The sequence below is a fragment of the Solanum dulcamara genome, chromosome 10 (assembly GCF_947179165.1).
Source record: "Solanum dulcamara chromosome 10, daSolDulc1.2, whole genome shotgun sequence".
NCBI lineage: Eukaryota > Viridiplantae > Streptophyta > Magnoliopsida > Solanales > Solanaceae > Solanum > Solanum dulcamara.
The window spans coordinates 22,956,065-23,100,243 of NC_077246.1; the positions used below are offsets into that span (position 1 = coordinate 22,956,065).

General features: G+C 36.2%; 4 protein-coding genes across 4 annotated transcripts; 2 read left to right on the top strand and 2 right to left on the bottom strand.

Annotated features, from left to right (window-relative positions):
* The first annotated feature begins 12,908 nt into the window (after nucleotides 1-12,908).
* On the top strand, nucleotides 12,909-46,543 carry LOC129904959 (acyl-coenzyme A thioesterase 2, chloroplastic-like). Its single transcript, XM_055980366.1, has 5 exons — nucleotides 12,909-13,565; nucleotides 14,050-14,227; nucleotides 30,383-30,852; nucleotides 34,122-34,250; nucleotides 46,206-46,543. Exons 1-5 carry the CDS (start codon nucleotides 13,017-13,019, stop codon nucleotides 46,341-46,343), a joined length of 1,464 nt encoding a protein of 487 aa, XP_055836341.1. The 5' UTR covers nucleotides 12,909-13,016; the 3' UTR covers nucleotides 46,344-46,543.
* On the bottom strand, nucleotides 38,444-39,559 carry LOC129904961 (uncharacterized). The gene is made up of 3 exons (XM_055980367.1): nucleotides 39,281-39,559; nucleotides 39,082-39,200; nucleotides 38,444-38,990 (listed from the first exon to the last, which is right to left on the bottom strand). The coding sequence occupies exons 1-3, from the start codon at nucleotides 39,450-39,452 to the stop codon at nucleotides 38,553-38,555; spliced, it is 729 nt and encodes a 242-aa protein (XP_055836342.1). The 5' UTR covers nucleotides 39,453-39,559; the 3' UTR covers nucleotides 38,444-38,552.
* Nucleotides 46,544-46,690: 147 nt separating the features above from the next.
* On the bottom strand, nucleotides 46,691-51,467 carry LOC129904958 (formin-like protein 2). The gene is made up of 4 exons (XM_055980365.1): nucleotides 49,724-51,467; nucleotides 49,434-49,633; nucleotides 48,461-48,705; nucleotides 46,691-47,659 (listed from the first exon to the last, which is right to left on the bottom strand). The coding sequence occupies exons 1-4, from the start codon at nucleotides 51,316-51,318 to the stop codon at nucleotides 46,841-46,843; spliced, it is 2,859 nt and encodes a 952-aa protein (XP_055836340.1). The 5' UTR covers nucleotides 51,319-51,467; the 3' UTR covers nucleotides 46,691-46,840.
* A 39,387-nt stretch (nucleotides 51,468-90,854) lies between these two features.
* Nucleotides 90,855-117,108, top strand: LOC129869714 (uncharacterized). The gene is made up of 3 exons (XM_055944353.1): nucleotides 90,855-90,900; nucleotides 91,342-91,539; nucleotides 116,900-117,108. The coding sequence occupies exons 1-3, from the start codon at nucleotides 90,855-90,857 to the stop codon at nucleotides 117,106-117,108; spliced, it is 453 nt and encodes a 150-aa protein (XP_055800328.1).
* The last annotated feature ends 27,071 nt before the right edge of the window (nucleotides 117,109-144,179 follow it).

The window sequence follows — 144,179 nt, forward strand, 5'->3', positions numbered from 1 at the left end:
ATTAGAGAGACCATTATCTTGGGACATCCAGTCTTTATCTAATCGGATGATTCGAATTGATATCTCTGATTTCAGATGCATGTTAGCTTATGTGGGGGCTCATTCATCTTTGTTGGATCAGATTTATAGTCATCGATTTGAGGATAATAAGTTAGTTGCACTACGAGATTGGGTTTTAGGAGGTGATGCCAGTCTGGCTACCTTAGATTCAGATGGGGTTTTGAGATTTGGTAGTCATCTCTATGTTCCAAGAGTTAGGGGTTTGATTCAAATGATTCTTAGCGAGGCCCATGACTCCAGATATTCCATCCACTCAGGCTCCGCTAAGAAGTATCGTAAGTTAAGACATCATTACTGGTGGAGTGGCATGAGGAAAGATATTACAAATTATGTGTCGCATTATTTAGGTTGTTAGCAGGTTAACGCCAAGCATTTGAGGCCTGATGGCGAGCTTTAGAGATTACCCATTCTCGAGTGGAAATAGGAATGGATCACCATAGATTTCATTGTGGGGTTGCCTCTCACTTCCCATGGTCTTGATAGTATTTGGGTTATCGTAGATTGATTGACCAAGTCAGTACACTTCCTTCCCATTTATACTTCCTACAGTGCTGAGAGGCAAGCTCGTATCTACATTCGAGAGGTGGTTCGCCTTCATGGTGTGTCTGTTTCTATCATCTCAGACCGGGGCTCACAGTTCACATCTAGCTTTTGAAGGACTTTTTAGAAGGAGTTGGGTACCCATGCCAACCTTAGCACATCTTTTAATTAGCAGACTGATTGTCAGTTGGAGAGTACTATACAGGTACTCAAGGATATGTTATAGGCTTGTGTCATGGATTTTGGAGATCAGTGGGATTAGCTCTTGCCCTTGGCGAATTTTGCGTACAACAACAACTACAACTTCAGTATTCAAATATCCCCATTTGAGGCTTTATATAGTAGGAGTTTTCACTCTACAGTTGGTTGGTTTGAGTCTGGAACACAGGCCACGTGATACAGACTTGATGCAGGATGTCTTAGATCATGTGAGGGTGATTCAGGATAGGCTCAGGACATCTCAGAGTAGACACCGGAGCTATGGGGATCGTAGGCGTCGACCGTTGAGATTTACCATTGGTGATAGAGTATTCCTCCATGTGTCTCCCATAAAGGGCGTGATGAGATTTGGGAGGCAGGGCAAGCTTAGCCCCAGATATATTGGTCCTTTTGAGATATTGAGGACAGTTGGCGATATTGCATATAAGTTAGCATTTCCCCCGGCCTTTTCAGCTATTCATCTAGTTTTCCATGTTTCAATACTGCGTCGGTATGTTCCAAAAGAGTCATATGTGCTTCAGTATGACGCAGTTAACTTGGATGATCGGTTGAGCTATATTGAGGAACTAGTTGCTATTTTGGCCAGAGATGTTAGACAGTTGCATTCCAGAGCCATTCTTGTGGTTAAGGTCTGTTAGAGGCATCGTCCAATCGAAGAGGCTACCTGGGAGACCAAGCATGAGATACGGGCACAGTTCCCTGGCTTATTTGAGGCTTCAGGTACTTTTTGACTCTTACTTTTGCGGATGAAAGTTCTTTTAGTAGTGGATGTTGTAATGACCCTCTAGGTTATTTTTTAATTTAAGCATTCATTTTTTCATTTAGAGCGTTTCTATAGCGACCCCAAGTCATTTATGACTTTTTGGAATAAATTCTTTGGTCGTCGGGTTGTTCATTTGGGTTTAGGCCCGTTTCCCTATTTTGGAGCTTTTATAATTTGAAAAGTTGACTTCGATCATGACTTTAGGAACACAACCTCAAAATGGAAACTTGATACCTCCCGAATGGCCAAATTAGGCTAGTAGTATAATCGGCATGAGTATCAAGACAATCGGTATGAGTTCAGGATTATTTGGCGCTTTTGCCTTCGAAATTTGGCTTATAGTTGACTTTGTTCAACATTTTTAGAAAATGCACTTGGATGAAAATTCTGACAGCGTAGTTAGTTCTGAAATATCAAGTTTGGTCTAGAACAATCCTTCGTTGGCTTCTACAGGCTTTTGGTCTAATCCCGAGGCCAGTTGTGAGAATAAGCTGAACATGACACTTGGGTGTGGGACCCACTTTTTATTAGAATGACCTCGTATGAGAATTTTGAATGAGCTGTTGTGTAAAACGTCAAATTTGGTGAGGTAGTATATCTCATTTGAGTGCAGGAGGTTCTGAACGAATCCCGAGCACCCCATTGGAGGATTTGGCATGCTAAGCTCTTTCTTGAACCAGTAGTGTCTATGCCGCCGCTTAAGCGACCCCTGGTCGCTAAAGCAAGTGTCTCTTAAACGGCTAGGAGCTTGGTAAAGTGACCATACCCTTTTGGGCGCGTGTTATTTAAGTGACAGACCTGTCGCTAAAGCGACCGATCGCCGCTAAAGTGATGCCTGAGGGTCGTTCTAAAGACCCAAATTTCATATTTTGAATCAAATTTCAAACTTGGTTTTCACCTTCAATTATTGGGCGATTCAAAAGGCTAACTTGCATAGATTTTTGAGGGGGACCCAATGTGGTGTTCAAAATTAGGAGTTGAGGCTCCCTTGGTGGTAATTTCTCCTTTTTCTGCATTTTTAGTATTTTTGAGCTTATAGTTGATCATGATGCATGTTAGGTTTGGGGCCTATTTATAATATGAATTGTGTTCCTTGTTGGAACATGAGCTGGGGATAGTAGTTGGAGCCTATTCTCGAAGTCAATTTTATGGGTTACAAAGTGGGTCCCACAATTTTTGATTTTTGACTCCGAAATTGGTCTATCTCCGAAGTTGATAATTTTAGTGTCATAATGATCATACTAACGTTGTGATTCTATTATTGATAGCGGGGCAGCATTCAGAGGCCACTCGAAAGGAAAAAGCTTCAGTTTCGTAAGTTGGAGTGTGCGCGGTCGGCCTACAAGTAGGCTATGGTTTTTCCTTCATTAGACTGAGCATGTTAGGCAATTGTATATTGAATTGTATGAGTTTGGAGGGGTTTGGGTGTTGAGCATGCTAAATTCCTAGATTCCATGCCCTAGGTGCTATTTTCGGGAAATTATTGGACTATTTAAGCATGACTCATGTGGTTGTTGGTTGTTCCTATCCATTGACGAATATTATGCCTGTGGTTATGCGTTTGGAAGTATGTTGGGACTTAGTCTAGGATTAGAAGAGTGACTGCCCTAGACTTGCGCTAGTTTGGTGCCGTTGGGCCTTAGAACTTCTCCGATATCATTACGGATGGTTAGCTCCTTGTAGATTGATATAGCTGACTGAAGTCTGATAGCCCGAGCCTTCTAGGCAGTAACTCGGCTTGTGACCTTACGTCCATAAATCCCAATTCTCCTATCGGTCTTGTATCGCTCAGTCTTGATTTTAGAAGTTTTCTCAGCGATTAGGGTTATATTTGGTTCGGGATGGTGCGGTGCATTGATGACACTAGGTTTTGGGGTACTCTCCGTGATACACGGTTGGTCACTGATTCTAATTCGGTCCAACTCCTTAACTACATATACCCAATCAAAGTTCGTAGTCCAGCTTATCTGTGTTCAGGCTTCCTAGCTACAGATTTCCGGTTAAAGTCTATGGTTTAGCTTACCCGTGCTCGACCTTTGGCTATAGATACTCAGTTAAATTTTGTGGTCTAGCCTACTCATGCCGACTCATTAGTTACAGTTACCCAATTGCAGCCCGTGGTTCAGTTTGCACATGGTTAATTTTCTAATTCCCTTATAAATCTTTGGTTTAAGTCTTCATCTACTCTCACCGGTGGGTTGAGGTGTTAGAGTTTGGAAATAGTTCAGTTCAAGTCTGGGAAATAGTGGTATTATTGAAATCCTTTTGGTCCTGTTCATTTTTTTGTCAGCTATTCTTGCATCTGTCGGACTTATGGGAGTCCGTGCAGGTGGTTACTCTTTATTTGTACACGAGCATACCCATTGGGTTTAGGTGTACTATTACCTATAAAATTAAAGGTCTTTGAGTCTTATTTCCAATGCCATTAAGTTTTTATTAATCTGAGTTCGGAGGAAAACATTATGACCATTTTACTAGAGACACTACAACTATCAATGTCCGACGGGAAAGTGACGGTCGCCCGTGACTTGGCCGTCACACTTAGGCAGAAAGGCCCATTTTGGTGCCATTTTTTATGTACTGAGTGACGGCCTGTCACCCAAGCAGGTCTGTCACCCAAACGATGTCAGACAATCGAATTTCATTTATTTTCATCTTTTTGAGGGTATTTTTGTCCTAAAAACCTTTAGGGGGTTATCTAAATAGCGCTAAACGTGTAGAAAATCAATTTTGATTATTAAAACCTCTCATTCACTCCTAAATTTCTACGTCTCAACTCCCTCAACTCAAAAACTACCGCAAGAAAAGCAAAAGCTAGGGTTTCAAGGTTCCAAGCAAGTTCTTTTTTCAAGCTTCGTTCTCTCTGGTATGTAAGGCTTCAATGAGAGTATTCATTTCAATCTCATGCCTAAAGTATTGGTTATATGATAAATTATATTTAAATCTAGGGTTTTACACAATCTTCTTCAAGCTATGATTTTTATGTAAAGTTAGAGTTTTTATGAAAGATTTCTTATGCATCTCACTAAATTACTATGAACTATATGTTTTATTATATGATTATGATTCTCCCAGCATGTGTCAAGATTATTTATGAAGTTATGAAATCTACTTTTGAGTATTTATAGGTTATGCATGATTTCAAGCAAGTTTTCTCATGTTTAAAGTCATATGCATAGAAGTAAAGATATGTTTATGAAAGAGATATTTGGGCACTACCTCACAACACTTAAGATTCAAGATTTTTGAGCTTAGTCTCACTTATGATTTAAGATATTACTTTTGAGCTTAGTCTCACATATGATTCAGATATATGGACAGTTTGTATACTTATGAGCACTAATATGTATTTATGTTATTTTGGGAGGACTATTTAGCACCGAGTAGACTTTAGGGATGAAGGTTTCCGTTAGTGTCCGTAGACCTTTAGTAGCAATCCCTAAGTCTCATAACTACATGCCACCGTAGGACTTGAGTATACTGCTTTATCTGACAACTTCATATGGCCTTAAGAGACACACACTAGTGGATCCACCTAGATATGATATGGTCTCATACCCTGGCAAGGTATAGGGCAGCCTGCCCAACTGAGTTAGCTGTTGGACATCATAACCTCACATGGTGTATGTAGGTTATAAGAAACTCCCCAATTTATGCATCTTTTTACTATAGGCGGAATGACCTAAGAGACCCTTATACTTGGCTTCGTTTGTAAGTTAGACCCTTATCCTTACGATTTTGCCAACTGAACCTTTAAACTCACTGAAACACAATATTTTAAACTCCTCTGATCATTGACCGAACTTACGTGGCACTGATATTATTGAGTTGGAAAAATATTTGAATGCACACGTCTAAAGCGAGTGGGTATCTTTTTTTATATTAAAAAATATTTAAAAAATTAAAGCAAAAAAGAGAAAAATCAACCCTTCAGTCCCCACCCCTCGCTTGCAACCTTCTTCTTCCTTCAGCCTCCACTCCCACCCAACCCCCTTCTCCTCCTTCTTCTTCTTCATGCCCGCCCCGCACCCCTCACCCCAGCCAACCAAATCTCTTATCTCAAAATTCCATTTTAGTTTCTTTAATTTTGAAATTCAAACTCTTTTTTATAAATCTTCTAAAATCTGGGTTTTCGAATTTTGTTGGTAAAAGAATAAAGTTTAGATAATCTTGAAATTTTGAGAGTCAAAAATAGAAAAGATTTGGAGGAATAGAAGGTGAAAATGAGGGATAAGATTGAAAGAATCACCTTCACCTCTAGTTGTATGTAGTATTTTTCTCAAATAAAATAAAAAATTTCAACTCAAAAATTCCTTTTGTTACAAAGTTCCCACAACTCTTCTGCCACACTCCCATCAATTTCATGAGTATTTTTCGAATCTTGTATGAGTTATTTGTGAAGAGTAATGGTGTATATTGAAAAGTTGAAAAGCTTCATGAAGAAGCTTTTTTTTTAACTGTGAAATCTTCAAGGTATTTATAGCTATGCATAGACAAAACCATGTTGAAGTTTGAGTTAGAACCAAAAATGGAATGAGTTAGGGAGGTTTCTTTATTCTCCTGAGTTTCTTTCTTCTGAAAGAAGGCATTTCCAGCTTGTCCATCTCAAGGAATGCCTTAGCTTGTTTGGGGAGATCATGCACAGTGAAATAGAGTTCAGGAGATTTGCATTTGTGGCTGTGTTTGGATAAGACATCAGCTGTGTAGTTTGCTTCTCTAAGGATGTGTTTACAGCTGAAAGTTTGGAATTGGTTGATGATGTTGTTTAAATTGTCCAGCAGCTCTTTTATTGACCAAGGGGGTTTTGCTTCTTGTTGTAACCACCTGATTATGAGTTGAGAATCTACCTCTAACTCTACCTGTAAATAACCAAGATGAATACACCAAGATAGACCAAAGATAGCAGCCCTGATTTCTGCTTGGTTGTTAGTTACTTCCCCCAATGGAACTGCATAGGCAAAGATAAGGTCACTATGAGTATTTCTAAGTATTCCTCCTCCACCAATGTTGCCTGGGTTGTTAAGGGCACTACCATCTGTATTTAGCTTTACCATGTGATCAGCTGGTTTGATCCAGCATACAGGGGTAATTTTGGTGTCATGGTAGCATTGTTCCACTGAAATGACTAGGTCCTTCCAGTTATTTGGCCATTCAATATAAGGAAAAGCTGTGATGAGCAGGTTAGAGATGCCTTTGTAGACAGAAAATTTGACTCTTGAAAGGTTAGATTTCTTCCCACCATATTTGGAAGCACATCTACTCTTCCATAAGTTCCAACAAATGAAGATAGGGATTGCTTGTAACAGGAGTTTATGTGTTGCATTCTTGTGTTTTGATGTCCACCATCTCATAAGCATATTTCTAAGAGGTGTGTAATCCTTTTTTATGCCCAAAGAATCAGCAAACACCCTCCAAGTATTCTTGGCAAAGGTTCCTGCAACAAAGGTGTGATCAATGGTGTCTTGGCCAGGTCTATCACAACAATGGCACTGAGAGGGGGCTTTGCCAAAGCTGGTTATTTTCTCATTGGTAGGTAATTTCCTTCTAAGAGCTCTCCAAACAAGAAAGGAGCATTTAAAAGGTATTAGTTGGTGCCAAGTACATGCATTCAGCATAGTATTTGTCCTCTTGTCTCTAATAAGCTCCCAGGCAGAAGAACAACTGAACTCCCCATTGGTATTAGGAATCCAGCATAGATGGTCCTGTTTGAGGGGATGGTAGCTGAATTGAGTTGCTAAAATATTAGGAACAAACTGAGGAGGGGCTTTTTGGATAATGAGATCAACATTCCATTGGCCATTAGTTAGAAAAGCTGGAACTTGGGTGTGGTTAAACCTACAGCTGTTAGCAGAAAAATGAGCTAAAGGGCCAACACCTAGCCAGTTATCCCACCAAAAAAGGCAAGAGCCAGACTTAATTTGCCACTGAATGTGAGGCTCAATGTTGTGTTTGTTGTTCATGAGGTGCTTCCAAATTAATGACTGACCAGTGTCCCACTTTTTTGTAATAATATTGGCCCTCTAACAATATTTGGATTTAAGGAATTCTCCCCATAAGGTGTTCTTGGTTCTAAGGGTCCACCACTGCTTGTATTGAAAAGATTTGACCACATCAGTGATTTGTCTAAACCCTATGCCCCCTTCATCATAAGGATAGCTAAGGTTCTTCCATGAGGACCAGTGGTACTTCCTCTTGTCATTTTTCCATCCCTAGAAGAAGTTAGCAGTGATGCTCTGAATCTGCTTAATGATGGTTGAGGGAGGGATGCTGGCTGAAAGCAAATGTATTGGCATGGCTTGAATAACATGCTTCACAAGAATAGCTCTACCCCCATAGCAAGAACAATAAATTGGTTTTGTGAATTGATGAAATTAATCCAAAATTGTGATGGAAATTTATTGAGTTTGTGTTGGTGAACTTTTAGTGTAAAAAAATTCAAGTATAATAGGTAGAATTAGACCAATTTGACATGAATTTAGTGCTCAATTATGAGCAAATATGAAGAACATGATATTGAAAATTTTCAGAATGTGCACACTTATTTTTTTAATTTTATTTCTTTATTTTTAATATTTAATTTCCTATGTGGCATTAAAAATGACATGGAATCCTATAAAATGACATGAAATTCCACGTGTAAGCAGTTGTGCTACACGCACATACATCGAATGAGAAAGGGGTTTAAAATATTGTATTTCAGTGAGTTTAAGGGTTCTATTAGCAAAATCGTAAGTATAAGGGTCCAACTTACAAACAGAGTCAAGTATAAGGGTCTCTCAGGTCATTCCGCCTTCTACTATTTGTTCTTAACCTTATATGGTTAATTTTAAGTATGTTATATTATGAATATGATTATGAAAGACTATTGATTTAAACTCACCTTGATGTATGTGTTTTTGAAAAGATGTCCTTTTAAACTGATTTTTATGCATAGACTCGAATTATTTCTTTCAGTTCCTTTATTATGATTATGATTTTAGAAATCATATTTCACTGTTTCTCCAAATCTTTTTTATATAATTATGATAGTGTTCTTTTACATACTCAGTACATTCCACGTACTGACGCATACTTTTTCTGCGCTGCATCATTTTATAATGTAGATTCTGACACTCATTCTCAGACTCATGGCTAGTGAAGTTGCATCAGTTCTCAATCAGCAGTTGGTGAGTCTTCCTTATTCAGGGACTTAATGGAGTAGTTTTAATTTAGTTCTTTTACTAAGCAATGATAGTCGGAGGGCCATGTCCCGACAAACTTATTTCTTTTAGTTCAGATGTTAGAGGCTTGTTTCAAACATTGGTTTTTAGTCTTCATGGATATGTTATCTTTCTAATAAGAACTTTTATGCATATGTTTCAGCTTCCGCATAGTTTTTTTATGATATGTTTTGATGTATTATATCAAGGGTTAGCTTGGGACCACTCGTGGTTCTAAGTATCGTGTCTTGGCTAGGGTGTAAACTTAGATCGTGGCAGTTCCTTTTCTTTTTCGAATCATGGTAGTTCCTTTTCTTTTTCGAGGATTTTTATTTTTGGAACCAATTAGTCTACCACATTCTAAGCGTGTCCTAGACTCATTTTTCTTAACAGTTTATCTTATCGGAACATCAACTCGAACTTGAGCATTAACAATTGGGATATACAATTTAGTAACCCGTGAAAGGTTAGTAAATGTATCCAACAATTGATTTGCAATAATCTACAAATAAATTATCTTTTGAACTTATTGATCACATTGATTTGTTCGAGGATCTAAATGAAATTAGGACAATGAGTTCCAATCTATAGCATTTCCCAACTATTTTTGTTCTCTCTCTAATATTGGGTATATTAATTCATCAAAATGACAATCAGCAAATTTTGTCGTAAATAAATCTCTAGTTCTCGATTTTAAATATTTTATAATAGAACGAGCTTCATAGCCAACATGTATCCCCAACCTTTTTTGTGCATTGTGGTGGAGCAATTAAAATAATTACCGTACAATTAAAGAATCTAAGATGAAAAATGTTTGGCTCCTGAACAAAAAGCCAACTGCAATGGGAAAATATCAAGATAATTAGTTGGCCTTATATGCACAAGTGCTTCTTCATGCAAAATAGCATGCCCCCATATTGAAATAGACAACCTTGTCATCATCAACAATGGTCTAGCTATCAATTGGAGACATTTAATTAATGACTCTACTAGATCATTTTGAGTATGAACATGAGAAACATGATGTTCAACTGTTATTTCAGTGGACAAACAATAATCATTAAATGCCTGAGATGTAAACTCACCAACATTATCAAGACGAATTGCTTTATTGCATAATATGAAAATTGTACTCTTAAACTTATTATTTGAGTCAATAACCTTGCAAAAGTCATATTACGAATTGATAATAAACACATATGTGACCATCTTGTAGATGCATCTATCAAGATCATATAATATTTAAATGGTTCACATACAGGGTGAATAGGCCCACATATATCACCCTGTATTTGTTCCAAAAATGTAGGGGATTCCATCCCAACCTTAACTGGTGATGGTTCAATAATCAACTTTCCTTGTGAACAAGTAGCACAAAAGAATTCCCTTGATGGAAGAACATGTTGACTCTTCAAAGTATGCCCATGCGAATTCTCAATTATTCTGCGCATCATATTATAACTAGAATGACGTAACCAGTCATGCCAAATGATAAAATCATTAGAACTAGTAAACCTTTTGCTTACTGTGACATGTGATTCAATTGTATCAATATTTGTATGGTACAACCCAGTAGAAAGTGCAGGTAATTTCTCATGCACAATTTTCCTCTCTGTATTTATTATAGTAATATAAAGGTATTCAACCTTTCCTTCATTCGCAGTCTCAACATGATAACCATTTTGGCGAATAACCTTAAAATTTAACAAGTTTCTTTGAGACTTACTATAATACAATGAATGATCAATTACCAGAATTATTTCTCCAGATAGTAATAAGGTCGCTCTTCCAGAGCCTTCAATTAATTTTGTACTACCGGATATTGTATTAACATAAGCCTTTTTCATAATCAAATGAGAGAAATATTTCTTTTCTCTTAGTATCGTATGAGTTGTAGCACTATCCAGAAGACACATATCTCCATTACTCATCATGGATCTAACTGAAGACTGAAATTTTTTATTCATCTTCATAAAATAAAAGTACATACTAAGAAGTACGAAAAAAAACTAATAAAAGATAATTAAAGTGCTTCAACTTTAAATAAGACATTAAAAAACAACATTATTCATTTTTCAGTTCAATGATCAATCTTCAATTTCTATCTCCAAAGAAGTCCTCGGCTTTTAGATGAGTAATATTATCGAGACCATCAAAAGAATTATCTTTTAATGCCAAATTTGCCTCAACATTCTCATCATATTTTTGAAAAGGCCCTGTCTGAGCATCATCTTAAATCTTTAAGAGTCAAATTAGACTCCACCCGAGTATTAGAAAGGGAGGCATCACCTTTATTTCCTTTTCTTTTAAAGGAATTTTTATACAACTTGACGAAATGTTCAAGTGTCCGGCTTTTATTTTTTCAGTGACCTTTTAGGCCACAATGATGACAGAGATCGTCTTTGCCTCTTGAAGGATTAATTTGAGAACCCATATTGTTCTCTCTTTTTTTATGACCACCCCCTCGACGATTATATTGTCTCCTGCCCTTGCCATACCCACACACATTATCATGGCCGCAATTATTTTATCTTTTTTTAGATTGATCGTGTGCTTCTATCATATTTTTTTCCAGTAATGGAGCAGTTCCAGTAGGACGAGCTTTATGATATTTCATTAAAAAACATTATGTTGCTCAGCCATCAGAAGGCATGAGATCAATTCAGAGTATTTATGAAAAAAAAATTCACGGTATTACTGCTGTAATATCACATTGGAGGCATGGAAAGTAGTTAGTGTCTTTTCCAACATGTCCTCATCATTTACAGTTTTCCCACTTAATTTCAATTGAAAAGTTATTCTAAATACAACAGAATTATACTCAATTACGATTTTAAAATCTTGAAACCGTAAGTGCATCCACTCATAACGAGTCCTTGGCAATACCGTTGCCCTAAGGTGGTCATATCTTTCTTTCAAACCTATCCACAATTTAAGTGGATCTTTCACTGTCAAGTATTCAACCTTCATGCTTTCGTCCAGATGATGACGAAGGAAAATCATAGCCTTCGCTTTTATCCTGACTTGATGCTTCATTCCCTTTGATTATAGCATCACCAAGACCCTTAGCGGTAAGATGAATTTCAGCATTAAGTAACCGTGATAAATAGTTCTTTTCAGAAATGTCAAGTGTCACAAATTCAAGCTTTGACAAATTTGACATGATGAAAACTATCATAAAATAGTTGAGTTAATAACATAATGTTGGTTTCTTTATAATAAATTGTACATTAATGTTACAGATCATAAAGTATAATATGAATATAAAATATATAATATGTATGAACATGGAAGGTTACAAAAACATGTAACTCATGAAGTATTGAAACGGTAAATTAAATATATTTTATAATTATTCTATAATATTTATTACTAGTTTCAATAGATATTAACGTCAAAGTTTAGTAGAAATTATAAGTTATATTTAATACAATACTATTCTTCTTTATGACACACAGATAATGATCATAAATATATGACAAGAAAATACTTACAAGTATTCTAACTAGCATGCTATCATATTGCATAGTATTTAATTTAGAGTTATATGTTAAAGGCATATAAATAGTATAATAATTTAAACTTGAAACATATCGATTATCATACCTAGTATCATAATAATACCTAAAGAAAGTCATGTATGTAGTAATTAAGTTGCAGATCAAAGACTTACAAAAATCATGTTAGAGATGTTATAAACATATAAATGTATACCTGAATCGAAAAGAAAATTGATTAATCTTTAAGGAACAAAATAACCCTAATTTAAACAAATCTCAATTGGTTAGAGACTCGTGCTGATAACATGTTACTAGATGAGAGGTAAATATAAAGATACTAAACAAGAAACGAAGATAAAATAGTATTGACAATAGAATATAGAGATTTATTTTATTCTCTTCAAGTGTGTATTTTACAAGGGTGAAGACTACCCTTTTATATTATATACAAATCGTCCGTTTACAACTTTTGGCAAATACGTTAACACAATATTTAAGTAATACAATAAATAAATACATTACGTTAGGGAGTTAATTAATTAAAATATCCACAATTGAATGGACTTGTAACATTTTCTCATTTTACTTTTTTTTTATATTTTATATTTTCTCATTTTGTGTTTCTTAGGAATGATAATTAAATGTGTTTTTGCTGGTGCCTTCCAATTTCATCTTCTGAACCCAAGAACTCTCATATGAACTTTCATCTCCAAATCCCCATTCCTTACAACAAGAATGGGTAGCCCATCATCAAGATTGCATTGTTTGATCAAAAGGCATCCCAATTTTTATAGAAAACCACAATTCTCGCTCGGTTTAGCCAAAGATGAAAAACCCATTATCAACACTGCATTTTGCAATCAGATGGTGTTCCTTTTTTCTCAAACTAAGCAATTTTCAGTTGGAGAAAACGACACATTTAGTGATCCAATCCCAGTTGTGGCTACCACTAGGTCGCCGCTAGATAGCTCTCCTACAATTGATGCAGGTTCTTCAATTAGAAAGCCAATCAGTTTGTGGCCAGGAATGTACCATTCACCTGTGACAAACGCATTGTGGGAAGCAAGATCAAGCATTTTTGAGAGGCTTTCAGATGCCCCACTTGATCCTTCTCCACAAACTGACTTGATTACCAAGACCCCATCTAAGAGTAGGACTATTGTTCTTTACAAGTTCTCTTCTGATTATGTGCTAAGAGAGCAGTATAGGAACCCCTGGAATGAGATTAGGATGGGAAAGTTGCTGGAAGACCTTGATGCTTTGGCAGGAACTATCTCCTTCAAGGTAGTATTGTTTTTGTATCAAATTTATTTAAGACTTGATCATTTTCTTAATTGGTCTCTCTCTCTCTCTGTGTGTGTGTCTGTCTCTCACACAAACATATGTTAGAGAATACTCATTCAGCTGCTATTATCTTTACAGTTAAGACGTTTTGACTTGAATGTTTATTAACCTTGAGGACATAGGGTAACTTCTTTGAATACTTATTCATCGGTGCAACTGTACTTAAGACTTGAACATGTTTGTGTTTGTTGTAAGTTGCATCAAATTGTGATCACACTAATTTGTTCTTGTATTTGCATTGTTGTTTCTTACTACTGCAGTTGTGCTAGCCATGTACTTGTGTTTGTTGTTGGCCTTCACAAGCAAAGAAATGTTTAGTACTTGCTGCCTGCTTGGCCATACTTGAATTATTTGGCTGATCATGCACCAAGGAATTTCCTCTTTTTGAAGTATTATCCTCATATTCTTTCTCTTTTCAAATCAGCATTGTTCCAGTTATGATGGTACTACTAGGCCCTTGATACTAGTTACTGCTTCTGTGGACAAGATGCTTCTGAAGAAACCTATTCGTATAGATACCGATCTGAAAATAGAGGGTGCTGTTACATGGGTTGGTCGGTCATCTATGGAGATTCAACTGGAAGTAATGCAATCTTCACCAGGTAAATTCCACAACTCATAATTTGCTTTGTCTAATTTAGAAGATGTGATTTCCATGGGAGGTCATTCCTACTTCCCTGCAGAGTGTTAAAAATGAGAATTGTGCGCATGTCTAAATAATTTGACATCTTTGCTTTCATGTTAATTGAAGTAATGATTTAGTGCTATACTGTCTCTTTCCTAGGCGTTTATAAGATAATATTTTGCCGCTGCAAGGATAAGGCCACCAATTAAACTTGAGATTCTCAAAGTGCAAAAACTAATAACAAAAAAAAATAGCTGTCATGTCGACATAGAGCTTAGAAGTGCATCATCAACGTGCTTCCAGCAATTGGATACTAGATTATCTATGTACACCTTGTATGCGGGGTTTTATCAGCAAATCACTAATAAATACATAAGAATAAACTAGCACATAAATTTGAATTATTTGAAATTCTATTTTTGCATCTAAATCAGAAATTTAAGTTGAATTTGACCTTCATTGACATGTCTTCTACCTCAAATATTTCCTTTAATTATGATCTTTTAAATTCATCTATAGTCTATACATACACCATTTATTGTATTTTCTTCTTATGCATCTCTCTTCACTAAAATCGAGTGCTTTAATTGTATTTCCACCTAAAAACCTCAACATATCTTGATACTTTTCAACACTGTGAACATTGAGTGAGAGTCAATTGAGATACATTTGGCTGGACTATTTTCAGGGTTTTCATATTAGCCACAGTAAAGGGTGTTCTTTTCCATGTATTGAAATTCTCTGTGAAACTTTTGATGCGCTGAAGTTCTCTTTCTTCAACTTATGTTTACATTATCCTAGTGCTGATTTAAGGCTAATCCACTTAGGATGTCACATCGTAAAACTTTAAGGATGACCTCCTATTTGAAAACATTAATGCTATGTGAAAAGTCGGATCTAAGCGTTGGCTAGGTAAGTGTCCTATAGTAAGAGGAGTAGTTATGAACCCTATAGACCATCCCCATGGGGGTGGTGCAGGGAGAGCCTCAATTGGTAGAAAAAAACCCACAACCCCTTGGTGTTATCCTGGACTTGGAAGAAGTAGAAAAAGGAATACATATAGTGATAATTTGATTTCCGGATCCCCTCCAGTAAAAACCACTTCGATAACTCTCAATACACTTTTTAATTAAAGCCATGTGTCTCCCAAAAAAATTGAAGGTTTAGATTTCTCCCTTCTCCATTAACCAAGTTTCCATTCTCTGGTAAACCAAGCAATGTGAGAAAGGAGAAGAACCATTTATCCTCCTTTAAAGTCTTTTTTCAGAAATCCAAGTAACAAAACAATGCATTTGTAGTTGAAGAAAAGAAATGACTGGAGGTCTTCGACACCCTAGTTAGAATTAGTCTTAGAGTCAGAATGTATGACCCAAGACAGACAGCAAGAAGAGGAAGACTAGAATAAATATTTCTTTGACTCAGAATGACCGCATAACTCATCTTCTTTGGACAAAACTGAAGCTAAGCTTAAAGCCTTGAAGCTCTACCATGGCACTCCCCAAACCCCTCCAAAATTGAAAACTCCTCAAACTCTATCTGCACATTGACAGCAATACTCCAAAGTCCAAATACGTCATTTTAAAAAAGTTTACTACATATTTATTTGTTAAATTGGTCGACGGTGTTTCTTCCCACAACAATGAAAATGATGAAATTGCTTAGTGGGTTGAAGGAGTTTGGGTTAAAATTCTTTGGTGAGACAGAGTACATAAAAGCCTTTCATATAACAACATTTACTGTAATCCTTAGAACGAAACGAAATGTAATTGGTAGAAGAGTTTTGTGAGGTGGGTGATGGTAGAGAAGGAAGGTTTCACAGAATAGAGAAGGGGGAATCAAAATCTTTGATTTTATTGGGGGATTCTTGACTTTATCAAAGAGTGTATTGAGAGTTATAGAGGGTTTTTCACTGGAGGGGATCCGGACCAATGCGAAAAGGGTGCTGAGATGCTTGCAAAACCACTCATAATATTATGATGTGATGGTTTCTCTGTTTTCACTGCCTTGAAATTCTTTACTTGAGCCGAGGGTCTATCAGAAACAACCTCTCTACCTACATAAGGTAGGAGTAAGGTATGCGTATCATTTCAAATCCCTATTCTTATCTATGAGAAGGAACGAGAAAAACCAAAATATTCCTACTCGAACAAGAAGTCATATAGTTTACAACTCTTCTTTATATAGTAATTCGTCCTATTGCTCCGCACACATCACCCTCCCCAGACTCCACTTGTGGGATTACACCAGGTATATTGTTGTTGGTTTCTCTATTCTTAATATCTGCTATTTGTGAAGAAAATTCATGAATCAGAAATGAATTCTTAAAAGGAACGATGGAAGATGAACTTGTACCAGTTGATTGATTTTAAATTCAGGAATGGTTTGCAGTTAACGAACTCTAGACAGAAGGCTAAAGCCTGAATGCAAGTGGTATAGATTCACTAGGGAACACTTGGGAGATGCTTATAGTTCTTTAATATATATATTTTTTGGTTAACGCACCCGTCTCTATTGCTTAGAGCATGGAACAAACTCCATTCTATACAGATTGTCCCAAAATGTCAAACTATGTTGAGAGGTTTATACATGATTATAAACATCACGGAACATCAAAGAGATACATTATATACATGTTTCTATCCAAGCAAAGGAATTCTCCAGATGCTTCATTGTAAAAGATGGAAATTGCAATCTATCCATGTTTAACTCTCCTTTGGCTTCAATGGGAGGCTGCTGGTAGTCTTTAATCCATGTGAGCTTTTTGCACTTCAGTTCCCAGTTTGATAAGCTATTTGCCACTCTGTTACCTTCTCTGAAACAATGTTGTGCCTTCCAATTCTCAATTATATTCAACTAGCTTCTAATGTGCATCACTGTATTCCATATGTTCCATGAACTTTATCCAGAATCCAGTCAATCAGCAATTTTGGGTCACTTTCCACTTCCAGTTTTTGGATCCCTTTTTCCATGCACCAGTCAATTCCTGTTTTAAGAGCCAAAGCCTCTGCCATGGTTTTAGTCTCATTTTCTGAAGGGATTGCATATGCAGCTATTGTCTTCGCTCCTTCCTAATGATTCCACCACCTCCACTAGGTCCGGATTGTCTTTTGAATATCCATCTGAATCAATTTTCAAAGACATCAGATTTGGGAGGTGTCCATTTAACTGTAACAGAAGAGAAATCAGGTTTTTCCATCTACAGAAGTTTATAGAGATGTTCCCATTGCATTAAAGGAGTTATTTGGGAAACAGTTTGTGAGCAATCATAATGAGCTGCTAATTTGTTTGAAATATGATTTTGTTAGAGGACATCTTGACATTCTCAAATATGCTTTTATATCTTTCTTTCCATATGTAGCATATGATAATTCCTGGAAGAACTTGCAATGCCAATCTCCGTAATGGACTGTTGCCTTTAGCCAACCACCCTGCGATAATCAAGAAGCCCTTCATATTTTGTCAAATCCGGCATTTCATGAGAGGAATAAGCACATTGAGATTGACTAACATTTTATTACATAAAAGATACTCTCATAAGATATTGTTACAAAATTTGTGAAGTCAAATGATCAGCTTGCATATATTTTCACCAATTCTCTCACTAGTGCTCGTATTAGTTACATATATAACAAGCTCGGTACATATACCGTGCAGAATATAACTATAAAGAGAGCTCACTGTAATAATGTAGATACGCATCTTAATAATATTTCCTGTGTTCTTACATCTCACAGATAATTATCCCCTCTCATTTCTGACCCTTTTATACTGCTTGTCTCATGAGGTTCATCATGATTATCTGTTGCATCCATTTGTTGTTTACTAGGAGATTGTAGAGTTCTCTTTATGCACCACATTATTTTCATGTTGACTAGCAGAAGTTCCAGTATTAGCACCCTCAACATGGTCATTAGTAGTAGGTAAAGGTTTGTCTATACCAAAAATGACTCCAGTTGCCTTGTATACCTCTTTGGGTGGTTCACCCTTTCCCCTCCTTTTTTTCATAGTCTCTCCCTATTATTCTGGATATCCCTTCCTCTTTGGATTTGCTTTGATGCCTATTGGTTTGTTGGATCCCCCTCTTGAGAAGAATCCTTAATTGGCTTATCCTTAGATGTATTTAGTTTCTCTGCCTTTTTGTTATTGGTTTGTATACTTGTGCCTTGCTCCATATCAACTGTTTTCTTCTTTTCCAGCTTCCAGTATTCTACTGTCAAATGCCCTGAAACGTGCAATGCTTACATTTTACTACAACAATAACAACAACAAGCCCAGTATAATCTCATCAAGTGGGGTTTGGGAGGGTAGAGTGTACGCAGACCTAACCCCCACCTTGAAAGGTAGGGCGGCTGTTTCCGAAAGACCCTCGGCTTAAGAGAGAAGAACAAGAGAGGAAAAACAAGAAAAACAAGACATAGGTCAGTAGAGCCAAGCATATCGAAAACAATATAAAAATATGAATAATGAGAGCGAGAAAGTCAGGGTAGGAAAGACCGAAAAGGAAGGAGCATTAACTACTATAGATAAATAGGATACCCAAAGTACACCCGACCAACAAATATAAGCAGTAATCAAATGCAGAAATCAAATGTTAATAAACAAATGAGCAAAACTACGACTACTATGGAGAAAAGATAAGTCACCTAGCCCAATATCTTAGTGTGAGTCCTCCACAACCTCCTATCTAAGGTCATGTCCTCGGTGAGCTGCAACTGTGCCATATCATGTCTAATCACCTCTTCCCAATACTTCTTCGGCCTCCCTTTGCCCCTCCTGAAATCATCCATAGCCAACCTCTCGCACCTCCGCACTAGAGCATCTCTGTCTCTCCTCTTCACATGTCCAAACCATCTCAGTCTCGCTTCCTGCATCTTGTCCTCCACCGATGCCACTCCCACCTTGTCTCGGATATCTTCATTCCTAATTCTATCCATCCTAGTGTGCCCACAATCCACCGCAGCATTCGCATTTTCGCGACTTTCATCTTCTGAACATGAAGTTTCTTGATTGGCCAACACTCCGCCCCGTACAATAGGGCCGGTCTAACCACCACTTTGTAGAACTTGCCTTTGAGTTTTGGTGGAACTTTCTTGTCTCACAGCACTCCGGAGGCGAGCCTCTTTTTCATCTACCCTGCACCAATACAGTGTGAAACATCGTCGTCGATATCCCCATCTTCCTGTATAATAGACTCAAGATACTTGAAGCTTCTTTTCTTTTGAATGGCCTGGGTACCAAGCCTCAGTTCCTCGTCAGCCTCACGCGGCAGGTCATTGAACCTGCACTCCAAGTATTCTGTCTTGGTCCTTCTCAATTTAAATCCTTTAGACTCCAACGTTTGTCTCCATCCCTCTAGTTTGTCGTTAACTCCGTTGCGAGTCTCGTCAATCAGGACTATGTCATCCGCGAACAACATACACCAAGACACCTCACCTTGTATTTGTCTTGTCAATTGATCCATCACTAGGGCGAATAGAAACGGGCTAAGAGCTGATCCCTGGTGCAACCCCATCGTAACAGGAAAGTGCTCCAAGTCCCCTCCTACCGTCCTTACCCTGGTCTTAGCTCCATTATACATGTATTTAATCGCTTTAATGTACGCCACAGGTATACATTTCGCCTCCAAGCATCTCCATAGGACCTCTCTTGGCACTTTTTCATATGCCTTTTCTAGGTCAATAAATATCATGTGTAAGTTCCTCTTTCACTCCCTATACTGCTCCACCAATCTCCTTACAATATGAATGGCTTCTGTAGTCTAGCGCCTCGGCATGAATCCAAACTGGTTCTCTGAAATAGACACACTTCTCCTCACCCTCATTTCCAACACCCTTTCCCACACTTTCATAGTGTGACTTAGCAGCTTGATACCTCTATAGTTGTTGTAGCTTTGAATGTCTCCCTTGTTCTTGTACACGGGAATGATTGTACTCCACCTCCATTCTTCCGGCATCTTCGATGTCTTGAAAATGACATTAAACAACGCAGTCAGCCACTCCAATCCTACCCTACCTGCATTCTTCCAAAATTCCCTAGGGATCTCGTCAGGTCCGGTCGCTCTTCCCCTGCACATCCTACGAACAACTCCCTTAACCTCCTCAACCTTTATTCTCCTACAATACCCAAAGTCGCGATGCCTATCCAAGTGCTCCAAGTCTCCCAACACAAAGTCTCTGTCCCCTCCTTCGTTCAAGAGTTCGTGAAAGTATGACTGCCATCTCTGTCTAATGCGGGATTCCTGTACCAGCACTTGACCATCCTCGTCCTTGATGTACTTCACTTGATCCAAGTTGCGTGCCTTCCTCTCTCTCCCCTTGGCAAGCTTAAATAGCTTCTTATCCCCACCTCTGTCCTCTAGTTCTGCATAAAGGCGTTCAAAGGCTGCCGTTTTAGCCGCCGAAACTGCCATCTTATACTTTTCCCTGTTCGTTCGCTTCTCTTCATCATCCTTTCTATCTACCAACTTTACATATGCCTGCTTCTTTGCTTCTACCTTTCCCTGGACTTCTCCATTCCACCACCAATCCCCTCGGTGCCCACCATGGCGGCCTCGTGAGACCCCCAGTACCTCTCTTACATTTTACTGATGTTTAATTTGTTCGATTAGTATTTTCATTATTATATACTAGAAGCTGAATATTAGCAAGTACAATAGCAATTCTCTGTTATAAGGTTCCAAAATAAGTGGCGTTTTTAACCTTCTATTTTCTTCAAAATAAGTGGTTTTTCACAAAATCAAGATGACATTATTACATTAATGATGTTCTTTCAATTTTACCCTTATTTAAATAAAGGAAATTTTACATAACCAAGAAACTACTAAAGAACATCTTTTTAAAGGTATTTATTAAGGGTAAGTTAGTAAAAATACATGTTACTTTCTAGGAATGAGTAGTTTTCTTAAGGGGTTTGTCCAAGCTTAAAATACCATTTTGATATGGAGGGAGTATATACTTTCAATAAAATCGTGCCTCACTTTGAAGAAGTGTGTAATTTGTGTTGCGCTTAAAACACCATAGCGCTTGTCCTTGTTTTGTGCCCTTAACTCTTAAAAAACAATGTGGTGTTCATAAATAAGAAGTAATTTGTTTCGCAATTCCACATTCTAATGGAATCAACTTCTTTTAAGCATCTAGGAAAACGCGTTGACACAGTAAATGAGGTAGTCATCTAAGGTCCCTTTCAAACTTCTGGATACCTTCTCTGGTGGTATTCGGCCAGTGGAGATCATTTCAGTTTCCCTTTCCTTCTTCTTTCAAGCCTTTTATCTTTTCATGGATAATCGTATTTACTTCTAATTTGGGGGAAGTCGTTTTGACATTATTGAGTCAGGCCATACGAGTGAGAGATGGTATGAATGGGTGGAGAGTTCCAGACTGTATATCAGGAGAATGTCTTTAAATCTTGATGCACCTCACAGGGTGAGGCAAAGGCTCAAGGAAGCATCAGATATTAGAGGTAGAGTGTACAAGACTTGGAGAAGCAGAGATAAGGCCATGAGCCTCTTCTGACCCTGAAGTTCAATAAATTTGGTTTATATCTGTCACTGTTGTCACGGGGGGATTCTAGATCAGTTATTATTGTGTTGGAGAACAAATTTTATGAGGGCTGGTCGACTTTGGTTTCAAAGGTTGACTACTTTAATAAAGATAAATTCAGATAGGGGGGGCTTAAATACCAAAAGGACAAAGGATGTCAGGTTGGTAAGAGATGAAAGAAGTATTAAATGATTCTAGATGGACTCATGATGGTAATAATGGGGAGACTGTGAAGGCTTCCATGGGAACAAAGCCGTCTTAGATTGAGAATTTCCTCCTAAGAAGATGTTTAGTGAGTAGTTTCTCTAATTGCTACGAAATTCCTTCACGAAATGATGTCCGGAAATTGGCACATCAGGCTTGGTTTGGAATTCATAATCTCCAAGTGTTTGACATGAGCGGGATTCAATTCCTGTTTGAATTTCAAAGTGTGAAGGACGCAGAGCATGTCATGAAAGGATCCAGAGCAAATAGGGAAGCAGACTCAAGTTGGATTAGTGGTCACCAATAGATGGAGCATACCCAATTAGTACCAATTTCAATTGGTATTGGATTAGGATTCTAGGTCTGCTACTCCAACTATGGTCAGCAGGGATTATGAAGGAGATTGGGGAAAAGTGTGGTGGATGGTTGGAGACGGAAGAAGAGACGGAGCTTAAGAATCACTTGAGATGGGCTCGAATTAAAGTAAAGGACCACCGAAAAATATACCAACGTCGATTGAAGTCGAGGATGGGAAATGGAGATTCACTTTACTAGTATGGATAGAGGCGCTAACAAAAATTGAAAAATTAGGGTTGTTGAACAACCAAGAGGGGACAAAACTTTTCAGGGAAAGGGAGATGACAACTTGTGTCAGTCGATTGTAGAGAAAAGGAAAACACAGAGAAAGGAGAAAGGGATAGCAAGAAAAGATTTGCTGGTAATGGAGCGACCGAGGTTTTTACACAAAGGACAAAGGTGATGGACACGTGGCTGGATGCAGTAATTCAAAAAAAGTAGGGCCAGTGGACCATTTTTACTCCAGTCCGTATGTTGGGCCTTCTCTTTATTTAAAAGGAAATGGGCCTTCCTTTAATTTAAATGAGGATGGGCAAAAAGGCTTAAATTATATGAAAAAGCCTACAGTTGAGCCTTTCACTGAAATCATAAGCACTCATTTGAGCATTGCAGAGGAGTTGCGAACTGGGACAAGTTTCAACTATGAAGATGAAGCAAGGGAGATGATCATAAGAGAAAGGGTCGAAGATCACATGCAGAGGGTGGACTCGAACCACGAAGTGGATGTGATCATAATTCCTATAGCTATGAGATCAGAATCTGAGCTGATTGATGCAGATGGGATAATGGGGAAAATAGGGGAAAGTACACAAACTCAGCTGATTCCAATTGAAGAGCCTACATCTATCCAATCAGACACAAACTCAGCTGATTCCAATTGAAGAGCCTACATCTATTCAATCAGACACAAACTCAGCTGATTCCAATTGAAGAGCCTACATCTATTCAATCAGACACAAACTCAGCTGATTCCAATTGAAGAGCCTACATCTATCCAATCAGACTCCAGTGAGTGCTACAATCAGGTGGAATCTGATGCAACATCATGGGTACAGAAAATATAATTAAACTAAGGAGTTTGGAGCCATTTTTAATGGTCTAGAAAAGGATGCAAAGGCCTTCTTTGAGAAACTAGATCAATGAAGAGAAATGTCAGAGTCAAACAAATGCAACAACCATCTGATCCCAAAAGAGGTTTGGAATTTAATCTTTGAGGTCAATTATAAGGATGGGGATAAGAACACTAAGTTCTTCCATAAAATGGCAAATGCTCATAAAAGGTATTACTCCATAGATGCTCTGGAAGTAGAAGGACTATTCATCAGTGAAACAAACAAACAAAAAACAACAACAACATACCCAGTGAAATCCCACAAGGAGGGTCTGGGGAGGGTAGAGTATACGCAGACCTTACCACTACCTCATAGAGATAGAGAGGCTATTTTCGAAAGATCCTCAGTTCAAAAGTGCCTATCCCGAGAAAGAGAGAACAACAATATATATACACCATATCGGCTAAAACAAGAAACACTGCAAATTCTACAAGACAAGAACAAAACCAATATAAAAAAAGACAGTCAGAGGGCAGTAACAACACAACTAAACTGGCATGCCTAGACCTAAGACCAACCCTAAACCGTCACAGGGTAATGCAACATTCTACCCTTACTAGCCTTCTACCCTAATACGCCTCCACTCCTTTCTATTTAAGATCATGTCCTTGGTGATATGAAGTTGCACCATATTCTGTCTAATCACCTCTCCCTAATATTTTTTCTGTCTAACCCTACCCCTACCCCTCATAGCCCCCAAATCCAACCGCTCGCACCTCCTAACTGGGGCGTCGACACACCTCCTAACTGGGGCGTCGACACACCTCCTCTGCACATACCCAAACCATCTCAGTCTCGCTTCTCTCATCTTGTCTGCCACAAGGGCCACTCTCACCTTCTCTCGAATAACCTCGTTCTTAATCTTTTCCCTCCTAGTGTGTCCACACATCCATCTTAACATCCTCATCTCTGCAACATCCATTTTCTGAACATGAGAGTTCTTGACTGGCCAGCACTCCGCACCATATAACAACGACGGCCTAACCACCATTGTGTAGAACATACCTTTAAGTTTAGGTGGTACCTTCTTATCATATAGGACTTCAGAGGCAAGCCTCCATTTTGTCCATGCCGCTTTAATGCGATGCGTGACATCATCGTCGATGTCCCCACTACTCCGAATGACGGATCCAAGATATTTAAAGCTTTCTCTCTTAAGGATAGGTTGAGTGGCAAGCTTCACTTCCATGCCCTCTTCATCCACCGTACAACTAAATTTGCACTCCAAGTACTCTGTCTTGGTCCTGCTCAATTTGAACCCGTTGGACTCCAAAGTTTGTCTCCAAATCTCCAACCTATCATTGACTCTGTCTCGAGTCTCATCAATCAAAACTATGTCATCCGCAAATAATATACACCATGGAACCTCCTCCTGAATAGATCATGTCTGCTCATCCATCACCAAGGCAAAAAGAAAAAGACTCAGCACGGATCCCTTATGTAGTCCCATCTCAACCGGAAAGTGCTTTGAGTCACCTCCCACCGTCCTAACCCAAGTCTTGGCTCCAGCATACATATCCTTTACCGCCCTAATATAAACCATCGGAACACTTTTAGCCTCCAGACACCTCCAAAGAACATCCTTGGGAACTTTGTCATATGCCTTTTCAAGATTAATGAACACCATATGAAAGTCCCTCTTTCTGTCCCTAAATATCTCCACCAATCTCCGCATAAGATGGATTGCTTCAGTAGTCGACTGCCCCGACATGAATCCGAACCAATTCTCTGAAATCGACCCTCTTCTCCTCACCCTTATCTCCACCACCCTCTCCCAAATCTTCATAATGTGGCTTAACAATTTGATACCTCTGCAATTATCACAGTTTTGGATATCACGCTTGTTCTTGTACAATGGAACCATAGTACTCCCCCTCCATTTATCGGGCATCTTAAGTGTCTTCAAAATAGCATTAAACAACCTAGTCAACCACTCTAAACCTGCCTTGTCAGTGCTCTTCCAAAAGTTCACCGGAATTTCGTCGGGTCTGATCGCTCTCCCCTTCCTCATCCTACTAATAGCACGTCTAACCTCCTCAATCCTAAAGCACCTGCAGTACCCAAAATTCCGAAGACTATAAGGGTGCACCAAATCCCTAATACAATATCTCAGTCCCGTTTTTCATTTAAGAATTTGTGGAAGTAAGATTGCCACATTTGCTTAATAGAGGTCTCATCCATTAGCACTTCACCTTCCTCATCCTTGATGCACTTTACTTGATTCAAGTCGCGGGCTTTTCTTTCTCTCACTTTGGCGAGCCTATACAGTCTCTTCACTCCACCTTTTTCTCCTAACTCAACATATAAGCGTTCAAAAGCTGTTGTCTTAGCACTCACGACCGCCGACTTTGCTTCCGTCCTCACCGTCTTATAAATACCTTTAAGTCTACACTTCTCAGCTTCATCTACGCACTCCAACCACTTTGTACAGGCCACCTTCTTAGCTTTCACTGTCTTGAACTTCTCCATTCCACCGCCAATCTCCTGGGTGACCACCAAAGATTCCTCTCGATACCCCTAGTACCTCGGTAGCGACATTTCTAATGCAATCAACAATCGTGTCCCACATGTTGTTCACATCCCCGCTACTACTCCAGGCCCCCATACCAATTAACTTCTCCCCCATCTCTTGAGAAAGGGCAGGGGTTAGGCCCCCCATCTAATCCTCGGTCGATCATACGGGGTCTTCTTTCTCCTATCCCTCTTAATCTCCAAATCCATCACCAAGAGCCTATGTTGAGTAGTAATATTTTCGCTCGGGATAACCTTTCAATCCTTACAAAGACTTCTATCCCCCTTCCGAAAGAGTAGGTAGTCAATCTGCGTCCTAGCTACCGCGCTGCTAAAAGTAACCAAGTGACTTTCCCTCTTTCGAAAACACAAGTTAGCAACTACTAACTCAAAAGCTTTAGCAAACTCCAGGAGAGATATCCCGCCACCATTCCTTTCCCCAAAACCAAAGCCTCTATGGACATCATCAAAACCACTAGACGTTGTTCCAATATGATCATTGAAGTCTCCACCAATGAAAATCTTTTCGGTGCTCGGTATACCTCTTACTACATCATCCAAATCCTCCCAAAAAGAGCCTTTTGACTTCCTCATCCAGGCCCACATGGGGTGCATACACACTCACAACATTCACAATAAGCCTGCCTATAACCAGCTTAATAGTCATCATCCTATCACTGATCCTCTTTATCTCCACCACGCACTCTCTTAGATCCGCGTCAACTAGAATACCTACTTCATTTCTATCTCTTGAGCTTCCTGAGTACCACAATTTAAACCCGTCCACATCCCGAGCTTTGATACCTACCCATCTAGTCTCCTGAACACAATCTATATTAATCTCTTTCCTCTTAAGACTCTTCACTAGTTCTATGGACTTCCCCGTAAGTGACCCTGTGTTCCACGATCCTACTCTCAACTTAAGAAAACCCGCCCCTTTTTTACCACTATTTCCCCTTGCCTTCCACCTCAATCGAGGATATGACCCTAATCCACCATCAGTTTCTAACGCCACTAAAAAATATGAACTTCAAAGTGATAAACTAAGAACAAATAAATCAAGAGAATACAACCAGCAAGATAATAAATGACAATATAGAATGTAGACTAGAGGCAACACTCACTAACTAATAAGCAAGTATGCGAAATCAAGAACACTAGTAAACAAGTGACGAAAGAGGAAAGAAAAGGAAGAACAATATGGTAAGACTAAAACAAAAACAAGAACAATAGAAGCAAACTGATAAAGGCCAGAATAGTAGTTGGGGCACAAGGGATCAGCTAGGAGAAGGAAAGGGAAGATAGAACCTGGACGTCGCCGGAATCTTCTTGGAGCCGCCGAACCTGGACAACCTGTTTCTCCAGAAAACGCACGACGAAGAGTTGGTCGAGATGGCAAGTCGTTGAAGATGTGAGGGAGCTTGGTGATGCTTGGTCGCTTTTGTTCCGGTATGGGTGGTCACCGGCGAGACAGATAGTGATGCCGCCGTCTCTCTCCTGTTTGCTGCCTAGGGTTGCGTCGAACAAGGAAGAAGGGAAGAGAGAGAAGAAGAGGGAGGAGAGAAGAGAGGAGGAGGAGAGAGAGAGGGGATAAGGGAAATACCTGGGATAGTCCTTGGTGGCCTCCGGCGTAAGTGTGGTGGAATCGAGAGAGACGTAGCCGTCATCACTGAAACAGTTGCAATTAAAAGTGCAATCCAAAGCTTCTACCAGCATTTATGCCAGGAAATAGAAGGATGGAGACCCGATTTTAACCTCCAAGGGCCAACAGTGATCTCGACAGAAGATCAGGAGTGGTTGCAGAGGAGTTCTAAAGAGGAGGAAGTGTAGGAGAGCATTAAGTCTTTGTGCAATTGACAAGGCTTCAGGCCCAGATGGTTGCATAATGAACTTTTTTCAGACTTTTTGTGACCTAATTAAGGAGGACATCATGGGGAACATTACACTATTTTTATGAACATCAGGTGTTTGAAAGGAGTTAAATGCCACTTTTGTGGCCCTTAGCCCAAAACGGCAGGAGCAGTAGAGTTGAGAGACTTTAGGCCTATAAGCTTGATCTCTGGGGTGTACAAGATTTTTGAAGTTTTAGCAGAAAGAATGAAGAGATAATGGACAGGCTAGTAAACAAGCATCAAATGGCTTTTGTAAAAGGGAGATAGATTATGGATGCAGCCTTAATTGCGAGTGAATGCATAGATACAAGATCTAGAGGGGAAGTGGCTTGGCCTGATGTGTAAATTGGACATTAAAAAAGACTACAACCATGTTAGTTGGGGTTATCTTCTAAATATCCTCAAACAAATAGGATTTGGGGACAAATGGTTGAAATGGATACCTTTTGCATTAAAACTGTTAGGTTCTCCATTCTAGTAAATGGAGAATCTACCGGGTTTTTCTACTCTGAGAGGGGACTCAGGCAAGGGGACCCTCTATCCCCTTATCTATTCATTTCAGCCATGGAAGGTCTCAGTAGTATGATGAGAACAACATTACAGAATAATTGGCTAAGGGGCGTCAAGTAGGAGGAGGGGGGAAAAGGGATTTGGAGATCTGCTATCTGCTTTATGCAGATGATACTATTTTATTTTGTGAACCTAAAGTGGAACAAGTTTGCTACATTAGAGTCTTGCTAGTAGTGTTTGAAGCTGTATCTGGTTTAAGGGTGAACGGGAGGAAGAGAAACATCCTCCTTGTCAAAGAAGTGCCAAACATTCAGATTCTTGCTAGCATTCTTGGGTGTGGTGTAGGTATCTGCCCACAGTATACTTAGGTATGCCTTTAGGCAGGAGCCTTAAGGATGTGGAGATTTGGGATAGCATTATAGAGAAAGTTAACAAGAGGTTGGCTCCATGGAAAGCCCAATGGTCACACTAATCCTATACCTACAAGTGTGATTAAGAAGCTTAACAAACTGAGGAGAGACTTCCCATGGAAAGGCAACAAGGAAGGGGGGGATATCATCTGGTCAAATGGGAGGTAGTACAACAGAACAAAGGTCAAGGAGGTCTTGGTATCAGAAACCTGAGGATCCAGAATAACAGTCTACTGATGAAATGGTTATGGAGATTTAGTGCAGAAGAATCTACTCTATGGAAGGAGGTCATTTCCAAAAAGCTTGGCCAATCTAGTCCATGGTGCTCCACTGAGTTGGTCTGCACCTATGGGATGGGGGCCTGGAGGACTATCAGATCACTATGACCAAAGCTATAGGGAAAATCCAGAATCAGCGTTGGAGCTGGCACCAATACCCTGTTCCAAAGGTTAATTGGATGGGGAAAGCCCCTTTACAGGAAGCCTATCCTGATCTTATGATGCTTAGCAGTAATCCTGAAGCAACCATTTCCGAGAGCTGGTCAAACCAAGGGTTTAATCTAAATTTTAAAAGGTATCTAAATGACTGTAAGGTTGATAGGGTGACAACTTTTTTGAGTGAAGTGGAGAATTTTCCTGGCACCACTATACAATCTGATACACTGAGATGGAGTCTGTCAGGGGATGGCACTTTCTCTGTGAATAAAATGTACAAGAAGGAAAATAGTGTGATGCAAGGTGAGTGCCCAAGCATCTGGAAGAGCATGGCTCCCACCAAGGTTAAGTGCTTCACTTGGCTAGGGGTGAAGAGAGCATGCCTGACACATGAGGTTCTATAAAAGAAGGGGAGAATAGTAGTGACAAGATGTTTTTTGTGCAATGAGACTGGGGAGACAAACAACCATCTTTTACTAAATTGCAAGTTCACTTCACAACTGTGGAACCTGTTCCTCAGTCTCACAAAGACTGAACGGACAATGCCTGAGCATACAACTGATTTGATGAGCTGCTGGATGAGAAGAGGGGGTAGCAAGAGACAGAAAAACTGGTGGAGGATAGTACTTTCATGTATATGGTGGGCAGTATTGAAAGAAAGAAATGGGAGATGTTTTGAAGACAAGATCAAGTCCATACATGATGTGAAATGGAACTGTTGAGCGTCTTTATTTTCTTGGTGCAAAGGAAACTTGTAGCGGAAGTAGATGAGCTGGCAGATTTCTTAGGTGCTTTGTAAAGAGTCTAACCTTATTACCAGTAATATTTTTGGAGGTGGCTAGCATTCCTTAATGCTGAAGAATACAACAATACTAATTGTCAAAAAAATATTCCACATTCTAATGGAAAATGCAGTAATGGAAAACAGAATTATATGCTTACATGCCTTCAAGCTTGTTATGATTTCTTGAAATAACTAAAACTTTATTTGATTGTGATACAAGATTTTCCTGGGAAAGGTAAGTTTCTCAGAGTATTTTTATGGGAAAACTTCTGCTTTCACAGAAGGCCAAGTTTTGATAGCTTTTTATCTCATGTGCCCATGCTTCATTCCTCCATATTTGGTGGTTGCTGGGTCCTATGACACGGAATTTTTTCTTGCAGAAGCATCCAGTACATCGGAGTCATTATCTCTAACTGCAAACTTCACTTTTGTGGCCCGAGATTCTAAGACCGGAAAATCAGCTCCAATTAATCAGATTTCTCCTGAAACTGAAAAGGAAAAGCTTCTATGGGAAGAAGCAGAAGAAAGAAACAAAATGAGAAAGATTAAAAAGGGAGAACGGAAGAAGGAAATTCAGGGTGAGGAAGTGAATAGGCTAAACGAATTGTTGGCTGAGAGCCGAATCTTTTGTGATATGCCTGCTTTAGCAGATAGAGACAGCATTTTAATAAAAGATACATGTCTTCAGAACTCTTTGATTTGCCAGCCACAGCAGCGAAATATCCATGGTCGAATCTTTGGAGGATTCTTGATGCGGAGAGCTTTTGAGCTGGCTTATGCAACAGCTTATGCATTTGCAGGCAGTGCACCATGCTTTGTGGAAGTTGATCATGTTGATTTCTTGAAACCTGTGAGTTTGATGATTACCTTTTAGCATATAGTCACACTATTCTTTACATTGAAATTCTGTTGGTTCTGATTTGGAAGTTTGGTTCTGATTTGGAAGATCGAGGGAAAGATAGTGTAAAACAGTAACTTTGATTCTAAATCCAGCAAACAATACATGACTAACGGAGCTCTGGCAATTCAATGTCTATTTCATTCTAATAGGAGCAAAATTTTGTAAACTGTTCATTCTTTCTCCTCTGAAGGTCCACTCTTTCCTAATATATGGTTTCTAAGTTAATCAAATTGCATAACATCTTTGTTCCATTTTATGTGGCACTATTACTGTGTAGAGAGTCTAAAAGGTTTTCCTTTGACCACAATATTTTCAATGTTTTTTTTTGAGAAAGATAAAGTTGTATTCCTTTGCATTAAGGATATGCTGGAGACCTCCAAAAATTGGTTCCCAACAAGAGAAAACAAAAAGGCTAATAGATTACAAAGTGCCAAGAAAATCCAAAATTTGTGCAGCTTCTTCTATCCCTTCTTCTTTACACCAAAAATAAAAAGTAAAGCAGTTCCATTTCATTTTCTCTATTGAATTAGCCTTGTTTTCAAAACATCTGCTATTTCTTTCTTTCCAAATAGACCACCAAATGCATGATGGTATTATACTCCACCACTTTTTCTTAGATTTTCTCCCTCCTCTACTGATCCAGCAACTAAGTAGATCTGTTGTATGCTCAGGCATAATCCATTCTGTATGTGTTAGTCCCAGAAAAAGGTTCCACAATTGTGTTGTCACTCTGCAATGGAGGAACAAGTGGTTGTTGGTTTCCTCAGTCTCATTACAGAGAGAGCACCAAGAGGCAATATGGAAACCTCTCCTTTTCAATTTCTCATGTGTGGAGCATGCTCTTCTGGCAACCAACCAAGAGAAACACTTTATCTGGTTGGTACCTTGTTCCTCCAAATTTGCTTCCAGGGGCCAAACTTACAACCTGGATGCTCCTTCACCTCCTTAATATATAACTTTTTAACAGAAAGGCTTCCATCTCTAGAGTGTTTCCATCTGATAGAATCTTTTTCTTCTGATAACCCATTGAACCCATTCAGAACTTGTAAGAGCTCAGCCACTCTCCCGATCTCCCAGTCATTTAAGTTCCTTCTGAACACAATATTCCATCCATGAGTAGACCATACCTCAGCCACTGTTTCTTCCGGAATGGTGCACAAGGAAAATAGGTCTGCAAATAAGACCATCAGTGTCTCATTTCCATTCCAATTCTCCTTCAGAATAGGATTTTAGTCCCATTTCCCACCTTGTAGACTATGTTTCTACTTAGAACAGGCCATAAGTTCCTTATTGTTCCCCAAGATGACACCCCATAAGTGCTATGCACAGAGCTGGAGACCCAATTTCCATTCAACCCATACTTGTTGACTATCACCTCCCTCCACAGGGCTTGTTCCTCAGTGTTGAACCTCCATAACCAATTTGAAGGGAGCATCTATTCTGCAACCCCAAGTTTCTAATTCCAAGTCCACCAGATTGTTTATGTAACTGTGCAGTCTGCCATTTGACTAAATGCAAACCCTTCCCTTCTTTATTCCCTAACCACAAGAAATCTCTTCTCAGTTTGTTAAGTCTTTCTTCCACTTTGGCAGGCATAGGGAATAAAGACATAACATAAGGTGGAAGAGAGTCCAACACTGAGTTTATTAAAGTGATTCTCCCTCCTAGAGAAATATACTGAGCTTTCCAGTTGGCCAATGTTTTCTGTCTTTTCAATCATGAATCCCAAATTTCTAGCTCCTTATGTTTGTGTCCCATGGAATGCCCAAGTAAGTTGTGGGAAGCTGTTCTATTCTGCACCCCAATATCCTTGCCAGGCTCTGAAATTGAGGAACTTCTTTAATTGGAAAGATGCTACTTTTCCTCCAATTTACTGATAGGCCAGAGACTGCTTCAAAAAACCACCAAAGTCATTCTTATAAAGGCGACCTGTTCAGCCTAGGCTTCACAGAAAATAATTGTGTCGTCTGAATAAAGCAGATGACAAATCTGCATTTCCCCTCCTGAAGAGTTGCTGACATTTTTCTATATTTAAACAATTTAACTTTAAACTGTCACTTTACCTCTAATGAGATGATTTATAGTCATACAAATATCTATAGCTTATTTTAGACCACTAGTTTCAAAAGTCTTATTTTCTTTTGTAAATGCCGTTCCCAGTCAAACACCATCGCATAAATTGGAACAGAGTGAGTACATGAAAAGATGAAGGCATTTGAAGTCCCTATGATCCAGGATCTGATATTCGACTTGTACGTCAAATATTTTATGATCCCACATATTAGGTGTCAAGTATGTGAAGAATTACAAATAGAATACAAAGTGATCCCACTAAAAAGTGAATACCCAGCAATATTCTCTTGGAATTTGGAAACAAAGTTGAAATGTTGATGCATATCGAGTGCGAATGTGAATTATAATCATAAATGATATACCATGTGAATCATACTAACAAAGTGAATAAATAATGTCATTCTCCGCGGAACTGGTAATTTGAGTTGTGGCATATGTTGACCGGTGAATTAGTGGAGTCCTCTGATTTGTGTAATTGTGGTGATAAATGAGGTTTACTGTTTACTTCTTTATGGGATTGAGCATCTATCTATTCAAGTTCTTCATTTCATGCTAGGATACTGAGGTTATTGGATCATATTGGAATTCAAAAATCATGATGCTGCGGAGCTGTAATATCTTAAGAGATCAAATAATATTTTTAAAATTGAGGAAACATCTATGTTCTTAGAATCCATGATATTCCTTGTGATTTCTAACTCTAGTTTATATCTTTAACTAAGTGAATCTTCAACATTGAGGCTTTCTTTTTCCTCTGTTAGATGCGTGAGACAGTACTCGATTTATCTGTTCCAAAGTGTACCAAAAGAGCATTTTAGAAGTTGTTTAATTTTTTGAGAGCCACTTAGAAGTGGAAGTAAAGAAGGTATTAAGTAGGGTTTTGACCGATCTTTACCAATTTCTAGTGTGTATGAGGCTGTTTCAGCCAACTTGCAGCCTGGCAGTAATCAGCTCAACTTCATTGGTAATATTCAAACTTGAAAAATTACTCAACCAATCCCTAGGTACTAAGGAAAAACTGAAGAAGGTGTATCTTTCATTACAGACCATTCATTATAAGCAAAGAAGCAGTATTCTTCAAGCTATGTTTTTGCGCTCAAATATAAATATATTGCTGAGATTCAAGTCTGAATCTGTTGATGCAGGTTGATGTTGGAAATTTCCTCCGCCTCAAATCATGTGTTTTGTACACAGAACTAGAGAATTTTTCTAAGCCTCTGATCAATGTAGAAGTGGTAGCTCATGTTATGCAGCCTGAGTTGCGCTCTAGCGAGGTGAGCATGTGCATTCTAAAGCCTAGCATATTGCATCATTGATAATAGTGCTTACATGGATCATCTAAAAGTTTTTCAAAATTTATTTTTAGTTTACGGTGAACTATCAACTCATCTCATGCATACAATTAGCTCTTATTGGAGAAAATGTGTGTTCTCATTCATTGAGTTTTTCTTCAAAATCATCTAATAATGCTTGCACAATTTTATTTTTTTTCAGTCAATTATTGTTGTTGGCAAATCTAGTCTTATAAACTATTCTACTTTCTGAAAAAAATGGATATATCTGGTAAATATTCCATTAAACCAAATGAAACCTCTCTTATGACTTACTTGCGAGGAAATTTTGATCTATTGTTTTTAGTCTACCAGCTTAAAGGTTTAGCTAATCTAGTCTCCAAATGCTTGAAGTTTCTTTTCTGGTAATATGATTAGTAAAAGTGTTTTACCTTTGGAAGAAATGTGTATTTTCTTGTGTTAAGAGTGTCCCAGATTGTTGAGAAAATGTGTTATTATTTTCTTATATGGTCCTCAACAATCATCACTTATAAACTAGCTTTTGAGATTGATTTATCCTGTTTGAAACAAAATAGAAGAATATTATTGAAATCATGTATCTACATTATTACGTTGAGCCCTATTAATAGACACTACATAAGAATCCTTTTCCACGTAGGATACTATATACAAATCTTATTCTTTTTCCTATTCTAACACTTTCCCTCAAGCTGGTACATTCAAGTCATATGTACGAAGCTTGTTATAGATGTAATTAATACAAAGACTAGTGAGAGACTTGATGAAAATTTTGCAAGTTGATCACTTGACTTCACAAGTTTTGTAACAATATCCTAGGGAGGTTTTTCTGACAAAGTGATAGTTAATCTCAATGTGTTTAGTCCTCTCATGGAATATCAAATTTGATGTGATATGAAGGGCCACTTGGTTATCATACACAAGTTCCATTTGATTGATTTCTCCAAATTTAAGTTTCCTGAGCAACTGTTTAATCCAAACAAGCCATAAGTTGCTACAACCGTTACTTGAAATTCTGCTTCTATACTAGATTGGGCAACCACACACTTTTCTTACTCTTCAAGGATACCAAATTACCTCCTACTAAAACACAATTCCGAACGTAGAACGTCTATCATGAGGTGAACTTGCCCAATAAGCGTCTGTATATCCAATGATCTGCTCATGACCTCGATTCTTGAAGAGAAGTCCTTTACCTAGAGTGAATTTATATGTCGAAGAATGTGGACAATTGCGGACGTAGAACGTCTATCATGAGGTGAACTTGCCCAATAAGCGTCTGTATATCCAACGATCTGCTCATGACCTCGATTCTTGAAGAGAAGTCCTTTACCTGGAGTGAATTTATATGTCGAAGAATGTGGACCATTGCATCCCAATGACTATCACAGGGAGAATCCATAAAGTGACTTACGACACTCATAGGAAAAGAAATGTCATGTCTAGTCACTCTGAGATAATTCAACTTATCAACTACTTGCATGTATCTTCCAGGATCACTAAGTGACTCCCGTTGTCCTGGCAAGAGTTTTGCATTCGAATCCATAGGAGTGTTAATGGGTCTACATCCCATCAGTCCTGTCTCTTCAAGAATGTTTGAGGAATACTTGTGTTGCAAAATAACAATACATGATCTTGTCTAAGCAAACTTAATACCAAGAAAATACTTTAGTTTGCCGAGGTCTTTAGTTGGAAAACATTGAAAGAGATGATGCTTTAAATTAATGATACCATCCCGATCATTGTCGGTAATAACAATATTGTCAACATAAACTACCAAATAAATACCCAAATTTGAAGCAAAATGTCTATAAAACACACAGTGATTAGCCTCACTATGAGTCTTGCCTAACTCCTGAATTATTGTGCTGAACTTTCCAAACTAAGCTCGAGGAGATTGTTCAGACCATAAAGTTATCATTTAATCAACACAACGGGCTAGACTCTTGAGCAACAAAATCAAATGGTTGCTCCATATAAACTTCCTCTTCAAGGTCACTATGGAGAAAAGCATTTCTAATGTCCAACTGAGAAAAAGTATCACTGTATCAAGCCTAAATATCTTAGTATACCTCTTGGCAATAAGGCAAGCCTTAAGCCAATCAACTTGGTCATTTGGATCAACTTTGACTGCATACACCCAACAACAACTAATAGTAGATTTACCTGAAGGAAGAGGAACAAGCTCTCAAGTACCACTTGTATGTAAAACAAACTTCTCGTCAATCATAGCTTATCCCTCTGGATGAGAAAGTGCTTCACCTGAAGACTTACTGATGGATACAAAGGACAAAGATGATACAAATTAGGGGTGTTCAAAACCGAACCGTAACCGATAAGCCGACCGTAAAATTGACTTATTGGTATTGGGTTATTGAATAAACGGTTGAGTAACATATTAAAATTTCATAATTAACGGCTTATTGGTGTGGGGGCGGATTATTCAATTTTCTTATCGAATAAACCATTAACCTGTTAAGAATTGCTTACACTTTTATTTTACGTATATTAGCCTTATTTAATCTTTTATCATAATATATAAGAGTTATTATATATTTTTCCTTTGTTAGTCCTAACTCCTAAAGGCTAAAGCCGTAAAGACAGGAAAAGTTATTTACTTTTCTATAATTATATATTTTGCCATAAAGAATAGAGGGCAAGTCAGCAAACTCAGAAAAACACTAAAGTTTAAAAGAGATGAAGGGGTAAAGAAACCCGTGACTCACTGCATTTAAAATAGTGAAAAGAAGTCATCTTTTTTGTAAGGTGCGTTCATCGAAAAAAAAGGGTGCCATAGAGATTAGAGGATAGCCAATACATTGCCTGATAACCGTCCGGTAATTGCTAATCCATTACTGAACCAACTGCTATCTTATAGGTTGGCTAGCGGATTAGTAAATTTGAAAACCAATATCTGATAGGCCAAACCGTTAAGTCAAATTATCCGCTCGATCCGTCCAATAAGCAGCCCTAATACAAATGCATAATGGGATGATGACAAATTATGATAACTTAAAAGGATATAATGGAGGTTAGTATTGTGAGTGGACCGTATACCTTTTCGAAGTGCAATAGGCTGATTAGAAGGAGACAAAGTCCGCAATAGGTGCAGGGTCTGGTGTAGGATGTGAATCATTTGGGCCTGATGGTGGACGTGAATGACGATAATAAGTCAGGAGTGGTGGCATTGTGGTTGGAGATGTAGACGTAAGTGTAGGTTCCTCTAAAGTCGTCATGGGTAAGACTAATGTCACTGTGGATGGAGATAGAGATATCGAAATAACCATAGATTCTTCTAAAGTCGGTATAGGTAATACCTCAGATATGTCGGGATGATTAGAAGAAGATGTAAAGGTCAAAACTGAAAGAATGTGACATGAGCTGACATAAGGTACCAACGAAGATCAGGTGAGTAGCAATTATACCCCTTTTGTACCTGAGAATAACCAAGAAAGACACATTTGAGAGCATGAGGAGCTAATTTGTTTTTCCTAGGTTAAGTTATGAACAAAACATGTACTCCCGTAGACACATGAGGAAGAGAGTATATAGGTGACCGAGGAAACAATACTTAATAAGAAATTTGATTCTGAATGGAAGTTGAGGTCATATGATTAACTAATAGCAAGATGTGAGAGCTGCATTGCCCCATAAATGCAACAGAACATGGGATTGAATGAGAAGAGTGCGAGTAGTCTCGATTAGATGCCTCCGAAAGACATGGTTGGATCTCGAAGGGTTACACTCTTCAAATGTTTGAAACACCCCCAAGAACAAAGAATCAACTTTGAAGTTGGCAGGATAGTTGAAAAACTGGCTGAAATCTAGGAAAGTTTCTGGAATTTGACTGTGTAGCCAGAAAGTTGGCTTCTCCGCTGGAAACTTTGTCGGAATCTGGTGTAAACACTGTGGATATGTTCAGAATTGAGTTTCTTGAAAAAACAACTCATTGGAAACTGTGTGCGAATCACCGGAAAAGTGTCTTCCTCGTCAGGAAGCAGTGTTTTGAGAAGCGAGAAGCGGAAAAAAGCGACGGGGGCTCGCTTCACAGAAGCGAAAAGCGTGAAGCAAAGCGCATGCTTTTTTCAGAAAAAGCGCTATTTAGTATAAAAATATAAAATATAAAATATAAAATATAAAATATGTATAGATAAATAATCAAGAACTCAAAAGACTTAGATTAAAAAGTAACTAGATAGTCAATAATCCTCATAAGTAACAATAGATAAAGCAAATGCATAACCAAATCACAAAGAGAGAAAAATCCTATTCTTCAACAAGATCCTCAAACTCTTGAAGTGCCATCAACAAGGGTTCTACTTCTACTTGGTCCTCATCTTCTTCCTCATCGGAGAACTCATCAACAAGAGTTCTACTTCTATTTGAACATGAACTTGAACCTGTAGCTACTCTTTTTTCCTTGCCCCTTAAAGTACTCCCCCTAAAACCATAAATATTCTCCTCCACACCACTAGCCGTAGCAACATCACCATAAGTGAGACCTTCTCCTTCATATACTTCTTCATCTTCATGATTTTGGGGTGCTCCAGTTAACCATTCATTTGCATCATCAATATTATCCAACAAAATTGGATCAATGGTATTGTGAGCATTGTAGCGACGCACCAATGTTCTATTATATTTGATGAACACTAGATCATTCATGCGTTTTAACTCAAGCCTGTTTCTCTTTTTAGTATGAATCTGCATAGAATTCGTAGAAAGTAATTAATGGGAGGACTTTGGACAATTAAGATATCATTTAATTTAGTAATAACGTAATATAGGTTCTCACATGTTCATACACGCTCCAATTTCTCTTGCAACCGGATGAGCTACAAGTTAAACTTTGCACTCTAATAGCAAATTGTTGCAAGTTTGGGACATTATGACCATATTGCATCCACCATTCAACTGTAGAAGAATTATTTTAAAAGTTAATACGTAATAACTTAAAAGTTAAAGCTCAAACAGTTAAATGTTGAAATGCTCACCTGGTGACCTTAAGGTTCTAGCTCTAATGGCCGACTCAATTCCAAGTAGCCCATCAGCTTTCATGTACACACCAAGCTCATCCCCTATTTTGTCTTGCAAAGTTTTATCTAGGATTATCCTCTCAACACATGCATGATATCCCAACCACACTTCTTTAGTTAAAGTCTTCATCTCAATATTTTTATAATAAAGCCCCAGGTTCAAAATATGTCCTACTGCATGTAAAGGTTGATGAAGTTGATCCGTCCACCTTGCATCAATGATTTTGAAAACATTCATATATTTCCTTTCATCATAATTGAATGCCTTTCCAATACTTTCTTTTGCCCTATCCATGGCTTCATAAAGGTAGCCCATTGGTGGTTTTTTCTCCTCATCCACCATACAAAGTACATTAACTAAAGGACCACCAACTTTAAGTGCTTGAAAAGTGTCATTCCAAAAATATGGACTAATGACGTGTCTCGCAACTTCTTTCCCAAGAGTTTCCTTTGCATAGACACTGAGTGGACATAAACAAGGTTCTCAGATTTTTCTTTTGCATATAAAAACTATGCAATGTCAAAAAAGTTGTTGCGAATCTTGTCTTAGTAGGTTTTACCAAGTTTCTTTGCTTTGTGTATCTCCTCATCATATTCAACAACAGTGCCCTTTGACTGATATAAGAATGTATCTTAATAGCCTTACCAAAAACTATTCAAAAAAATTTAATAGTTAATAAGTAAGAAAACTAACATGAAGATTAAAAAAGAATATTAAATATCAAGACTCAAGTTCACCTGTACGATACGGGGCCTCTTTGAAAATGTCACCAAACATCAAGTTGATACAGTGAGCAACACAAGGAGTCCAGAAAATATGCGAGAACACTCCTTTCAACATGTCACCCGCTTTTTTGTTCTCACTTGCACTATCAGTCACAACTTGTACCACATTTTCCTTGCTTATTTTTAAGATAGTCTTCTCAAACAAGTTAAACATCTTATTAGAGTCAGTAGAAGAGTCACTAGCATCATGAGATTCAAGGAACACACTCCCTTTTGGAGAATTCACCAAAACATTGATGATCATTTTCCCATTCCTTGCTGTCCATTTATCCATCATAATGGAACAACCATACGTTTTCCATTGAACCTTATGATCTTCTACAATTTTGTTTGTCTTTTCCACCTCTTTTTTTAAACAAGGAACTCTTACCTCATGATAGGTGGGGGGCTTCATTCCAGGGCCATATTGGCCTACTGCCTCAATGAATTCACCAAAACTTTCGGTGTAGTTAACACAATTGAAAGGCAATCTTGCATCATACATCCACCTAGCAAAAGCAGATACAGCATGATCCCGTAAAATCTTGCTAGAAGCCTCTAGATCAATAGGTCCACCTTTTCTCTTTTCATTTGGTTTTTGCGAGAAATAGAGATTAAGAGGACCTTTGACATTGCTAGCGGTGGATGACCTACTTTCACTAGTTGAAGGTTTCTTTTTTGTTTTTGAGGGAGGCCCCATTGGCATATTCACTTCAACTTCATCATCCATTTCATCATCATCAACAAGATTCACCATGGATGCTTCAGGATTCATGTGAGTTTTAAATTCATTTTTTTTCGTAAAATACTCTTTTATTTCTTCGTTCACACTATTTGGGACCTTTGGACACACTTTAACATCTTTATAACCACCAATAAGATGCTTCTTGTGACGAAATATTCCACCATTATATGTCATATCACAAAAAACACATTTGATTTTTGTGTTACTTCCCATGGCAATTCCATATGCCCAAGCTGGATCCCTTTTTTGTGTCATTAAGAAAATACAACTTACTACAAAGAAAAAATAGAATAATAATTCAGTCACACAAGTCAAATTGTCAAAACAATAACAGAGCAGCTGCAGCAAAATTAAAAAATAATAATAAAGCAGCCACTGTGGAAAATAAACAGAGCATATGCTTTATCTTCAAAAAAAAGGCCAAACTGCTGAATAAAACTTGAAAAAAATAATTCTTCGCAGACAGCAGTTACGCAGAAATAGAAAAAGAAGAAGAGAAGAAGAGAAGAAGATCGCAGCAGTTGAGAGTAGACGGCAGCACTACTGAATGGAAATAAAAATAGAAATAGAAAGAGAAGAGAAGAAGAAAAACTAACCTGGTTGACGTTGAACTGTCGAAGTTGGACTATCGAATTGAAGAAGTCACACTGAAAGAGCAGCTTGGAACAATTAATGTAAGTTTTACAGTTTTTTTTTAAAAAAAAACTAGCGCCGCTTTTTCCAAAAAAGCGAGCTTTTTTCTCGCTTCTAGATGAAGCGTGCTTCTCGCTTCTCCCATGAAGCACACGCTTTTCTGAAATCGCTTCGCTTCACGATGTTGAAGTGCTAGTGCCTCGCCTCGCTTCGCTTCACGCTTAAAGCGAGCGCTTCGGCGCTTTTTCACAACACTGTCAGGAAGTGCTCGGAATCTGGGATAAATTATATGGACAAGGTTGGAATTTCAGCACGACCTGACTAGGGAAAAAAATTCTCAGAAAAAGTGGTCGGGGACAGCTCATGTGCCGGCGCGTGTGACAGATGCATTGCCGATGTTAGAACTCCGACAGGCGCATGATGGCGCATCGTTGATTTTCTGTCAGATTTTTTTGTGGGGTTTAGTCGCCGGTACCTGTTGGACCTTGTGGTGGTGTTAATTCTCGCAAACTACTATCATAGGTGGTGGCGGCGCTGGTCAGTTCTGAAAGTCACTGAAATGAAGGCACGGTGATTGACTTCTCTGTCCTGGAGGTTTCTCATGGAAGCTTTGATACCATGTGAGAAAGGAAAGAGAGGAATATTATTGAAATCGTGTATCTACATTATTGCACTGACCCTAATTATAGATACTTCCTTTTCCACATAAGATACTATATACAAATTCTATTCCTATTCTAACAAGCCCAAGGTCCATTTATCCGGGGAAGTGTATAGATAGCCGATTTTGGCACCCCATTTAAGTCATAGCTGCAGGTGTATAATTTTTTTTGTAAGTTTAGCTACTTTAGAATCAATTTCCATATGGACTAAGTTGCAAAAATCTGTGTTCTAAGTTAAAAGATTTGCCTGAAGTTTGGAATAACTCTTGTGCATTCAAACTTTAGACATATGGTCTGAAATTTGGCTCGGAAGTCTCAAACTTCAAGAGTCAGACGATTGGCTTCCTAAGGCCAACCTTCCGACATACGTGTTTGAAGTTTGTTTTGAGAGTCTCGAACTTTAAACATGTATGTTTGAAGTTTGATATATGTATGTCCAAAACTGTCTGAAACATAGTTGAACAAGTTATCCATAATAAAACGGTGAACTAATGATTGGGGCATATATAAACCATGTTTTCCTCATCATATTCCAGATCCTCTGATTTAGTAGAGATGAGGTACTTCAGTTGTAAAAGAATTAAAGTTGTGAGCAAAATCGTATGGATGGTCCTAGCGATCTCGAGAATGGCTGGAAGCCTGGAACTGGTTTATTGTGACTATCAACCAAGAATGTTTTCATGTTTGCAACCTGAATTTGAAAAACCAGTGGATATAATTAGCTAAAAGTTTGATGCAAAATTGGAGTACCGCTCTTATTGGATTCTAGGTGTTTATTAGAGCAACTACAAAAAGAGGAAAAATAGTGGCAACTAGTTTCCTGAGGCCCTGAAGAGACCCAGAGGCACAACATACAAATTGCTAATATTTGAAGAAGAAAAAACAGAAGGAGAAGGAGAAGAGGAGAAAAAAGAAAAAAAGAAAGAAGTAGCGCAGTAGGTCAGACAAAAGCTCATCTGATGTTTGTCAACACGGATTATCAGTTAAATAATTTAGAAAAACTGAATATAACTTAAATAGGAGAGTGGAAACTGGCTATCTGATGGAAATAACTCCATTTTCTAACATGGTATCGGAGCTCCCCCATTACTGCAGTTGTGTTTCCCAGTATTGGACCCCATATTATGTTATTTATGTTTTAGTTGTCCAGGCCTCAGCATGTAGGGGTTGTTAGAGTGTCTCACATTGTTTTAGAGAATCTACTATTGTCTTTTTCTATAGTCAAGGATTCTCATCTCATAAGTCAACTGTGTGGTAGGTCCAAGGTTTATTTTCTTATTATTTTGATTGTTAATTGAAAAGTAACAAGTAAAATCAACACTAATGTCTGTTTGGTATGATGGAAGTTATTCTCCGCTGGAAAATATATCTTTTGTGAATTTTTTTTCGATGTTTGGTTGGTTGATAGAAATATTTTTATGAGAAAAATATAAAAGTTAAATTATTAATAAGTCAGACTTTTGATGAAAATTTAATGATTAATAATAATGTCTAAACGTTACTTGGAGCAAATAATATGAAATTATAAGTTAAAATAGTTGTAAAGAAATTTTCTTTCGCCTATAGGCTATAAGTGAGGGAAGTTGGTTTTCCTCAGAAACATTCCAGTAACCAAACACGAGAAAATAACTTATGGAAAATATTTTCTTCAGAAATAACTTTTGGCATACTAAATATTGCTGATAGGATGCTAGAAAGGGCGCTTTCAGGATCGACAGACTGGTTGCATGTTGATTTTTCTTCTTTCTTCTCCATTTTTCAACTTTTATAAATCAAGAAAAATACATATTTACTGCAAAAACTTCCGTTCAGTATATATGTCAAACACTTGGACTTTGTAATATTATTATATGAGAAAACTACCCTGTTTTGCATTTCGGAGCAAAAATACTACCATTATTAGCCAATTCATAAAATATCATCAATATTAGCCAATTACTCATAAAATGCTACCAATATTAGTCCAATTGGCTTGTATGCTTCTCCCTCTCTTTAGTCTACCTTTCCCTCTCTCCTCTTTCTCCCTCACGTAGCCAATTGCCCCCCCTTAATTTTTAGCATATTTTTCCCAATTTCTTACCACAAGCCTCACAGTGTACTTTCAGCTTAAGAGCAAAGGTAGTATTGCAACAAGATGACATTGTTTCAGTACCATCAACAAATATGTAACCTTCTTGCTTTTGCGATTCTGCCGATAATCCTAGGGCAAAAAGGGCAAGAATAGCTGGGAACAACATAAAAATAATTCAACATTCTATAGCTTTTCCAGAATCAAGTCTAAACGATATTTATCACAAAATATTGCAAACTTTTATATAGAACAATGCCGTAAAAGAGAGACAAAGAAACTTGCATAATGATAGAAACTCAAGTAGAAGAAATAAATGAATATCATAAATGTGAGTATTTGATATGGTAACATAGCAAAATAATTTGGAAAGTGAAAGAAGATGAGCTAAAGTTTTATTGAAAACTTGGAGAGCTTAAAAATTCCTGTTCAAACTTGCTTTTAGTTACTACATTAATTTTTAGCAAAATAAGTTGTTTAGTTTAAATGAATTTTAATTTTGAATTTTATGTTGTTGAGATATTTTAGGTTGTTTTAAATTTCAAATTATGCAGATTATGTGTTTTATGTTGACTATTTAAAACTCCTCAATTTTTGATAAAATTGTTCAAAGCAATTGAAAGACATTTCAATCCAAAGAGAGTCATTTTAATCTTTTTTTGTTGCCCCATCTCTTAAAAAAACCAACAGTGGTATCACTGCTTTATTGATCTTGCAGGATCTGTGAGTTCTTTCAAAAAACTACCATACAATTTTTAACCCGTCAGGGCTACCATTTTCAACCCGTGCTTTTTTCAACGCACAAGCTATTTTAAATCAATTTTCAACCCAAAAAAAAGATGTCAAGCAGCAGTCTCTCTCTGATTTAGTCTGAAATCATATTTTATGGCCTATGCCATATGTATTGTTGTTATGGAAGAAAAATACTTACAACAACACTTTGTAAATTCTACAATTGTCCAAATAAAAACACTTTGAAAAGAAGTTCTACACAAGACAACGTCGTGGAAAATATTTGTGAAGCACAAATGCAAAAGAAGAAAAAGAAAGAAAAAGAGAGAGATCAATATCCAAAATTATGCAAGTTCAAAAATAATCAAGAAAAATTCAGCATCAAATGCTAGAGCAAAAATTGAGGAGGAGCAGTTTTTAAAATTGCAGTAACTAAAACAAAGGAGGAGTGTTGAACTTGTTTTTAGTTACTACAGTAGTTTTTAGCAAAATAAGTTGTTTAGTTTAAATGAATTTGAATTTTGAATTTTAGTTTGGTAGTTTATGCTGTTGAGATATTTTAGGTTGTTTTAAATTTCAAATTATGCGAATTATGTGTTTTATGATGGCTATTTAAAGCCCCCCAATTCTTGATAAAATTATTGAAAGTAATTGAAAGACATTTCAATCTAAAGAGAGTCATTTTAACCTTTTTTTGCTGCCACGTCTTTTAAAAAAACCAACAATTCCAAACTAGTGTGATTGTGATTTGTTTCGGCTGGATGTTGGAATATCTTTAGGAGTTCGAATCGCAAATGCTGGGAAGATTTGGTGGAGATTTGAGATTTGTTTGAATTGATTGTTTACCAGATTACCTTTAAGATAATTCGAATGAGTGGTTATGTTGAGTTTGAGGAACATATTTAATGGATGACCAATTCTGTTAGGAAGTTTTTTGGTTAATGGACTATATTTTACAACGATGATTAGCAGACCAAAATTAAATCTTGTAAGAGTAGATGGACTATTATGGTTGCAAAGCTCATTGGATTTTAACAGGGAAATGAATGGCTGGACCATTACATGATTATTCCCTAAAATTGACCTTGATGAAAATCAAAATCAGGGAAGAGTTGATGGCAAATAAGGAAAAAAATGAGAAACAACACTGAAGTCATTGTTTGTTTATAAAAGAAGAATCTAAATTTTATCCCAAACGATAGGCTTTCAAGATAGATTTATTTCGTTGTTTAACCCTCTGTTGATCAGTTGCAGTATTTTGTTCTTTCTGTTAAACAGGTTTCAAACAATTTCTATTTCACTTTCACTGTCCAACAAGGTTCACTGAAAAATGGTACACGGGTTAGGAATGTCGTCCCTGGTACAGAGGAAGAAGCACAACGTGTGATTGAACGGATGGATGCTGAAAATTCATGAAGTCTTTGTTCTCATTTTCACCCCTCTTGAGGAATTCAGCAGCTGTTGTTTCACATCATTTCTCTCGTCAATTATGATTTTTGACGTTGCTTGCTGTTATATTTGCTGTTATCTTGTATATTTCTTTGGGAAAAGGAGGACAGTTCCAATTTTGCAGACAAAACAAAAAATGCAATGCAGGCTACTTTCTTGAGCTATAATTCAAAAGCAAATTCTTATACACTCTAACTGCTTGTCTCATGATCAAATATCAAAATGATATTTCCTGATATACTTTTACTTTCTGATATTACAACCATTAAAGAAATATATATATATATAAGGATAAGATAGCTCTAGAATGCAACTACAGAAAAGGTATACATATAGATGAGAATAGCAAGACCAACATCCACTACACTTGGGACATCAAAAAGCCAATCCATAGGCTCCAACAAACTATACAGTGGAAATAAACCAGCCTCTTATGACGAAGGAAGTCATCTGATGACAATATGTTAGGACGCAGATGGGGTTGTTTCATCCTCAGAGGAGCTATCTTGTTGCCTTACGTTGTATCCAGGAAAGACTTGGGGAAGCCCTGCATTGACAGTCAGTGGAAATTGTCCACCTGAGCTGATTATGGTTCGGTCAGTCATTCTCCCAACATCTTTGCACACCTTATCAAGGATAGAGAGGAAGTCCCTTACAACCATGAATATCCTAAGTGGCCGAGCTTCTTCTTTGGCCGAGTCACCATGAAAATATTCTGTCACCTCCTTCACCATTGAGAGGGAAACACCCTCTTGTGCTTGGATGTTGATAATTTCTTGCTCTGCCATCTTCAGGAATCCATTCATTGACTCAGAAAATTTTCTGGTACTCTCACTTGGCGCCAACTCTTCATTCAGCTTAAGAACAATAGTGATCTTAGCAATTCCTGCAGCTAGTTTTGCAACTTCATTGCTAACAATATCAGAGTCCATGGAAGCAGCTTTCTTCACATTTGTAAGCTCACCGCTTAGCCGAGAAACAACTTGAAGGCCAATCTTTCTGAATTCAACCTCATCCTGTAGAGTCTTTTCTACAATTGGATTCTGATCATCAGCACCAGAAAGACGAGATCCTTCTGCTCTGATGATTTCCTGAACAACGAAATGCAGTAGTGTGGTCTTCCCATCAGCACCTTTAATATCTACAAGCTTAAGAAGTGTGTCGAGCTTGAATGCACGGGCATCTCCTCTGTTGGTTCCAACATTCATGCGGTTCCCAGTTTTGAGTACAGCCTCTAGTAGCTTTAGAAACATCTTACTATTCCTTATTTCTTCACAAGCAGTCTGAAACGATGAATATATTAGTTTGCAAGGAGGTGGACATCCAAAATTCAGCTCATCAAACCAAAGCTACTAACTGAATCTAAGGAACTGGACATTTTGATGTCATCAAACATAGCATATCAAGAGTGAGTATATTGATGGACATTGCACAACCACAGTAATTGGGCCCAATGGCAGAGCCAAAATTTCCACTAAGAGGTGTCAAACTATAAAGAAGTAAAAAGTAGGAGCCAAGTGGTGTCAATATATCAATTTATCTAGCTATACAATGTAATTTTCTGACAAAGAGTTGTTGGTTGACAAACCCTCAAGTATATGTGACTCTGCCACTGATTGGGCCTGACCAAGTACTCTCTACATTGGTCAAAATCTCATCAGTGTTCTTAAAGTTAAACCAATGAGATTGCAGCTAAACAGTCAACATACCGAAACTTCAGTGTTACAGATGATCCTACTAAGAACGAATGTCCATAAAAGAAGTATGGCATGGTAATGAAGTTAAATGAAAACACATGCACAAACGAGGTCTGGACAATGGTACATGTGCATAGAGAAGGAATGGTATCTCAGACCAAAGTTATGACGACTCCAATGTGTAAACATTGCATAACAGATTGAGCAGGCTGGGGAGAACATTGAAACCAGGGAAAAAAAAAACTAGAGCATAACAAGGTCACAATGGTAGGAAGCTAAAATCAATTTCTCAAGAAACCACAGGGTATAGGGGTACTGCCATCATGACAGGTAAGATAGTCAAGTTGAAATAAAGCATACTGTTCAAGAACAGATAGCACAATTTACCTCTAGTGTCTCAAATGACCTCTTAAGATATTCAATCTCTGAATCAAAGTTTGCAATATATAGCATTGCCTCCACCCTATTAAATGCAAAAGGGATATAAAGCACTGCCTTGAGAAACTTTTCAGCTGGGCCTAACTTGAATGGTGATTCATCTTTAAACTCTTTCAGCTTCAGCTCTTCTTCTTTAGAGGGAGCCATCTTCAATAAACTCTCAAGTAACTCACTTCCCAGAGTATCAGCATTCCCTGATTTTGGTTTAGCAAAAAGAAGTTGAATCAGTGCCCTCATGCAAAAATCTAATAATAACCACCATCAAGCACATGAATTTACTTGGTTTATGTTCTAGCCTTCTAGAAAATTTATATTTTTTAGAAAATTCATACATGGATGCATGTATGGTGTTGTTCATGAACTATAGAAGAGGGAAAAAGTTTAGTAGTATTAAAGTAAAGTACATGTTGTTGACTAGGTACATGTTAGGAGAAAGCCTATAAATACCTAGTAATTTAACGATTTCAAGTAAACAAGTGAGAGTTAAAAGCCACTAGAATGTGGTACCAAATTTGCAGCTCATTTATTGATCGGATAGATAGGTGAACCAGCCCAAGACATCCTGGTATTATATACAGTAGATTTTAAGTATCGGACATTCAGCTAAAGAACAAACACTTCTGAGGGTAAATTTCTATAACAGGAGTAACATGTCCATGGCAAGTAATCAGAGTCAGCAAACTTCAACATATCTAGTAAAAGCAGTGACACATTTAAGTTCAAAAACCAAAACGTATTTAGGAGTTTATCCAAACAAAGCAATTTACCATATTAAGCTAGATATCTAGACCAGAGCAAGTGGACCAAAATTAATGGAATGCATTGGGAAGGTTATCCTTACCATAATCCTAACTAATGATTGCTACTTGTGACCATTCAAGAGAATTTACAAAAAGTTCAAAAGACAAAGTGATGACATTACCCTCTAAAAGTGCTTCACAAACTTCTTCATTAGTGACATTAAGTGCCCTCAACAAAATTGCAATATTTTGAGACTTCTTCGGATCAAGCACCCGGTTTTCCTGATTCGACACTGGCTGTACCAACCGTGTAATCCCATCTTTTGAGTTCAAATTTGAACAATTCACAGTGAATAAAGTCTCTATCATTTCCTCATTCAACCTACAACCCAAATCACACCCTTCATAAATTAGTAAACAAGAACTTAATCGATTTTCTACAATGCTGAAAAGAATTAATGATCAATCTTACTGAAAAGAGCTAGATTTCAATTGATCCCAAACCATTGCTCTATCTGAGGTAGCTCTAACTTTATCCCAATGCAAAGGTTTCAGCTTTGGCTTTATATTCTCATCATTCCTCTTCTCCACAGCCTCTGAGCTTTTAGTAATGCCATTAACATGATGACCTAAAACAGGCATAGATGGTGACACCAGCACCGGTGGTCCACCATTTTCAACCTCCACAGATTTTGGGACTTGAGGAGCTTCCCAAAACCTCGGTGGTGGGGCCGGAGGCGGTGGTGGTGGCACTTTCATTGACACATAGCTCCCAAAACCACCCAGATTCCTCATCGAAGACTCAGAAATCCGTGCTGATGAATCTGAAACTATTGAAGGGGAATTGTGGGTATCACCCGAAGATAACGGAGGTGATGAAAATCCCCTAAACGTCTTGGCAGGAATAAACCGCGGCGGGGCCAGAAAATTCACCAGCGAATCAGGGGATTTGGAAGTTAAGCTTCTTGGGCTTAAGTTGAACTCTAGTGAAGGACTATTCAGCAACGAAGATTCAGAAGGAGAATTCGAATTTGAGTAACGAAATCTATTCTGGGTTTGTAATGGAACTTCATAGGGTGCTGCATGGGAACTTGATACTGTGTGACTCGGACTACCTTTATCCCCTGAAGACCCTCTAGGAGAGAAAAACTCTTCTTCATTCTCATCATCTTCAACGGTGTACCCCACTTCAGTAGCGCCATTCTTGCGGGTCTGCCGGTAATGCTGACGTGGCAACGGGGGGAGTGGCAGGAGCTCCGGTGATCCAAGTCTTTGGTAGTTTATTGCAAAGTCGTCAGTTGGTCGGAGCTCCGGTGATTCAAGTCTTTGGTAGTTTATTGCAACGCCATCAGTAGGTCGGAGCTCCGGTGATTCAACTTCTCTTGAGCTCACTAGTGTTCCGAGGTAAAGGAATTCCGAGCTAGTGGAAGTGGGAGTGTGACGCGGCACCTCCATCGCCGGCGGCGGCGAAGGAGGTGAAGGATGAAGATGTTTCTTGACAACACCACCGTCTGAGGGAGTGGCATTAGGTGGGACAAGTCGTAGACTATCTGTTCGTTGATAGTATCTTTTCTCTTCAAGTTTTCCTTGGCGATGGTAATGAAGGAAAAAGGCGATTAGAGAAGTGAGAAAAGCTGCAGAGAGAACAGAAACTAAGATAATGATAGCTATGAGTTTGCCGGAGATGGGTTTGGTGGAAGGATGAGAGGAAGATTGTGGGAGAATGAGGGAAGAGATGTTGGCCGGAAAGGTTGCAAAAGTATCAGAAGGTGGAGGAGGGGGTGGTGGTGGTGAGGGAAAAAGTGGGAAAAATGGGTTTTGAGTTAAGGGGATGTTCGGCGGTGAAAGGGAAGACAATGGTAATTTGGGCTGAGGTTGAGGAGAAGATAGGGGTGGCTGAGTTATGGAAGGAAGTGAAATTGGTGGGAGAGAATCAACGACTGGAAAAAAGGGTTGATGGAGGATCCGCCGGTGCCGATGGAAGACGTCGGCGGTGGTGGTGGTGGTAGTTGTAGAGGAGAAAAGTGTAAGTAGAAGAAGAGTGATGATGTGTAATGAACAAGGCATTTTTGTGTGAGCAGTGAAAAAAGAAAAAGAAATCAATATTGAGGGGATGAAAAGCCTTGTTCTTGAAGAGTAGGAAATTGTTTAGTTGTACTTGCATAAGAGACAAATATAATTATGGAGAAGACAATGATTTTGAGCTTTGATTGCTCTCACCCACTAGCAAGTGATGGCAAAGAGTGTATGTGTATCAATGGTTTAAGAGTAGGTTGATTGGTGAAGAATAAGCCATGAATGAGGAGGAGGAAGAGAATATTCAGTGCAGGCAAACAAGAATGAAGAAAGAAAGTGCAAAGTGCAAACAACAAATAATAGAAAATTTTGGGTAGTTCAAGAAATTCAAAACAATTGGACCCTACCATACATAAAAGTAAGTACCTTTAATTACTTGCTTTCACTCTCCCTAAAAAGAAATGAGCTCAAAGATTCTTACTGTGCAAGTCAATAATGTAATGTACTGGAGTGTAGTAGTAGTAGTACTGTTAGCTGCTATGATTCAAAGAGTGGATTGATGAAGGTGCTGATGGATAACAGATGGAAAAAAAGACAAAAATCTCTGACAGACACAGAGATATTGACTATTGGGATTTTCAACTTTTTCGCCCTCGAGAAAGTGGTCTGGTTCTTCTTGTTTTTTACATTTCAATCAAAAGTTTAATAAATTTCATACACAATTAAGTAAATTTAACTTATTAAAAATGGTTTTAATATATTACAAATGGTTTAAAAGTACTTCCTAATTTTCATTTTTATTGTGCTTCGATAATTATTTAGTTTCCTTTTGATTTGTAAATATTCTTCTTAGAAAGTTCTTAATTATTTTTCTAAATGTTTATTTTACCTAATATAGAAGAGATTTATATAATAAAATATATGACTAATGTGTGATGTTTAAAAATATTGCCATAGTGACAAAAAAAAAGTTCATTATGTAGTCGACAAAAAGATAAGTTTTTGTTGAGTTTTTTTTTTCCTAAAGATGTTTTTCAAGAAAGAATATCATTTAATATGGGGAAGATCGCATCATCTTTCTCTCTCTACATTCAATCACTTGTCTTATTTTAGACTTATTATTCACTCCTATCATATTCATACGATAGAATGGAGCAAATCAATTGGGCGAATTTCAAACTTATCATGTACTGCTACCACATTCACTTCAGGAAATAGAGTAAATTCAATCGGACAAATATCATGACTTTTCATTAAAAATATATTATTTTTGTCTTAGTCATCATTTTATCATCACTATGGTACATTAAAACTCAAACTCAATATCTTATCCATATAAGGCATGTTAGGGCATAATTCTATTGGACTCATAACCAATATTTTATCATAATGGTGCATCAAAATTCAAATTGATGTCTTACCCTCTTAGTGCAATAGAACTTGAATCTTCCATCTTACCCTCAAATGTTTTTCATTATGGTGCATCCGAACTTTAATCTAATGTCTTACCATTTTTGTGCAATGGGACTTGAATCCACTGTCTTACCCTCAACCAATGGTATAATAGATCGAAGTACAACATGACCTTCTTTCAAAATATTTAAACAAAATTCATAAAATATAATCACTTCTGTGAACTAATACCTTCGATAATATAAGTTATTGTAATAGAATAAATATTAAAGTCACCCTCAAGATTAGCGTAATGAAAATAATACTCAAACTCATGCTACCAAAACTTTATACCTTCTTCCATTTAAGAAATTTTGTGGAGCAGAGAATGTTCAATCAGTAGGAGTATATGTCTTTGATTCTTGGTCAGTGTTAGTGACTGAACGCTGTTGTATTGTCGAGTATTGATTGTAACTTATTTCTAAATCATAAAAAGATTCTTGCAAAATACATACCTGATTTTATGCATAGAATAATCTTGATTGTAGTAATTATCATTTCTTTTTCTTCTTGATTCTCATAACGAGATCAATCAGAACATGAGTTGAAGAAAAACTAAAACTCAATCTCAATTGGCTAGAGTCTCGTGCTGATATTGTGTTGTAAAATTAAGCTCAGAATAATAGAAATATAAAAAGAAGAAGGCAAGAAATGTAGATGAAGGAGAAGATTTTTCTTCTATTCAAGTGTAACTTACAATGGTGAATCTATTTATAGGTTGAGTAATTACTTCAAAGGTCAGCATGTGAATGCCAAATTAGTAGATAAATTGTTATCCCCAAAAGGTTCATATCACCTAGGGAATACATATACATGAATGTAATAGTTCATGAATAAACTATATGGACAATCCACTTAGTTCAATGTATTTATAACATAATATAAATTATACAAAAATTTCAATAGCTCTAAAAGTCTAAAATTGTTAGATAATGAAAAAAAGAAAGATAAATAGCTATGATGCAAATAGTAGTAAAATGGACTAAAAAGTTGAGACTTAATTTATTCAAATTTGAAGGCTAAAGAAAATTTTAAAAAATATTTTGATATTGTAAAAATATCATTTATAAATTTTAATAAGATATTTAAAGGTTGCACAAAGTGCGGACATATTACTAGTATTTAATAGCAGTTGATATATATATATATATATATATATATATAAAATAGGTTAGGGATATTTTTGGCTTAATAGGTGGAAAGAAACAAATTTGATCCAATAAGTTGAAGGTGAATATTTTTGAATAATTTCTAATATGTTGAGGGTATTGTTGACCCTTTTTAGTTAAATAACTAAAAGATGAGCTTTCTTATAATAATATGAAATTTAAAATCTTTAAAAAATAAAATATATTGGATCTCATAATTTAATGAAAAAAGAATTATCTACACAAATGATATATACTTCATTTGTTTCAATTTGTTTGTCTGTTTTTGATTTAATACGAAGTTTAACAAATTTTTTTTTGAATATTGTGGTATTAAACTAATAATATGTAAAATATATCAAAATGTTTTTTTAATCTTGTGATCTTAAACATGTTATGTCAAAAGTTAGAATTAAAAATTTTCCTAAAAAATATATTCTTTTTTAAGTCAATTAAAAATAAACACGACAAATAAATTAAAACAGATAAAATATTACTTAAACTCTTGAATCAAGGGGGAATATTAGAAAAACCTTACTTGCAAAATTGTTGCTATAATTATTTTGTACAATAACAACATATCTATATCTAGTATAATCTCATAAGTAGAATTTGGAGAGAGTGATGTATACACACAACTTTATCCCTATCTTATGAAGATAGAGGAGTTATTTTTGATAGATTCTCTGTTCGAGTAAGCCTATAAAAAATTAAGTATGTGAAGCAGATACAATAATGAAGACGTCATGTTGGAAACAATTAAGAAGAGAACATGCAGCGACAACAAATAATACTATAACGGAAGCAAAGGAAACAACAAGACTACTAGAATTAAAAAAAAAAGATAGTAAGAGAGTAATCAATACTGATAAGGGAATTAAATGATCCTCGACTACCTATTAACCTTATACTTTGATCCTCAATCTTCATATCTTTCTATCTAGGGTCATGTCTTCGCCTCTCCCCAAGATTTCTTCGGCCTCCCTCTACCTCTTCTTATACCCACTATAGTCAGTCTCTCACACCTTCTCATTTGAGTATCTATGCATCTTCTTTTCATATGTCTGAACCATCTCAGTCTCGCCCCCTCATCTTTTCTACCACAGAAATCACTTCTACCTTGTCTCGAATAAATCCGTTCCCTATCATATCTCTCCTAGCATGTATCCATTTCAACATCCTCATTCCCGCAACTCTCATCTTTAAGGCGTGCGAGTTCTTGATCAGACAATATTCTGCTTCATACAACATAGTTGATCTAACATCCACTCTATAAAACATACCTTTAAGGTTTGACGAGTCTAAAGTATTTTCTTTAAGGAAAAAGGGTCAAATATATTCTTAAACTATTCAAAATAGATCAAATTTATCCGGTTATATTTTTGGATAAAATTTTGCCCTCGGTATTATATTTTTGTCTCAAAAAAAATTCTTCAACTATCCATATTGTACCCTTCCTTCTAACTATTACTCTAAAACAAGGGGAAATGCATCAATTTTACCCCAACATTATTGATAATGAGATAATTTTACCTAAATTTTTATTTTACATGTATGAATTCTACTTAATGTACTTAGAAAATATAATTTGATGTAACTTTTATAGAATTTAAAATAAATTTTATATTTGAATAAAGAGTGATTATCTAACCTCGGACCCTGAATCAATTTCTTATAAAAAAATCTAAAGAAAGTCAACCCTAATCAATCAACTGCATTGTCAATTTAACATTAAGAAAATATTATTTGATTTACTTTCTTTTTGAAGAACAATATATGTGTTTGGATATGTTTTTAAGAAATATATTTTATCATTATTTTTGATAAATAGGAATATTATTTTCTTAAAAAAATTGCGTGTCCTAACAACATGCTCTAATAAAATTTGTAACATCTCACATATTTGGACTATGATTTGAATGTTTTACATATGAACTTAGGTTCGGACTCGTGAATTTTACTGCAGCTAGATATAGGTTAAATCGTAAGTGTAGGAAGTGTATTGAATGTCAATTAAAATTATAAGGGACCTCTAGCACAAAATTAAATTGAAAATTTATCTACTGATTAAGTTTTCGTATAAGATCATATAAGGGTCAACTTCAAAGAAGCGTATTTCCTAGAATATAAGAGTTACATGGATCATAACCTATCAAAGTCCAGTCCTTTGAGTGTAGTGTTCAACGCATCCAATCTCTTGTCAATCCAACTTCTGAGTAAAACGTATGATCATTATACCACAAGGTACTTTGTTGTGAAATTCTGCCCCAGAATGCGGCCAACATTTTAGTTTTGCGGTCCATATTTTTTACTGCAGAATGAACCTTGAAATTTTATGCATTTTGTCCATTTTTGCGACTAGAATGGGCCAATATTTCAGTTTTGCGGTCAGCATTTTTGCACCACAAAATGACCGACGAGATTTTTTAAAATAAATTCTTCTTTGTTGTAAAAATATATGTCCATATTATCTACCATTACAACTTGTTTCCACTAAATTTTATTTCCACCATATTTGATTTCCATTATTACGTATTTCCACTATAAATTGTTCTTCCTTTAGGCCTATAAATGACCATTGTTGTAAGCATGAAAAATATATAGATTAGAGAAGAAAACATATAGATTATTTACTTGTTCTCTCTCCCCTCTTCTTAATTTGGTTTATCATTTTATTCATAATATGTTATCAGCATGAAACTCTAATTTTCTCCGGATAAATTAACTTCTATCTCAGGTATGATGAACACATAAATTATATTTTTATATCTAGTGGATCTATTGAAGAAATTTAATTTTAGTTGTCTTTGTTATTTCTAAATTAATTTCAATCTCAGTTTTCATCATATCAAATTTATCAAAACTTGAGTTTGTGGCACTTAACATCAACGAAAAAAATTATTTGTCATAGATCCTTGATGTTGAAATTCACCTTGACACTGAAGGTCTTGGTGGTACTATTAAACAAGGAAATAAAGTATTAAGCCAAGATAAAGCAAATACCATAATTTTTCTCCGTCATCATATTCACGGAGGATTAAAAACTGAATATTTAACTGTGAAAGACCATCTTGAATTATGAACTAATTTGAAGGATCGGTATGACCACCTAAAACTTACGGTGTTACCGAAAACTCGATATGAGTGGATACACCTTCGATTTCAAGATTTTTAAACTGTGACAGAGTATAATTCTGCTAAGCATAAAGTAAATTCCATATTAAAATTATGTGGAGGTATATAACTGATGATAACTTACTTGGAAAAACTTTTTCCACTTTTCATGCTTCAAATGTGTAAGTACAACAACAATATCATGAAAAGGAGTTTAAGAAATATTCTGAATTAATTACATGCCTAATTGTGGGTGAGCAAAATAATACTTTGCTGATGAAAAATCATGAAGTCCATCCCATTGGGTCTGCTCCATTCCCTGAAACGAATGATGTAGCAGCACATAATCAGCTTGAATCGAGATAAAATAATTATCGTGGCCATGATCGTGGACATGGTAAACGACGAATCAATTATTGTCGTCATGGTGAAAATAAATGTGAGAACAATAAAATTTCTCAAAATAATCCTTCTAGAGGTAAAATCATTATTTGCCATCGGTGTGGTATGAAGGGTCATCGGGCATGTGATTGTCGTATGCCCGATCATTTTATGAAACTTTATCAATCCTTTTTCAAAAGAAAAGATAATAATGTTGATGCACCCTTGAAATTTTGGAATGATGATAATCAAGCAATTCCCTCAAATAAATATGAAGCTATTGAGGCAACTCTTGCTTATAAAGATGATGATTTTGAAAGCCTCCCAAATATTACTCATTTAGAAGCTAAAGACTTTTATGAGAATATTGACTGAAGAACCGATCATCTAACTGGGGATAAGAATTATAAAAAAAAGTTATTATTTTTCTATTATGTTTGCTACTATGTTGTCATTCTTAAATGTTTTTCTTAAGGCATTATGTCTTATCAATTTCTACATTTTTAGTGCAATTTCTTAAGGTTTTTTATATTGTTAGTTTTTCACATTCTTATAATGTATGTTTTTTTTATGAAGAATATGGAAATTTTCTAGTTATCAGTTGGATTCAAAATCAATTATGATGATATGTGTCTTATCGATAGTGCCACAACACACACTATTTTAAGAGATAAGAAATATTTCTCTTATTTGATTATGAAAAAAGCTAATGTTAATACAATATCTGGTAGTACAAGATTAATTGAAGGATCTGGAAAAGCTAAAGTTATACTTATCAGAAGAATTTGACAATTAATGAAATATTATATTGTAGTAAGTCTCAAAGAAACTTATTAAGTTTCAAAGACATTAGTCAAAATGGCTATCATATTGAGACTACAAATGATAAAAAGAATGAATATCTTTATATTATCACATTGATGTCGGACAAGAAGTTTATACTTAAAAAGTTATCCATTTTTTCATCATGTTTATACTTCACAAGTATTAGTATGGTTGAAACACATGTCATATTAAACCGTTGGTTTACTAACTAAAATGATTTTATCATCTAAAATGACCAATTGGGCCATCCCAATTCTAATATGATGCGAAAAATAATTGAGAGTTCACATGGCCACTCTTTGAAGAATCAAAAGATTCTTCAATTTAAAGAATTCTCTTGTGTTGTATGTTCTCAAGGCAAATTGATTACTAGACCATCAATAATCAAAATGGGAATTAAATCTCCAGCATTTTTGAAGTATATATAGGGTGATATATGTGGGTCCATTCACCATCATGTGGACCATTTACATATTATATAATTTTAATAGATGCATCTACAATATGGTCACATGTGTGTTTATTATCAACTCGTAATATGACATTTACGAGATTACTTGCTCAAATAATTTAAGTTATGAGTACAATTTTCAGATCATGCAATAAAGATAATTCGTATTGATAATGCTGGTGAGTTCACATCTTACGCATTTAATAATTATTGTTTGTTCACTGGGATAATAATTGAGCATCTGATTACTCATGTTCATACTCAAAATGGTCTAACAAAATCAGTGGTTAAATGCCTCTAATTAATTGCTAGACCAATGCTTATGAGAACAAAACTTCCCATTTCATGATAGGGTCATGCTATTTTGCATGCAACAAGTCTTATGCGGATCAAACCCACAAGTTATCATAAAGTCTCCTCATTACAATTGGTTTTTGGTCAAGAGCTAAACATTTCCCATCTTAGAATATTTGGATGTGTGGTATATATTCCAATTGCTCCACCACAACGTACAAAGATGGGTCCCCAAAGAATATTAGGGATAAATGTTGGGTATAAATCTCATTCTATCATAAAATATTTGGAATCTATGACTGAAAATTTATTTACTGCAAGATTTGTTGATTGTCATTTTGATGAATCAGTATACCCAACATTAGGGGGAGAAAATAAGCAGCTGAAAAAGAAAATAGATTGGAATGCATTATCACTGTCTCATTTAGTTTCTCGTACAAAAAATTTGAATTGGAAGTTCAAAAGATAATTCATTTGCAAAATATTGCAAATCAACTGCCAAATGCATACACTAACTTATCAAGAGTTACTAAATCTCATATTCCAGCTGCTAATGCTCCAATTTGAGTTGATGTTTCAGTAGAACAATTAATTAATGTAAATGAGTTTAAACTACACATAAAATATGGTAGACTGAACAGCTCCAAAGATAAAAATCCTCAAAAAAAGGGTAAACAATCAAGATGGTCATAATATGGAAGAACCTGTTCAACAAAAGCGATGAGACACAACAATTTATAAAACCTTGAAAGAGGTTGAGGCGCTTGAAAATAATGAAGAAATTTTAATAAATAATGTCTCATCAGAAAAAATATAAAATTGAAATAATGTAATTGTCTACAATAGTTTTGCTTATAATGTTGCTATTGAAATAATTCAACAAAATGGGGATCTTGAATCAAAATCTGTCAAGAAATGCAGACACGGGAATGATTGGCCAAAATGAAAAGATGAATTTCAAGTTGAATTAGCTTCTCTTGAAAACCGCAAAGCTTTCGGACCAATAGTGTAACGACCTACTCCCGTCGTTAGGGATAGGCTAATGGGGAAGTATTTTGAGCCAGAAAATGTCAGGTAGTAACTTCGGCGAATTTGAGCCTAGGTCAGACATGGAAGAATTCTGATTCAGGTGAAGTCTAGGGTGATCACGTGAATAATGGGAAGTCAAATTTATAATTTGATTAGACAGACTAATAGCCAAGGCGATACGAAACATTTACGGCTTCGCAAAATTGCATTCGGGCGATTAAAAGTCTCGAAATTGAAGTTTGCGTGAGGGGTATATTTTAATACATCCTTGAAGGGGGGGTGTTGTGAAAGAAGAGATTAGAGAATAAACTTTGAGCTCTTTATTTCCGTTTATCCCGCCAGGGCAAAAATAATCCCATCAGAGCGGGGCCGTCCGAGCGGGATCTGTCTTGTCAGAGAGAGACAGTCGGGACTTAAGTCGTAAAAAAGATTAGAAATGGTCTTATTTTGCAAGTTCAATTTCTAAAACCCCAAGAGGCGACCTAGGGCAATTTCAATTGATTTTTCACAAATTTCCACGGTTAAGTTAAGGTTTTTACTCCCTATATTCATACTTTGATTCTTAGGAACTAGGAGTATGGGTGATAATCATTGGGGGAGGGTTTATACTGAAAATCTAAGGTGGAAAATAACTCTAGGATAAGGTTAGGATCATGAGTTTGGACTAGGGAATGAAATTACATTATATTTCTTGATAGTTAGGCCATTACATTGATTTTTGATATTTATTTAATATTTCTAGATCAAGAAGTAGAAGAATGAACCTGAAAAGGGAAGGCTATTGGGTTGTGAGGTTTTGAAACCTTGAATTTAAGGTAGGTGATGGTCTAGTTTCCTATATGTGTTTTATATACTTGTTAAATTGCTTCATGATATGCATGTGTGTATATGAATAGAGAAACATGTTAGATTATTTGTGAAATGATCACTTGCTGGCCTGTTATATTGATGAACCTGTTCTTGGTGGTATAAATATTGTATATGTTCTTGTGATTGTGATATCTTGGGATCGGATTTCATGTTCCGACATATATATGGATCGGATGTCACATTTTAATATGTATTGGGATTGGGTGTCATATTTTGACATACACTTGGATCGGGTGTCACGTTCCGACATAATTTTGGATTGTTTTTAGGTCCTTGAGAGGACCCTGTGTGAAATTATAGCATGTGAAAGACATTGATCTGTGATATTGAAATGTGGTTGACTGATTCTGTATATGTGAATGTCTATTGTGTTGGAATTTACTTGTCTATGATCCGCTTACTGGCTAACCACGTGATCCTATCAATACACCGTGGCTTTGTGTATTGATACTACTCTTGCTCTGCCTTTTTATTGATTACAGGGCATATTCAGCTAGTAGCAGAGAGACCTCAGCTAGAGGATTAGCATATTTTTCAAAGTCCAAGGGTGAGCTATTCTGTTGTGCTGCCGTAGGCTTTTTGATTGTGGTTCTAGTCCTTTTCTCTTTCAGGACTTAGATATTTAGACAATGTTTTGTTTATTACCAGTTTTTGTTTGGAGTTATGCTCCTATTCTAGACTTGTTAGATTAGAGTTTTGGTACGATGACTTTTAGTTCCTAGGGGTGTTTAATTCTGTACCTTCTTGTTATTAACTTAGTTGGCTGAGTTTATGGGAATTCAGCATTATTTTTGATTTATTCCTGCTTCCACAAATTGTTTAACTATTATCTCCTGGAGTTTGATAAGCTGGCTGTAGAAATGGTTCTCATACTGGGATAAGTATTATGGATGCCAGTCACGGCGTGTTAGGGTCATGACAATATTGATATCAGAGCCTAGGTTCATTGATCTCGTCGTACCAAATTGAGTCTAGTAGAGTCTCGTGGAACAATACAAAGACGCCTGTACTTTTCTTCGATAGGCTACAAGATTTTAGGAAAAGTTTCACTATTTTCCTTCTTTTATGCTATAACTTGATTCCAATTGGTATATGATGATCAAAATTGGTATCTAATCGCTTTCACTCTCTTATCTGCAGATGGTTCACACGCGTTTCAATAATGTCAGGCCAGTAGCTCTAATTAAGCCTTAAGAGGAGCCAGCCGTTCGAGGGTGTGGCAGAAGGAGAGGTAGGAGAGATAGGCGAGGCAGGGGTGGAGGAAGGGCAACACCTACCAGAGTAGAGGTCCCTATTGAGGAAGTACTGGTAGATGAGGCCTCTCCTGCTCCCCTGAATGAGTTTGAGGAAGAGGTGGAAGCTGAAGAGGAGCATGAATAGGAAGGACAAGAGGTGGATGGCCAAGCTGAGGCTGCTGGTATTCCCCCTTTGAATTCACTCTTGGCCCAACAGATCAGGGCATTCCTGAGTGGGCTAGTTGGCACTAGTGCCATCTCCACTATGCCCGGAGCACCAGCTCTTGTTGACCGTCTGATTGCAGCTGCAGTCCAGCCAACGGATACAGTGTTGGGAACAAATGCATTCTTCAGGCCTCTAATGGGTCATGTGATGAATGATATTGAGCATGACATACTCACCAAGTTCCTCAAGCTCAAACCTCCAATTTTCCAAGGTACTTAAAATGAGGATGCCTACGAGTTTATTCTAGATTTCTATGAGAGGCTACACAAGCTGGGCATAATGTATCAGTACAGAGTAGAGTTTATGACTTTCTAGTTGCAAGGAGAGGCCAAGCAGTGGTGGAGGGCCTATATGGAGATACGCTCTCCTGTGTTTCCCCACATACTTGGGCTCAGTTCCATACTTTATTTTTAGAGAACCATGTGCGCCGCACTTTGAGGGATAAAAACAAGGACGAGTTTATAGCCCTTGATCAGGGAGGGTTATCAGTGGCTATTTTTGAGGCCAAATTTCATTCCCTATCCAGGTATGCTACTCAGCTGGTTACTACTGAGGAGGAGAGGATTAGGTTGTTTGTGTAGGGGTTGGACACTGAGTTGCAAGTACTTTTTGTTCATATGACTTCGTCCGACAGGAGTTTCAACGAAGTCACTGACTTTGTTAAGAAAGTTGAAGGTGTGAGGAAGGATGGGCAAGCCAAGACTTTGGCTAAAAGTCCCACAAATGCAGGTAACTTCCAGGGATCTTATTCTAAGGGGTCAGGTAGGCCGATGATTTCTGTCCGGCCAATTCAGTCAGCACTGTCTGCTTCTACTAACAGTTTTTCAGGTACTCCATAGCAGCATCAGACCCATAGGGGTCAGGAGGCATCATTCTCAAGTAGCCGCCCATCTTTGCGTAAGGGCATATTTTAATACATCCTTGAAGGGGGTGTGTGTTTTGAAAAGGGATATTGGAGCACAAACTCTGAGCTCTCTATTTCTTCCTATCCCGCCTGGATGAGAATAATCCCCCCAAAGCAGGATCTGTCCCACAAGAGCGGGATAGTCGCGACTTAAGTTGTGAAAAATATCAAAAATAGTCTTTTTCTACAAGTTCAGTTTCTAAAACCCCAAGAGGAAACCTAGGGAAATTTCAATTTATTTTCCATGGATTTCCATGCTTAATGTAAGGTTTTTACTCTCTATATTCATACTTTGATTCTTAGGAACTAGGAGTATGGGTGATAATCATTGAGGGAGGATTTGAATTGAAAATCTAACGTGGAAAATAACCCTAGGGTAAGGTTAGGATCATGGGTTTGGACTAGGGAATGAAATTGCATTATATTTCTTAATAGTTAGGCCATTATATTGATCCTTTTTATGTATTTAATGTTTTCAGACCAAGAATGCAAAGAACGAACTCGAAAAGGGAAGGCTATTTCATTGTGAAATTCTGAAAGCTTGAATTTGAGGTAGGTGATGATCTAGTTTCCTATATGTGTCTTATATACTTTTTGAATTGCTTCATGATATACATGTGTATATGAATAGGGAAACCTGCTAGAGTATGTGTGAAATGATCACTTGCTGGCCTGTTATATCGATGAACCTGTTCTTGGTGGTATAAATATTGTAAACATTGTATGTTCTTGTGATTGTGAGATTTGGGATCGGGTGTCACATTCTTAAATATATATGGATCGGGTGTCACGTTCCAATATGTATTGGGATCGAATGTCATATTTTGACACATACTTGGATCGAGTGTCACATTCCGACACAATTTTGGATTGTTTGTAGGTCCCTTGAGAGGAATCTAGTGTGAAATTATAGCATGTGAAAGACATTGAGCTGTGATATTAAAATGTGGTTGACTGATTCTGTATATTTGTATGTCTATTGTGTTGGAATTTACTTATCTATGATCTGCTTACTGGCTAAACACGTGATCCTATCAGTACACTGTGGCTTTGTGTACTAATACTACTCTTGCTCTGCCTTTTTGTTGAGTACAGGGCATATTCAGCTAGTAGAGGAGAGACCTCGGCTGAAGGATTAGCAGGTTTTTCAATGTCCAAGGGTGAGCGATTCTATCATACTGCCGTGGACTTTTCCATCGTGGTTCTATTCCTTTTCTCTTTCAGGACTTATATGTTTAGACAATATTTTGTTTATTAACATTTTCTGCTTAGAGTTATGCTCCTATTCTATACTTGTTAGATTAGAGTTTTGATACGATGAATTTCAGTTCCTAGGGGTTTTTAATTCCGCACCTTATTATTATTAACTTGGTTGACTGAGTTTATGAGAACTCAACATTATTTTTGGTTTATTCCTGCTTCCGCAAGTTCTTTAACTATTATCTCCTGGAGTTTGATAAGCTGGCTGTAGAAATGGTTCTTCCACTGGGATAAGTATTGTGGGTGCCAGTCAAGGCAGGTTGGGATTGTGACAAATAATCCGAACACCTGAAAGTATAAATTCTGTGGGGTACAAATGGGTCTTTTTGCGAAAATGAAATAAGAAAAATGAAGTCGTAAGATATAAAACACGACTTGTGGAATAAAAAAATTTGCAAAAACCTTACATTGATTATATGAAAACATTTTTTCCTGTGGTGGATGCAATCACTTTCAGGTATCTTATAAATCTGGTAGTTTATGAAATACTTGACATGCATCTGATGGATGTCGTTATAGCCTATTTATATGGCTCTCCAGACAACAACATTTTAATAAAAAATCTTAAAGGATTTAAAATACTTGAAATATATAAAAATTCCCGGAAAACTTGTTTAATAAAATTTCAAAAATCTTTATATGGACTGAAACAATCAGGGCGAATGTGTTACAATCACCTTAGCGAATATTTGCTAAAAGAAGGATTTAAAATGATCTAATTTGCCCTTGTGTCTTTATTAAAAGATCTGGATATGAATTTGTCATAATTGTTGTATATGTTGATGAATTGAATATCATTGGAACTCCTGAAAAACTTTCAAAGCAATAAAATGTCTGAAAAAGGAATTTTAAATGAAAGATCTCGGAAAGATAAAATTTTATCTTGGTCTACAAATTGAATATTTTGCAAATGGGATATTTGTCCATCAATCAACATATACTGAAATATTTTTAAAAGATTTTACATGGATAAAACACATCCATTGAGTACCCTAATGATTGTGAGATCTCTTTATATTAATAAAGATCCATTTCAACCTCAGGAAAATGATGAAGAACTTCTTGGTGTTGAAATACCATATTTTAGTGCAATTGGTGCATTAATGTATCTCGCCAACAATTCTAGATCAGATATAACTTTCTTTGTAAATTTGTTAGCAAGATCTAGTTCTTATCCAACATGAAGGCACTAAAATGGGTTAAGCATATTTTCAGATATCTCCGAGGGACCTCCGATATGTGATTGTTTTACTCAAATAAATCAACATCACAATTGATTGGTTATGCAGATGCATGATATTTGTATGATCCCCATAAAGGTCGATCACAAACAGACTACTTATTTACATATGGTGGTACAATTACCTATATTATGGCGTTCAACAAAGCAAACTATGGTTGACACTTCTTCAAATCTTGCAAAGATAATAGCCATTAATGAAGAAAGTTGAGAATGCTTTTGGTTAAGATCAATAACTCAATATATTTAAGATACATGTGGTGTTTGTTTAAAAAGAGATGTTTCAACAATATTGTATGAAAACAATGCTACATGTATATCTTAACTGAAGGGAGGATACATCAAAGGAGACATAACAAAACATATTTCACCAATTTTTTTTTCTCATTATCTTCAAAAGAAGGGTGAAATAGATGTCCAACAAGTTCGTTAAGTGATAATTTAGCAAATATGTTTAGTAAGACACTGCCAACTTCAACCTTTGAGAAAATGAGATACAAAATTAGAATGCGTCATTTTCGAGATATGTTCTCATTAGGGGGAGTAAATACACGCTGCACTCCTTTTTTCTTCACTAAGATTTTTATCCCACTGGGTTTTTTCCTGGTAAGGTTTTTAATGATGTAGTAAACAATGCGCATTTGAAATAAATATATATACTTGTTCTTTCATTAGAACCTTTATTTTACATGGACATCTAAGGGAGAGCGTTTTAAAAATATATGTCGATGTTATCCACCACCACAACTTGTTTCCACTAAATCTTGTTTCCACCATATTTGGTTTCCACTATTATGTGTTTCCACTACAAATTGTTCTTACTTTAGACCTATAAATAGCCATTGTTGTAAGCATGGAAAATATATAGAAAAGAGAAGAAAACATATAAATTACTTACTTGCTCTCTCTTTCCTCTTCTTAATTTGGTTTATCATTTTATTCATAATATTCTCCAAAATTTTCATTTTTATCAATCTGAAGATGATTTTATCTTCTTCCCTCGCCCTCCAACACTAAAATATGTTCCTTTCATATAGTTCAAACTATTTCTAATCTTTTGTAACATTAATTACTAATTCATAACAAGAATTTACGATCAAAACCTAGGCTTTCTAAGATAACTCATCTCAAGGTCCAAGAAGGGACTTTTAAAATTCTTTTTCAACACTAGAGTTTCAATTGAAACAAATATGTTTCCGAATATATTCTATGAATGAGTTTGGGTTAAAAAAAATCTCATGTCTTGTTTTCTTCTTGATTCATTATGATTCTCCGATGAAGTATTCAATTTTTATGATATTTCCAATTCTATTGATTCTATGCTTTACAAAATAAAATATGAAAATATGAAAAGCATGATTTTCTTTAAAAATTGTGTTTGATGATTTTTTTTAAATATTTTACATACGATATGACTCTTATGACTATGAACCATAATTTCTGATGATTTTCTATGATAAGTATGTGATATGCGTTCAACTATGTCTCATTTTTCAAGGCATAGACATGCAAAAAAATATCCAACTTTAAATATCGTGGTCGAACCATAAGGATTAGAAAATAGGATAGCTCTCAAATTAATTTCGTAATTTAAAATAAACTAGCAAATTAAATTCTCAATATATATATAATAGGGGGTTTAGGAACAACTAGAAATCACCAATATCAAGTGTCAAAAGAAGAGAATCAACACAAATATGATCTATCAAGATTGAAAAAGACTAAGGGTGTGTGCATTTAGATGGGGTTTCGACATAATAGGTAAAGATAATTCATAACCAAATCGATTGATACATGAATAGTTTTTGTTCTAGGCTACATACGGTATTCTCTCAAACTATCAAACATATGTCCCTTGGATTCTCTCCAACTCCAAGACCTTTACCAATAAAACGCCAAACATTGACCATGCCACCTTTCTATTCAGTTATTTATCTTTGTCAATATATTTCTGATAAGTCCCATGTTCTTCGGTATGACTCCGTCCAGTTGGATGATTGTTTGACCTTCATGGAGGATCTAGTTACTATTCTGAATAAGATGCCAGGTAGTTGTATTTGAGGAATATTCTTATGGTTAAGGTTCAATAGAGACATATTCCACTTAAGGAGGCTACTTGGGAGACCGTCATGACTTTCGAGTCCAGTATTCCCACTTGTTCGAGGCTTTAGGTACTTTTTGACCCTTTAATTTCGAGGATGAAAGTCCCTTTAATAGTGGATGTTGTAATGACCCTCTAGGTCATTTTCTCTATTTTTTGATATTTTTGTTATTTATAGATCTCCTATAGCTTCCCCAAGTCGTTTATGACTTACTAGGACTGATACTTCTGTCACCGACTCATTTTTCCTATTTTGGAGCTCCTGAAGTTTGAATAGTTGACTTTGGTCAAAAATTCAAGAAGACAACCTTGGAGTGCAGTTTTAATGGTTTCGTTAGCTCTGAAACATTGAGTTTGGTCCAGAAGGACCTTTTGTTTGGATCTCAAGACAGCTTTCGAGCTCATGTTGGGCAACTTTGTGGCTTATGGATAAAATAAAGCATTAGTGTGGGACCCACTTTTTATTAAAAAAACCTCCTAGGGCTGTCCCCTTCGTTCTATGCCGACCCCAGCCTAGGCTGGCTTTGAAAGTTTTGACAATTCTATTGAGTCAAAAATTCCATTTCTGATTTTTTCATATTTAGTTGTGTTGGTGGGACCCCAAACTGATTTTGAAGGTCCAGTTGAGACTTAGGATTTTAATCCCAAGTACTGATGCACTAGTTGTTGGTGCAGCTGCTCTCAAAGATTCTCCTATAGAGCAGGCCACGCTGACATACCTCGCTCATGTAGAGCTTGGTTACTTTGGGCAGCCTCGCCCCTATGGAGCTGGGGTCTACTCTTGTAGAGCAGATCAGTCATTGACCCTTGCACCGGTGACCCATTTTTCTGCTGCGGCAACATCGCACTTACGATATCGGGGTCGCTAGAATAACGATTATGGTGATTAAATCACTGATATACCTTTTTTGATTTTGGGCTAGTTTAAGTTGTGGGCTATTTTGGCTTTGTTTCAGCTCGGATTGTGCCCATCTTCGGGGCACAAGTTCTTTGAGCTTGTTTGGATTCATAAATGGAGTCAATTTTAGGATTCCTTGTGTATGTCCTACAATGCCATTTTGGCTATTTTTTAGTCCCCCTTTTTATTATTACAATTTAAGTGTCAAAACTACAGTATTGACACAACACTAGTGTCACGATCTAAGCCTAGTGCCTAGACGTGACACGGTGAATGAAGAACCCGAAAGTACCTCAAACAAACCTCTTAACATTTATTTAGCCTTTCATAGGTAATGATAAAAAAAAGCATAAACCATAATAGTAAATCTTCAACTTACATATGTCAAACAATACCTCTAACTTTTAGATTTAGTGGGGGCTAAGACAAGTCCCTAGCTCACCCTTAATCTAAATAGAATGAATTGCCATAGTAAGTGTTTAGAGGTCTCAACATATCATAAGCTAGAAAAACAAAGGAGTATAGTTCCCAAAACATGAGAACTCACCAAAAGTAGCCTTCAAACGAAATCGCTACTAGCCACATAGAGGAGAACGATGAAGAGCACCGGGCCCTACATGGTGATATCATGTAGGCAAAAGCATATACGTTAGTACTTTGAATGTACTAAGTATGTAGGCATGCATGAACATTGAGGAAATATTTAAATATTTATGTAATATGAAACATAATGCAATGCATGCATAATCAATCATATAGATATCCTTTAAAATATTTATTTTGTGGGAAGATGAACATAACCTACATTTAAGACCACGCGAGCTATTACATGGAATCCAACACAACCCCCTATGTTTGCCGGGGAGACTACTTGCCGAGTAAAACTCCGTCAACTTCATTCATATCTTTAAATTTAACTTTAAGGGCTTTGATGGATCAATTAGCCTAAGCCTACAAGGGCTCCTATGTTGGCACATAGTTAATGAGATAAGGGGTTGCTACTAGGATTCTCTTACCGAATCTCACCTCAATGTCCCATTCGGTGCTAACTCAATCCCATGGAATAGTTTAATACTTTAAAATAGTCATAGCATATAGGTTGAGAGTTTAAAACATCACGTTCGGTGGAATAACTCATTAAAACCTTTGGGAATTCAAATATGCAAGAATTGTCTTTATAGCATAAAGAATTCATCATCCATAGAATTTCATCATTTTTTTATTTTATAAGACTCCCCTTTGATCATAGATATTGCTTTCATAAAGGTTTATTTGGAGTCAAAGCTTTCAAGTTAAACTTCATTGAAAATATAGTAAAATTAGGTGGTTCAAATTACTTCAACTTTCAAATATGTATGTAAATAAAATTATGCATAAATACTTTGAAATCCATCAATTAAAAATTATATTTTAAACAACCCACCATTAATTTCAAGAATCTTTAAAGAGCTAAATAGAGAAAATACTTGCAAACCGTCAATTCATACATATGAAATCATTTTGCATCAAAATAGACCAATAATCATTAGTTTAACCATGATTCATGCTATTAAGAAGAAATAAGAATTATCCATAAGAAATTCTTACTTGAAATTAAGAGCTTTAGTTGAAAGAGTTTTGGACTACGTGAGAGAAAAAAACTATGGATAAACACCCACATACCTTAGAATAAAATTTAAAGAAAAAAATATAATTTATCATATAATCAAAATAATTTAGGCATGAGAGTAGAAGGAATATTCTCATTGAAGCCTTACTTACGCTAATATAAGATAGGTAATTAAACTTGAAATACTTAATAATGTATGCATTTGGAATCATGATATGAAAACCCATAAAGTTTCATACTTGAATTAATAGAAGACTTTGATAATTCATTTGGGCTTCATAGATGAAAGGATCCATGAATCAATACCACATACCTTAGAGTAAATTTTAAAGAAAATAAATATAATTTAGTATATAATCAAAATACTTTAGGCATGAGAGTGGAAGTAATACTCTCATTGAATCCTTACATATGGTGATATAAGATAGGTAATTAAACTTCAAATACTTAATAATCTATGCATTTGAAATCGTGCTATGAAAACCCATAAAGTTTCATACTTGAATTAAATAGAAGACTTTGATAATTCATTTGGGCTTCATGGATGAAAGGATTCATGAATCAATACCACATACCTTAGATCCAAAGCTTTACTCAAAATTGAATGACTTAATTAACACTTTTGAATCCTAGCCTTTTCTCCTCGTCAGAGCATTTTGTGTACTATCCGGAGTATATGGATCACCTAAATGGTATTTCTAAACTACTAAAAGCTAAAACTATATTTTGAAAATGAGTAAAGAAGTATATAGAGATAAGAGTTGTTTGAGAAAGCTTGATGAACAAAATAATGAAATAAGGTGGGTATTTATAGGTGTGAAGGAGGGACCTAACAATAATTAAAATAATTATAAAGAAAAATCTAAACATTTAATGGAGGATTTTGATGTCATGGGTGATGTCAAATGGAGGACTATTGATGTCATGGGTAATGTCAAATGTATCTAGATCTTCTATGGTTGGTGAGATGAATCTTTTTTTAACGGAATACCCTTTTTCGGAGCTATGTTTGAACAAGATACTTCCTAATTAGGATTTGGTATCTCTATATGAATTGTAGCTATAGAATTCTTCGTTCATATAGTTTAAGAATCAACTGATTTGGAGCATCCTACAGGGAGATATAATTTTTGTTCTAAAAATACTTCATTTCGTCACAACACCAGGTCTTGCAAAGATTAATTTATTTGACCTACTTAGCCTCCAAATCTTAAGATATGATCTTGACAAAAGTTATATATAATGATATTGGGGTTATTCAAAAGTTTGAATCACATAATTTAGGCCATCCTATGAAAAGTTATTCCCCAAATAGAGAAGAAATATCATTTTTATCGAGAATTAGACACCATATACAACATTTTTTGGGAGTTTTACAACTAGTTTGATAGTGTGGCATCGTTTGGAGATGGAACGGAAGGAAAAATCTTGGATTTTATGGAAAGACCAAGGATTCATGTTAAATACCAACCCAACACTTAGCAAATTGTCATCTTATAACAATCAACAAGCAAAGTCTAAGGATAGTAAGTCGTAGCATACCTCAATGTCAATCATGTGCCTTTCGAACATCTAATATTTTGTTTTAGCCTTGATTTGGGTATTTTGGGTGGCCGTTGGGTCGATCATGAGTAGTTTGATATTATATTTCTTATCATGAGCTATGTTTAGGCTAGAATATCCTTTGTATGGGTATTGTGGAGCCTTAACCTAGGTTTGATTAGAATTGCTTTATATGCTAGTTTTCGAGGCCCGCAAGGCTTATGTTGAAAATGGAATTAGGTTAGATATGACCATCTGGTCTAGGTTATGACCTTTGGGTAGCCCTATAAGTATATGTGATTGGTTGGTTGTGGTGAGTGGTTACCTAGACTAGTCCAAGACCCTTTTTCTTTAGAGTTATAACTGACCTGGGGTGATATTCCAAAAGGGTCTAGTTAGTGGTATAGTTGTTTTGATGTAATAGGTTAGGGTTCCGTAGAGCTGATCCAATGTAAGATTCTGGGAGATGCTAGGTTTTTGTGTGGCTATTCAGATGTAAGATTTTGAGGTAAGGCTGGCCTTTTTGATGTAATATTCCGAGAACTATTAGGTTCTAATAAGGCTTCTCGATGCAAAATTCCAAGGACTGTTGGGTTATAAAAAGACTTTCTGATGTAAGATTTGGGGAAGGACTAGCCATTCCAATGTAAGATTTTAGAATACGGTAGGTTATATCATGGTTTTCTGATGTAACATTGAGAAGGAGTAGCCATTCCGATGTAAGATTCAGGGTGTGTTAGGTTCTGATAAGGCTTTTCAATGTAAAATTTCGGGAAGGAATATATATTCCGTCGTTAGATTTTAGGAGATGCTAGGTTCTATGGTATTGTTCCGATGTCAAATTCCAGGAGGGTGTTGGTGTTCATTTTAGGTGTTTTCCTTTGTAGTGAAGATTTTATTTGTAATCGTCTGGCTTATGGGGTTTCGGTCGAGTTATTTCTTATATGTTTTTACCATTGATTTGTTACTCATATTGTACTCTGCATCTTTTTTCCTAATGCATATCCGAGCTCTAGTTGCCCGCGGTGATTCTCATGCTGCAGCAGCCGGTGTTTTGGAGATCGAGGGTGAATTGATTGGCCTTCGTGGTTGACTCATATCCATTTGAATAGTTTTGACTGATGTTTTGCATTTGGAGACAGTCTGTATATTTATTGTTTATGTCTAGTCTGTACTCGTCTTTTGTAGTAGCTTTGCACTCTCATCCATCAGGTTTTGGGATGGATCTTTGTACTTTTGTCCTCGTTCGGGAGTTTTATATATATATATATATTGTTCATCTTTTCCGTTGTTCTTTCTTAAATATGCTTTACTATACTTCTTCTATTACTTTCTCTCTTTCTAGGCCCGTTATCATTGGTTCCGGGCTTAAAATTGGCTTGCCCACTGGTGAGATTTATTAAGTGTCATCATCATGACACTACTAAAAAGAGTAGAAAAAGCGACAGAACAAAAAGCGACAGAACAAAAAGCGACGGACAGTGTCGCAAATAAAATGTGACGGATAAAACGACGCTGTCCGTCGTTTTTATTTATTATTATTATTATACTTTTACTAGGAGCGACGGACAGTGACACCTAGTTCGTCGCTTATTTTGGCAGTTATTTTTGCTAAAAATAAATATTATTTTTATATAAATATTTTATATATTTTATTAAAAAATAATTATTTATAAATTAAATATTATGACTCCGTCCGTCGCAAGTATTTATTTTTTATTTATTAATATTTTTTTAAACATAGCAACGGACATGGTCGCTAAGTCCGTCGCTATTGGTTAAAAGATTTGGTCAAAAAATTTAAAATAGCGACAGACTAGGTCGCTTTGTCCGTCTCTTTTTGGTCAAAAGAGCAGTCAAATATTTTTTTAAAAAGCGAAGGACTTAGAAACGTTGTCCGTCTCTTTTATTAAAATATATCTGGAAACAGAACGTTGTCTTTTTATTTTCCATCTCTCTAAATTCTCTCTTCTCTCTCCATTCTCTCTACAAATCCACCACTTTCCGTTGCCGCCCCGCCTCCCACTGCCATCCACCCACCCCCGTCGCTACCCCCCCGCCTCCGCCGCTGCGCCTCCGCCTCCGTCACTACTGTTTTAGGATTATTATTCATTTTAGAGGTTAGGTCTTAAACCTTATAAAAAATTTCAATTTTTTTTATTTGTCTTTTGTTAGTTAGTTAATTAGTTGATTACATTTAGTTTGTTGTAGTTCATTTGTATATTGTATTGTGAAATTATAAATGTAGTTATAGTTTTGATTTTATAGCTTAAGTTAGATTTGGGTTGTTGAATTAGATTGTAAATATTTTAGTAATTTGTGATGTTAGTTAGTTAATTAGTTTATGTCATTTAGTTTGTTGTAGTTTATTTGTATATTGGATTGTAAAATTAGTGAATCTAGTTATAGTTTTGATTTTAAGCTTTAAGTTAGATTTGAGATTTTGAATTAGATTGTAAATTGGATAGTGATTTGTGATTTAGTAGTTACTTAATTAGTTTATTCCATGTAGTTTGTTTGTATATTGGATTGTAAGTTAGGAAGTTTTGAAGTTTGAAACTTAGAGAAAAATATTGGAACTTAATTAGAGTCTTGAGTTTTAGGATTTTAGAACTTATAATTAGAATAATTTAGATATTTGAATTTTAGGATACTTAAATTTAGAAGTTGAACTTAATTAGAACTTTGAAGTTGAATTTTTTGTTAACTTTAGAAATCTTATTGAAGTTAAACTTCCTTTTGAACTAATTAAGCTAATGTTGAACTTTAGACTAACTTAGATACTTGAATATAGGAAATTTTAAAGTTTGAAACATAGAAAAATATTGAAAATTGGATACTTGAATTATAGGACTTCAATTTAGAACTTATAATTAGAATAACTTAGATACTAATTTTGAACTTTAGGTTTGTTTAATTTTTGAAATCTTTAGACTTTAGAATTAATTAGGCTAAGTAGAGTTAGATATTTAAAGTCATGAAGTTGAACTTTAGGACTTTTGAAATTAAACTTAGAAATTTTTTAGGTTTGTATAAATTTTGAACTCTTTAGACTTTATAACTAATTTGAATAACTTAGATACTTGAATTTTAGGATATTTTAATTTAGAACTTCAAGTTGAATGTCATGAGGTTTGAAACTTAATTTTTAATTGAATTAATTATAAGTTGAATTAATTAGAAATTGTAATTAATTATAACTTGAATTAATTAGAACATAAAATTAATGATAACTTGAATTAATTAGAATATGAACTTAATGATAACTTGAATTAATTAGAATATGAACTTAATGATAACTTGAATTGATTAGAACTTGAACTTAATTATAACTTGAATTAATTAATTAGAACTTGAATTAATTAATTAATTATAACTTGAATTAATTAATTATAATTTGAATTAAGTAAAACTTGAACTTAATTATTATATAAATTAATTAATTATAACTTGAACTTAATTATTATATGAATTAATTAATTATAACTTGAATTAATGACAGTTGTAGTCTCGATGAATTGTAGTCTTTATGAACTAATTAAACTTGAATATATATAATTTTGTAGATGAATCATCGTTTGTGGATGTATAACATGCATTATGAAGTTGGTGGTGGTTTGAAACCTGAATTTATTGACGGTATAAGAAGTTTTATCGATCATGCAATGACACTTGATATTTTTAAGAGAAATGAATTAGTTAGGTGTCCTTGTCTTGAATGTAGGTGCTTGAAATTTTTTAATCGAGATATAATTATGGTTCATTTGTATGATAATGGATTTCAACCCAGATATTTTGTATGGATTGATCATGTAGAAATAAATGGATTAAATAATATATTTTATAATCTGCTGCCCGTAGATGAATATAATATGCTTGCACCACATGATCAAATTAGGGTTGATTATGATAGGGTTCTACATGATAGAGTTTAACATGATACATTTCAACATGTGAGAGTTCCTTAAAATGGTCAATGATGTTTTCAGGGTTCAATATAGGATGAAACCCGAATAATATTTTGATGAAACTCCTAATGAAGAAGCAAGACGCTTCTATCAACAATTAGAAGAGGCTAGTCATCCACTATGTGAAGGGAGTCTGCATTCTGCTTTGTCAGTTGCAGTTAAGTTAATGAATATTAAATCAGATTGGAGTGTTCCTCATGTGGCTATGGACTCAATGGTTGATCTTTTGGGCGAACTAGTTAATCCTAAGTTTAACATACCTAAGAACTTCTATCAGGAAAAGAAATTGGTTTTCAAGTTAGGATTGTCGTATGATAGAATTCATTATTGTGTTAATGGTTGCATGTTTTTCTACAAGACTGATAGTGAATTAGAAAATTATAAGTTTTGTAGACAAGCCCGTTATAAGAGGACTCCTACTGAAAAGATGGTCTCAATTAAAGCGATGCATTATTTAACTTTTATTCCTAGATTAAAGAGGTTGTATACATCGATGAGGTCTGCCCCACATATGAGATGGCATCGTGAATATAGAAGGCCGCCGGGTATCTTGTCTCATCCATTTGACGGAGAAGTATGAAAACATTTTGATAACATGTATCCCGATTTTACTAGTGAACCAAGAAATGTAAGATTGGGGTTGTGTGCAGATGGCTTCACACCATTCTCTAATGCTGTCTCACCTTATTCTTGCTGGCCTATATTTCTTACCCCGTACAAACTTCCTTCTGAAATGTGCATGACAAGTCCGTACATCTTTCTAAGCTGTGTTATTTCAAGTTTTCATAATCCTAAAAGTTTGATTGATGTCTACCTACAGCTATTGATAGATAAGCTTAAACAATTGTGGTTTGAAGGCGTAGTGACTTATGATATATCAACTAAGCAGAATTTTGTTATGCGTGCTGCTTTAATGTGAACTATTCATGATTTTCCTGCATACGGGATGTTGTCTGGTTGGATGAATTGTAATGACTCATTAGGTCATTTTGAGAACGAGTCTTTCTCCTTTCATACGAGACCCTTCCCGTAAAATTTTAATGGGTTATTAGGACTATTCGATAACTTCGGTTAATTAGTTGATGAGTGATTTTAAATAATTAATTTAATTAATGGGCTAAAGTGTTAACTTATTTAATACCACTTTTCTTATATTTATTAAAATAGATTAGTAGAATTTATTACATTAGTACCTAATTAATTAGAAAAAGAAGTAAGAAAGAACGAGAAAACTACATGCGGCGTGGCCAATCAATTTTTGTATTCTTCAGGTAACCTTTAACTTGAACGTGTATTATTTTGGAAAATTTTGTTCTTCAGTTCGCTGTGTTACTTTGAAAATAATTGAAAGAGTTAGTGGTGGAGAATAAGGTAATAATGACAAGTTATAGTTAGTGATTATTTGGACAAGAAAACAATTACTTCCCTGTTTCATATTTATATGTTAAAATTTCAATTTGCTTGACAACCTGCAAAAGATTAGTGGGAAAAAAATAATAATCTAATGCTCTTTCTTTCTTTAACGGGTAGGGGGAAAACAATAGGAGGGAAACACATAAAGTTACTTATTAATTCCTCGTTTACGAAAATTTATGTGTTACATAGTTATGTTGGTTTCGTAATCAGTGGCTTCAATTTTAATTATTATTATATTATTTTATATTATAAATTAAGTTTTGATATATTGAGATAGGTAACTAAATATTATGTGTATTATGTTATATGAATTTCATCAAATTTATGACATTGGAGAAAATTGAGACTTAGCCCTAAGCTTGAAATTTAGAAAATATAAGATTTGATTTTTTAATTGGCATCAAGATTTGAGAACTTGATTATAGATTTGTGTGAGTTTTTGGGTCTAGGATAGACATGGGTGTTGCTAGTTTTGAAATCTTATTGTGATTATTTATTTGACTAGATTACGTTGATTTGGAGGCCCACCGAAAAGAAAAGACTCAAGTCCGAGAAAGACTGCTTGCTGAGTACCATGTTGTTTGGTACTCACCCCTTGCTTCTACACTTGAGTAGGTTGTGAGTCCGGACTTGCTTGATCTCCTCGCGTTTTCTACCACATCCGCGACTGTCATTTCGAGTGTTGAGGTAGCTGTTACATCCATCTAGTGGACATCTCTTACTCTTTTATTATGTTTTAGTCATATTCTAGAGACAAAGACATTGTGGCTGTATTCTCTTTGGTACTTCGATAATGTATTAGTGGCTTGTACACGTGACAACCAGTCTTGGGGGATTTTGAGATTATTTATTTATTTATTTTGACTAAGTTAAACCTTGTTTTATCTGAAATACTTCCGCATTTACTTTCCATTGAGTTTTAAGCTGACTTATCTCGGTGGGTTGAGATGAGTGTCATCACATCCGGATTCGGATCGTGACATGACTGCTGGAAAGCCTGCTTGTCCTCATTGCATGGAAAATAGTAAGGCATTCACCTTAAAGCATGAAAGAAAAAATTCATGGTTTGATTGTCATCGTCAGTTCTTGCCAATGAACCATGAGTTTAGAAAGATGAAACATGCATTAAAAAAAAGCAGGGTTGAAAACATCTCCATCACTGACAAGACATCAAATTTGGGAAAGAGTTTCTCAATTACCTAAAGTTACAGAAACTCCACCATTTAGACTTTCTGAATATGGTGTTGAACATAATTGGAACAAACAGAGCATATTCTGAGAGTTGCCGTATTGGAAGGATAATCTCCTACAACATAATCTTAATGTGATGCATATTGAGAAAAATTATTTTGACAATTTATTTAACATAGTGATGAATGTTAAGGGCAAGACAAAAGACAACACAAGAGCTAGAATAGACTTAAATGAATATTTTAGGAGAAAAGAATTGTGATTGCAAGAACTAAAAAATGGTAAAATTGTCAAGCCTAAACCCAGTTATTCATTCACATTGGATGAGAAACGTGACATATGTGAGTCGGTTAAAAAATTGAGAATGCCAGAGGGATATGCTTCGAATTTGGGTAAGTGGGCAGATCTGAATGAAGGAAAGTTGATAGGTATGAAAAGCCATGATTTTCATGTATTCATGGAAACTTTGATTCCTATCGCTTTTAGCCATCTACCTAACAGGATATGGAAGCCAATCACAGAGGTAAGTCTTTTCTTTAGAGATTTAAGTTCTGGAAAGTTGTTGGAAAATACTTTAGACAAGATGGAGGAAAATATTTTTGTTATTACTACAAAGCTGGAGAAGATTTTTCCATGTGGTTTTTTTTATGTGATGGAGCATCTTCCAATTCATTTTGTAAAAGAAGCCCTCCTTGGAGGTCCAGTTCAAACAAGGTGGATGTATCCATTTGAGAGGTAATATTTTTCTTATATAAGTAATTAAGTTATTTTTCTTATATATACTATAATTATTAGTTAACATATATTCATATATACATTCAAAAAAAATTAAAAGCGGTAAACAAACAATTAAATAGAGAGGAAGGATCGAAGGATCAATTGTTCAAGCTCATATTGCGAGAGAAGCTGATGTCTTTTATTCCTATTACTTTGGGGATGAAGTTCTATGTAGGAGAAATAGGCCTAATCGCAATGATGAAGGTGATAGTGATTCGATGTTTTCTCCGATTTCAATTTTTAATCAAAGTGATCGAGGATCTAAACGATGTGAAAGATGAGGCTTCACTACTATGGAAAGATAATCAGCTGTGACCCATATTCTGCTTAATTGTCCAGAAATTTAGTTATTTCTTAAGTAAGTGTTAAATTATATTATCAAATTACATAGTAATAAATGATTACTAACTATCAAAATTGTACATATCAATATCAGCTCTTTCGAAAGCACATGGAGCAATGAAGCTACATATACGAGGTTTTTCAAATGGCTAAAGGATTATGTAAGTGTGAAAGCTTATATTGAATCAATAGGTAAATGTTTTTATTTTACAGTAAATTGTATTATTTTGAAATCAATTTATAGGTTTATGATGAATACTCAAATGTCGAACATTCGCCATTTGTGAGAGAGATCTCACTTGGGCCTACATCTCATATTTATATAATGAATAAATATTGTGTGAATAATTTTAAGTTTCAAACTAAAGAAGTTTCTATGCACAAGAAAATCAATAATAGTGGTGTGTGTGTTCAAGGTGATGTCAATGGTAATGGCCAAACTGTAGAATATTATGATGTCATTCAAGAGATTATTAAATTAAAATATTCAGGTTGGCCTAAAAAAATAGTATTATTTCGGTGTAAGTGGTTTGACCCATCACACAGAGGCACAAAGATGGACCAACAACATAATATAATTGAAGTTAAGCACACCAGACAATACGAAAGTTATGATCCTTTTATCATTGCCTAAAATGCTAAGCAAGTCTATTACGCTCCATATCCATTGCGTAGAGATAAGGCTGATTGGTGAGTTATTATTAAGACAAAGCCTGTGGAAAAAATTGAAATTGAGAATGTATTAGATGCGGCATATCAAAATGATATTGCACTTGTTCAACAACAAGTTGATGTTGAGTTGAAAACCATACTAGAACATCCTCAATACATACTAGAAAAGGTTTCCGATGATGAACTTATAATGCCAAATATTGAGGAAGAAGTAAATGAAGAATATGAATCATTTGAGGAGTAGGAATGGAATGAAAATGAATATGAAACAACTGAGGATGAGGAATGGAAAGATGACGAAAATGAAACAAGCGAGGAGGAATAGAGTGGTAGATTATAACTAGTAATTTATTTAATTTATGTTTTTTATATATTGTATTGTTACGTTACATACAGATGTCATCTGGTTATGGTGATCGATCCCAGGATCATCTTGGGGTTAGTCATTCTGGTAGGAGTACAAAGAAGTCTAGGAGACCTGTTGAACCTGAAGATATCCTAGGACATATTTCTTCAGTGCCGGAGATGCAGCGCCGTCGAGCTAGTCCTACACATATTCATATTGGACCTTTTGGGACTATGGATCCTTTATTTTACCATAGTCAGTTCCGCAGACCACGCGGTGCTTCTTCTTCTTCTTCACAGATTCGATATACTTTATATGATCAGACCTACCATCTACCCATAGAGGTTATTGCTCGATCCTAGAGAGTAGCATCTTCGTCTACTCCATCTTCCACATCTCAGTCACCTTACATATCTACTTTGAGACTTAGAGATTTTAGTGTTGAGACTGACACTCCTACAACATCAGCTTCACCTTTTTCTGCTAATAGACCAGTGGCAGCACATGATGTGCCTAGGTTAGCTCTTGGGCAGAGAGACGGACTTGAGAGAGTCATGATTGAGCCTGATAAATTCTCGTAAGTTTAATATTTTATTTATTTATTTATTCTACATTAATAAATTATTCATGAACTAATTACATGTATATTATGTGTCTTGCAGGTGGCATCCTTCGAAAGAGGCTGCTAGGGCTCTTCAGGAGAGTATTAGGAGGCTATACACTAAGCTCTATCACTCTTGGCGGGAGATTACAAACAGTATCCATCAGGCGATGTTTAATGAATTCAAAGTATATATATGTTTAAATCTATTTTTTAAGTTACGTTTAATATTTTTACTATATTTTACTTAACTAATTATTTAACGTTATTCATTTTTTTAGATTTTATGTATCTAAGACCCAAAGTACAATATAGTAATTGCGACCACTTTTGAAAGAAAAGAGAGCGCCAAACTGTTTAGCTGGCTAAAGAAACCTAGAGATAATCGAGAACTTTCGAATTGGATGCTGCCTCATATATTTGAAGAATTATGCCGCTATTGGGATACCGAAAAATTCAAGGCTTCCGAACAAGAAAAAAATCAAGAGCCAGCATAAAGGGTGGCTCGTTGCACACCGAAGGTGCAAAGAGTGTTGGTACGATTCAGAGGGAGATGGTAAGGTTTCTAAATTTTAAGTTTAAATTTATTTTCTTAAATAAATTAGTTGAAAAAAATATTATTTCATTAATTGTATTTTTATTTATAGGAAAAAGAATTGGGACGCACTCCCTATCGTCATGAAGTCTTTAAAAAGACTCATGTAAAGAAAAAGACTAATGCATCGGATCCGGATGAGTAGGTGGAGGAAAGGGCCGAACGAACCTATGTAAGTTATTTAACATAATGTATAATATATTTTGATTCTAACATTTATTTTTAATACATATATATATTGATTATAACTTTTATTTTTTAATATGCAGCAAGATTATGAGCAGCACATACGTGATACGGAAGATTCGATCCAGCTAACGCTTGAACAGTCCACTCAAATTTGGACAAAAAAAGTGGTTGGAGGCAGCTATAAGGGTCAAATATATGGAATGAGCTCTAAGAATAATGTACGATGACTCCAATCAGGTTTAGAAGGTATTGAATCGTCCCGTAAAGCTGAGGCCGTTGACGGGGTTCAGATAACTACTATGTCTCAGCAAATTGCATAACTTATACACGCATTGGCAGAATTTGAGAAAAGAAGGGTTGAGGAGAAAAAATGTATGAATGAACAAGTTGAGCAAATTAAAAAATAAGTGTTCAACCTCACCCGTCAGCCTCCGCCCCGTTATTCAAGAGGGTCCACTCCGGATGAATCCAATGATAGTGATGAAATAGAAAATAGTCCTTAGGTTCCCTATATTAGTTTATGAATATTTTGAAAATTTTTGTTAACTTTAAAACACTTTAAATCCTTCTAAATAATGACTTTATTCGTTTTAAGTGTTTAATTATGTTCGTTATTATGTATTTTACGTATTTTGTTAGTTGTTATTTGTGTTTGAATGAGCTGAATTGCTATGAAGTGAATTGAATTTTGATTGCAGGTGGGCAACAGAAACTGCAGTAAAAAATATTGCAGATAAGCGACGGACTAGGCCTTTTGGTTCGTCGCTTTTCTGGAATTTTCTTTTAAATTTTTTCCAAAAAAGCGACAGACAGAGACTCTCAGTCCGTCGCCTTTCTGAAAATGTTTTAGAACACCAAGATCAAACAGTGACGTACGGAGACAAATAATCCATCACTTTATATTAAATAATTACTTTTTAAAAAAATTAAAAAGATGGAGTCCGTCATTTTTTTATATATATTTTTTAATTAAAAAATTTAGGGGTGATGCAGTCCATCGCTTTTTTAAAAGCGTCCAGCAAAAAAGCGACGAAAGTGATTGCATCGCTTTTCCGTCGAGTTCGACCAAAAAAGCGACACAGTCCATCGCTTTTTTGAGTCATTTTTTCACATTTTTTTTATAGTGTGACCTCAATTTTTGAATCGTGACACTAAACATTCTTGATGAAAAATAATTGGTCATAAACTTTAAATGTCGAAACTTTTAGCAATTAGTGATGATCAAATTTTTAACATTTGTTATTGACTAATAATGATTATCGATTGTATTAGGACTTTTAAGATTGAATTTCTTCTTATAAAAAGCCTTGTTTCTTATAGTATTTTCTAATGACCCTCAAGATCATTTTTTGAATTTTTGTAAAATGACCATTTTAACACTCCTTTTAGTTGTCCCGATTCATTTCTAATTGGTACCGGGTGTTGATTTTTAGAAAATTCTATGAAAAGTTAAGGGTTTGGAAATTTTGGGTTTCCATAAGTTTTAAGTATTAAAAGTGGTATTTGGAGTCAATTGAAGCTACAGGTCTCGGAATAGAATTTCGTCAATGCCAGCAACTCCGAAATGTCAAAATTGGTTTAGGAGACTTTATGGAATCAATTTTGGAGTTGTAACGAAGTTTTGAGGCCCTGAGTTGAGAATATGAGGAATTTTAAGCTAAGATTTGACTTTGGTCAATCTTTGGAGTTTTGATATTCAGAATGAAATTCTGACGACTCCATTGGATTCGGGAGATGGGTTTTGGTCTAGAAGAAGTGTTGGTTGAATTTTTAGAGGTCTCGAGTCCGTTTTGGTCTTTTGAAGGCCTAAGTTGGTTTAGTTGCGACTTTTTGAGTTTTGGGTCAACGAGATCTCAAATTCAAATTCTGATAGTTCCATCAGCTCCGGAATAACCAAATTAGGCTCGAAGCATAGTTGGCTCAAGTATCGAGGCAATCGATACGAGTTTGGGTCATTTGTCTCTTTTAACTTTGAAAGTTAGCCTATGATTGACTTTGGTCAACATTCTTGGAAAACGCACTCGGATGAAAATTTGGATAGCGCGGTTAGTTCTAGAATGTCAGTTTTGGTCTAGAAAGATCTTTCTTTTTCTTTCCAAGGCTTTCGGTCTAATCTCGAGGATCGTTGTGGAACGTGGCTTAAAATGGCTCTTGGGTGTGGGACCCACTTTCTATTAAAATGATCTCGTATGGAAATTCTGAATACGCCATTGAATTTGGAATGTCGAATGTAATGGAGTAGAATATCTGGATTATTTTTAACGGGTTCCGAATGAATCCTGAGCACCCCGTTGGAGATTTTGGACTTTTCCAAAATATGTGTTGCAGAAAATCTGGTGCAAGCCCGTTTTTAGGTTTGGCCTCAACTTTAAAACCTCATAACTTGAGTTATATAGCTCCAACTTGGGTGATTTAAAAGTCAAACTTATGAGATTTTTTGTGGAGAACGCATTGGGGAGCTTGAAAACTGATTTGGAGCATTCGATTTAGGTAAAAATTGTGATCTTATTTGCAGCAGTGTCTATTTTTGGAATGAGTTTTTGAAGAACTTAGAGAAGTTATTTCTTGACCAATATAAATCCGATTTTGGTGATTCAAGGGTCTAAATACAAGAGAATTTCGTGAGAAATCTCATGGTGATCTTATAAATACTAGGAGAAGCCTTGTTTGAGGTAAAAATGCATTTTTAGTTACTGATTTACTCTTTTTCAGAATGAAATTTTATTGAATTTTGGAAGAGTGTGTCTTGGTCAATATAACTTCGTTTTGAGTGATATTTGAGGCTAGATTATGGGGTTTTTCTCAAGGATCCTCATAGTATAATTTGTTTGGGTTGGAAGAGTCTAGTTTCTTCAAAATTAGCTAATTTTGAAGCTTCTATTTTTGGTCTTTTAGTTAGAATTTATGAAGTTTGGTTGCATGCTCGTCCCGCAAAGTTTTCCACCCCGAATTATGTTATAAATCTGATTTATGAACCTTGGGGTGATGTTTGAACCTATTTTTAGGGTTAAATCTAGAATTTTGTATATGGATTCCACATTTTCTATTTTAGATCTCAAAATTGGTCCATCTCCAAATATTATAAAATTAGTGTCTAAAAGACCGAATCGACTTTGTGGTTCTGTTTTTGACAGTGTGGAATCATTCTGAGGCAGTTCAGAAGGAAAAAGTTTCGGCACATTGATTTGGAGCCTGCGTGTTTAGCCTACAGGTAGGCTATGATTTACCTTTCTTTAGATTGATATGGAATGTGTGAAAGCATGTTGAAATAGTTGGAATTTTGGTTAGGTAGTTTAATTGTATATCTCAAGTGTTAGAAATCATGCTTTAGGCTTGTTATCGGGTTTTTTTGGGTATTTAGAAGCATGTATATCTTGTTGTTATTTGTTAGTATTATAAGAAGAGTTGAATGAGCATGTTGTTTATACTGTGGATTATGTTGGCCTTAGTATAGGAAGTAAACTTGTTTTAGATGCCCCAAAGTCACTCCGGTGGACTTAGATCCTTGTAAAATGGTGTAGCGGGCTAGTGCCTAGTAGTTGGGTTTACCTAGGCGATACCCTTGCTCTTAATAAAAACCTCATCCATAACTCGATATAATCGTGAATTTTGTGATACATCGACAATAATAGATTTCGTGATCATTGACTTTGGCTCCAGTTCAAGTTTTGGCGGTATATCAGTTGACTTATTGGGGAAAAGATTTTTGGTACTGTTGTTGTTTAGTTGGAAAGGATATATTCAGAACCATGGGATAAATTATCTATGAAAATCTGGGTACCTAGTCCTGACCTCCATTCTGAATTATCGGGGAGCATCCGGGTACCCAGCCCCGGCCTCTACTAGCTTGCTAGTATGATGAGCATCCGGATATCCAGTCCTGGCCTCGATCATATTAATGTATTACGATGAGTATTCGGGTACCAGTCCAGGCCTCGACTGCATCGATGTATTACAACGAACATCCGGGTACCTAGTCCCGGCCTCGATTGTATTTATGTATTATGGCAAGCATTTAGGTACTCAGTCCCACCCTTGGACACTATGAACATTCGAGCGAGTATCTGGGTCCTAGTCCTGATCTCGACCCCTAATTCACCCCTAGATCGATTAACTCTTGAAGATTTTGGGTTTGGAAATAATACAGTACTTCGGTTTTTGACATCGCAGATTCTTGGTTCCTAGCCTTGGTAGTTGTAGCTATTCTATGTACTCGGCGGGCTTATGAGGGTTCGTCCTAGTTTTTATTTAACTTGCACAAGAGTTTCCTGGCTGGGCTTATGGGGACCCAGTTGGGTATAGTTAGTTGTAGTTCTCATAGGTAGTACTCTTTTCCCTTTTGATGTTTATATTGACTCCTATTTAGGCTATTCCTCTCTTTTTCATATTGTTTTTACCTTTTCTACTCATTCGTCCTATGATGTCTACTGGGTACCTGTTGTCTTGGTACTCATACTACACTCTGCATCTACTTTAATGATGCAAGACAGAGCACCAGCTACCGCCGTGGATAGATTGAGCCTGTTGCAGTCAGCTTTGGAGACTAGGGTGAGCACTTGGCATTTTTGGATCATTCCTGTCTGCTTTAGTATGGATGGCCCATCTTTTGCCTTTTGAGACTAGCCAGTTGTTGTATATATTTTTGGTCTACTTTCAGGACTTGTACTCGTCTTTTATTTTATAGCAGCGCTATATTTGTGACTTCCCAGTTTTGGGAGGGATTTTTAGTTGTTTATGTCATATTTTGGTTTACTTTCTCTTATTCTTTCTGCCTATCTTTATAATTCGCCACTTTGTTTAGTTTTTGCCCTCAAACCTATTACTTGAAGTTCCGGGTTGATGGGTTGGCTTACCTACCGGGTGGTTATAGTAGTTGCCATCATGACCTAAGGAATTGGGTCATGAAAAGTTGGTATCAGAGCCCTTTCATTGGTCTCACTTGTATAGAGCTAACTTCTAGTAGATTCTCGCGGATGGGTATGGAGACATCCGTAACTTATCTTCGGGAGGCTACAAGATATCATTAGGAACATTCTCTATGTTGTATCATTTCGTGTAGTGTTGTGTCTTATTGATTTCGTGAAATCTCATTTGTTCCACTCTTTCTCTAGGATAGTTCATACGCGCGGTACCCCTGGTTGTGATAACGCACCAAGGCCCGGTAGGCCTAGAGACTATCCTCGTGGGATAGGTAGGGGAGAAGCACCAGCTCCCGACCTGGAGATAGAGCTAGAGCTGGTAGAGGAGCATCAGGACGCTCCTATTCCTACTCAACCAGAGGGACCACCACTACCAGCATCGCTCCTAGCTGCACCAGTTATGAACCCAGCACTACAAGCAGTGATTGTGCAGCTTCTCACGGCTATTAGGGTTGTACCACATGCCCCGACCCCAGTAGCGGGCATACCAGCACTGCAGGATTTGCCCGTCCAGCTAGCACCTGAGGTTCGGCCGCCTCCACCAGTTGTTGCACCCCCTCCAGCCATTCCGGAGGGTGTGATGTCATTACAGGATCAGAAGATGTTAGGGGTATTTCAGAGGTTTTTACCCCCGACATGTTCTGGAGCCATTGGCGAGGATGCCATAGAGTTTTTTACTACCTGTCAAGAAAAGCTCCATTCCTTGGGTCTTGTAGAGTCCAGAGGCGCCAACTTTACTACTCACAAGTTCAGAGGGGCAGCTAGACAGTGGTGGTGGTCTTATTTATAGTCCATGCCAGTTGGGTCACCACCATTGACATGGGCCTAGTTCTCAGAGGCATACCTGACTCGATACATCCCTAGGAGTGTTAGGGACCAATTATGGGATCAGTTTACTCAGTTAGAGCAGGGCTACATAATGATTGCGGAGTATGAGGCCAGATTTTATCAGCTTTCCCAACATGCTACTATGATTCTACCCACTGAGGAGGAGCGGGTACAATGTTTTGTGCGTGGAATGAGACCTTACCTGAGGTTGGGGATTGATCACTTTGTTTCTGTGGGCCGCTCTTTTCTGGATATGGTGGATCATGCCTGCACGATCGAGATTATTCATCACTAGGCCTAAGAGGGCAGCGATAAGAGACCCAAGCATTAGGGTAGCTACAGTGGGTCCCATCCTAGAGGCCATGATAGTTATAACAAGCCCCGCTAGCGGTTTCAGCAGGATAGGTACCAGCAGGGTCAGTCCAGTCGGCCTATTCAGGCCACCCTCCCAGCATTTGAGGGTAGTCAGCCCCGTTTGGTGGGTTCCATAGTAGGTAGAGCTTAAGGGTATCAGGTCCACTTCTTTCCTACCGCAGACGAGTTATCACGGGTCGCTCAGCTTCAGGATGCTTCGATTGTGGCTCATTAGAGCACTAGGCTAGGGAGTGTCTCATCCAGACTAGACCATTGATAGTAGCACCACCTTCACCAGGAGGTATATATCAGGGTCATGGTTGCGGCGATGGTTAACAGGGTGTTCGGGGAGGTTCTCGTGGAGGCAAGTCAGGTGGTAGGGCAAATATTTATGGGAAAGGCCGAAAGGGCCACTTTTATACTGCTTCAGTGAGGGAAGAGGCTGAGGCATCAGATGATGTTATCACATGTACTATTCTTATTTGTCAGCAGACTACTTTAGCTTTATTTGATCCAGGTTCCATATATTCCTATGTGTCTATATATTTTAATCCACGTGTGGGTACTGCTTATGAGTCACTTGAGGTTCCATTGCATGTTTTGACCCCGGTAGGGGATTCTTTAGTTGTAGATCAGGTTTCTAGATCTTGTGCAGTGACTATTTAGGGCATGAGACTCGGGCAGATCTTATTTTACTTGATATGCTGGACTTTGATGTTATTCTGGGCATGGATTGGCTATCCCCTTATCATGCGGTTTTAAATTGTTATGCCAAGACCATTACATTATCCATGCATGGTATTCCCTCAGTCTTGTGGTAGGGAATTTATAGTCGCTCACCTATTGGGATCATATCCTTTATGCGAGTCCGATGGTAGTTGCGTTCGAGTGCTTAGCGTACTTAGTATATGTTCGTGATATGTCCAACGAAGCTCTTACTATTGATTCAGTCCCTGTGGTTAGGGAGTATACTGATGTCTTCCCCACTGACCTACCTGGCCTACCCCATAGAGAGATATTAACTTTGCCATAGATTTGGAGCTAGGAACTAAGCCCATTTCTATACCACCTTACCGTATAGCCCCTGCAGAGCTTAAAAGCTTAGCGTGCAACTTGAGGATCTTCTAGGTAAGGGATTTATGTGTCGTCGTAGGGTGCACCCATCCTATTTTTTAAGAAGAAAGATGGGACTATGCGGATGTGTGTTGATTACAGGCAACTGAACAAGGTGACGGTGAAAAAATATTGCCTCATGCCTTGTATCGATGATCTATTCGATCAGCTTCAGGGTGTGACCATGTTTTCTAAGATTGACTTGAGGTATGGCTACCACCAGTTGCGGATTAGAGCAGCCGACATTCCTAAGCCTTTTTTTCGGACTCGTTATGGCCACTATAAGTTCATTGTAATGTCTTTTTGGCTTACCAATGCCCCCGCGACTTTCATGGACCTTATGACTCGAGTATTCAGGCCTTATCTTGACTTTTTTATGATTGTATTCATTGATGACATACTGCTATACTCGCAAAGTAGGGAGGAGCATGTACAACACTTGAGGGTTGTGCTCTAAACTTTGAGATATCAACAGCTTTATGCTAAATCCTCAAAGTACGAGTTTTGATTGGAGTCTATGACATTTCTGGGAAACGTAGTATCCATAGAGGGTATCAAGGTGTATTCGGCGAAGATTGAGGCTATTCATGGTTGGGCTAGGTCCACATCTGTGACAGAGATTCGGAGTTTTATTGGATTGGCTGGGTATTATAGATGATTCATTGAGGGTTTCTCTATTATTGCAGCCCTATTGACCCATTTGACCCACCAAGATATTCCCTTTGTGTGGTCCGAGGAGTGTGAGTCAAGCTTTTGAAAGCTTAAAGAGTTGCTTACCACCGCTCCTGTTCTGACTCTGCCATTTGAGAGAGAGATATTTTCGATATATTATGATGCTTCTAGTATAGGTCTTGGGTGTGTACTAATGCAGCGAGGCTGAGTTATTGCTTATGCTTCCAGACAGTTGAAAGTGCACGAGCGCAACTACCCTACTCATGACCTGGAATTGGCAGTGGTAGTTTTTACGCTCAAGATGTAGAGGCACTACTTATATGGAATTCATTATGTGATATATACAGATCGCCACAACTTATTGTACGTTATGAGTTAGACGGATCGTAATTCTAGACAGCGGTGCTGGATTGAGCTACTGGCCAATTATGACATCTCTATCCTCTACCACCATGGCACGGCGAATATAGTAGTGGATGCCTTGAGCTGGAAGACATGGAGTATGGGTAGTTTAGATTACTTTTCTCCTGCGGAGCGACCCCTATTCTTGGACATCCAGTATTTGGCTAATCGGATGTTCAGGTTGGAAATATCAGATTCTGGACCGATTTTTGCTTTTGTGGGATCTCGATCATCTCTATTGGATTAGATTTGTGGCTGGCAGTTTAAGGATGGAGCATTGGTAGAGCTTCGAGAGTTAGTATTGCGAGGCGAGGGTGGCCAAGCTTCTATAGATTCAGATGGCATAATACAGTTCGATGGTCGCCTTTGTGTTTCCAGAGTTGGAGACTTCATTCAGTTGATCTTTTCACGAGGCCCAAGCTTCCAGATATTCTATCTATCTGGGCACCACAAAGATGTATCAAGATTTAAGACAACATTACTGGTGGTGTGGTATGAAAAGAGATATAGTTGAGTATGTATCCTATTATTTAAGTTGCCAGTGGGTTAAGGCCGAGCATCAGCGGCCTGGTGGATTCTTTCAGAGATTACCCATTCCCGAGTGAAAATGGGAATGGATTACCATGGACTTCATGATGGGATTGCCTCGAACATCCAGAGCTAATGATGGTATTTGGGTAATCGTTGATCGATTGACCAAGTCAGCGCATTTCTTGCCAGTATAGTCCACTTTTACTGCAAATCATCTAGCTCAAATCTATATTCAGGAGGTGGTCCATCTGCATGGGGTACCAATATCTATTATATCAAATAGGGAATCTTAATTTACTTCCTATTTTTAGAGGGCCTTTCAAAGAGAGTTGGGCACCCGGGTTGATCTTAGTATGGCATTTCATCCACAGACCAACAGTCAGTCAGAGCATACTATTCAGGTTCTAGAGGATATGCTGCAAGCTTGTGTATTAGAGTTCAAGGGTCATTGGGAGCAGTACTTAGCTTTGCCAGAGTTTGCGTACAACAACATCTATCACTCTAGTATTCAGATGGCCCCGTTTGAGGCCTTATATGGTAGGCGTTGTCGCACTTCAGTTGGTTGGTTCTATTATTCAGAGCTTGGGCCGCACAGTACCGATTTACTTCAGGATGCCTTTGCTAAAGTTCGGGCTATTCAGGATAGGTTGAGGACAACTCAGAGTAGGCATCAAAGTTATGCTGATCGCAGGCGTCGGCCCTTGCGCTACGAGGTAGGAGATCAGGTGTTCTTACGGGTATCACCCTTGAAGGGCATAATGAGATTCGGCAGGCACGGTAAGCTTAGCCCCAGGTATATCAGGCCCATTGAGATTCTGAGGAGAGTTTGCTTATGAGTTGGCTTTTCCACCAGCATTTTCATTTTCATCTATTACACCCTATTTTTTATGTTTCTATGTTGTACCAGTACATTCCAGATGAGTTTCACCTGCTTCAGTATGACTCTGTTGAGTTGGATGATCGTCTGACTTTTGTTGAGGAGCCAGTTGCTATTCTAGCCAGAGATGTTCACCAACTTCGTTCTAAGTCCATCCCCGTGATTAAGGTTTAGTGGCGCCATCGTTCTATCGAGGAGGCTACATAGGAGATCGAGAAGATGATGCGCAAGCAGTTCCCCAGCTTATTTGGCCATCCAGGTATACCCTTTTCCCTACTTTGGCGGACGGAAGTTCTTTTAGTAGTGGAAGTTGTAATGACCCTCAAGGTCATTTTTGGAATTTTTGTAAAATGACCATTTTACCCCTCCCTTTAGTTGTCCTGAGTCATTTCTGATTGGTACCGGGTGTTGATTTTTAGAAAATGCTATGAAAAGTTAAGTCTTTGAAAATTTTGAGTTTTCATAAGTTTTAAGTATTAAAAAGTGGTATTTGGGGTCAATCGGAGCTACAGGTCTCGAAACAGAATTTTGCCAATTCCAATAGCTCCAAAATGTCGAAATTGGCTTAGAAGACTTTATGAAATCAGTTTTGGAGTTGTAACGAAGTTTTGAGGCCCTAAGTTGAGAATTTGAGGAATTTTAAGCCAAGGTTTGACTTTGGTCAACTTTTGGAGTTTCGATGCTCAGAATAGAATTCCGATGACTCCATTGGATTCGAGAGATGGTTTTCTGTCTAGAAAAAGTGTTGGTTGAATTTGAGAGGTCCTGAGTCCATTTTGATATTTTGAAGGTCTAAGTTGGTTTAGGTGCGACTTTTGAATTTTGGGTCAACGAGATCTCGAATTCAAATTCTGATAGTTCTATCAGCTCTGGAATGACCAAATTAGGCTAGAAGCATGGTTGACTCAAGTATCAAGGTGATCGATACAAGTTTGGGGTCATTTGTCTTTTTTAACTTTGAAAGTTTGCCTATAGTTGACTTTGGTCAATATTCTTGAAAAATACACTCGGATGAAAATTCTGATAACTCAATTAGTTCCAGAATGTCTATTTTAGTCTATAATGATCCTTTGTTTGCTTTTCGAGGCTTTCAGTCTAATCTCGAGGCCCATTGTGGAACGTGGCTTAAAATGACTCTTGGGTGTGAGACCCACTTTCTATTAAAATGATCTCGTATGGGAAGTTTGAAGACGCCATTGAGTTTGGAACATCGAATTTAGTGTAGTAACATATGTGGATTACTTTTAATGGGTTCTGAACGAATTCTGAACACCCCGTCGGAGATTTTGGACTTTTCCAAAATCTGTGTTGCAGAAAATCTGGTGCAAGACCGTTTTTAGGTTTGGCCTCAACTTTAAAACCCCATAATAGCTCCAAATTGGGTGATTCTAAAGGCAAACTTGTGAGATTTTTCGTGGAGAACGCATTGGGGAGCTTGAAAAATTATTTGGAGCATTCGATTCAGGTAAAAATTATGATCTTATTTGCAGCAGTGTCCATTTTTGGAATGAGTTTTTGAAGAATTTTGAAAGGTTATTTCTTGACCTATATAAATCCAATTTTGGTGATTCAAGGGTCTAAATTCAAGAAAATTTCGTGAGGAATCTTGTGGTGCTCTACGAAATACTAGAGAAAGCTTTGTTTGAGGTAAAAATGTATTTTTAGTTACTAATTTAGTCTTTTTCAGAATACAATTTTGTTGAATTTTGGAAGAGTGTATCTTGGCTAATATAACTCTGTTTTGAGTGATTCTTGAGGCTAGATTGTGGGTTTTTTCGCAAGGATCGTCATAGTGTAATTTGTTTAGATTAGAAGAGTCTCGTTTCTTCAGAATTAGCTAATTTTGATGCTGTCAATTTTGGTCTTCTAGTTGGAATTTATGAGTTTTGGTTGCATGTTTGTCCCGCGTAGTTTTTCACCCCAAATTATGTTATAAATTTGATTTATGAACTTGGGGTGACGTTTAGAACCTATTTTGGGGGTCAAATCCAGAATTTCATATGCGGGTCCCACATTTTCCATTTTAGATCTTGAAATTGGTCCGTCTCTAAAAATTATGAAATTAGTGTCTAAAAGACCGTATCAACATTGTGGTTTTATTTTTGACAGCGTGGCAGTATTCCAATGCAGTTCGGAAGGGAAAAGCTCCAGCACAGTGATTTAAAGCCCGCATATTTAGCCTACAGGTAGGCTACGGTTTATCTTTTTTTAGATTGAGATGAAATGTGTGAAAGCATGTTGAAATAGTTGGAATTTTTATTGGGTAGTTTAATTGTATATCTCAGGTGTTAGAAATCATATTTTAGGCTTGTTATCGGGTTTTTTGGGTATTTAGAAGCATGTGTATCTTATCATTATTTGCAAAAAGAACACAACTGTTGCAAAAACTGGGATTATTATAAGGAGAGTTGAATGAGCATGTTGTTGATACTATGGATTATGTTGGCCTTAGTATAGAAAGTAAACTTGCTTTAGATGCCCCGGCGTCACTCCGATGGACTTAGATTCTTGTAGAATGGTGTAGCGGGCTAGTGCCTAGTAGCTGGCCTTAGCTAGGTGATACCCTTGCTCTTAATAAAAACCTCATCAATAACTCGGTATAATCGTGACTTTCGTAATGCATCGGCAATAATAGATTTCGTGATCATTGACTTTGGCTCTGGTTCAAGTTTTGGCGGTATATCAATTGATTCATTGGGGAAAAGATTTTTGGCTCTTCATAAAAACCAATCCCGGCCTCCATTCTGAATTATCGAGGAGCATCCGGGTACCTAGCCCTGGCCTCTACCGGTTTGTTAGTATGATGAGCATTTGGGTACCCAATCTTGGCCTCGATCATATCGATGTGTTATGGCGAGTATTCGAGTACCCAGTCCTAGCCTTGATCATATCGATGTGTTACGGCGAGTATCCGGGTACCAGTCCAGGCCTTGACCGCATCTGTAATACCCCATAATCTTTTTCGCAAAGATTCGAATATTTCTTCACATGTGTGTAGACTCAAACCGAAGAACTTGTAATTTTATATGTGAGTTAGGATCAATTCCTAAGTATTTTAAGAGTGATAGATGTGGTTTAGGCTAATGAAGGATCTCTAACACCAAGCCGAGTCCAAAAAATTCCTTTCGACTAAGTTTCCGAATGAGTTAGTATAAGAGTCAACTTCAAACGACCATATCTCCTACAATAAGATAAATTGGGTGGATCATGACCTATCAAATTAAAGGTCTTTGAGTCTTTTTTCCAACGCCACCAAGATTGCATTTTTTGGGGTTCGGAATCGAACGTTATGACCATTTTAATAAAGACTATCACTGTAGGAATTTTAAGCCTAGCGCTCCAGTGGCGCCCGGCGCCACTATAGCACCCGAAACCAGCCTCAGTAGTTTGGGTGTTGGCGTGGCGCGCCAGCTATAGCGCCAGTAGTTTAGCCCATTTTCCAGTTTTGATGAAGGGAAACTTGGACTTTTTCTCTAAATATATATACACTAACTTGGAACATTTTGGGATTATTTTTTTTGTCTTTCACCTCCCCAAAACCCAAATCTTCATCCCCTATTCTCTTCCAAATCATCTCCAACAAAAATGTCTCTCAAAAGCTCAAGGATTCAAGCTTTCCATTGAAGACCCAACAACAAGGTTTCTTCAAAACCTACTCTAAGGTATGTAAGGCTAACCTAAAATATGGACTGAGTTCTTCCATATGCTCCATAGATGTGTTGGATGAAAATGGTGAAAAGCTTGAACCTTCTATGAAGATTTTCTTGAGATTTTCCTAAACTCTAGAATATTTTTATATACTAGTAATTGATTGATGATTTTCATGACTTGAATTATTGAATAATTATCTTTCATGTTTATTTCATAAACCGTAGCTACATATTGACTACAAATGATTTTTTATCTATAAATTCATATGTATTGATGGTGTTCTTGAGTTGAGTTTTGTTGAGAGTATGGATTCATGTATTCATTCTCATAAACCCAAGATGAGATTTGTTTTTGTCATAATTGTCTTGAGGTTGAGATTTATGATGATGTTTGATGATGATGTGAATGATGATGTTTGGTGATGATGTGAATGGTGGTTATTTAACATGGGTAGAATGATTGATGAAGAGGTATGTTGATGATGATGTTTGAGGTGAAATGGATTGGAGTCTAATGTGACTACATTATATGTGATTTGCATAATTTGATTTGATTGGAGTTATATGAGTATAAATTATTGTTTGAGAAGGAGTTTTAAATAAATGATTTGTGAACATTTTTGTATAAACTATTTATACACTATTTTGAGTTTAAAGAATGATTATTTTCATCTTTGATTTAGAAAGAGTTTGAGCATGATTGGAGTTTGAAAAGTCTCTTAATTATTATTTTGAGCATAAGTATTTGGAGTATAAACGAGTTGACAATTTTTACATTAAAACATCTATTTTGAGATTATATCAATTTTAAAGAAAAGAGTTTGATGGTTTGAGATGAGTTGATTTGAAACAAGGTCCAATGAGGCCAGATTTGATTGAGTTTTGAAAAGAGTACAATGAGACTAAATGAGTTGATTTGAAAATAAGTCCTAAGAGACTAAATGAGTATTTTGAGTATTTTACTCACTTGATAGATATGAGCATATTGAGTCTTGGGAGGAGTATTGAGTACCGAATTGGGTATGAGTATAGTCCATACTTGAATCCCATGAACTACGTAGCCAACGTAGGAAGGTATTGTACCTTGTCGGATGTTTCCCTATTTTATTGTCCTAAAATAATAGGAGTTGATTGATTGATGGATCCATGATTGGTTAATTCATTCATACCCTGGCAAAGTATGAATGGATATGGCAACAACGTCTTGTACTATCACTTACTTATATGGTGATGGTTGTCGGTTAGAGAAACTCTCAATTGAGTGGATTGTGCTTGATATGATTGGTTTGATTGAGATTGTATCTGATTGAGTTGATTTGTAAATTATTGCTAAATTCTAATTTGCATATCTATTTTGACTTTATTGTTGAGTTGATTGTATGTGATTGGATTGTAAACGATTGGATAGGATTGAATTGGATTGTACAAGATTGGATTGGATTGAATATGATTGGATTGGATTAGATGATATATGATTGGATTGGATTAGATGATATGTGATTGGATTGGATTAGATGGTATATGATTGGTCTCTGTCTAAACTGTATTCTTATTTTAGACCTATGACACCTTGATTGAGTATCTCTTATCTTTATGACTTGAGATATTTGAATCGGTATTGTTTCATTCTGCCATATTACATACTTGTACATTTCACGTACTGACGTCCATTTGGACCTACATCATTTCATGATGCAGAGACAGGTTTAAGAGATCATCAATAGGTGTACCGTTGAGGATCTGTTCACACTCATCTTATTGGTGAGTCCTCCCCTACATTCGGAGGATACCACTTAAGTTATTCTTGCGTCTAGGTAGTCTTTTCATTCTGATTTGAGGTAGCCATGAACATGTCATTGGCACCAATTAGATAGTAGTGATAGAGGTTTCATAGACTATATAGTGATGGATTGATTGAGTATTTTATTTCTTGAATTATTCTTGTCAAACTATTTAACGACATAGATTGGAGTTCGATTTGTTCGCCCATGGCCTTTATTATTTGAGTTAGATTGATGATTTGAGTTGCCCATTAAATTATTTCTTTATTTTAAACTTTCGCTGATTGATTGATATGAATGGATGTGTGATTGGATCAAGTGGTTCGCTTGGGGACCAGCAATGGTCTTCGAGTGCCGGCCACGTCTAGGGTATCCTTTCGGAGTGTGACAACATCGATGTATTACGGTGAGCATCCGGGTACTCAGTCCCGCCCTCGACTGTATTGATGTATTATGGCAAGCATCCAGGTACTCAGTCCCACCCTTGGCCACTATGAACATTCGGACGAACATCTGGGTTCCAGTCCCGATCTCGAGCCCTAAGTCAACCCTAGATCGATTGACTCTTGGAGATTTTGGGTTTGGAATTGATACAGTACTTCGGCTTCTGACATCGCAGATTTTTGGTTCCTAGCTTTGATAGTTGTAGCTATAATATGTACTCGACGGGCTTATGGGGGTTTGTCTTAGTTTTTATTTAACTTGCACACGAGTGTCTCGGCTGGGCTTATGGGGGCCCAGTTGGGTATAGCTAGTTGTAGTTCTCATAGGTAGTACTCTTTTCCCTTTTGATTATGTTGACTCCTATTTAGGCTATTCCTCTTTTTTTTCATATTGTTTTTACCTTTTCATCTCATTCGTCCTATGATGCCTACTGGGTACATGTTGTCTTGATACTCATACTACACTCTGCATCTACTCTCGTGATACAGGACCGAGCACCAGCTACAATCATGGATAGATCGAGCATGTTACAGTCAACTTCGGAGACTAGGGTGAGCACTTGGCGTTTTTGGATCATTCCTGTCTCCTTCAGTATAGATGGCCCGTCTTTTGCCTTTTGAGACTAGTCAGTTGTTGTATATATTTTCGGTCCACTGTTGGAACTTGTACTCATCTTTTATTTTGTAGTAGCTCTGTACTTGTGACTTTCAGGTTTTGGGAGGGATCTTTAGTTGTTTATATCATGTTTTGGTTTACTTGCTCTTATTCTTTCTGTCTATCTTTATAATTCGCCACTCTTTTTAGTTTCTTTCCTCAAACCCATTACTTGAAGTTTCGGATTGATGGGTTGACTTACCTACTGGTGGGTTATAATAGGTGTCATCATGACCTAAGAAATTGGGTCGTGACATATTTCTTTTTTTTCAAGTTCTTTCAACAATGTTCTCAGAAGATACACGTCTTCTTAATCTTTTTTGCGTTTATAATATAATTTGAACTTCACATTGCTATGTAAAGTAGTCCTTGTATCAACATCAAAGAGATGACAATATTGTGGTTGTTCGATTTGTATGTGATGAATCATGTCACTAAAATAGTCGCATCCACAAATTTTTTATTACAACAATATATTCAGTAAAATCTTACAAGTGAGATTTGGAGAGGTAGAATTTACATAGACCTTACCACTACCTCATGAAAGTAGAGATGTTTTTTCCGAAAGACCCTCGACTCAAGATCCACAAACTTTCTATCCAAGGTAATAAATAATTTTTAGTATTTGAGAAAACAAGTAATCTACTTTTATTCTATAAGAATATAACAAATAACTTACTTTGGAGGGAAAAAATACAAGTATTTCTAAGCTATATCCGAAGTTTCAAGAATACATCTTATTTTTACGGAGATCTTATTACCCCTTCAAACTATTTTAAACGAAATAAATATCACCCTAAGCTAACATGCCATGGAAAACTAAATTCTTGATAAGCAATAAAATACACGTGTTGCCATGCGTCGCAATGTTTTTTGTTTTTTCGATAAAAGTTATTTTATTTTCTTTCTTTTTTAAAAAACTAGTTTACCGTACGTGCTTCACACGTATTTCTCACATCAATTGATAAACTATATAGAATAAAAATATAATTATTTAAAAAATAGCAATTGACTCTAAAATAAATGTTATAGGTATCTATTTAAATGGTATATCAATTAGTGTTTAACCAAATTTTTTAAAAGTGTTTCTAACAGACTATTTCTAAGCTCGGTTTATTTTGGAAAGTGCAAAAGATATATTTTTAAAGGAAATCTACTTTTAACTTCTGAAAATAGCTTCTGCTAATCCCTCAAAACACTTATTTTCCCACAAAATTTGTCAAACGCCTCACTTATTTTAAACAAACACTTTTGAGAAGTAATTAGTATTTGATCAATCTTTTTAAAAGTATTTTTGTATTTTTAAAAACGATTGAGCTTAATTAAATAATATTTATGATATAGTTTTTTTAATAAATATTTTACCTTATTTTCAAGATTACAAATTTCATACATGTAAATTCGTACACTTAAAACTTCTTTTAGATTTAGAAGTCTTTATTATTTTACCATGAAATTTAACTAGTTTCTTTCGCAAATATCACATAAGAAAATTTTGTGCTCTTAAAACTCTTTTTATTCTGTTGACTAATGTTCTAACTCCCGTGAAAATTTCAGATTTAGAAAGGAAACAAATTTGATTAAGAACAGTATCTACTATTTTTAATTAGAGTATAAGGTGGACTCAACTTTCATTTATGATTATTTTCCGTGATTATAATCTATATTTAAAAGGTGTTATTATAATCTATGTACTATATTTTTATTTTATTATATATTTTAGAACTCCTTAAATTTAAATATAATTAAGATAATTATTTAATGATTTGAGAAAAATAAAAAATGACAATTTTTTCTGTAGAGTCGTTTAATGAAGCACAAAAAGTTCAATCTTTTTAATATCTTGTAAGAAGATACAATTTTTTTCACGATACAGTAAATTATCTGCTTCATCTCTAGAATAATATAATATAAAAAATGAATCAACTTTGTTTCCTTCCTTGCGAAAATAAGTTTCTGAGACCACAAGTACATGTCACAAACCTAGCCAAAAGTCTGTTGAACAACAATTTCAACAAAATTAACAAAAAATAAAAATAGATTAAATCACAATTCACAATTCACAATGACCATCGTTAGTCGTTACCATCACCAATTGTCATATAAAATTTAAAATATTGTTTTGATATAATATTCGATCAACTTAGTATTTTATTTGAACTTTATATTTATCATTTTTAAACAGATACAAATTTTATATATTAAGAAGTTGAGAAAACAAAAATCTTAACTATAATTTGTATTTAGATATTAATGCAACATCTTAATATACATATGTGTATTTATATTTAGATCTTTAAATCTTAACACATTTTAATATGTAGATGTGTATTCAAATTCATACATCTTAATCTTAAAACAAATTCAAGAAAATAATGAGAACCACTCACACCAATGTTGTTACATATAATAAATTAACAAATATTAAAAGGAACCATACCCCACAAACTACAACAAAGGACACGCGGAAGTAGCTACAAATAACACTTGTCAACATATAGATGAATATTTATCTACATAATAAATAAGTGAAAAGTCTTTTGCATCCAAGAAAATAAGCTGAATCAAAACTAAATAAAACTACAGAGAATGAAGAACGAAAGAAACAAACAAAATAAAAGGACAATGAAAAATTAGAAAAGAAAGACACATATTAACCTTAAACAAATTGTGTGTAAATTATTAGTTAAATAGAATTGTATGAATTGTATCTTTCAAATAAATAATTATATAAGGTAATATTTAAATTAATTTAGAAGTGTAAATTATTAAGATTTCTTTAAATAAAATTATAATTTTTTTTTTAAAAAGTAAAGTTAATTGATTTAGAAGTGTCCATAACTTAGCAGAAAATTTTTATTGTTTTATATTGTTTTGGGCCCTTTGTTCCTTTTTTCCTTTTTTTTGGGACGTTTGTTGACGGCTTTTTTGTCCTATTTTTGTGGAGCTTTTTCATTATTTTTTGGAGGTTCTATTTAACTTTTTTTTGTCTATTATTTTTGAAAGATTTTTGACATTTTCTTTTTGGATCAAGTCTATAGGCATTTAACTATAATAAGAAAATGTTCTTCATTTAATATTTATTATGTTTATTATAGTCAATATTTAATATTATTAAAATAATAATATAAATTGAAGGAAAATAATGAAAATAAGACTTTATATAAAGCAGAGTCTTTTAATGAAGAGCAAAAAATTCAATCAGGTCTTCATGCTTTTAATATAGTACTAGTTAAGTGTACGTGTTTTGCACGTGTATGTCGCGTTAATTAATAATAATTACATATGAAAAGAATAAATTATTTTTTGCACGTCAAATCATTAAATATAATTTTTTTTAAAAATATTGTAAGACTTATAAGATTCAAAGTTTAATTAAAGAGGAATATGATAACTCAACATCATATTAAGTTACTAACAAATGCGGAGTAAATTAAATGTATTGAACAAAATGTCATTTTTTATCTAAAAAGTCAAAATTATATCGGTATTGATACACAAAAATACGCTCAAAGTAATAAGATAAAAAAATTCAAACTAAATTATATATGAGCATAATAATATATATAACAAATAATTAATAATAACAAATAACATAATGCATTATGATGAAGCAATAGATTAGTATCTGAAGTTAGCTTAATTTCATTTATTTTAACAACACAATATTCACGAATTATTTTTCAACGAGGAGGAGGAAAAGAGACCTTATGTGGATGAAGGCCAGGCCAAGTAGCATCATGACATATGGATGAAGAGTTGTCAGTAAATTAAAAGGACGCAGTCTCAGAATGTTAATTCACATTTATATTTTTTTATAAATGCGATTTTCTAACCCAAATATAATTTTTATGAGTTTAATGTTTCTTGTATATTGTCATATAATTTCATCTTTTTCTTTCTTACTATATTTTAGGAGTCAGGAAAAATAGTAAATGGCAACTCCTCTTGCATTATTCACGGACAAAAGTAAAAGTTGTACATATGTAGGAGTGTCCTAATAGGAATCATGATTCTCTTTTTATTATTTTAGAATACCTTAATAAACAAAATATTTATCAAATATTTAGGACGTCCAATTATCTTAGAATTTCTATCATAGCCACTATTAAATATCATTAAAATAAAAATATAATAATTGAAAAAATAGTAAAAAGACAATTTTATCTCGCGTTAATCAATAAAACTACACATAAAAATAACAAATTTATTATAAAGTATATCTAAAAAGACTTGAATCTCTTTCTTTAATTATTTTAATTCTTTTATTTTATTATATATTCATTTATTTTGTTTGCCATAATTTAAATAAAATTATATAATGTAAAAATATTAATTTTAAATAGGATTTTTAATATAGTTCAAGTAAGAAAAGATTTAAGAAGCAATATTTGATTCAATTCTAAAGTAGTAAATATTGGAAGTTCTTACCTATTACAAATAAGTAAGGATTTAATAACTATAAATTTAATAAATTTTAAGGTATTAAATATAAGGACAATGCTAAACTAATAATTATTTAAAGAAATCTTTTCATAGAAATAGAAAATTCATAGGCCCTTTTGTTAGACCCTCCTTAAACCCTGCGCATAGTTCAGATTGAAGATCTTTAATAGACTTCTTTTTAACTTCAAGATTTTCATTCTGTAATAACGTAACTAGGATGAATTCAAAACTATAAATCATGATATATGAAGTCTAAAAGATTCACAATTTTTTATTTAAATAAAGATAAAGAAAGAAAAGGAAAAAAAGAGATAAATCTTTAATTTTTTTGGCTACTTCATTCGGGCAACAACATGCTTGTTTTCTCCCATTTTTCGATTAAAGAATTTCAACTGAAAGAGAAAACACAATAAATTATTAAAAGAGGAGAATCCATTGTCAATTGTTAATTATGTATAATTCATACATATATAAAAGCTAGAAAGAATAGTGATGGCAATAATAAATCAGATGACAAAGAAAATCTTAATAAAAGAAACATAATATTTAATATGATTTAATTAAGTGATCTACCTATAAAAAAACTAATATTAAAAACATAAAAAGATTATTGAGAGAATAATCTCTTTTAAAAAATTTGCTTAACAACTATATTGTAGATGCTATTCAATTGTTTGTAAAATTAAAAAAATATTTAATTTATAGAAGTTCCAAACTTTTCCTCGTAGAAAGACTCCTAAACTTGAAAAAAGAATAAGAATTTGAGGACTCTTAAATTAAAATATTACGTAAATTTCATATTCTACAACTCCAAATAAAATGCTCTAATCAACTTAACATGTCTTTATGTTCTATTTGAACTATGTTTCTTCATAGACAAATTATATGAAGTAATCGTGGGAAGGAATTAAATAAGGTAATATTTTAAATTAATTCAAAGTTCCTAGTTAATTAAAGAAAAAAGTAGTATTTATTCGCCTACTTTAATTTTTTTTTAATTGGATTTAGGACTCCTTTCCATATACATCTAATTATTCTTAGGTAATTCTCACATACATCTTTTTTTCCATATATTTTAGGAGAGTTCTTAATTACCTGCACTTCTAATTATATATTTTAGGAGTTCTTAATTACGTACACCTCTTTTCTTATATATTTTAAAAGTCTTTAAAATAATATAAAAAATAATAATATAATAATTTTAAAAGATTGGTGAAAAGATAACTTTGTTTAAAATGAATTTTTTTAATGAAGAGTAAAAAGTTCAAATAACATTAAGGACTTTCATACTTTTAATATAGTATATGATTTCCATTTATATGAAGCAACAACAATATTCGTTACTCTCTTCGATTCCAACAGTATAATCAGAATTTTTAGGATTTTTCTTATAGGCAATTTCGGCAAAATAATTTCTGTAGTTAAAGAAGAATCTGACAATTTGTATTTCCAAATAGGTCTTGCTGAAGATATCCTATATCTAAAAAAAAGTAATTTGGTAACCATATAAGGGTAATTACCGCAAGTAGCACAACAAATAGTCATAAGTAGCATTATACGTTGAAATATTTGGTGAGTTCAAAATCTCTCTCTCTTCCATGACTTCTTCTCAGTCCAAATATCCAAAACTCAGCTGAATCAAAGTGAAGTTGTCACGATCCGAATCTGGGTGTGATGGTACCTGTCCTTTTCAATCGGATAAGTCAGCCTAAAACCTATCATTTACGGAGAATAAAGCGGAAAACAGTCTAAATAAGTAAATATTAAACAAAAGCAGAAGTCTTTCAACTTAAATACCCCTAAAGATTGGTTGTCACATGTAGAGGCCACTAAAATAACAAGATGGAAATAAAAATACAAGTCTTAATATGTCTTCAAATCTCAAATAGAGTAAAACATAAAAATACAGAAAGTGCGAGAGTCTGCTGGATATCAATAGCTACCTCTCTCAAACTCCCAGAAGCTTCGAATGATCAGAAGAGACTGTGATCAAAGTTCAGGCTCAGAATCTACACAAATGTAGAAGCAAGGATGAGTACCAAACAACAGGGTACCCAACAAGCTAACTAGAAAAGCTAAGTAAATCTAATAGGATTCACGAACTCCTTTCCAACCCAACTGAACCTCCAGACTACAACCTGCATGAAAAATCCAGCCCAACATAACAGTTCATGCTAAACAATTCAATAAGGTTCAGACAACTCAATTATCACAAGATATATCATACAAATACTCACAAGTCACAAATAGGCATCAAACTGTCAACGTAGATATGCAGAATATGTATATGCACACTCAATGATCATGCATGTGTGCAATTATCGGCAAAGACCTCGACATAATAAACTCTGATTGGAAATGACCTCAGTCCCACAACCTCGCCGAAAATGACCTCGGCAATATAATTCCGCTGGAAATGACCTCGGCAATATAATTCAGTCAAAAATGACATCGACAATATAATCCCATCAAAAATGACCTCGTTAATATAATCCTATCGAAAATGACCTCAGCAATATAATCCCATCAAAAATAACCTCGGCCATATCATATCCCTGATTGGAAAAGGCCTCGATCTCACAATCATATACCTCTCATCACCGTGTTTCAGAACCAATACAAACAGCATGCTCACACAAGTAATGAGGAATAATCAATTCAGACAAACTGCAATCACAATTAGACTATCAAGTATTTCATCAAATACACATAGATATCTAGATTACGACATGTAATATTCAATACTTAATAATATCAAATGTTATTTTTTATTAACCACATCTATTCATTTTAGTTTAGTTCATATCACAATTAAATCCGTAACATCATCCCCCATTACGCCTCATCACATGTACAACAGGATATTAGAGAATTCTAAGAGATTCACGGAGTTTTAAGAGTCTACTTGCCTTAATCAAGATGCGATCAATCAATCAACGTGAGCCTTACCCTTCTGATTATACTCCGAATCGCTAAAATCTATTCAAATAATATTTCATATTCAGAAATCAAACCCAACGATATCAAAAATGCAAAATTCGATGAAAAAAGAGTCAAAGGCTCAAAATCCGAATTCAAAATTGGGGGTTTAAATTCGAGAATTTTTGGATGAAATTGTTTCTCTTAGTGTTAGGAACTCATTAGCGAAAACCGCTTCAAAAACCCAGCCTAAATCAAGTCACATTCACCATTTTAAGAAATTCTCGATGTTCTTGAAAAATGGCCATTTTCACCCATTGAAATTCCCCAAATTCATGTTAAAACCAACAATTAATCATTGGAAAATGATGAAATTGAGTTAAAAAGACTTACCCAATGAAATGCCACGAAAATATCCTCTTCAAACCACCTATTCTGCTCTCAAGAACTCCAAAAATGGAGTAAAAAGTTAAAACCCCGTCTAAAACCCTCTCAGGTGTCGCTTTAAGCGACACAGGGTTGTGGTTCGCTTAAATGAACCCCGCTTAAGTGACCCAGTTCGCTTAAGTGGCACCCCCTTCGCTTAAGAGGAGTTTTCTTAAGCAACACTCTCTTCGCTTAAGCGGGGGCACCAGATATCAACAAACTCAAAATTTTATCACGTTTCAAAAGTCTCTGAATTGACCTTCGAGATTTGATCAAAATCCCGTATACATATACCATATATGCAATCCTACTAAATTTGAAATTGCGAACTCAACAGAACCATCAGATTTCAATTTTGAGGCCACCTTGACCCCAAAAAATAAAAAGTCGCAACTAAACCAACATTATTCCTCAAAAGACCAAAATGCCCTCAGAGCTTCTGAAATATACATAGGAACTCTTCCTAGACTTAAAATCACCCTCCGAATCTAACGAAGTCATCAGAATTTCATTTCGAGTACCTGATCCTCAAATGTTGACCAAAGTCAAACCTATGGCAAAAAATTCAACTATTTCAACCCAACCCCTCAAATCAATGATATGATCCCGAATATGATTCCTTCAACTCTCCTAGATCAATTTCAACGTTCCAAAATTGATGAAATCGACAGAATTCTATTGTGAGACACGAACCTTCGAATGACCTCAAATACCATTTTTGAGTCATTCTAAACTTCTAAAATTCAAAATTTACCAAAAATCTCAACTTTTCAAGAAAATCACAGAACCGACATCAGATATCAACCAATTATGACTCGAAAAAACTACAAAGAGGATTGATCTTTTTATGAAAATTTCCAAAAATTACCTTCAGGGTAAAATTTTAAACACACACACAATATATATATATATATATATATATATATATATATATATATATATATAGTGTTAATGAACCCCCTGACACAATTGAGAAGCTTGACTCAATGGTTAAGGGTTATTCATTTTTTGTCGGGTTGCTAGTTTGAATCCTAATAACTACACTTTTTTAAAAAACTTTTAGCTTTATTAAGTCCCATCATTTCCTCTTTTTCCATTAGTAAAAGTAAGACCTAAGTATATATAATTGCTTGGTTTAACCTCATGCATCAAACCATATTAATGTTAATATGTTAATGTATCATATTTAAACAAAAAAATTATCACTTGTTTTTTTGTATATTCTCTACCTTTTATGTCATGATCCGATTTCTCGAGTTCTGATGACACCTACTATAACTCAATAATATGTAAGTTGATCCATATCCTAGAACTACAAGTAATGGGATTAAGGATAGAAACTAAATAAGAATAATCAATTTACAGAAATAAAGAAGATTCAAGGCTGCAAACCAAAACATATATACACAATAAAATATCTTTCTCAGAACATAGAAGTCACATGTATAGAGCTATTACAAAATGAATACAAGTCCCAAAGTGAACCACAAAAACAAAAAATGGTCTCAAAAAGTAAAAGACTAGTTAGTTATGTACATAAGGAGATATGTAAAGTCCAGAATGCCATGTGTTCATCCTCGTCTCTGAATCAGATTGGTGCAAGCTCGATCTCAACACTGGTAGTTGGTGTTCAGACCTGCATCACGAAAACAGATGCAAAGTGTTGTATGTGTACTAGAATAATAGGTACTCAATAGGCATCATAGGCCGACTGAGCAAGAAAAGTAAAATTAATATGAAATGCTAGAATCAAACACAACAGAGGTCAAAGGGAAGAAAACTTAACAGGAATGCATACGAGTTTGCTAAGAACAGAATAGTAAGAAGAAAGTAAAGCTAACTAAACCCAATTGGCCCCAACAAGCCCATAGGGTACACTCGTGTGCAAGTTTTAAGTAAAACTTGAACGGACCCCCATAAGCTCGACAGGTGCATAGAAGAGTTAGGGACCACGAAGAGATCTGAAAATACTTCCAATACTACCATGATCTTTTATGGACTTGAACTGAGTCGACTGAGTGCTAGGGACTTCTACGGCTAGGAAAGGATCCAAGGACTTTAACCAAGACGAAGAATAAGCCTATGACTCTAACCAAGGTTGAGGGTACACCAAGGACTCTAACAGAGGCAAAAGATATGCCAAAGACTCTAATCAAGGCGAAAGATACTTCAATGACTCTAACCAAGGCAAAAGATACGCCAAGGACTCTAACTAAGGCAAAAGATAAGCCGAGGACTCTAAATCAAGGATTAGAGCTGATATAGGGACTTTAACCAAGAACAAAGATGGGTCAGCTAGATTTAGGATCAACGGCCAAACGAGCGTCAAGGGGAGAACCCCAAACCGAGTGCATCAATAAATCACTCTAAGACCAAACCAAATACAACCTGAATCAAGTGCACATGAGCCGATGAAAGGAGGGAATTATGGATAAAAGGTCTCAAGCACTTGGTTACTTTCTAGCTAAGGCTCATACTATCAGACTCAAGTTTGCTATATATATCTAGAGGGAGCTAAGCTGTCCGAAGCGACATTGGATAAATTCTAAGGCCTATCTTCTCCAAACCACACATGTTTGTGACAAACACTGGTCTAAGCCTAAGCTAAGGCCAAACATGCTTAATATTAACCAATAAACACATATCAAACACACCACAAGGTAAGGATGATCAAAAATAAAGAAATCAACATGCCAATGGTCCCAAATCACCTGAAATAGGCCTAAAATATGGATTCTAAGAAGCTAAGCATGATCAACTATGTACCTACACCAAATTCATACAAATCAACATACCATTACATATTCAACCTCAATCTAAAAAATGGGAAGTCGTAGCCTACCTTTAAATTGATCGCACTCACTTTAAATCATGTCTCTAGAGCTTTTCCCTTATGTACGGCCTCTGACGTTGTCACGCTATCAAAAATAGGATCACAACCTTACTAAACTTGTTTAGACACTAAAATCACTTAAAATGATGAAAAATCAATTTTGGAATCTAAAATGGGAATGTGGGACCCATGAGAAAACAATCTAGAATTGACTCTATCAAAAGGTCCTAATTAGCTTCTCAAACTTGTGTCACAAAATAGAACACAATTTGGAGCTCAAAACAGCCCAAACAACCATCATGCAAAAATCACCCTTAAAAGCTAAATAAAGAGAGTTGGCAACTCCTTTGGGACTAAATATACCTCAAACAAAGGTTCCCCATAATCCCCGAACACTCCAACATATAGCCACTAAAATTCCGAATATCTAGGTTTGAATCACCCCAAATAAAGATAAATTGAGAGGCGTATCACACTTTGAATATTTCTTAGCATAGATTACCACGTCTGGTCATTAAATAAAATACCAGAGTCAAATGATATCGCGAACATAGCCCAAGTATCCCGCAATCATAGAGGGTTAAGAAATTTTCCTTCGCGAATGTGGCTAATGGCCTATGAATGCAAATGCTAGGGGATTAGGGGTCCGTGATCACGACAGATGGCCTGTAAATGCGAAGTCTTGCTAGCTTGAGCTTTGCGAACGTGGACAAGATGGCCCGTGAATGTGAAGGCCAAAACTTACCTATACCAGCTGATATGCATAAGTTGGTTTTGGAAAGTTTCAATTCTCTAATGGGGTGATTGGGATTCGGTCGGAACCTCGTTTGCAATGAAAAACTATGCTACCCACCATATTCGATGTTCTGAACTTAATAATGATGTCGGAATTTCAAACTGAGATCTTTTTTAGTAGAAGTGGGTCCCACACCTAAGTATCATTTTTAGCCAATTTCCACAAAAGGGATTGGGATTAGACTGCAATCCTTGAAAAGCACATGAAGGGTTGTTCTAGGCTAAACTCGACATTCTAAAGCTATATACAGTGGAAAAATTCTAATTCGAGCGCATTTACAAAGAATATTGACAAAGGTCAAACTTAGGTCAAATTTTAAAAGTTAAAACCCCTAATGACACAAACTAGCACCAAAAGCCTTGGTCTTTGAGCCGACCATGCCGCTGGCCTAAAATGAACCTTCTGGAGTTAATAGAACTATTAGAATTCTATTCTGAGGTCTTTTTCCTGATGTTTTGACTAAAGTTAAATATTAAAGTTTCAAAAGCTCCAATATACAGAAACGAGCATGAAACCCAAATGAACGACCAGGTAACCGATTAGTCAGTACCAAAAAGTCATAATGACTTGGGGTCTCTATAGGAATGCTTTAAACAATGAAAAGAAGACATTTTCAAAGAAATAGCCTAGAGAGTCATTACAACATCCACTACTAAAAAGGACTTTTGTTCGCGAAAGTAAGAGCCATGAAGTACTTGAAGGCTCAAATAAGTCAGGGAACTGTTCTCACATTTCCTGTTCGGTCGTCGAGGTAGCCTCATCGATTGGACGGTACCTCGAATGGCCTTAACTATAGGAATAGCTCTCTAACACAACTGTCGCACATCTTTGGCTAGAATGGCAATTTGCTTATCTATAAAAGTCAGGCGATGATCCAACTCAACCAAATCATACTGGAGCACATGACACTCATCTGGAACATACCAGCACAATATTGAAATATGAAAAACTGGGTGAATAACTAAAAATACAAAAGGTAGGGCTAAGTCATAGGCGACATCTCACACTATCCTCAAAATCTCAAAAGGCCCTATATATCAGGGCTAATCTTGCCCTGCCTCCCAAATATCATCACTCCCTTCATGGGAGACACTTGGAGGAATACTCGGTCTCCATCTCTAAATCTCAAAGGCCAACATCTATGATCAGTATAACTCTTATGCCTGCTCTGAGTTGCCTTAAGTTTTTCTTAAATCATCCATACTCTATCCAAGGCATCATGAAGCAAGTCTGTACCATGCGGCCTGGGCTCTAAAGACTCAAACCAATCTATCAGAAAGAGATAACATCTACCATATAAGGACTCAAATGGGGCCATCTGAATACTCGAGTGGTAGCTGTTGTTGTATGCGAACTCTGCCAAAGACAAATTTTGGTCCTATTAACCTCCAAAATCTAAGAAATAAGCATGCAACATATCCTCCAACACCTGAATAGTATGCTCTGACTTCTCATTGGTCTGCAGATGGAAATCTGTGACAAGATCAACTCGAGTACCCAACTCCTCTCGAAAGGTCCTCCAAAACTTAGAAGTAAAATGAGAACCTTGATCTAAAATGATAGATACAGGCACACCATAAAGGTGAACCACCTCCCAAATATAGATATAAGGCAACCTGTCAACACTGAAGGAAGATTGAACAGGAAGAAAAATTCCAAATAACCCAGGCTTTGTTTCACCCAAAATGGAGCCAAATTGAGAAGGATATCGCACTTAGAATATTTCTTAAAATAGCTTATCATGTCTGGTCTTTAAATAAAAGACCAGACTTAAATGACTATCTCAAACACATCAAAAATAGCCTGTAATCATAGAGGGTTAAGAAATTTCCCTTTGCATATGCAGTCAAAGGCTCATGAATGTGAAGGCCAGGGGATAAGTGGTCTGCGATCGTGATAGATGGCCTACGAAGGAAAAGTCTTAATAGCTTGAGCTTCACGAACGTAGCTAAGATAGCCCGTGAATGTGAAGGCCAAAACTTACCTACACCAGCTGATGCGTATCAGCTAAATTTGGCAAGTTTCAATTCTTCGATGGGGTATTCGAGATTTGTTCGAAAACTCATTTGTATAGAAAAACTATGATATCCACTAAATTCAACATTTCAAACTCAACAAATATATCAAAATTTCAAACCGAGGTTGTTTTGAGTAGAAGTGGGTCCCACTCCTCTGTATCATTTTTGGAGAATTTCCATAAGGGGGATCGGGATTAGACTGGAAGCCTCATAAATTACATGAAGGATTGTTCTAGATCAAACTCGACTTTGTAAACCTATACTCACTGCAAAATTCTCATTCGAGCGTGTTTACCATGAATATTGACAAGGTCAAACTTAGGCCAAAGTTTAAAAGTTAAAACCCCTAATAACACAAACTCGCACCAAAAGCTTCGATATTTGAGCCAAACATGTCACCGGCCTAAAGTGATCCTTCCAAAGCTAATGGAACTATTAAAATTCCATTCTGAGGTTGTTTACCATATGTTTTGACCAAAAATTAAATATTCAAGTTTTAAAAGCTCTAATACACAGAATGAGTTGAAAACCCAAACGAACAATCAGGTGACTAATCAGTCAGTGCCAACAGTCCTAAATAACTTGCGATCACTATTGGAACACTTTAAATAATGAAAAGAAGATATTTTCACATAAATGACCTGGAGGGTCATTACAACATCCACTGCTAAAAGAGGACTTTCATCCACGAAAGAAGGAGTTATGAAGTACCTAAAGGCTCAAATAAGTTGGGGAACTGCTCCCATATCTCCTTCTTGGTCTCCTAGGTATCCTCATTGAATTAAAGGTGCCTCCAAAAGACCTTAACCATAGGGATGGCTCTCTAATGCAACAGTAGCACATCTTTGGCTAGAATGACAACTTGCTCCTCTACAAAGGTCAGGCGATCATCCAGCTCAATCGAATCATATTGGAGCACATAAGAATCATCTGGAACATACCAGCACAACATTGAAAAATTGAAAACTAGGTGAATAGCTTCAGGAGGTAGGGCTAACTCGTAGGCGACATTTCACACTCTCCTCAAAATCTCAAAATACCCTATATACTTAGGGCTAATCTTGCCCCACCTCCCAAATCTCATCACATCCTTTATCGGCAACACTCAAAGGAATACTCAGTCTCTAACTACAAATCTCAATGGCCAATATCTACAATCCGTATAGCTTTTATGCCTGCTCTGAGCTGCCCTAATTCTGTCCTGAATAACCCAAAATCTGTCCAAGGCCTCATGAAGAAAGTCTGTACCATGTGGCCTAGGCTCTGAAGACCCAAACCAATCAACCAGAGAGGGATAAAGTCTACCATATAAGGCCTTATATGAGTCCATCTAAATACTTGAATAGTAGTTGTTATTATATGCGAACTCTGTCGAAGAAATATTTTAGTCCTACTGACCTCTAAAATATAACACATAAGCATGCAACATATCCTCCAATACTTGAATAGTACACTCTAACTTTCTGTCGATCTGTGGATGGAAAGTCGTGATAAGATCAACTCGAGTACCCAACTCTGCCTAAAAGGTCCTCCAAATGCTAGAAGTGAACTGAGAACCCCGATCTAAGATGATAGATACATGAACACCATGAAGGCAAACCTACTTCCGAATATAGATACAAGACAACCTCTCATAACTGAAGGAAGTTTGAATGGGAATGAAGTGCGCTAACTTGGTCAATTAATCCATGATGACCCAAATATTGTCAACACCTCTAGGAATCTAAGGTAATCCCACAATAAAGTCCATGGTGATACACTTCTAATTCTACTATGGAATGGGTAACCTCTAAAACTCGCCATTGGGCCTCAAGTTCTCGGCCTTCACCTACTAATAACACAAGTAACGGGAAACAATCTGTGATATCTTATCTTATGCCACTTCACTAATAGTGTTGTCTCATATAGTGATACATCTTTGATGTGCTTGGATGGATAAAATATCTAGAATGATAGGCCTCATAAAGGATCAGCTGAATAAAATCCCAACTCTGAGGACACGTAAGCTTTCATCAAACCACAAGAACACATATGAGTTTAAGGTAGCATACCTAGCATCACCTCACAAAACCCTCTCTCAAAGAGATACCAAGTCCTCATCCTCAAAATAACAACTGCAAATCTAATCAAGAAGAGATGACTTCACCACTCATCAGTTCTTTAGGCCAGCTAGGGAGTGATGGCGCTTGTACTTAGAGACCAGACCAATAAGGTCACCTCTATTGTTTTTGGATGAGTTCTCAGAGGACTTTCTTAGAGCATTAGAAATAGAATCCATGATCAGTTCTCCAAGGTCTCCATAATTGTGTCTTAGTATGAGGCTACGTTCTATGAGCTCTTCCTCCATACTATGATTATATTGCCTACTGAGTAGGAAAGGATTTAATGTTTTGTTCATGGTTTGAGATTTTTGTTGAGGATGGAGACTGAGCCTATGAATGCAGTGGGTCAATTTGTCTTAGAAGTTGTTGACTATGCCCGTACTATGGACCATCTCCATTACGAGGCCCAAGGGGGCAACGATAAGAGGATCAATGCTAGGAAAGCTACATTGGGTTCTAGTCTAGGGGTAGGGACTCTTATGATAGGCCTTACTAGAGGTTTCAGTAGGGTTAGTTTAGCCAGCCTGTTTAGGCGGCGCTTTCTGCCTCAGAGGATGATCACTATAGGAAGAGTGATTTTCGTACCGGCTCGAGTCAGGGTCGAGGTAGTTCAAAGTTGATACTTTAGGCCATGGTGGTTGTCCTCATGTTAATAGTAGACCTATATAGGGTTTTTATGATTTTAGAGAGCTCGATCACTAGTCTAAAGAGTGACCCTTGCGTATGGCAGCTGTACCAGCTCCACAAGAAGCACCACCAGTTCTAGCAGCAACATCTCTAACCAGAGGCGGAGGCCACGATCAAAACTATTAAGGTCGTCATTAGGATACACGAGGAGGTCCTCAAGGAGGCAAGTCAGGTGGTAGGGTTAATGCTCAGGGCAGAGGCGGATAAGGACACTTCTATGCAGCTCCAGCGAGGGTGAAGGTTGAGGCATTGGATGATGTTATCATATGTATGATTCCTTTATGCTATCAGCCTGCCTCGAATTTATTTGATCCAAGATCTATATTTTCATATATATCTCTGTAGTTTGCTTCTCGATTGAGTATGTGTTCTGAGCCTGTATCAGTGCCAATGCATGTTTCGACCTTTGTGGATGATACTTTAGCAGTGGATTGGGTATATAGATCTTGCCTAGTGACTATCTAGGGGTATGACACTTTGGCTGACCTTATTGAGTTGGATATGTTAGATCTGATGTTATTCTGGGCATGGATTGGTATCCCCTCACCGTGCAATCTTGTATTGCTATGTAAAGACTGTTACCTTTCCCATTCCTTGTACCCCTCTAATTGTGTGACAGGGCTCAGTTAGCCACACACCGACTGGGTTATTTCTTATATGCGGGCTTAGTGGTTGGTTGATAGAGATTGCATAGCCTACTTGTCTTATGTGAGATATGTTAGTAAGGAGGGCCCTACAGTTGATTCAGTTCCTATAGTGAAAGATTTCAACAATGTGTTCCTATAGACTTGCCTGGCCTTCTATCGGAGCGTGATATATACTTTGTTGTTCACTTGGAGTCGGGCACTCGTACTGTTTCTATTCTACCTTACTGGATGGCCCCTACAAAGCTCAAGGAGCTTAGTGTTGAGCTTTAGGATCTCTTGGGTAAGGGATTCATTCAGTCTAGTGTATTTCCCTAGGATGCCCCTATCTTATTTATTAAGAAGAAAGACAAGATTATTAGGGCTGGGCATAAAATATCAAAAACCGAATTATCGAATCGAACCGGCTATTTTGGTATTTTGGTATTTGGTAATTCAGTTCGGTATTCGATACTAAAATATAAAATTCAGTATTTTGATTTCGGTATTCGGTATTTCAGTTTTGATATTCAAAAAATATCGAATACCAAATTTTTTATTTTTTTATTAATACAAAAAAATTGGAAAAAAAAAGAAGAAAAATTACCAAAAAGAGAAGAGTTTTAGTAAGAGGAAACTATCCCATTTTTTCATTTTTCTTACCATTTCCATTTCAACTTTTCCACGTTTACAATATACTATATGCACACTTTCAAATACGTACATTATGGATAACTGCTAAAATTTAAATTCATATACATGTAAAAATTATAAATTCTAATTTTAAATTTATGTAATTGGTTAAGAATTCTAATTTCACTTTGTATGATTCATCACGTTAGCTATCTACATAAATTGTTTGGTAGTTACATTGAAAATGAAAGATTCCAACTCTTTCATATCTTTGCAGGAACTAATTAATAATTAATGCAGTGATGTAGAGTTTTTGGATAATTCAAAGAAAAACATATGTATAAAAAGTATGTGTGATATATTAGAGATTTTGTTTCCCACTCTTTTTCATCATTTTTATTACATGGTAATATTTTTTTTATTCTGTATCTATTCATAAATTATTTTCTCTTTGTTTACGATGTATGATTTCTCCTCTGTAGAATATGGCTTCAGAGCAATTTCAGTTTCGGTATTCGGAAAGTTAAAATACATAAATTACTTAATTATGGTGTAGTAATAAAAATATAAGTTAAGATATGTATTTTTTAGGTTAATGTAAATATTAAATGAGGATAAATTTTTATTGTACATTAACTATTAAAAAAATATGGTATTACCGAATACCGTACCGAACCGAAGTTTGATTTAACAATTACCGAACTGAAGTTTGAAAGTTCGGTATTTGGTATATACTTTAAATTACCGATTACCGAATTACCGAACCAAAACTTTGAAAATACCGAATCGAATACCGAATGCCCAGTCCTAGAGATTATGAGGATGTGTATTGACTACAGGCAGCTAAACAAGGTGACAATGAAGAACCATTATCATATGTTTCGTATTGATGACCTATTTGATCAGCTTCAGGGTGCCACGATGTTTTTTAAGATTAATTTGAGATCCAGTTACCATCAACTGAGGATTAGGGTAGAGAACATCCCTAAGAATGCATTTAGGACTCGTTATGTTCATTATGAGTTTCTAGTGATGTCTTTTGGGTTGACTAATGGCCATGCTTCCTTTATAGAATTGAGGATAAGCCATACCTTGATTTCTTCGTCATAGTGTTCATTGATGACATACTGGTATACTCGCAGAGCCAGAGAGAGAATGGGCAACATTTGAGGACTATGCTCTATACCTTGAGAGATCAGTTGTTTTATGTCAAGTTCTCAAAGTGCAAGTTTTGTTTTGAGTTTGTAGCATTCTTGGGGAAGCTGGTGTCCAAGGACGACATTATGGTGGATCCAGTAAAGATTGAGGCTATTCGTGATTGGGCTAGGCCCACCTCTACTACTGATATTCGTAGCTTCATCGGATTAGTGGATTACTACAAATGCATTATTGAGGGTTTCTCTACTATTGTAACATCTTTGACTCGATTGTCTCGCCAGTCTGATCTTTCTCAGTAGTTGGAGAAGTGTGAGATGAGGTTTCTGAATCTCAAGGAGTTTCTTACTACCGCTCCCATTTTAACTCTTCCAGTTAAGGGTGAGTTTCACAATATTTTATGATACATCAGGCGTTGGTTTGGGTTGTTTACTGATGTAGAGGGGACAAGTCACAGGTTATGCATTGAGACAGCTTAAGCTGCATGAGCACAACTACCCCACTCATGATTTGGAGTTGGCAGCTGTAGTTTTTGCGCTTAAAATTTAGAGGTAGTACCTTTATGGAGTTTATTATGAGATCTACACCGACCATAGGAGTCTTTAGTACATTATGAGCTAGAGATATCTTAATTCGAGGCAGAACCATTGGATTGAGCTTTTGAAGAACTATGACCTCTCTGTTCTCTACCTCCGGGCAAGGCAAATATAGTAATGGACACCTTGAGCCGAAAGACGATGAGTATAGATAGTCTATCTTTCCTTTCTGTTTCAGAGCAAACTTTTGCTTTAGACAGTCAGTCTTTAGCCTATAGGTTGATTCAGTTGGATATACCAGATTCTAGGCGGGTGCCACCAGGTCATTTTGTCTCCCAAAAAATAAAAATTACATTTAGATTCTTATTATTTTATTTCTCTTTCTCTCTTGTTCATAATTCCTAAATCATATTAGTTTCTTTATTGTATAAGAACGTAACACCCCATAGAATAATAGCCTAGATCCAGTTCGAGAACCAGTACAATGTTTAAAGGATATCACCTCCTAGTGACCACGAGTAGGGTTCTACAACCCATAGAAAGTCCTATGAGTCGTAGAAGTTACATGTAGGTCCTTTCCACACTTAGAGAAATATGAGTTTCTTTCAACCTACCCCACGAGTGGTTTTTATGATCTGTTGGAGTTCCTACAGACTTTAGGTGAGGTTCAGAGACTTAGACTCTCTTGTGTGCAGGATGAGTTAGCAAGACTATAACACCCCAACTGTTTTTTCGCAAAAACTCGAACCATTCTTGATATGCGTATAGACTAGAACTGAATGAATTTTAATTGTATATATGAGTTAGGATCAATTCCTAAGTATTTGAAGAGTATTACATATGATTTAGAGTCATAAGGGATCTCTAACACCAAGCTGAGCCCAAAGAATTTCTATCAACTAAATTTTCGTATGAGACCGTAAAAGGGTCAACTTCAAATAACCATATCTCCTAAAATATAACAAATTGGGTGGCCTATAACCTATCAAATTAAAGGTCTTTGAGTTTTCTTTCCAACGCCATAATATTGCATTTTTTGGAGTTCAGAGTAAAAAATTATGTCAGTCGTCTAAGAGGTGCATGACAAGTCTGTGAGGCGGACCTATCGCGGACTTGGCCAGTTTTCTAGATTTGCTTATCCAAAGAGGTGCGCGACAAGTCCGAGACGCGGACTTGTTGCGGACTGCCCAGTTTTTCTAGATTTTAGTAAGGGCACCACGACCATTCCCTATTATATATATATGATCTTGGAGGCATTTTTAGGATATTTTTTCAGTCTTTAGCCTCCTCAAAACCCCCAAACTTCATCCTTTTCTCTCTCAAATCATCTCCAACAAAATTGCTCTCAAACTCAAGGATTCAAACTCTCCATTTAGGACCTAACATCAAGATTTCTTTAAGATCTACTCTAAGGTATGTAAGGCTAACCTAAAATATGGATTGAGTTCTTCCATATGCCCCATAGATGTGTTGGATGGAAATTGTGAAAGACTTGAACCTTCTATGAATGTTTTCTCGAATTTTTCCTGAATATTTTTATATACTATTAATTGATTGGTGATTTTCATAACTTGAATTATTGAATAATTACTTTTCATATTTTATTTCATAAACCGTAGCTACATATTGACTGCAAACAATTATGTATATGTATTGATTGGAATGAAAAAAAATTGGGATAGCTATGAATGTGAATGACATAAATAGGAACGAAACCTTAGTGGAGCTAGAATGTCCTTTGTGTCTCTATAAATTGAACATAGAATTAAATAAGGATTTTGAAGCAAGATGTTTGATGATGATGTAAATGATGTTTAGTTTTTAAAATGTAAAATGATTGATGAAGAGGTAATGTTGATGATGATGTTTTGAGATGAAATGGATTGGAGTCTAATGTGACTACATGAAATGATTTGCATAATTTGATTTGATTGGATTCATATGAGGATCTTGAGTATAAATGATTGTTTGAGAAGGAGTTTTAAAAATGATTTGTGAACGTTTTTGAATAAATTATTTATGCACTATTTTGAATTTAAAGAATGATTATATTATCTTTGATTTAGAAAGAGTTTAAGCATGATTTGAGTTTGAGAAGTCTCTTAATTATCATTTTGAGAATGAGTATTTTTAATAGAAATGAGTTGAGCATTTTTACATTAAAACGTCTATTTTGAGTTGAGTTGAGGAGTAAAAATTATGTTTTAAATGCATCTAATATTTACTGCATGATTGAGTTGAAAGCATGTCTTAAATGAAAATATTAATGATTGTTGATTTGGAATCCTGATGAGTCATGAATGAGTCTTGAAAAGATTGCCAAATTGAATGAAGTGATCATTGAAATTGATTGAGTTTTGAAAGAAGGTCCAATGAGATCATATTGATTGAGTTTTGAAAAAAGTCCAATGAGACTAAATGAGTTAATTTGAATAAAGTCCAAAAGAGACTAAATGAGTATTTTGAGTATTTTACTCACTTGATAGATATGAGCATATTGAGTCTTGAGAGGAGTATTGAGCACCGAATTAGGTAAGAGTATAGTCCATACTCGAATCCCATGAATACATAGCCAACATAGGAAGGGATTGGACCGTTAAAGTCGGATATTTCCCTATTTCATTATCTTGAAATGATTGGACTTGATTTATTATTGGATCCATGATTGGTTGATTCATTCATACTCTGGAAAAGTATGGACGGATGTGGAAACAACGTTGGCTTGTTGTACATCACTGCTCATAGGTGATGTTTGTCGGTTAGAGAAACTCCAAATTGAGTGGATTGTGCATGATATGATTGGTTTGATTGAGATTGTAGATGATTGAGTCGAATTGTAAAACATTGCAAAGTTCTAATTTGTATATCTATTGAGTTGAATCCTTTGACTTTATTGTTGAGTGGATTATATATGATTGGATTGGATCGAATTGTAAATGATTTGATTGAATTGGATTATACATGATTGAATTGAATTTGATTGTATATGATTGGATTGGATTGGATGGTATGTGATTGGATTGGATCGGATGGTATGTGATTGGATTGGATCGGATTGGATCAAATTGTATATGATTGGATTGGATCGGATTGTGTAAGATTGGATTGGATCGAATTGTATATCATTGGATTGAATTGGATTGTACATGATTGGATTGGATTGTATATGATTGATCTCTGTCTAAACCATATTCTTCCTTTAGACTTATGACACCTTGATTGAGTCTCTCTCATTTTTTTGATTTGAGATATCTGAACTGATATTATTCTACCTTGATATATATTTCATTCTACCATTTTACATACTCGTACATTCCATGTACTGATGCCATTTGGACTGCATCATTTCATGATGCAGAGACAAATTTAAGAGATCATCAATAAGCGTACCGTTGAGGATCTGTTCACACTCAGCTTATTGGTGAATCCTCCCCTACATTCAGAGGATACCACTTATGTTATTCTTGCATTGAGTTTAGTCTTTTCATTCTGATTTGAGGTATCCATAAACCTATCATTGCACTGATTAGATAGTAGTAATAGAGGCTTTATAGACTAGATAGTGATGGGTCGATTGAGTATTTTATTTTCTTGAATTGTTCTTGTCAGACTATTTAATGACATAGATTGGATCTTGATTTGTTGGCCCATGCCCTTTCTTCCTTGACCTAGATTGTTGATTGGAATTGCCCACTTAATTACCTCTTTATTTTAAGTCTTCCACTGATTGAATGAATGAACAGATGTGCGATCAGGTCAAGTGGTTCGCTTGGGAGCCAGAAATGGTTTCTGAGTGCCATCCACATCTAGGATACCCTCCCGAGGCGTGACAAACTGAAGCTCAATTGGTGATAGGTGATCCCCTGAGGTAGGATGTAAAGGAGCCATAGGTTCCGAGTTCGATTCCCACGAAGCCCTGCAGGGTGAAGGAAGGAATGAACTGGCAGACCCTGGTATAGACAATACCTGAATATGGAGGCTCGAAGAGGGGGTCATCTCAAGGACAATCCGCCGAGTGTTCTATGACCCCTAAGAGATAATTGTAGAACCTATTAACACTTGGTCAAAATTTAGTGGTCAAGAACCACACCTACGATCCAAAATAACGACCCGTAAGACCTTGTACGAGCCGTAGGAAATGGTCCATAGACCCAACCCTTTAGAAGTCCCTCAGAACCTTTCCTACAAGTTAACATAATGACCCATCTAAGGGTCTACGATCCATAGAAAGGTGGTCGTAGACAGGTGTGCATTTTCCAGTAAGGTCCAATATTGGACCTAGGCTTCTACAATCGGCCTTCTATGGTCCGTAGAAGACTCTACAGTCCGTAGACGACCTAGAGGCAATTTAATAAGGGTTAGTTTGATCTTTTCCCACCTTTTCCAAACTTAACCCAAGCTATTTTGGGAATAAAATAAGTCCTTTATTAGTATTCAAAGGGTTTTTCCCTCATAAACACTTAGAAACTTTTGAGAGTAAGAATTGAAGAGAAGGAAAAGAGCTAGGGTTCAAGGGTTTCGAGTGAGGTCTTCAAATTTTGACTAGATAATCATCACTCTAGGTATGTATGGTTATCAGAACGTTGAACTAAGTTCATCATCATGCCCTATATGTTTTTAAGCCAAGTTAAGCTTTGAGCTGAGCATCAATATCGATACAGTGAATTCTTGAGTATCTATATTATTCTTTATTGAATTCTAGTACGTATATTTGATTATACTTTGATGAGTTGAGTCTTTGAGTTTATGGATTCATGTTTACATTCACATAAACTCTAGTAGAGTTTTGCATTAAATATCTTAAGCAATTTTGATGTAAAAGGAATGATTGTTTTCATTGTTTAATTGAGGAAGAGTTTAGCATAGGTTGAGTTGAAGAAGTCTTTTGATGTCTATTTTCAATTATGAGTATTAATACATTTTAAACCTTTATTTTGATGAATGATTTGAGAAGTTAATATATGCTTTCTAAATGCATTATTGAGATGAGATGTTACCTATCTTTAAGAGGAGAGATGATGTAAATTGATGTAAAGGTCCAATGAGACTAGATGAGATGTATTTTGAGTATTTTACTCACTTGATGTATATGAGCATAACAAGTATTTTGGGAGTAGTATTGAGCACAGGCATGGGCAAGAGTTTAGATAACACAATCCCCATAAACTACGTAGCCATCGTAGAATAGGATCGTACCATTCATTGGGACGACTCCTCATAGTCCCAAAAGAGGACTTTTTTATATGGATCCAGTGATGTGACATCCCTTACCCTGGCAAGATATTGGACTATGTGGCAACGACAACACTTCATTGTATCGTCGATAGCTCATAAGTGATGATTATCGGATAGAGAAACTCCCTAAGATGTAAATTATTGTATTTTAATGTATTGAGTTGCATCCACTATTGCACATATTTTAAAGCATTATTTTATTATATTGCATGCTTTATTGAGTTGAGCTATTTTCAGAGTTGAGTTCCTTGAGTTAAGTATCTTGAGTAAGTTTTCTTTCAGCCATTTTTACGTACCGTACATTTCATGTACTGACATTATTCGACATGCATCATTTTATGATGCAGATACATGTGTTAGAGATCATCATCAGGTGTATTATTGAGGATTTATCTTTTCTAGCTTTGGTTAGACCTCTTTGCATTCAAAGGAGCTCCTTCTTTTATCAGTTTTCTTTTATTATCTTAGTTCATTGAGGTAGCAGTGGGTTTTTCACAGCACTTTCTTAGTAGTTAGTAGAGGTTTCATAGACTGAGTAAAGTGGAGTCATCATGAGTCTTTCAGAGTTTGTTTTAAACTACGACTGTCATTATTGAGTCATGATATTGAGTTATACTATTATTGAATACTTTAAATTATTATTTAAAGAATGATGAGTATGCTTTATAAATGCCCATTGGAGTCACTCTTTTATTGAGTTAAGTCTTCCGCTGAGTGAGCTAGACAGACCAAGGATTTGATTGGGACCAACAATGGTTTTAGAGTGCCGGCCATGTCTGGGGTGTAGGCTCGGGCTGTGACAAAGAATATTGACAATTTTCAAAGATGATATATGATTAAGAAGCACTAAATTGAAACAAAAAATAAAAGCTGAAAATAAAGTAGAATAGTAAAATAAAAAGAAAAAAACACAAAAAAGAATTATTGAATTTTTAATTTATTGTAAATTAATATGCATTATTTACAAATAAATAAGTAAACAAAGAATTTAAGTTTCATGTAGTGTACAAATTGTTTTACACTGTCAGCTAATTTTATAAGTAAATACAATAACTTTCTTAAGTAATATCATATACGCTTTTAAAGAAGTTAAAAACTGTAAGTTACTAAATTAAAAACTGTAAGTTACTAAAGAGTAGATACGGTTACATGAAAATTGGTTCTTTAGTTGGAGTTCTCAAGATCATTAATCAAACAATTGTTTAACTCTTTAACATTGTAAAAGATAGTTCTTATGTATTTTTATAAAATTTTGTATTTTTTTCCATTTATTATAAGCATCTAAAGAATTACTATACAATCTTAAAGTATTATCATATTTTCTCAAATATTTTTTCAGTTTCATTAGTGTTGAATATTTTAACACTGAGAAATTAAATTTCAATGTTAAAGATGCTCCTAATGCATTCAAAAATCTGGCAGAAATATTTCATACAAAGGAATTCTAAGATTGGAGAAGGAATATAAACTTATGATGGTAGAAAATCAAAGAAGAAATGCAAATCAACTATTTGAAAGAGATGAAGACACAAGGTTTGAAGGAAAGAAAGAGAGAGAGGAAAAACCAATAAGGACCGTGGTGGAGTGATAAGTACTCTTTCATCCTTAATTAGAGATTTTGGTTCTGAGTCACCTTTGTTAGAGAGCGTTTTACCCTCCAATGTGGTACTTTCCGACGCAAATACAAATTTAGTCGGACTCCAATATAAAATTCTGGATACCGGGGGGGAAATTTTTTTTTAAAAAGAGAGGAAAACGTAAAGAAATAGAATAATTTTTAAAAAAAAGTACACACAACAAAAAAAAATTGAAAGTAAATTGATAGGAGTAAATATGTAATTTTATTAAGAGCCCGTCTGGTCATGCGATATGAAATTATGAAATGAAGTTGAAAGTTTGTGTCACGCCTCGAGAGGGTACCCTAGGCGTGGCCGGCACTCAGAAACCATTTCTGGCTTCCGAGAGAACCACTTGGTCTCATTTCTTATTTATTCATCAGCGGAAGACTTAAGAATACTAATGTGGGCTTGTCATAATCAAAGAAAAAATAGATAATTCTTAGAAGAAGTAGTTTCTAAGGAGAACTACTCCGATTACATCATCAAACTCTGTCTATGAAGCCTCTAATACTCTTAGATGGTGCCAATGACATGTCCATGGCTACCTCAAAAGAAACAACAATAATAAAAGGATAAGGAGTTCCTTCGAATACAAGAAGGACTCACCAAATAGCTGAAAAGAAATGATCTTCAACGATGCGCCTGTTGAGGATCTCTAACACCTGTATCTGCATCATAAAACGATGCAGGTCGAATGACGTCAGTACGTGGAATGTACGAGTATGTAAAATGACATGAAGGTAAGGACAGATATCAAGAAACTCCTCTCAAGAAAACTCAGCTCAGAACTTAACATCATCTCAACATGAATATGTAATGCAAGTTTAAAATATAATAATAAAAATAATAGTAATAAGCAATGCTTACTCAGTTGGGAGTTTCTCTAACCGACAACCATCACTTATGAGCTAGCGATGATACAACGAAGCGATGTCGTTGCCACATCCATCCAATATCTTGCCAGGGTAAAGGACATCACCATCTTGGATCCACTCATCAAAGTCCTCTTTTTGGGACTTAAGAGGCATAGCCTCCATCCTACGCTGGCTACGTAGTTCTGGGATTTGAGTCAATTAAACTCTTACCCAACTCGATGCTCAATACTACTCCCAAAATATGTGCTCATATTAAACTCATCATCTAGTCTCATTGGACTTTAATTTAAATCATCAAACTCATCTCATTTCATGTTCATCAATCATTATACTTCCAAAAACATCATTTACATCTCATCAAAACATCTTGCTCAAAATATCATTTGCTCAAATTCATTCAAATTCAACTCTTTTGCTCTTTCAAAACTAAATAAAATAATATATAGTATTAATTCATATAACTTCTTTTTATCAATGAAAATAATAAAAAGCCAACATCTTTACTCAAAACATGTGTAAAAATATTTATGAACATCAAATCAATTAGGATTCATGGGAAAATAGCCATGAACAATAATTCCAATAATATGAGAAATAACAATAATAATAATATTAATGCAAAAATATATCAAACTCGATAGAAGAATAATTAATTTATTTAGAATTCAAGATTTGGATAAAACTCAACTATAACTCAATTATAATGAATTTAAATATTGGGCGCATGGACGAACTCAATCTAATGCTATGAAAGTCTTACATACCTTAAATCCGAAGGTTTACTCCGAATTGGAACACTCTTGGACTCCTAGCCTTTTCTTCTCGCCGGAGCGTTTTGTGTACTACCCGGAGTATAAGAATCACCGGAGTAGTATTTTTATACTACTAAAACTAAAATTATATTTGAGAAGAAGTATATAGAGAGAAGAAGTGCTTAAGAAAGCTTGATGAATAAAATGAGGAAATAAGGTGGGTATTTATAGGTGGGAAAGAGGGACCTAACAATAAATAAAATAATTATAAAGAAAATCTAAAAATTTAATGGAATATATTGATGTCATGGATGATGTTAAATGGAGGACAATTTATGTCATGAATGATGTCAAATGTATCTAGATCTTTCCATGGTAGGTAAGATGAGTTCTTTTTAACAGAATACTCTTTTTCGGAGCTGCGTTTGAATAAGATAAATTCCTTATTAGAATTTGGTGTCTTCATAAGAATTGTAGATATGGAAGTCTAGTTTCATATCGTTCAATAATCAACCAATTTGGAGCAACATACAGTGAGCTATGAATTTTCGTCTATAAATACTCAATTCCGTCACAGCACTATATCTTGCAAAGACTAATTTATTTGATCTACTTATACTCTGAATATTAAGATATGTTCTTCATGAAAGTTGTTGGTAATGATGTTGTGGTTACTCAAAAATTTGAATCACCTAATCTGGACCAAACTATGAAAAGTTCTGCCCAAAATACAGAGGCTGTATTATTTTTGTCGAGAATTGAAATATCGACATACAACATTTTAGGGGTTGTTACAATATCTCCCCCTTGGGATCATTCATCCTCGAATGAAGATGAAATAGGAGACATAAAGAATGAATATCATCAATACATCAATTTCTCAAAAACTCTGATACTCAAATGGTCAATGACTCAAACTCAAGAATAAACATCGACTCAAAGGTAGAAGTAAGGAATATTACCTTGAATATCGTCATCATAAGGCCAAATAGATGAGGATAGTTAGCCTTCATATCTTCTTCAGCTTCCCATGTAGCCTCTTTAACAAATTGATTTCGTCATAGGACATTGACAGATGCCACTTCCTTAGTTCTTAATTTGCGAACCTGGCGATCAAGAATTTGAACTGAAATCTCTTCATAACTCAAACTCTCTTTCACCCCAATGCTCTCAGCTGGGACAACAAATGAAGAATCTCCTAAACATTTCTTAAGCATAGAGATGTGAAACACGGGATGAATAGCAGCTAATTCTGGGGGCAACTCCAATTCATAGGCTACGTTACCTACCCTCCTCATAATCTGATAAGGACCAATGTAGCGGGGACTAAGCTTTCCTTTCTTTCCAAATCTCATCACACCCTTCATGGGTGAAACTTTCAAGTATACCCAATCATACACTTCGAACTCCAAATCTCTTCTTCTAGCATCAGTGTAAGATTTCTGGCAACTTTGAGCAGTCCTCAACCTCTCTTGTATGGTTTTCACCTTCTCCATAGCTTGGTGAACCAAGTCTGGTCCAATCAACTCAGCTTCACCAACTTCGAACCAACCAATTGGTGATCTACATCTCCTCCCATACAGAACTTCATAAGAAGCCATTTGAATACTCGAATGGAAACTATTATTGTATGCAAACTCAATAAGAGGTAAATGATCATCCCAATTACCTTTGAAGTCAATGACACAGGCTCTTAACATATCCTCCAAAGTCTGTATCGTACGCTCTGCCTGGCCATCTGTTTGCAGATAAAAAGCAGTACTAAGGTTCACTCTTGAACCCAAGCCCTTCTGAAATGACTTCCAAAACTGAGAAGTAAATTGAGCTCCCCTATCAGAGATGATAGACAAAGAAACTCCATGTAGTCTAACAATCTCTCTAAGATATAGTTTGGCATAATCCTCTGCAGTGTTCGTAGTCTTAACCGGCAAGAAATGGGCCGATTTGGTCATTTTATCCACAATCACCCAAATAGAGTCATGTTGTTTGCGGGTTCGTGGTAAACCGGTAATGAAGTCCATATTGATCATTTCCCACTTTCATTCCGGGATCTCTATATTCTGAGCCACTCCACAAGGCCTTTGGTGCTCAACTTTAACTTGTTGGCAATTCGGGCACTTGGACACAAACTCTGTTATATCTCTCTTCATTCCACTCCACCAGTATACTTCTCTCAAGTCATGATACATCTTTGTTGAACCTGGATGGATGGAATACTTAGAATTATGAGCTTCTTTCATGATTCTCTCTCGAATACCATCAACACTTGGAACACATAATCTTTCTTGATATCTCAACACTCCATCTCCCCCTTTGGTAAAAACCATTACCTTCTGCTTGTGAACCTCATCCTTCAATTGAAGAAGAATGGAATCCTGATCTTGCTTTTCTTTCACCTATGCAACTAGAGATGATTCAGCTCCATTTTGTACTATTGTACCACCCTCACTAGAGTCAATAAGTTGAACTCCCAAACGCGCAAGTCTATGCACTTCCTTTGCCAACTCCTTCTTTTCCTCTTCCACATGGGTTGTACTCCCCATAGATAACCTGCTAAGAGCATCAGCAACTACATTTGCTTTACCTGGGTGGTAGAGAATGCTCATGTCATAATCCTTGAGCAACTCTAGCCATCTCCTCTGCCTCAAATTTAGCTCTTTCTGGCTGAATATATACTGTAAGCTCTTATGGTCTGTGAACACATCCACATGTACACCATAAAGATAGTGACGCCAGATCTTAAGAGTAAATACCACAGCTGCCAACTCAAGGTCATGAGTGGGGTAGTTCCTCTCATGAGTCTTAAGCTGCCTGGAGGCATAGGTAATGACCTTACCTTTCTGCATCAATACACATCCCAACCCAACTCTTGAAGCATCACAATAGATTACAAAACCATCCGTTCCTTCGGGTAGGGATAGTACTGGAGCAGTAGTCAATCTAGCTTTCAACTCTTGAAAACTTTTCTCACAAGCATCAGACCATTGAAACTTAGCCTTCTTCTGAGTCAGCTTAGTCAATGGTGAGGATATGGATGAAAATCCCTCAACAAACCTCCTGTAGTAACCAGCCAAACCTAAGAAACTCCTTATGTCGGTTGGAGAGGTGGGTCGGGGCCAGTTCTTAACTGCCTCAATCTTTTGAGTATCAACTTGGATTCCATCCCCAGATATAATATGGCCTAGGAATGCTACAGACTCAAGCCAAAACTCACACTTTGAAAACTTAGCATACAACTCCTCCTCCTTAAGAGTTTGAAGGACAATCCTAAGGTGATTAGCATGATCACTCTTACTTCTAGAGTAGACCAAAATATCATCGATGGAGACAATTACAAATGTATCTAGGTATGTCTTGAATACTCGGTTCATGAGGTCCATAAAAGCTGCTGGAGCATTTATCAATCTAAAGGACATAACAAGGAACTCAAAATGACCATAGCGGGTTCGAAAAGCCATCTTCGGGATGTCATATTCTCTCACTTCAACTGGTGATAGCCTGATCTGAGGTCTATCTTAGAGAAGCATGTGGCACCCTGAAGTTGGTCAAATAAATCATCTATTCTGGGGAGAGGGTACTTGTTTTTAATGGTAACCTTATTTAGTTGTCGGTAATCAATGCACATTCTAAGAGACCCATCTTTCTTTCGCACGAATAGGACAGGAGCGCCCCAAGGTGAGACACTTGGCCTAATAAACCCCTTATCTAAGAGGTCTTTCAGTTGTTCTTTCAACTCTTTCAACTCAGCAGGAGCCATCCTATAAGGAGGAATGGAGATAGGTTGTGTATCAGGAAGGACATCAATACCAAAGTCTATCTCTCTATCAGGAGGGATTCTGGGTAGATCCTTAGGAAAGACTTCAGGAAACTCATTCACAATGGGAACTGACTCAAGAGATGGAGTCTGATCATTAATATTTTTGACTCGGACTATATGATATATACATCCCTTAGAGATTAATTTTCTGGACTTAAGGTAGGAAATAAATTACCCCTAGACACTACATAATTCCCCTTCCACTCTAAGACAGGCTCGTTTGGAAATTGAAACTTGACAATTCGGGTTCTAAAATCAACTGAAGCATAACAAGAATAAAGTCAGTCCATGCCAAGAATCACATCAAAATCAACCATGTCCAACTCAACTAAGTCAACCATGGTATCCCTATGATAGATTGACACAGTACAATTTCTATAGACCCTCTTAGCTAAGATAGACTCACCAACAGGAGTAGACACGCTGAAAGGCTCAAGAAGACACTCAAGAAGGATCTCAAATTTATTAGCCAAGTAAGGAGTCACAAAAGATAACGTAGCACCCGGATCAAGTAATGCATACACATCAAAAGAAAGGACTCGGAGCATACCAGTAACAACATCAGGTGCATTCTCTTGGTCTTGGCGACTACCCATAGCATACAGACGGTTGGTTCCCCCACTTGCACTTGAAGCTGCACCTCTATGATTACCTCTATTCTGTGGAGCTGCAGAAGAAAACTAAGCTCTACTATTTCCATCTCCCTATCTCTTTGAAGGACACTCATTCTGGAAGTGACCTGTCTTTCCACATCCGTAGCAAGCATTGGTGCCCACATGACACTCTCCCAAATGGAGCCTCCCATATCTAGCACATGGTGGTTTCCCTCTAGAACCTTAATCCATACTTAATTGGGACTGAGAACCCTGAGATCGGAAGTTTTGGTGACTTAGCGATCTCTGATCATACCTGGTATTAGGTGTAAAAGCATTTGTTGGGGAAGGTGCATAATTGGAAGACCTTTTCTGAAAGAAAGACTTCTTACCCTTCCCTTGCTTCTGCTCATTCTCATGCCCAGCAGACTTAGCCTTCTTGCTTAGGTGTTCCTCTCGGTCCTTTTTCTTATCATCCTCAACCTGCTGAGCATACACCATCAATCTAGAAAAATCCATGTCAGAAATCATTAGCATTGCCTTACATTCTTTCTTTACGTGTTAGCCTAGGCTAGAGACAAACTTCCTCATCTTAGACCTCATATGAGGAATCATTTCTGGGGCATATTTGGACAACTGAATAAACTTCAAACTATACTCTTTCACAATCATACTCTCCTGCTTGAGGTTTACAAACTCCTCAATTTTTGCTTCACGTAACTCTTGGGGAAAGAAGTTATCAAGAAATGCTCTTTCAAACTCATCCCAAAGAGCAGGCTCTACATCCTCACCTCTACTTTCTTCCCACTGGTTATACCAGACATTTGCCACATCCTTGAGTTGATAAGACACCAACTCAACCCCCTCGATCTCTGTAGCATGCATCACTTTTAGTATCTTCCACATCTCATCAATGAAATTTTGGGGGTCTTCATCAACGTTGGAACCCGTGAAGACCGGCGGATTCATTCTCAGAAAATCTCTGATCCTCGTGGCAGCAGACGGCTCTTGATAACTAGAGCTAGGAGTTGGTGAACTCTGGCTACTATTTCGAGCAGCCACCAACTGGGTGAGCATAGCAATCACTCCTCGAAAATCTTCCTCAGAAGTAGGAGTGGTCTGAACAGTAGGTACTTGGGGTACCTCAGTAGACCTTGCAGGTCGGCCCCTAGTTCTCCGTGGAGGCATCACTGACTGTGGAATCTCAGTGCTGGCAGCGTTCCTCTGACTAGCTGAAAGTTTAGGAGGCATGTCTGAAACGTGTAAACGCACGAATTAGAAAGGAAGCTTTTATAGAGTTAAACTCTATCGCACGAACTCAGATTATGAAAGAAGTGAAAAAATTCCTAATGTCCTATAACTTCCTGATTATAAGTGTGGTGCATGACACACCCATAAACAAGACTCTACTAGACACAGCTTCATAGACACCCTAGGACTCTTGAACTCTGTGCTCTGATACCAAGTTTGTCACGGCCCGAAAGGGTACCCTAGGCGTGATCGGCACTCAGAAACCATTTCTGGCTTCCGAGAGAACCACTTGGTCTCATTTCTTATTTATTCATCAGCGGAAGACTTAAGAATACTAATGTGGGCTTGTCATAATCAAAGAAAAAATAGATAATTCTTAGAAGAAGTAGTTTCTAAGGAGAACTACTCCGATTACATCATCAAACTCTGTCTATGAAGCCTCTAATACTCTTAGATGGTGCCAATGACATGTCCATGGCTACCTCAAAAGAAACAACAATAATAAAAGGATAAGGAGTTCCTTCGAATACAAGAAGGACTCACCAAATAGCTGAAAAGAAATGATCTTCAACGATGCGCCTGTTGAGGATCTCTAACACCTGTATCTGCATCATAAAACGATGCAGGTCGAATGACGCCAGTACGTGGAATGTACGAGTATGTAAAATGACATGAAGGTAAGGACAGATATCAAGAAACTCCTCTCAAGAAAACTCAGCTCAGAACTCAACATCATCTCAACATGAATATGTAATGCAAGTTTAAAATATAATAATAAAAATAATAGTAATAAGCAATGCTTACTCAGTTGGGAGTTTCTCTAACCGACAACCATCACTTATGAGCTAGCGATGATACAACGAAGCGATGTCGTTGCCATATCCATCCAATATCTTGCCAGGGTAAAGGACATCACCATCTTGGATCCACTCATCAAAGTCCTCTTTTTGGGACTTAAGAGGCATAGCCTCCATCCTACGCTGGCTACGTAGTTCTGGGATTTGAGTCAATTAAACTCTTACCCAACTCGATGCTCAATACTACTCCCAAAATATGTGCTCATATTAAACTCATCATCTAGTCTCATTGGACTTTAATTTAAATCATCAAACTCATCTCATTTCATGTTCATCAATCATTATACTTCCAAAAACATCATTTACATCTCATCAAAACATCTTGCTCAAAATATCATTTGCTCAAATTCATTCAAATTCAACTCTTTTGCTCTTTCAAAACTAAATAAAATAATATATAGTATTAATTCATATAACTTCTTTTTATCAATGAAAATAATAAAAAGCCAACATCTTTACTCAAAACATGTGTAAAAATATTTATGAACATCAAATCAATTAGGATTCATGGGAAAATAGCCATGAACAATAATTCCAATAATATGAGAGATAACAATAATAATAATATTAATGCATAAATATATCAAACTCAATAGAAGAAGAATTAATTTATTTAGAATTCAAGATTTGGATAAAACTCAACTATAACTCAATTATAATGAATTTAAATATTGGGCGCATGGACGAACTCAATCTAATGCTATGAAAGTCTTACATACCTTAAATCTGAAGGTTTACTCCAAATTGGAACACTCTTGGACCCCTAGCCTTTTCTTCTCGCCGGAGCGTTTTGTGTACTACCCGGAGTATAAGAATCACCGGAGTAGTATTTTTATACTACTAAAACTAAAATTATATTTGAGAAGAAGTATATAGAGAGAAGAAGTGCTTAAGAAAGCTTGATGAATAAAATGAGGAAATAAGGTGGGTATTTATAGGTGGGAAAGAGGGACCTAACAATAAATAAAATAATTATAAAGAAAATCTAAAAATTTAATGGAATATATTGATGTCATGGATGATGTTAAATGGAGGACAATTTATGTCATGAATGATGTCAAATGTATCTAGATCTTTCCATGGTAGGTAAGATGAGTTCTTTTTAACAGAATACTCTTTTTCGGAGCTGCGTTTGAATAAGATAAATTCCTTATTAGGATTTGGTGTCTTCATAAGAATTGTAGATATGGAAGTCTAGTTCTATATCGTTCAATAATCAACCAATTTGGAGCAACATACAGTGAGATATGAATTTGCGTCTATAAACACTCAATTCCGTCACAGCACTATATCTTGCAAAGATTAATTTATTTGATCTACTTATACTCTGAATATTAAGATATGTTCTTCATGAAAGTTGTTGGTAATGATGTTGTGGTTACTCAAAAATTTGAATCACCTAATTTGGACTAACCTATGAAAAGTTATGCCCAAAATACAGAGGCTGTATTATTTTTGTCGAGAATTGAAATACCGACATACAACATTTTAGGGGTTGTTACAGTTTGTTTGGACATATAATTTTGACTTTTTATGTTATATGTTTTCTCATAAACATAAAAATCCTAGAAGTTGTAACACTATCAAAATTATTCCAATTGTTTATACAATCTTACCAAATAAGCAAAAGTTTATAAAATGGTATTATACACCATCACAAAGTTATTCTAAAAAAATACAACATTTATTGATTAAATCTTAATTAATTCAATAAAAAATAAAATTGAACATAAGTTGTAGTGTTCAAGTTGTTAGTAGCTAAAGAAATTATTTTTGCAATTAATGTCACAGACCACAGTGATTAGTCATCTCCACTCAATGTAATGATGGAATTTTTTTATTATTAAACATTGGTTTGAATGAAGTAGTAGTAAATTTGATCAAAAATAATGAATTTGGTGAATATAAATGGTAAACTAAGCATTGATTTGAAGTAAAAATAAATTTTATATTAGAGAGAATAATCATTATATGAGATATAAACGATTTTAAAAGTAATGATATGAATTCTACATTTTATTTACATATGAAACAAATGGTTAGTAGATATATCATATCATTATATTAAAAGTGGGAAGCTCCTAACTTTAAAGTTGGATTACGATTTTGCCCCCATAGCACATTAAAATTATTTTAAAATATATAATTAAATATTAAATAATAATATTTTAATTATCTTTCAAAAATTAATAAATTTAAACGAATTAATGAAGCCTATCCAAATTCTTGGTTTTATTTCCATCTTCCCTAATCCCATACGTTGTAACAGTTTTTCAGCTTTCAATAATTATTACAAAATGTTGGTTTGTTTTCCTCTATCCATGGATATATACATTAAATCCACTTTTTTAATGATACATTTCTACCCTTATCTAAACACTAATTTTAATAATATTCATTTTTATACACTCAATCAAATAATACATTTACCTTTTAATGAATGAATCAATAAATTGGGAAAACATTAATGTGAAGTTCATGAATCTGTCAAGTCATTAGTGTAGTTTATCTTTTACAATCAATTATATGAGCTTATTCATTTATTTTGAATGTACTGCCTCTTTTAATTTTCGTCCATTTAAAAGCTTTTCATGTACTCTATAAAATTTTATATAATACATAAAATAATTGTGGAGAAAGCAAAGTGAAGCAGTGGCTTTAATATCTTGTAAATGATTCATTTTGTGATAGTTCACCTCCAGGTGATGTTGAAGTAGTTGCTGACTCTTTATGCTATTACTTGTGTTACACTGTTATTATATTGATTACAACAACAACAACAACAACGAACCCAGTGTGGTCCCACCATGTGGGGTCTGGGGAGGGTAGAGTGTACGCAGACCTAACCCCCACCTTAAAAGGTAGGGCGGCTGTTTCCGAAAGACCCTCGGCTTAAGAGAGAAGAACAAGGGAGGAGAAACAAGGAAAAACAAGACATAGGTCAGTAAAGCCAGGCATATAACAGACAATATAAAGATATGAATAATGAGAGCGATAAAGGGATAAAGCGATAAAGTCAGGGTAGGAAAGATCGGGGATAAAGGAGCATTAACTACTATAGATAAAATAGGATACCCAAAGTATACTGGGCCAACTAATATAAGCAGTAATCCCATGCAAAATCATATGTTAAGACAAATGAGCGCGACTACGACTACTATGGAGAACCGATCGGCCACCTAGCCCACTACCTTAGTTTGAGTCCTCCATAGCCTCCTATCTAAGGTCATGTCCTCGGAGAGCTGCAACTGTGCCATATCATGTCTAATGACCTCTTCCCAATATTTCTTCGGCCTCCCTTTGCCCCTCCTGAAACCGTCCATAGCCAACCTCTCGCACCTCCGCACTAGAGCATCTGTGTCTCTCCTCTTCACATGCCCAAACCATCTCAGTCTCGCTTCCCGCATCTTGTCCTCCACCGATGCCACTCCCACCTTGTCTCGGATATCTTCATTCCTAATTCTATCCATCCTAGTGTGCCCACACATCCACCGCAGCATTCGCATTTCCGCGACTCTCATTTTCTGGACATGGAGTTTCTTGATTGGCCAACACTCCACCCCGTACAATAGGGTCGGTCTAACCACCACTTTGTAGAACTTGCCTTTGAGTTTTGGTGGCACTTTTTTGTCACACAGCACTCCGGAGGCGAGCCTCCATTTCATCCACCCTGCACTGATGCGGTGTGAAACATCGTCGTCGATATCCCCATCTTCCTGTATAATAGACCCGAGGTATTTGAAGCTTCTTTTCTTTTGAATGGCCTGGGTACCAAGCCTCACTTCCCCGTCAGCCTCACGCGGCAGGCCACTGAAACTGCACTCCAAGTATTCTGTCTTGGTCCTACTCAATTTAAATCCTTTAGACTCCAACGTCTGTCTCCAGCCCTCCAGCTTGTCGTTAACTCCGTTGTGAGTCTCGTCAATCAGGACTATGTCATCCGCGAACAACATACACCAAGACACCTCACCTTGTATTTGTCTGGTCAATTGATCCATCACCAGGGCGAATAGAAACGGGCTAAGAGTCGATCCCTGGTGCAACCCCATCGTAACAGGAAAGTGCTCCGAGTCCCCCCCTACCGTCCTTACCCTGGTCTTAGCTCCATCATACATGTATTTAATCGCTCTAATGTATGCCACAGGTAAACATTTCGCCTCCAAGCATCTCCATAGGACCTCCCTTGGAACTTTGTCATAGGCCTTTTCTAGGTCAATAAATATCATGTGTAAGTCCCTTTTCCGCTCCCTATACTGTTCTACCAATCTCCTTAAGATATGAATGGCTTCTGTAGTGGAGCGCCCCGGCATAAATCCAAACTGGTTCTCTGAAATAGACACACTACTCCTCACTCTCATTTCTATCACCCTTTCATAGTGTGACTTAGCAGCTTGATACCTCTATAGTTGTTGCAGCTTTGAATGTCTCCCTTGTTCTTGTACACGGGAATGATTGTACTCCACCTCCATTCTTCCGGCATCTTCGATGTCCTGAAAATGACATTAAACAGCGCAGTCAGCCACTCCAATCCTACCCTACCTGCATTCTTCCAAAATTCCCCAGGGATCTCGTTAGGTCCGGTCGCTTTTCCCCTGCTTATCCTACGAACAGCTCCCTTAACCTCCTCAACCTTTATTCTCCTACAATACCCAAAGTCGCGACGCCTATCCAAGTGCTCCAAGTCTCCCAACACAAAGTCTCTGTCCCCTCCTTCGTTCAAGAGTTCGTGAAAGTATGACTGCCATCTCTGTCTAATGCGGAATTCCTGTACCAGTACTTGACCATCCTCATCCTTGATGTACTTCACTTGATCCAAGTCGCGTGACTTCCTCTCTCTCGCCTTGGCCAGCTTAAATAGCTTCTTATCCCCGCCTTTTTCCTCTAGTTCTGCATAAAGGCGTTCAAAGGCTGCCGTTTTGGCCGTCGAAACTGCCATCTTCGCCTCCTTATTCGCTAACTTATACTTTTTCCTGTTCGTTCGCTTCTCTTCATCATCCTTGCTATATACCAACTTTACATATGCCTGCTTCTTTGCTTCTACCTTTTCCTGGACTTCTCCATTCCACCACCAATCCCCTCGGTGTCCGCCATGGCGGCCTCGTGAGACCCCCAGCACCTCTCTAGCTGTTTCCCTAATGCAGCTGGCCGTCCTATCCCACATACTGCTCGCCTCCCCCCTACTATCCCACGCCCCCATAGCCATCAGCTTCTCCCCCATCTCTAGGGCACTAGACGGAGTCAAACGACCCCACCTAATCCTCGGTCGGTCATCCACGACCCTCTTCTTCTTCTTCCTTCTTATCTCCAAGTCCATGACCAATAGTTTATGTTGGGTCGTAAGGTACTCACTTGGTATGACCTTGCAGTCCTTACAGAGGCTTTTATCCTCTTTTCTAAGGAGCCAGAAGTCTATTTGGGTCGCCGCCCTCGAGCTACGAAAGGTTACCAATTGTTCCTCCTTCTTTGGGAAACTCGAGTTGGCCACCCTTAAACCAAAAGCCTTTGCGAAATCCAAGAGTGAGGCTCCTCCACTATTCCTGCACCCGAAGCCAAATCCTCCATGCACCTCGTCATAGCCCGTCGAAATAGACCCAATGTGCCCATTGAAATCTCCTCCTATGAATAGCTTCTCAGTAGGCGGTATACTGACCACCACTTCGTCCAAGTCCTCCCAAAAGCGCCTTTTTGTCTCCTCGTCCAACCCCACTTGCGGCGCATAGGCACTAATAATGTTCAGGGTGATCCCTTCAACGACTAACTTAATCGTCATCATCCTATCATTTGTCCTCTTAACCTCTACCACCTGATCTCTAAGCTCGCTATCTACTAAGATCCCTACTCCATTCTTAAACCTCGACTTGCCCGAGAACCAAAGTTTGAACCCATCCACCTCCTTAGCTTTAGGTCCTACCCATTTAGTCTCTTGGACGCAAGCTATATTAATCTTCCTCTTCTTAAGAATCTTAACTAACTCTATGGACTTTCCTGATAAGGTCCCAATATTCCAAGACCCTACTCTCAATCTAGAAGCTCCCTCCGCCCCCTTAGCCCTCCCAACCCTGGCCCTCGATCCCAACCGAGGACATGACCCTATTCTACCATCGCACACTAAAGCCAGAAAAGCAGAAATACGCTACTGAAAGGTTATTCTCAGATAAATGGACGATCAATAGTATAGCACAAGTTAGCAATTATTTAAAAACAGTGAGACAGGTACTTAATTTGGCACTGCAATAAATATTTATAGGCTAAAATATCGGAAATGGACTATTGGAGGTACCAACTCCAAGTTAGTAAAACCTGATCACTGTCGAAACACTGTTCACTGCCGGAAAGTACTGTTCACTGCCGGAAAGTACTGTTCACTCGCCGGAGCACTGTTCACTCGCCGGAAAACTGGATACAAATATATGGTCAGCCTCGGAATGCAGAGGCGACCACCCTGGGAGAAAAAACAGAGCCGAAAAATGGCCGGAAACTGCCATACGCGCCGGTAAATGAGATGATTCATTTTAGATGTACTTGCATTTTAGAGGTTTAATCTAAAATTTGAAGTTATTTATTTAACTAATTATTTGTGTTAAATTCAAAGATGAAAGGACACAAAAGTTTAACCTTTCCCTTTCAAAATTAGTATAATTCATCACACATTTATTCTAATACGAGTTCTTCTGCACGTCCGTTGTACACGTAACCTATATTTTTCTAACGTAATATCAATGTTACTAAAATAAAATTTGTGGTAACTAACTATTTGTCATACAAGTATTGTTGGACATTCCAAAATAGTATAGTGGACAAATAAAAATGAACGGATGGAGCATCTATTAACCTTCTACCCCAATTTGTGTTCTCCACAATCTTTGTCCTTGTTAAGCTACAATTGTTCATATGTTGTTTAATCATCTCTATCAAGTGTTGTTAATTAGAACTATGTCATTAACAAATAATATACACCATGACACTTCACCTTCGATTCTTCGCGTCAATTCATCTATCATCAAAGAAAATAAGAAAAGACTAAGAGAGTTGATCCTTTGCAACCCATAATCAACTGGAAAATGTTATGACTCCCCTTCTACTGTCTGTACTCAAATCTTAACTCTATTATATATGTTCTTGATTACCTTAGTGTATGCAACAAGTATTCCTCCAGCCTTCAAATTTCCTTAAATGAAATTTCATTTATGCTTGATCATTACAGTCTACGCTAAGGCCAAGACGATGAGTTCCATCGTGTTAATTCATCAACAAAAGCTCTGTCAAAAACACCAAAAAATGAAGAGCTTAATATTAATTTGAATATCAAAATTATTATAGATGTATAATTTTAGCTAATATTGTTACTTTTTGCATTACATGAGGTTCCTAATGAGAAAAATATTTTCACTTATCAATTTTATAATGTTTTTATTTTAGTAATGACTCATGAGTGAAAATATTTATTATGATGACCAAATTATCATGATATATTTTTAAGTATAATAGAGAAAATAAATTAACAATATAACTTCAAACCAATAAGAATATCAATCTTAATTTTTTTTTTAACATTACCAAAAAAAAAATAGAAGAGGAGGTTTAAAAACCAATCTCTTCGATGTTCCGAGAGAATTAGCGACTACTTTTCCTGTATAGAATACTTTTGTTCATGTCACGACCCCAACCCGCTGTAACTGGCACCCACAATACTTATTCCAATGGGAGAACTATTTTCATAGCCTAGCTTATTAAACTTTAGGAGATAACACTTAAAGACTTGCAGAAGCGCAGCAATAAATCAGAAATAATGCTAAGTTTTCATACACTCAGCCAACCATGTTAACGAAATGCGGAAGTAAACACATCCTAAGAACTGAAAGTTATCGTACCAAAACTCTAACTAATAAGTCTACAACAGGAGTACAACTCCAATTAAAAACTAATAAATTAACAGGAACATTGTCTGAACATCTGAGTCCCAAAAGAAGGACTGAGATTAATAGAAAAGTCCGCGGTAGCATGAACGAATAGCTCACCTTTGGACTTTGGACAACCTGCTAATCTTCCAACCAAGGCCTCTCTGCAATCGGCTGAATATGCCTTGTACTCAACAAAAAGGCAGAGCAAAAGTAGTATCAATACACAAAAAACTGGTGTACTGGTAGGATCACGCGGTTAGCCAGTAGGCGGATCATAGACAAGTAAATTTCAACACAATAGGCATATACATATACAAAATAAGTCAACCACATCTCAATATCACAGCTCAATGTTTTCCACATTCTACAAATTCACACAAGGGTCCTCTCAAGGGACCTACAAACAATCAACTTTGTGTCGGAACGTGACACTCGATCTAAGTAGGTATCGAAACGTGACACCCGATCCAAATATGTGTTGCAACGTGACATCCGATCCAATTTACGTATCGAAACATGACACCCGATCCTAAGATATCACAATCACAAGAACATTCAATGTTTACAATATTTATACCACCAAGAACAGGTTCATCACAATAACAAGCTAGCAAGTGATCATTTTACACATAATCTAGCATGTTTCCCTATTCATATACACACATACATATCATGAAGAAATTTAACAAGTATATGAAACACATACAGGAAACTAGATCATCACCTACCTCAAATTCAAACTTTCAGAACCTTACCACGCAATAGCCTCCTCTTTCTGAGTTCGTTCTTCTCGTTTTTGGTCTAGAAACATTAAATACATATCAAGGATCAATACAATAGCCTAACTATCAAGAAATACAACACAATTTCATTCCCTAGGCCAAACCCATGATCCTACCATACCCTAGGGCTATTTCCCACAAGAGATTTTCAGTTCAAACCCTCCCCGAACGATTATCACCCATACTTCTAGTTTCTAAGAATCAAAGTATGAATCTATGGAGTAACAACCTTACCTTAAGCGTGAAAATCCGTGGAAAATCAATGAAAATCGCCCTTATGTCACCTCTTGGGGTTTTAGAAACTGATTCTTGTAGAAAAGACCATTTCTGGTCTTTTTCACGATTTTAGTTGCGATTGTCCCGCTTTGACGGGATAGATCCCGCTCTGGCGGGAATAATCTCGCTTTGGCGGGAATAATCTCGCTCTGGCGGGAATAATCCAGCTCTGACGGGATATGCGGGAATAGTGAGATTTGAGTTTTGCTCCAAGCCCCCATTTCACAATATACCTCCTTTTAAAGACGTATTAAAATATACCCCTCACTCAAACTTCGATTTCGGGAGTTTTACTCAATGCGATTCCGCTAAGCTGTAAATGTTTCGTATCGTCTTGGCTATCAGTCTGTCCAATAAAATTATAAATTTGACCTCCCATCATTCACGTGATCACCCTAGACTTCACCTGACTCAGAATTCGTCCAAGTCTGGCCTAGGCTCAAATTTTCTGAAGTTATTATCCGAAGTTCTCTGACCCAAAATTCTTCCCCATTGACCTATCCCTAACCACGGAAGCAGAATGTTACAGTTCAATCCTGTTAGTGTAGTGTATTTCATTAGTGACTATTTTTCGGCAAACATTGGTGATAGGAAATCGGTATTTGCCGTCGATTTTCTTAGAAACTGTTGGTGCGTCGGTGATACCACAGATAGTGGGCATAGTTTTTTATTTTAAGAACAAACGTGTGGACTCAAGTGGTAGTTTTTTGAAATGGTGGCTTCTCTTGAGTTGTAACATTTTTTTTAATGATTAAAAATAGGATGCTTAGATTGATAAAAAGGACATTTTGGTAATTTAGCTTTCTAGTTTTTTGAGTTTCCACTTTTAAGATAGTATTGATAGATAGATTATTTTTATTATTTCAAAAAATTATCACTTAGCCTGGAATGCACGTGTTCGAGAATTAGTATAAAATAAATATGGGTTATTTTTATAAAATATAAATCTGTGAGTCAATTTTTATATTTGAAAATTTTCATATCATGATTTAAAATTCCCAAATCATGTTTTTTGGTGAATTTGGGATTTCATCTCATTATATGAAATCACGAGATGAAATCAACATAAAATTGCATGTCCAAACGTTGATTTCATTTCATGATTTCGTATCATGAGATGAAATCGCATGGTCAAACACCTACTAAGTTAATCCATGTATAACTATTACCCACATAACTTGTTTCACATTTTATTCTGTATAAAATTATATATAGATTTCTTCATAAGTTATGTTAGTATTAATCATGTAGAATTACTAAAACACAATCAAAAATCGCATAAAATTAATACATGAATAACGTTTATACAACATTTGAAACCTACCAACCAAATATTGTATAAAATTAATATATGAATAATGTTTATTCTATTTACAAATTAAACAATGTATAAAATTAATTTAAAAAATTTTAAAAAAAATTAAAAAAATTAAAAAAATGTATAAAATTAATACATGAATAACCAAGTTGTTCATGTATTAGGTTGAACCTTCTACAACAACAAAACGGATGCTAAGGTTATATTCTCAGTACAAAGTGATATTGTGCGGTCATAAAAGCATGTTTGAATTGACTTTTGACTTTTAACTTATAAGTCAAAAGTCATAAATTATATATATATATATATATATATATATATATATATATACTATCTTAAAAGCATGAATTCCCTAAATTGAATATTATAATATCTTTAACTAAAAACATATTTTCAATTTATTTATATTATATTAAAAGCAAACACTTTTTTACATTGAAGGGTTATGACTTTTCGAAAGGATTGACTTTTTCAAAGGATTGTGACTTTTCTGATATAACACAATAAATACTTATTCAAACGATCTTTTGTTGGCTATAAATAGAAGATTTTCTCTCATTTTTAGACATATATAAGTAACTTGAATGTTGAATTACTATAATACCCCAACTAAAAATATTCAATGTAACGACCAATTAGGTCATTTTGAGTACTAGAACTTCTTATTTCATAAATTTAATGAGTATTTTGAACTATTTGGTTGATACAATTATTTAGTTGAGGGGTAACTTTAGATATTGAATTTAGTTAGTGAGCTAAATTGATAATTTAATTAATATCCTATACCACTTGTCACATATTTATTAAAATAAAATAGAATAGGTTAGTAAATAATATATATTGTATTTTCAACATGTGGAAAGAAAAGATAAACGAAATCGGGGATCAAGTTTAGCGGCAGTGCATCAGGTAATGGCTAAACTCCATTCTCTTCTGCACATTAATTGCTAAGATAGAATATATATATATATATATATATATATATATATATTAGTAATCATTGGGTAATCATTATGAGTATTATTGGGTGAATATGAATTGAGCATTAAGAAAGGAGGGTTCCGCAATTTGGTTGCATAGTGCGTGGCCACTGTTTTTAATAGTTATCTCGCCTTTAGTTATTTTTAGTTAATTATCACATTATAATTTAAGTTTTGATATATTGAGATAGGTAGTTAAATAATAAGTGTATTAAATTATATAAATAACATTAGATTTATGTTATTTGAAGGAATTGAGACTTAACCCTAGGCTTGAATTTAAGAAATATGAGACTTGACAAATTAATTGACATAAAGATTAGGAACGCGATTATAGATTCGTGCTCTAGGATTTTTGGAATTTAGGCTAGAAGTATAGTAATACGGGTGTCTACGAACTCGTTACTTACGAATTATGCATACTTGATAGATTGGAAACGCCCGGAGGCGTGGAAGAAAGGAAAAACATTGGTGAATTAGTTTGATTGACTTCGGTTCTTTGATTGAGGTAGGTTATGGTTTATTATATATCATAGAGAGACTCTTAATAGTGATTGATAGTCGCTGAGTAATGTTGTGAA

Excerpts from the sequence above, each read along its gene's own strand:
- LOC129904959 (XM_055980366.1), top strand. The coding sequence starts at position 13,017 with ATGGGTAGCCCATCATCAAGATTGCATTGTTTGATCAAAAGGCATCCC. Across the intron at positions 13,566-14,049 it reads CAGGAACTATCTCCTTCAAG|CATTGTTCCAGTTATGATGG; the intron begins GTAGTATTGTTT and ends TTTTCAAATCAG. Across the intron at positions 34,251-46,205 it reads CTGAGTTGCGCTCTAGCGAG|GTTTCAAACAATTTCTATTT; the intron begins GTGAGCATGTGC and ends TCTGTTAAACAG.
- LOC129904961 (XM_055980367.1), bottom strand. The coding sequence starts at position 39,452 with ATGAAGACTTTAACTAAAGAAGTGTGGTTGGGATATCATGCATGTGTT. Across the intron at positions 39,201-39,280 it reads TAGAACCTTAAGGTCACCAG|TTGAATGGTGGATGCAATAT; the intron begins GTGAGCATTTCA and ends ATTCTTCTACAG. Across the intron at positions 38,991-39,081 it reads ATTGGAGCGTGTATGAACAT|ATTCATACTAAAAAGAGAAA; the intron begins GTGAGAACCTAT and ends AATTCTATGCAG.
- LOC129904958 (XM_055980365.1), bottom strand. The coding sequence starts at position 51,318 with ATGCCTTGTTCATTACACATCATCACTCTTCTTCTACTTACACTTTTC. Across the intron at positions 49,634-49,723 it reads TTGAAATCTAGCTCTTTTCA|GTTGAATGAGGAAATGATAG; the intron begins GTAAGATTGATC and ends TTTGGGTTGTAG. Across the intron at positions 47,660-48,460 it reads GGTCATTTGAGACACTAGAG|ACTGCTTGTGAAGAAATAAG; the intron begins GTAAATTGTGCT and ends TCATCGTTTCAG.
- LOC129869714 (XM_055944353.1), top strand. The coding sequence starts at position 90,855 with ATGGACTTCATGATGGGATTGCCTCGAACATCCAGAGCTAATGATG. Across the intron at positions 90,901-91,341 it reads AACATCCAGAGCTAATGATG|AGCTTGGGCCGCACAGTACC; the intron begins GTATTTGGGTAA and ends TCTATTATTCAG. Across the intron at positions 91,540-116,899 it reads AATGAGATTCGGCAGGCACG|CATTCTTGGGGAAGCTGGTG; the intron begins GTAAGCTTAGCC and ends TTGAGTTTGTAG.